Source organism: Hypomesus nipponensis, chromosome 23 (assembly GCF_054491055.1).
Source record: "Hypomesus nipponensis isolate SF chromosome 23, ASM5449105v1, whole genome shotgun sequence".
In the NCBI taxonomy this organism is placed as follows: Eukaryota; Metazoa; Chordata; class Actinopteri; order Osmeriformes; family Osmeridae; genus Hypomesus; species Hypomesus nipponensis.
This window is the reverse complement of record NC_140383.1, coordinates 18062798-18180385: the sequence shown is the minus strand read 5'-3', so window position 1 is coordinate 18180385 and position 117588 is coordinate 18062798. Positions and strand designations below refer to the sequence as shown.

Genomic DNA, 117588 nt, shown 5'->3' with positions numbered 1-117588 from the left:
TTATAGATAGGGCACAGTGCCCGGGATGATGTCGGTGACACACAGATTTTTGGAATTATAGATATAGTGCAGTGCCCGTGATTCAGCTAGTAATGACAGAATTTCTTTGTGGCTTTGGTACCTATTTTCAGTACAATTCGTTTAACTTCAGACGTGTCTTCGGGTAAAAGATTTGTTCATCTGCCGACTGTGTCTTCGGGTAAAAGATTTGTTCATCTCCCGTCCATGTCTACGGGTAAAATATTTGTTTTCCGACTGTATCTTTGAGTACGAGTCTTTGGATCATTTTTCACGTGACTTGCATAGGCTCAGAAGAGGAAACTGAAAGGATTTGTTTACCTCATTCGCATGACTGCAAGGTTTAGTATAGTAAGACTGATGGAAAAATTGAAGATGTAACTGTTATCCTGTATAAGAATGATTCTGTGTTAAGCATTCCTTGTGTGTAGAGAGAGGCCTACCCTCAAATATGAACTTTGGATAACACGAGGCATACGTAAACAAGGTGACCTGGGCTGACCACTCTCTCTTACTGGAGAGGCCATGAAAGATGTCTGTCCTTATCTGTGTTGGGTGAATCATATGGTCAAGCTTACAGGGGTCAAAGAGCGCACACACGCACACACCCGAACACGCACGCACACACGTGCGCCAGGTCTATGCAAGGGAGCCAATGAAGAAGAGCCATGGTACATTTGCATGCCTTTGTCTTGGCCAATCACTGTAAAGAGCAGTTCTGTTTAAATAGATAGCTAGCACAACATGCTAGCAGACAAACTTTGTAGCACAATGGCGTGTGATGTTTTGTCTCCTTGCTTCCGCAAGCAATAAAGCTTTCTTAAACTTGTTCACCGACTGACTGTGCAATGCTTGATAGATTACTATTTCTGACAAAGACACAGGGGCGTTGCTAGACCCTTTTTACTGGGGCGTGTGCCCCAGTATAAATCTGCTGAGCCCCAGTAAAATCTAAAATGTAAGTTTTAACTATTTACTTTGAGTCAGTGCATTAATTTATATTGATAGTAATGGAAAAAAATTTATGCAGTATCATTTACTCTTACAGACGCTTTTATCCAAAGCGACTTCCAAGAGAGAGCTTTACAAAGTGCATAGGTCACTGATAATAACAACAAGATAGCCCCAAAACATTGCGAGTAGCCCCAAAACATGAAGCACATATTGTGAACAAAGTGCCAAAGGGAAGAACCATAAGAGCATGTAGTTAAACAAGTTACAATTAAACAACATGAACCACTTTAAGTGCAAGTGTACCTGTAGAAAAAACAAGCAACAATAAAAACAATATATCACAGCAAGTACAAAAATGTGAATCAGTTACCACTAACCAGGGACGGACTAGGGGAAAAAAGCGGCCCGGGAGTTATACTGTCAGACCGGCCCACTCAGTAAACTGTGGGCGGTCCACTCAAAACATGGCACGTTGTCCACTCAATGCATTGCACGCATCTCAAACCATGATGAGGTAGGACTTACAAGCAAATACCCAATGACAGAAGTTTACATTTAGGAGTTTCGTTATGCATTTTACTTTATTGAATTTTAAACTGTGACTTGTAGGTGTGTATGGCATTGTTACTTATCTCTCACTTCTTAATCAGACAAATTTGACACAAGTAGCTCCTAAGCCATGTAATTAATATCTCCAGACATGCATTGACGTCTCTCCTTCACAATTAGGATTCTGAATGCACAGATGGAGTGGTCCCTCAGAACATTTATGATGAATTGCTCCAAGGGTACCATCAATTAAAGAAAAAAAAACGGCAACTGTCAGTGGATCTTAGAGATCTTCAAGAGAAGTAAGTACTTACAACACAAATAGAGTCAGTAAATGAAATGCCATGATAATATCACCCAATGAAATTGTAATTGAGATTTTTGTTGTTATTTCCAGTGATAATTGTACAAAATATTATATTTTCCTCATCTCTAGGATTCTGGACATGTAGTTATGGTAGTAGTCCTCTTCAGTATTATAGTAGAAACTAAAGATAAACACTAATTTACTATTTTTTCCATATTCATGTAACCCTAGATATGCAGAATTGGAAAAGGAAAAAACAGAAATACACAATGAGCGTGACCGGTACAAAAGCTACCTACGCTCCATCCAGGGCAATGTCGGAACACTGCTCCAAGGGAGGTGTTAGAAGGTGACTAAACATTTAAATTAAGTAATAAAACTGATATAAAGTACTGCATCATTGTTATTCTCACTACAACATATTATAAACATATTACACGTTTCACCACACAACATGCATTACCACATGGTGTGCGTTTGCCTATGTGTGTATCACATGTAACTTTTAAATTGTAATTTTAGCATATGTTCACACTGCCCATTTAAATGTTACAAATAAAGTAAACCTGTTATTGTATATTGTTACTGTAATAGTTCCGTTGCTGTATATTTTTATTGTTATAGTTCACTAGTTGGAGACAACGGGGGGCTGGTTGTTTTCATCCTTATTCGTATAAATATAACCTATTTTAGAGTTGTTTCCCCCGGAACAGATTTCATGTTCCAACCGAGGGGGGCTGTTGCTGTCTTGGTGTGTGGGGCTGCATCAAATACCCTCTTAGCTTTGTTAAATTGCTGCACTAGTCCACACTTGACCGGTGGGGATCTCATTCTATTACGACTGAAACTGTTGGCTGCTCCTGGCATTCTCTAATCCCTGTTCTCCTCTCTGTCCCCCCCACACATCCCCTGTGGTGTGGGGGGTCTGAGCTGTCAGGACCTGCCTGGTCGTCGGTCTACCAACGCTGGACCAGGTCGTCAACCGGAAACCAGCCTCCATGACGGCCAACAGCGAGTTTCCAGGTCCCATCCAACGTCTATAAAGCCGAACAATGGATTTTTGGTGTTTCAAAACCCATTGACACTGTATGACTATGTTTAGCTTGTGTTCTGCTCCTCTCTCTTGCCAACCGTCTCTGGAGGAGGGGATCCCTCTCTGAATTACTCCTCCCAAGGTTTCTTCCATTTTTTCTCCCCTTGGGAGTTTTTCTGGGAGTTTTTCCTTGTCTTCCTTGAGGGTTTAGGTTGGTTGAGGGGCAGTTCTATGGGCGTATGTGAAGCCCTCTGTGACATGCTTGCGTGTAAAAAGGGCTATACAAATAAATTTGATTTGATTTGACATGGGTAAATGTGAAATATTTCTATTGGTTCAATTGCCTTCACCACAAAAGACAATTCTGACAATTTGACTTTTGCTAATTACAACACAAACATTTGATTTTTTTTTCTTCCAGTATCCGGCAGTGCACCGTTTCAACCCAGCACCTCAAAAGCCAGTCAGGAAACAATCTTTCCCTGCCCAGATGGAAAGGTACATTGTATTATTCTGTAATAATCAACTTTGTTCCTCAGTATCATTGTAGGATGTTAATATTCTCTAAATAATTGTGATTGTATGAAGTTAGTTTGCAAATGGTATAAACACAAAGACACTGGTGTTCTTGTTTTATGTCCTAATTTAGCTTTACTCTTATCTTAGATCCATATTGGGGGTGGAGCATACATATCAGCAGGGATCTGGAGCTTGATCAGAGGAGCAAAAAATGACTTCCGGTTCTGCAAGGACCTTGCTGTAGCCATCTGGGGGTCAGAAGTCCTGTGGAACCGATCCATTGAGGGGAAGGTATGCAACAGGCTTAAAGGCCAAGGAGCTGTTGCCAAACCTCCCCTTACGCCTGAAAAATATCAAGCAGTTAAAGGTTGGTATTTTATTTTCCTGTGCCCAAACTTTTGCATTCAGTTCTATTTACCTGCTCAATTTATACATATTGAGTCCAACGCTCTGTGTCCAACAGTCTTATGTGACATTGTTTCTCTATGTTCTGTATATTTTTTTAAACAGACTCATTAAAGAGATGGCTGCAGGAAAAAAGTGTCCCGGATCCAGAGGTGGCTGTTCGCGGCCATAAAATTGGGCAGTATGTTCCAGAGAAGATCATGGACATTAACAAATCAATTAAAAAAATTGAATTTAATACATTTATTTGTTGCTTCTATTTCAATATTATGTTAAATTGCTATAATTAAGGTGTAGGTTGCAGTATACAAAGATGTGTGTGTGTCTTAGGTCAGTGTGGTATGTATGTATTCACTCTAATTCCAGGTTCCACTAGTTGAAATTTGTTTAATCAATTTAAATTCCTACTGGAGTGTTTCAGGCACCATTGTGAACAACAACAACAAAAAAATCCCAAGATAAAACCAATACAGACCATTTGAGACCAGATAAAACCAATACAGACCATTTGAGACCAATAACCTCAAATGGTCTATGATATCTTTTTTTTTTTACTGGAACAGACCAATACATTCCAGCAGAAACCAGTAAGACACCAGTAGAATGTGTTCCAATTCCCCTATAAAAAACAATAAAAAACTGTTGAAATTTCTATTGGTTTTAAATGAATTTCTGCTGGTGTTCAACTGGATATCTAATGGGACTTTCTACTGGATTTGAACTGGAAATTCCAATAGGGATGTTAAACAAAGTAATTATGAAAATAAGAAAATACAAAAACAAATAGGCCTAGCCTACTGTTATAAGCACTAAAACATCTAACGTGGTCACTACATTTAATTTGTCTGCTACTATTTGCCAGCCCTCTTTCCTGGATTTTTCAGACTTTGAGCTGTGCCGTTCTGATTAAATCTTCAAATTCGGAGTAACCTTCGAACAAGTTCTTGCTGTTGTTGTTGAAAACAAAAAAAAAAATATAAGTGTAAATAAAGTTTATCAATGTAAATCTTCTGTTGCTTATTTGTTAGAACAGAGTTGTGATTTAGATTCTCAGTGGGATCATGTCTATATTTGTTTTCAAAGTACCATTGAATTACAGCGTTTGTTGAAATGCACATATTTTTTATGAATGTGACTGACTTGTGGTCCTCTTGCTAATTTTTTATGTTGAACACTATAATCTAAAAGATTATGATGCGCTAATAGTGGTTTGGTGCCCATTGACATGTCGAAGCCACATTTAAAAAATGGTATCATTAGACTTGCTTTTTCCATCAGCTGATGCTTATTTTGCCAAGGCTTTCCATGCTAAATACAAGGCTATTTTTCTGAATCTCATAAATCTTCAGTTTCCTTTGGAACGATGCTAGGCCTTTTACTTTTCCATAACAATTAAGAGCGTAGAACACAATGCTTATTTATAAAACAATTGGGTATTTTCGACTTAAACAGCTGTTTCTGATTGGACGAGAGACGCTCCATGAGTTGAATTATCCCACAACAACCCACTCTGACTTGTCACTCCAATAATAAATCACTCCGCGATGAAACATTTGCGTTGATACAAATAAGTAACCATAACAACGGGGACGAGTCAAAGCCTCAATTTACAATTTTGAAAGACTTTAACAAGCTAACTTGTATTTACAACAATGAGTAACTTCAATATTTATTATAACGTATAGAAAATAAAAATCTGAATGTATTGTGTCATTGTAACCGCTCAGCTCACATCCCATTCTCTATTCACCTCGCTAGTCTAGTCAATCTACTTCAGACGGGCTGCGGCCAACACGACAGCAGTAGCAGCAACTCTACACATGGCCAATTATTTTCTTCTTAAAAATCTTGATTTTATTTGGGGACAATGACATGGCTCGAACTATATGGCCGGAACTATTTTTGTTGCCTACTCCACTCGACCTCCGGCATCGTGGCTACAGCCGAACAACACCCGTGGTATATCCCTCAACAACCCCACGAGCACGAGTACTATATTGCTTTTATAAAACAATTTTATAGTCAACCAATTAACATGTAAATACAGCTATTGATAACAAAAATGTTGATTTTGCCATTGTTCCTCCGCAACGAAAAAATAGTTCCGGTGTCAACGTCAGCTGAACTATTAGCCCGAAAGCTAACGTTATGCTAGCAAGATTCAAAGGCATTAACATTTTTTACGGTTGACAAACAGTAAATATAATTTTACAGTATGTTTGACAAGAAGATGTGCTAGCTAACCAGCCATGTCACTATCCCAAAATCAATATCAAGATTTTTACGAACAAAGTATCGGTCATACTAGTACATGGCTACAGTACGGCCGCAGCCTGTGGAGCGAGTTGAATAACAAATGGATGTGAGATGACCGCATCAAAGTTGACATTTTCTCCAAACTGTAATTATAATTTGACAGTATGTTTAACGACAAGACTAGCCAGCTATCGAGCCACGTCATTGTCCCCAAATAAAATCAAAATTTTTAAGAAGAAAATAATTGGCCATGTGTAGAGTTGCTGCGACTGCTGTAGTTTTGGCCGCAGCCCGTCTGAAGTAGACTGACTAGACTAGCGAGGTGAATAGAGAATGGGATGTGAGCTGAGCGGTTACGTGACACTGACACAGTACATTCTGAAAATATTTTATTTTAATACGTTATAATAAATATTGAAGTCACTCGTTGTAAATACAAGTTAGCTTGTTAAAGTCTTTCAAAATTGTAAATTGAGGCTTTGACTCGTCACCGTTGTTATGGTTACGTATTTGTATCAACGCAAATGTTTCATTGCGGAGTGATTTATTATTGGAGTGAAAAGTCAGAGTGGGTTGTTGTGGGATAATTCAACTCATGGAACGTCTCTCGTCCAATCAGAAACAGCTATTTAAGTCGAAAATCCCCAATTTAAGCAATAAGACCCAAGAGACCCATCATTGTAATATTTGATTTGGCATAATGGTTTTGCTTGCATCAGCTCCCTGCTGCACCCAACGAAGACACCGTCTCGACATCCGACACATGATTCAAATGCATGGTCATAAGCAGGCTTCTGCAGAGCTGGAAAACAACCCATTCATTTGAATCAGGTGTGTTGGAGCAGTGAAACATCTAAAATATGCAGGACAGGTGTTCCCTGAGGACCAGGGTTGGGAACCACTGATCTAGAGCCTTAATGACTAGATGTGTCTGTCTTCCCGTTCACCTGGCCCCTTTTTAATATTAATCCTTTGTGTTGAAATATGATCGACACTAGCTATACACTATGTTGATAGTATGATTAATGTTACTTATGAAGATAGGTATAAACGTTAGGTGCATTACCTGACCCTAGTTTTATAGTAAGTTAGGTTGCTAGTCAAATTATTGCTACAATTGAACATAAGAACTAACTTGAACATCCTGTCCTCCCCAATTTCTGTTTGCCACTTAGTGTTGCAAAACAGGTATTTGAGATGGCTCTGCTAGGTATCTGAGAAACCCCATTCATTTAAATACATCCAAAAGACAATAATATATTTAGGCGGAATATGTCATTGTTATAAACATTTCCCCACTTACAGATGTTAATCAATTCAATTTGCTCTGCCCACAATGTACCAGGTAACAGTTACAATAAGCACAGTAAAGAATGCAACAACATTTGACATTTTTTGAGAACCAGAACTCAGAAATAATCAAAAGAACAATGTTCATATCCAGTACCCCAATCACTCATTAACAGACAATCCTTGGCATAGGTACCTAAATATATGTTTCGACAATTCATCTTCTTGGATTTTTTAATATAGAGAATACACTATTTCGCTGCTATCAAGTTAACTTGTTCCAGAGAGCCCTCGAAAGCTGCTATATTGATCTGCTTGAAAAAACTATATAATTTAATCACATTTAGACAGGATTATATGGCCCATATTGGGAACACAACAGTAAATAGACAGTAAAAGAGGACTGCAACCATGTATGCAATAACTTTCTAAAGAAGCGTCTCATTTGAACATTAATCCTATTAAATGCACATGCAGTGTATTACTAGCCATGTAATAAATTATTGTTGATGCTAGGTTATAGTAAAGACAATCTTTCAAATCCCAAATACCTTTTCGGGGACTAAATCCGGATTCTGTCGATTAATAAATTATATTATTACTACATAATTTCAACAATCAATAACAGAGTACAGTTCTACTGAAAAGAGTGCAGCCAATTATTTGCCTCACATGTTAGCTTTGTACCAGTGCAAGAACGAATGACATTTTACTAATAATTCTGATATGCCTGAGCTACAAACATTGCTTATTTTGGCCGATTTTTCAGGTGAACTGAGAGAAACACATAGCTTTTGTTTCTCTTCAGAGTACTCTGTTCTGCTTTACCGAAGAGACCACCCACACAACTTGAATCATTCTCTTTTCCTGCTTCTTCCTGCTTCTGCAACAATGTTATTGCTCACCTATGATCTGTTCACAACTATGTCCTATTGAAGGGGACATTAGTTTGTTTTAATTTTAGTCATCACAAACACTGGACAAACCAACAAATCCTGTTTTTAGTAGACCAATGGCTTCTGGCAAGCCAGCTTCTATCTTATTTCAGGGAAAGTTGTTACTGTAGCACTGCACTGTTAGGGTATTGTGTAGTAAACTAACAAACATCTAGAAATGTTAATTAGCAAGAGTGTGACAGTGGGACTCATAGGTGGTGGAGGACTGAGGGTGAATGCTGTCTTGGGCCTCTGAGTCGAAGATCCTGGTCTCCCAAGGAGGAGAAACATTTATCCACATCCTGCACTGACACCTCTTCCAGTGTCGAGGGATTCCATTTTGGATTTTGATCCTTGTTTATGAGCACTGGCAACACAGTGGCAAAAAAGGCAAACACTTTTAAAATGAAATCATTCTAAAATAGGAAATGCCTTCTAAAGTGGTAACCCCCCCCCCCCACAAACACACACACACACAGTCATTATCATAAACAAAGGGACTGAGCCTGCAAGTTGCACAAGTAGAGCGAACAGGCAAGTTAAGTTTCCAATGAATTAAGTACTAATCTCATTTAATTAAAATAAAATAAAAATTATATAATGAGTTAGTATGAGTTTTGAAGTCAATAATCTTACCAGCTCTAACTCCCTCGTAGAAGTCTTGGCCCCTCTGTAAGAAAAAATACAAAAACCCATTACACCAAAAAATGGTTCACTACTTTAACTTCTCATCTCCACCACTCATTATGTGCAGGAGGAACTGTTTTTGTTCATTGTTGTATATGTAGACAATGCCTTTTGAGCCCTTATGTAGGACCACAATACAAAGTTGTATTACTCCGGGTTCCTCCGGTAGGGGAAAACCTATTGTTTTTGTTAGTATTCTTCTTATTAGGGTTCCTCCGGTCGGAGACAATGAAACAACAGGTCACTAACTACTCCCAGACCGGTAGTGGCCCATGTACGCCCATAGGGGGCGCTAGAGGCACCGCCTAAAGTCATTGGGAAGTCCAAAATGTCTGAGAATTGGTATACATGCCTCATTTCCCATGGGGACCAAAAAAGCTTAAGCACCTATAAGGTCAGCCAGTGAAAATTTAGGAAAACGTCCAAAAATCTTCTTCTCTTGAACCGTACGTCCAGAATGCATGTCTGTCTATATAGGATGATAAGGAATTAAATAAAACATGGCTGAAAGGGGTGTATTTGTGTAAATGTACACATTGATTCAATATCTATGTGTCAATTAATCAAATGTCATTTTGACTGATAGTTTTTCAAATCTAACAGGCTTCAAGATGACATCACTATTAAGTACAGTGCAACGTTTCACCTTGATATATCAGATAACTGAATTACAGCTGTTTGAACTTGGTCCAAATCTGACAATACTTGCCAAAGGAGAAACAACTATTTTGTTTATACAGTAACTGAACACAGATCTTTCTAGCTCTGTGAATAGCTCACTAGGATAAGACAATGTGCTGGTAAGTGCACATTCAGAAATTTGAAATCAGCCACATTCATCAAGCCAGTCGTGACGCTGATTATCTCTTTAGCAAGACTGCAAGCCACTGCAAAGCAAGCCAGGTACACCACAGTAGCTACATACCTGTGGTTTAGCTGAACATAGTCATAATGGGAATGTTCACTCTGAAGGGATTACTGCAGAAAAAAAACTAGAACTATTGTGCTTTGTAGATGATATCATGCTACATATCTAGCCAGCACATCGGATTTCTTTCATCATGTGTGTTAAAGCTATAATTTGACCGATATTGTGAGATTATTGGACACTGTATTCACATTACTAGTCCCATTCACATTACTAGTTGTTGAAATGAAATTGAAATTGAAGATGTAACTATTATCCTGTATCAGAATGATTCTGTGTTCAGTATTCCCTGGTGCAAAGATAGGCCTACCCCCAACTCTGAATTCTGAGTAAACATACAACAACACCTTATCTTGGGACTGAGGACTAAGAAGAGGGGGGTTTTGGTTGTTTTAAGGATATACTGTGTGACAAGGACTATAGGTGGAGGTCTGCTGACCATTTGTTGACACTTATGTGAAGGAGATCCTAGGACAAGAGATCCTGTTGTTGTGTTTCAATCAGGGTTGATGTTGTAAACACGCATACACGCACGCCAGGTCTATGCAAGGAGCCAATTAAGAAGTGCTATGGAACCTTCGCATGCTTTGTCTTAACCAATGACAGTCAAGAGCGCTTGTGTTTAAATAGCTAGCTAGCACAACATGCTAGCAGACAAATTTTGTAGCACAATGGCGTGTGATGTTTTTGTCTCCTTGTGGGCCAGCCGCAAGCAATAAAGCTTTCTTAAACTTGTTCACCGACTGACTGTGCAATAGAGGGTTTTCACGATGCGTCATCAGACTGGAAGTCGCCATATTGGAGGCACTCCACATCACAACAAAGCACAGGCATCGAAGTATACACCGAGCGTCGTCAAGGAAAATGGTTAATTATTGCCGTGTTTCAAGTTGTACCAATAGGACAGATCGAGAAAAACATTTGGAATATTATTGACTTCCAAAAGTTATTAAAAACCAGGGAGAGGAATGCCAGAGATTATCAAAGGAAAGGAGGCGCTTGTGGTTGGCAATGCTCAACCAGGATCTACAAGGGAAAAAACACGATTGAGAGTCACTTGGCTACACCTTGACTATTGCAATGATATCATACAGTTAAGGTTAGGTTGGTTAAAGACGTTATTGCATAACTTACTTTGGCCTTCACAACACAACGGTTGTTGATAACTTGGTACTGCGTCTCCCTCACCCATCCACACACCGTCTAGTTATAGGCCTCCAAAGCTTTGTAGGATTTAAGGTCTTCCGCTGTGTATGGGCTCGGCGAGAAAACCAGGTAGTTGACTATATCGGGATATACAACTGAAGGAAGAATCACCGGGTCGTCACGGATCCAAGAAGAGGGAGCTAACTCGTAGGGAACTGCACCGCCAATTAATCGTAATTTCTCAAAAAATCGCGCCTTTTCTTGGGGTCCAAGTCCTTCCCTATATGAGTTTGCATCTTGGACGCGTTTTGATGAGCTTTTCGGTTGTTTAGATATGGCTACATTAACTTAAAGTATCTAGAGCGCACAATACTTCTTTCTACTCCGTTCAGTTTTTTACACAGAGTGCCTCCACAATGGCCGCGCATTCGGGTTACCGCCCAGAACGTGACGACGGTGAAAACCCTCTATGCTTGATAGATTAATATTTCTGAGACTAGTCACTCAGTGCACTCACGCAAACATACGCTTGAAACATGACAATGCCTGTGGCTCAGTGTGCTAGAGTGTAGTATTCATAACTCTAGGGCTAGTGGTTAAAATCCCAGTGCATGCAGACATTTAGAGTTTAGCAATGTTCTTTCATGGTTCCTTTGCAGTTAAGATTATCCGTCAATTTTACAATAATCTGCAATTTTGAGGAGGAATCCACCATTGCTGCTTGCAGCAACATATATTTTTAGAAATGATTTAATGGCATCCCAATGTAACAGGCCAAATTAACACCCGCCCAGATTAAACCTGGGTAAATTTTGGCCCAGGCCAGAGTATAACCTGGGGATAAACTGTCCAAGGCCAGAAAGGAAGAAGAACAGAAACGTGCCAAGGAGAAAAGTATTATAGTATCGCAATTTTGATTGTATTGACGACAATTTTGATTGTATTGTATTTGCATATTCAATTTTGATTATTTATACGTGTAACATATTTTACAATATATCATTTTAATTGAAAGCAAACTTGCGTATATTATTTTATTATTTGTTATTATTAATATTGTTTGCTAGCCAAGCTGTAATTTGTTTTGATTCGTTAGTGTGCACTTTGCATTTCTTCTTAGCTCTTGTTCTTGTGATAAATAAAGGTGCAGTACTTTACTGTAGAACTGTTCAGAAGTTTTTAATCTTAAAGCTTGCCTATATAAGCCCCGCTTAATGCAAGTAGAGGAGTACAGTTTTCTAAAGTGGGATAGCTGCTTTTATTATTTATTGTCAGATGGCTGAGCGGTTAGGGAATCGGGCTATTAATCAGAAGGTTGCCGGTTCGATTCATTTTACATTTATTCATTTAGCAGACGCTTTTATCCAAAGCGACTTCCAAGAGAGACCTTTACAAAGTGCATAGGTCACTGATAATAACAACAAGATAACCCCAAAGCATTGCGGGTAGCCAAAACAAGAAGTACACATTGTGAACAACCAAAAAATAAGTGCTAAAGGGAGGAAACCATAAGAGCATGTAGTTAAACAAGTTACAATTAAACAACATGAAACTGTAAGTGCAAGTGTACCTGTAGGAAAGCAATAAAAATAGGATTAACTAAAATAGAAAACAGTTTAAATCAGCTACCACTAACAAACAAGAGCAACAGTCTAGGCAAGAGGCATTGTGATCCTTGATTCCCGTGCAAAATGACGTTGTGTCCATGGGCAAGGCACTTCACCCTACTTGCCTCGGGGGGAATGTCCCTGTACTTACTGTAAGTCGCTCTGGATAAGAGTGTCTGCTAAATGACTAAATGTAAATGTATTTTTGTATGTTACAATTGCATTATGTTTTGGGTATGTGCTTTTATTTTTATGTGCAACACTAGTAATCTTTGATTTTTTGATGTTTAGATTTTGTTATCAGCGTTTAACTTCGAACATTCATATTGTAGCAAGGACTTGCTAGTCTTAGAAGTTTAAGTTTCAGGAAGTAGTAGTCTTTGATCTTTGTGGAAGTCAAATTTGGGGTGTGCTTGCCTTCGGCGAGCACAAACCATTGTTATCTCACACATATATTTATTATTTTTATTATTGTTTATTTTTGCACCCCTAAGGCTCAGTCAATATTTGGACTACATAGACAAAGTCAAAGTCAAAAGGTTCGTCTTGGTCACGATTGCGTTGGTTCTATTGAGATTTATGTTCCATTGCACGGTTTAGGTTTTAATTAAGTTTTTGTGGCAAAAGTAAAGCTAACGGTGGCTAACTTGCTAGCCACAGTCACTGACGCTACTGACGTCACTAACGTCACAAAATATCACAGCTCGTTAACTCTGGGAGATAGCTAGGCTAACTGCTTTACTGCAAGGGAGCTGCAGAAACGCCACAAGCAAATAGGCCAGGGTGATAACTATTTACTCATTTTACTTTGTGATATGAAACACAATTGGGAAGTGTAATGTACAATATAAGCTGATATAAGGAAGTAGTTACATCTACTTTCGGAAACAGTAGTCTACTATTTCACTGAAGCATTAGCATAAGCATGATTCATCCGTTTTCAATTGTTAAAATAAACATTCCTCACCAATACATTTTCGTTGTAGGATTTATTATGACATTAGATTACAAGTAAACAATTTGTTGGTGAAATAATCATTACCTGTGGTTTCAAACCAGTGTAGCTCACTGCAACGCTGTATTGTAGCATAGTCTAGTAGCTAAAAAAAACATCTCCACAGCTGTTTACAGTACAGTAGCCGTAGGAAGTCAAACGGCAGCACATGTTTGGCACTACCCTTACTTAAATCAAAAGTATTTCAATAGGTGAAACTATCTGACTTGTGACTACCAACCTGAACTCCATTGCCACAGCCTAAACTTCAATCGGTTCATGAACATAATTCATTTCAGCCTAGACCGTACAACGGAAGTAATGTTAAATCGAATTCAACCAACGCAATCACTACCAAGACAAGTCTAGTTGTAGCCTACAATTTACCGGGGGAGCTTCTCCACACAGCAGGGCTATATCGCATTTTGCATTGTTACTGACAATGATCGCTACCACTGACATTTTTATGAATGAGTGATTTCCCCCTAAATAAATGTCAAGCTTATTTACGTTTTTGGGGGCATATTTTCAGGTAGCAGATGGTACTATTTGAATCGCGATTCCATCTGAGATAGCTACTTCTGGTAACGTCGTTGTTAAAATGAGCTTCAAAGGGGGTTCTTTATTAATGAATGAATGCAATATGAGTAGGCTAAATGCCTGAAAATATCACGAGAAGGGAAAAACTTACAATGATGTTTAAATCATAGAGATTAGGTAAATTTTTACACCGGTCTGCCAAATGTATTCGTTTTGATTCAACTATGAGGTTGCTGATCACCATTCCCTCTTGCAGGGGAAATGAAAAGTCTACTTTTTTTATTCTACTCTTCACTCTTAGTATTTTGAGTTATAAATGAGCAGAAAAAAATGTGCTTTTAAATCTATGTAATCTTTATAAATAATAAGTACGCTATGCATTTTAATATAAAATATACAGAAATATCAGTTGTAAAATGTAATTTAAATACGGACCCCTGCAACCAACGCAAGCAAGCACACCCTTTTTAAGTTATAAAAGTCTATGTTTTAGAGTTTTAATATTTAAGTCAGTTAGCTTTCTCACTTAACTTACCTGACAAAGCAGAACCCCCAATAAAATGTTGAAAAATTATTATTATGAAAAAGCAATTATTGTGTATATCACTCAACACTACTGATATCATGGGGGTATAATCTGGCCATAATATACCCGTGGTATAATCTAGCCTAGGCCCCTTTAACCCCCGGACTGGGGGTATACTATGGCCTGTTACACCGTGACAAAAGCATTTTTTGGTTGTTGAACAGCAATGTGGTGCTGTCAGCAGATTGTGATCAATAAGTATTGTCTGGCACCTGAGCCTCAGGCTTCTGAGGAGAACGTGTCGTACTCGGATGTCTCATCCGGCAACACCTCAGACTCTGATGGACCCGAGCTCTCAGATAATGTTAACGGTACCGATGATGATACCGAGCGAGATGGAGGAGAGTCGCTTTTTTTTAATCGACCTAGTCCTGACATTTGACCAAGCGTAAGTATCATCCAGCTATAGTTCAATGGCTACTGCCTATTCCTACTACTTACTTACTTGTTTTGTCTTTGTGTTGCCGTGCTGCCACACTACTCATACTCTGTGCTAGACTGAGGCCCTTCCACAGACATATTGTTCCACTGGAAAAATGGATGACAATGCATAGTTTCAAATTGAAAATTGATATTCTGGGATGTCATGGAAGGGTAGCTGAGTTATTTTAATTTAAATTAGACAGGGTACAATTTCTGGTGTAATTGTGGTGTGTGCTTGCGTCGGTTGCAGATGGGTCCGATCTTAGTTGGCAATATTTTCCAGGTGTTCCATTCTTAAGGGCAACCAGTAGGCCTAGGCCACGTGTCAAATTCAAGGCAAATATGGCTCACCACGTCATTTTATGTGGCCCGTGGAAGCTTAAATGGTGTATTGAAATAAGTCTACGCTGCTTTACAGCGTGCATTGCCCATAAACTACATCTCTCACAATGCATTTCGATTATGTTACGGCAAAGTGACGACATCCCGCCGCTAGAAAGCAGTGTATGCACATCAGTGTTAAACGCAAAGTTTAACTGGGTGAAGGCGAGCATGGTTTGAATGCACTCCAATGCCGGTTCTGCAAACGTACCCCATGCACATTTTCAGCCAAGGCCCCCGGGCATTCAACCCAAGTTGGTATTGCTCTCAAACTTGGTTAGAGTACTCAGCCAAGCTAGCATGTTTCTGCTTCCCCTGTCACCAATTTGGAGCCAAAAATGATGAAGACATCGCCTTCACTAGACAAGGTTTTACCATTTGGCAAACGGCAATGTTTATTTTACATAAACCACAAAAAGCTATTCTGCAAAGGGCAAAACATCTTGCTCTCATGCTATGCGCGCTTGCATTAAGTGTGTAAGTCCCTATCTAGCATCACAACAAACCCAGAATACGTCTTAGGTTTGGGCATTTCCAAAGGCTTTTTAGAACAGAAAGGCGACTTAAAAAAAAATCTAACACCCAGTGGTGTCTATTTTTTTTGCCTCCCCTTTTGATTTCAGAATTCCAATTACTAGACAAAAAAATGTATCCTGAGAAAAGTGGATTTTGAGGGGTATAGCTCCATAGACCTCCATTCATTCTGCACTCGACCGTTAGCGCCCTCATATGGAACTTGAGTGGAACAGCAACCAGTTCAGAACCTGGAAGTTTCCAAGAGTGGGAGTTCTCCCTTTATTAGACATTCTCTGGCTATGTGCACAGACTTTTAAGTTGAAGGTTCCAAAATTCCCCCTAAACCTATATCAATGAAAGCTCCTATTGGGTCAAATGAGGTGTCAATCAAAAGGTCAGAGAGCATTGGCCATTTTGAGACTGAGATTTTAGGAATGTTTACATCTGAACTGAAGTTATAAACAAGTTTACATGAATGACTGGATGCTTCAGTCACACATTTAAAATGATGCAACAAGAGTCCATGGCTATTTATGGATGTAATACATTGTTTGGACAAAATATTTTACTTGGTCTAAATGTGTGCGTTGTATAGTTAAGTACCAAACAATCGTACGGCCCGCCAAACCTAATCCTAACCATTTGGTTGAACATTTCTACTCACCTATTTGTAGGTTTCATTGATTTAATTGAAGATTACATCACAACAGAAAATTATAAACTGCTCTGTCCTCCATTGTTGTGTAATACGAAGTTTTCCAAACTGATTTTGTATTGAATAATCCACTAAATGTTACAGCCATATTGGCTAAAGTAAAGTTTTGCTACTCTCTCATATCCAATGGCAGACTTGCTTCAATGTAATATTTAATGCTAATTAAATAACTTTAGGAACGTGAGATTAATTCTTATTGGTTATTTATGCGGAAAGATGTACAATTCAATTTGCCTCCCCTCTGCCTTTATTGGAAGCATAATAAATGTAAACAAATGACGTTGCAATATTTGAACATCCATTCTGATTCGTCAATTCAGTAACGAGAAGAGCAGTTATCTTTTCAAAAATCTATATATTATGGTCATCATCAACAAGGACTGAACAATTTAGTAAGAAAGTCACTTTTATTGCTTTACCTCCAATCATTTCTGAGTAATTTTTAAGAAGGCTTAGATTCCTTTGCCTCCACTGACGAGCCGCTACTGGTTACATACCATGCATGCCTGACTGAGCCTATACTCCATCACCAGCACTTCCTGCAGACTCATGGTGGCTCCCAGCTGCAGTTGTTTGAAGGTTATCTTTAGTGACGTAGGAGACATCTGGGATAAAATCTGTGAAATAACACAAATAGAAAAATGTATAGTTCTATGCTTAAATCATACATGAAAAGGGCACAAAACTTCACAAAAAGGTATTTACCCAACATCTGAATTCCATATATTTCTTTAGAGAGTGTACGTTTTTCCATAATTACTAGAATTGCCATAAGCGGTCATTCAGATTCCAAACTCTAATCTCTCAGTATCATGATAAACACTCAATGAAACATTTTCAATTCCATTCATGATATGAGAAAATCCAATGATCCAATGGTATGATTAGCCAATTTAATCGAATAGTTTATATTTGTAAGCATATTATTAATAGCACCCCAGACCGCTAGCAACGTTTCTTGGACATATACAATGAGAGTGGCAAAGCAACAATCAGCCACGGGAAAGATCTAAAGTAAAGAATGTGTGCGGTTAAAATGACTGTGTATGACCAAAATAGGTAACGTTTTTTGGGTAAACCTTTTTCTTTTGACTGTGATTTTTATTTAAAAAATTAAAATAAAAAATAAAATTAAAATACCAACACTTTTAGGAAAAGTCAGGATCAGATTTTATATTTTAGTCAAAGTTATGGAGCATATTTAAAATGAATTAAATTATCGTAGTGTTAAGTTACACTTATTGTATTATTAATACAACAGTGACCGAGAGCATCATATAATGGGCATTTGTGCATTTCTATAGAGACTTCAAAACATCTAATTTTGAATATACAAGGAGTGTAATGCTGGTCAGAGATTCTGAACAGGAAAGCAATAATCCATTCCAAGTCATCGATTCAATGGTTGGTAACCATGAACAATAGGTGTGACCAAACTCTGTTGAACGGTAACACTTTATATTAAGGTACACATATTAACCCTTTACTAGTTGCTTATTAGCATGCATGTTAGTAGCAACTTCACATTTTATTAGTCATTAGTTATCACTTATTAATGACATATTATGCATGACCATATTCTACAACTACTAGGCCATTAACTACAGGTTTTTCCTCACTAACCTCATAATTACTGGTTATTGATAGTAAAAAAGGACATTGTTTAACATGAATTAAGATCTGAATATGCTTTGCTCATTCTGGGCTTTATGAGACGGTAGTACCACAAGAATAGTAATTATACCGTAATAAGGCCTAATTGTAAATTGTATATTTAAATATAATAAACACAAAACTACAAGTGTTAAGTGTCGTAATAGCTCTAAATTAAGTATTTCTAAATAAGAACGTGTTCCCTATTCTAAAAAGAGGTCTTACTCATTACTCTTAAACTAGTAGTTAGAAACACATTAACCCACATAGTTTCCTTATTCTAAAGTTACCTCCTCTTCACACCTATTACATCTATTATAGCACACAACTAACCCTTAACAGTGCGTGTCCACTACAGTGTTTTTTAATGCGCTGCATTGCTTGTCTTCCCAAAGTACACCATGCTCGGGGGTGTGTTAGACAAGTTAATACAGAGTTGTAGTTCTCTAAGGTCACTGTTGTAGTCATGGCCAAGCATGTAGACTTGGGTTCATGTACTCACAATATCGACACAAGGTACAACATTTTACCAGTGCAAGATTACAGTAGAATACATGTTACGCCACCGGTCACTCAACCAGTCGTCTGTAGGCTGGGCTAGCAAGCTAGCAGTGGCACAGAACAGTCACGTAATGTGACAAGACTGAATTTACAAGTATAAAAACACACTAGGGACACTGACAACATCGGCAACCCTGCCCCATGGATTATTATTTTAATGTAATCTTTAAAGTCAGGCGTTTGTCGCATTACGTAACTTTGTTTTTAACAGCGTGCGGATCGGCGGTTTCCAATTAATTTTCAATTAAATCGGGAGTTGACACTCGCGTAGGGCATTGTGGGAAGGCGAGCGGAGCGGAGCGTTGCAAGTTGGATTTTCTCAACTTTATGTAAATGAGGAGCGTGAAAACGCTAGCGTTGGCCAATCTGATTACTTTATTGTGCGTCTGCACACCCAGTTCTGTTCAGAACAAAACTTTCGGAAGATGTTGTAGCAGAATCACATGAACAATTCCAGGATATGCTTTTTTCCATTGGTTGTTGCGTTAAATCTTACCCAGATTTAATAGTGCTATTTTCTGATTAGCTATTGAGTAGACCTTTTTATTTTTTTGATTGGGTGATAAGTGGCAGGCTCAACTAAGAACTCTAGGGGTGACGCACTTGATTCCTGCCGGTTCCATAGTGAGAGAGGCGCGGACAGAGAAATTTCAGTTGGGCGCGCAGCGAAGCAAGCAGCGAAGCTGCGGAGCCACTTAAGTATTTCTCCCTTGTCTTTTTATTGGTGGTCAAGCCGCAAAGCGGCGAAGCCACTTAAATGTTTCTTCCTTTTCTTAGTATTATTATTGATGGCCAAGCTACGAGGCGGCAAAGCTATTTAAGTGTTTCTACCTTTTCTTAGTATTATTATGGGTGGCCAAGCCGCAAAGCGGCGAAGCTACTTAAGTGTTTCTACCTTTTATTATTATTATTATTATTGGTGGCCAAGGCGCGAAGAGGCAAAGTCACTTAAAGGTGACATGACATGCTGTTTTTGGATGCTTTTATATAGGCCTTAGTGGTCCCCTAATACTGTATCTGATGTCTCTTTCCCGAAATTCAGCCATGGTGCAGAATTATAGCCACTACAAGTAGTCCCACAATCAGCTTTCCTCAGAACACTTTTTTTTCTGTGTCTGTAGCTTTAAATGCTAATGAGGAGGAGAGGGGCGGCAACATGCGCTAATGTTTACAACGGATGTAGCGCAATGGCTCGTAGCCCCGTTGCTGTAAAATGCTTTGAATTTACCCATTCTCATCTGATCACCCTGGTTTGCAGAGGTGCACACTCATAATAATTTCAATGAGGTGAAAGGCGGATATCGCACACGCCATAACACCAACAGCAGAACGGTTATCCAAATAACAAAGAAGTGTACAACACTGGCGTTACAGCGTTTGTACGTTAGCAACAGTAACTCAGCTGTTAGCTGCAGAGCTAATGTTACAGCCACATTCTAAGGGCAGGTAACAATATACAGTAAAGCAACACAATTATATACCGTTAGTTAACTTACTCGTCCAAGGTTTGTATCTTGACCAAGGAGATTTAGTAATGATCCTGAATTTAATTTCAGCACGCCAGCTTTGTGTTGGCTCAAGTTGTGGAAACAGTAGTGGCTGAAATGTTTGGCGCAGACATTCAAAACTTTGGGAAGTAGTGTCGGCGCATTTCCAGCGAAAATAAAATTGAGATATTGGTTGTGCAGAGGCTCAGATGAAGGAATTAAATAAAGATTTGAGCTTGCATTTGTACATCCAAGCACTGAGCAACTGTTGTGCTTCGTTTGTTTGCTCGCCATGATGTCTCTCCAGGAAAAACCGATATTGCACTTGCCCTTGAACGGTGGTACTGTAGCTCAGTTTCTCATGGGCGGGCCAGATGATCTGGGCGAGCAAAGCAGAGAGAGGGGAGGTAACCTTTCTCGTATCTACGTCACTTGGAGGAGATTTTCAAACAGAGCATTTGAGCCTTCATTTTGTCAAAGGCGGAGAAGAACACCCAGGGCTTTGTTTAGACCTATTGAACATTCTAGCCACTGGGGGACCAAAGGCAGGCTAGGGGAACTCATATTAATGTTAAATAACCTCATAAAATGAAGTTTTCATGTCATGTCACCTTTAAGTGTTTCTACCTTTTATTCTTCTTATTATTATTATTGGTGGCCAAGCCGCAAAGTGGCGAAGCCACTTAAGAGTTTCTACCTAAATAATTGAGCATTGGCGAACAGTAGGAGTCATAAAAAGAAAATATTAAATATCAAATATTGAAGATTACTGCACATTTAATTGGCAAATGTCTTCTCAACTCTGTCCTCAAAGCAGAGACCCCTTTTTGTCAATACACCGCTAACAAACGCAGTGAAGAGACCAGCTCTTCTGGCTCACATTCTACTGAGTGTTCAGACACAGCCAGTGGAATTGGTGCGCAAATCACCAAATCGTGTTCTACAAAGAGCCGTCGTGCTCCTGATCTGCCGCGCATTGCAGGACCGCTAGCCGACTTTGTGGAGGAGCTGGACATGCCCCTCCCCTTGTAACTTTCCGGCGCAACCTCCGCTCCCTCCGATTTCTCCTCTATTGTAACATCCTCCCTCCCTCCCATTGACGAATTCTCGTCCCACCCCACTAACACTGCCACAGACTCCTTGTTAACCACTTTAACTTCATCACTTGACTCTCTCTGTCCTCTGTCAACCAGGCCTGCACGATCTTCTCCCTCCTGCCCGTGGCTGCCACCGACAGCAGATGACTTCTCCTCCTTCTTTGAGAAAAAAGTTGCCAACATTAGCAGTCGGTCTCCTAAACCCACCTTTCCATCCCCTTTCACCCTCCATGACTGACCCAACTAAATATCTAAACTCTTTTTCTCCCCCATCTGAGGCAGAGATCTCTGACCTCATTCTCTCTCATCGCCCCACCTCCTGTCCCCTTGATCCTATCCCCTCCCCTCTCTTTCAAACCATCTCCCCCTCCATCATAACTTTTCTTCTCCATGTCCTAAACTCTCTTACCTCCGGCACCTTTCCCTCTTCCTTAAAACAGGCCAGAGTTACCCCTCTACTCAAAAACCCCTCCCTTAACCCTGCCGTCCTCCAGAACTACAGACCAGTTTCATTGTTACCCTTCTCAAAAACAATTGAACGTGCTGTATCTAACCAACTGTCAAACTCTCTCTCTCAGAACAACCTGCTTGACCGCAACCAATCGGGCTTCAAGACTGGCCACACCACAGAGACTGCCCTCCTTTCAGTCACCACTGCCCTCCAGTCTGCCAGAGCGGCTTCCAGGTCATCCGTCATCATTCTGCTGGACCTTTCTGCAGCATTTGATACGGTTAACCACCAGATCCTGCTCCCCAGACTTTATGAGATGGGCATCACTGGCACTGCACTCCAGTGGATCTCATCCTACCTGGTCTCCTGGGGAGGCAAACTGTGAGGCCCTCGCCAGCTCTCCACTGGTGTCCCACAGGGCTTCGTTCTTGGACCCCTCCTCTTCTCTCTGTACACCACCTCACTTGGACCAATCATCACCTCCCATGGCTTCTCCTACCACTGCTTCATCCCGGCTAAACCCTCCATCTCCCACAATCTGTCAATCACCTTGGGATCTGCGACAGTGACCCCTTCATCCTCTGCCAGGAACCTTGGGGTTACCATGGATGACAAGCTCTCCCTCACGGCCCACATTGCTGCAGTCTCCCGGTTGTGTAGATTCACCCTCTACAACATCCAGAAGATTAGGAGATACCTGTCTGAGCACTCCACCCAGCTGCTAGTCCAAGCACTGGTCCTCTCTAAGTTGGACTACTGCAACTCGCTGCTCGCTGGTCTCCTAGCATGTGCAACCCGCCCTCTTCAGAGGATTCAGAACGCAGCGGCCCGCCTGGTCTACAATCTACCTAGATGCTCCCACGTTACCCCGCTCCTCATCTCTCTCCACTGGCTACCCATCAACGCCCGTATCAGATTCAAGACCCTGGTACTGACCTTCCGAGCAGTGAACGGGACTGCACCCGACTACATCAAGTCTCTCCTGCAGCCTTACACCCCCACCCGTCACCTATGGTCTTCTTCAGACAACCGCCTGGTGGCTCCAGGATCACAATGAGTCTTATTGAGAGACTTGTTGCTCTTGTAAGTTAGTTATAACGAAGTTAACTCTTGTACTCGCTGTGAAATATTTTACTGTTGATTTTTCTTCTACAGGTACAGTCTTGCACTTTTTGGGGTTCATGTTGTTTTAATTTGTGACTTGTATAACTTGCATGGTCTTATGGGTCTTCCCTTTGGCACTTGTTTAGTTTTTCACAATGTATGCTTCATGTTTTGACCGCTTGCAGTGTTTGGGACTACCTCGTTGTTATGATCAGTGACCTATGCTCTTTTGTAAAGCTCTCTCTTGGAAGTCGCTTTGGATAAAAGCGTCTGCTAAATGCATAAATGTAAATGTATAGTCTTTGTTGTAGTTCAAAGATTTGTTGTGGACAGTTTACTTGTTGCTGCTCCAGTTGCTGTAGCATATTCAGTGCATATGGTTTGTCCATCCATGGGTCCTATGTTGGTTTGTGTGGATGAGTATGTACCTTTGTGTGTTTTAGAGTTGATGGTAAATGTTCTAGGCTTTAGCTAAACTCAGAAATAAATGCAGATGGTATGACTTGTATTTTATTTTTGCTGTTTAATTTATGTTTTGTTTATTTTGGACCCAAGAACACTGTTTTGCTTTAATTGCCATTTTCATCTATGCTAGATGATATGTTTGTGCACCTCTCGTTTATCAAAAGGCAGGACTGTTGTTCACCTATTTCTTCCATTTGAGTTATCTGACGTTCTCACTAATTTCCATTTGTATCCAATCTGACTCTCTCAGACCACAGACCACTCCAAACATCACTCCAAACTTGACCATTTTCATTGTTAACCAAGTGCTGTGCTCCAATTGTGTTCTGCTGTAGCAGAACTGCTTAAGTAGCAGGAATATGCTAACCAAGGGTACGTCGGCATGCTAATTAAAAGGTTCTTTCAACTGATCATCTGAGCAATAGTCATTATCCAAAAGTGATCCTCTGAGCAACAGCCATGACCATTAGAATCTGAATGCTGACCTGTCTGCAATCAAGTTCCTTCCTCCTACGGGGGCAGGTTATTGCACGATGAACACTGCAGCTTTTGCCTGTGCTTTTGTGTCCAAGAGGGAGGATTGTAAGGCTGGGTGTCAAACTTGCCCCCACCTCTCATATGCTAAAGTCTGAAGTTTCTGGACGGTCTCAACTTGATGGCTCTCACAGCCCATTCAAGATGTGGTCTGGTTGTTTTTGTGTATAAAGGGAATTGTAATGCGTTGTTCTTAGGATTCTTCATCTCCTGGGACCTTCTCAGTTCTCCCTTGTCCTACTCCCTGCTCACCTCTTGCTTTCTCTCTGATTTACAATGATCATGGTGGTGTAGGTAAGATTTAAAGATTTCATATGGTAACATGTTTGCCTTGTAATTGATTTCATTCATTTGAAAAGTTACTAAATGCGTATTTCATTTAACCGTACTTTGACCATTCTTGCTTTGATTTAACCCATAGAGTCAAATACCTGGAATTCTATTGGTATTGGCATTATTTGGTTCATGCTAATACACTGTTCAGTTTCCCATATTCCTTTAAACCATAGGGGAATTTGTTTTGGTTGTTTGGACAATATTTGTATCCCTACAATATATATTGACCAGGTTAGAGCTAACGCTAACAGTTGCCAGAGCCTGGAATCGAACCTGTGTTTTGAGTGACTTTGCATGGGTCTCCATCATCAACACATTTGGATTCAAGTTTGAACTAGTGCTACTGCATTTCAGTCAAAACTGTAGTTTATATCAAGTGTAGAAGAAAAAAGCTTAATTTTTCACTACTGACATGGAGCCTTTCTTCACTTTTACAGGTCTGGAGGGTCATGCAGAGGCCTGCTCAACAGAGTTCAACAGAGGATGCTGAGAGCAACAACAGATGATGCTGAGCGTAACAGAGAATGCAACAGAGGATGCTGAGAGCAACACAGACCCCTTACTGGACTACACCTCTCTAGCTGGACAGTTCCTTTTCACCCCTGATCCCAAGACAGCTTCATCCAGCTGGCCTGCCCCACCTACCTGCCTGCAGGCCCTGCTTGCCACTGCCTGCCAGCCCTCCAGAGACACACAGTCACCCCACAGACACAGTAGCTCTGCAGACTGCTTTTTTGAGGACATTGATGAATCATTGATGAATCATTTCCATGTCCCAGCATGCCAAGCTGCTGATTTTGAGTGTCTTATGTGATGTAACCAGTTCAAGTGATAGACTTTTGACCTGAATCAAATTGAGTTATTCAAATTATTCAAATAACATTTGAATAAAAAACACTCAAGAGAATTACTGCTTCTTGAATGATTTGTGCTCCACATCAGTACATCTCACAAATTTGCCTTTGTTTCCATGGGATTCATGGAATTGCTAGTTTCTGCTCCACCATTTACACCATAGTGTAATAACAAATATAATTTAGGTCAGCAATTACATTTTGTGTTGTCCTTTCGTATTACACACATGTAGTCAATGTTCTTAGACTCAACTGATTATTGTCATTTTGCCATACTGTTCATATTGAACAGACATCAGTGTTTACTTGGGAAGATTACTGTATATTTCCACTTTTGATTTGTATTTCCATCGTAAGTTTGGTCGTTAATTTCCTTTGGAAGTTGTATTAAAAGGTTTAAAAAGTCTTAAAATCAACTCCAGAGACAGTTGGTGACAGAGAGGTGCAGACATTAAGTTTAACATAGTCATGCCTTAAGAGTAAAGTAAAAAAAGAGACTAAACCTGTAAATGGTTGTTGAAACTTAGTTCTCTGAGTTGGTGCATGTCAGTTTAAGCAAAGGTAGCATTTTAAACCTCTAGGTTTAAAAATAATTCAGATTTGATTGGAACTCTCTCTTTTATACATTTATAGTTGGATTTGACATTTAACATATATTTAATTTATTTAGAAAGTTGTTAACTCAAACAACCATAACACAGTACATATGGTATACAAAGCTGCAGTCAGATTTGGAGAAATTGTTATCTTGGATGTAATCTTATGTTGATTTCTGTTGCTATGAAAACCAGTTTAGCCAAGCTAACTAACATTGTTTTCAGCTAGCTTGCATTACCATTAAATTACTAACAAAACATTAGTAAAAAATGGCTCGCTAATCGGGCAGAACTGGTTCATGAAGGAGACTGCATCACTACCATATCGTCATATCATGCAGTCGGGGCACACCTTCTTTGCAGCGTGGGTTATTACCCAATTTTTCTCAAACGGAGTTGTGCTTTAACATGCATTAAACCTTATGTTCACCAATGATTCAATTACTGCTAGCATCAGAGTTTGTTGTCCAAAGAGGCACAGCTAGATAATCAACGTCAGCGCCCTTGGGTACCCAGCATACAGTGCAGCATGTCACAAAAACACGTAGACTTATGGAAAATAGTTTGGTTACAACAGCTATGCAATGGATTTCAGTTGTTGCGTTTGTTCAGTTAGATGTTTGTAATATTGTTTGTTGGTTAAAATAATCTTGCTGGTCATCCTGACTGTGCATGTTGTGTAGTTTAATGGGACCAGAGTGTCGGCTGCTCTATTATCAGAAGCTATTTTCGCCAACAGTTGAACGTGAGCTCTGCCTAGCCCAGTAGCCCACATGACTGTTGCTAATTGTGCATTGACTAAGATTCTGGAAAGAGATCAACTCAAGAAGAGTTTCAATATCTGTGGTTTTCAAGCCATCTTTGTTCAAATATTTGCAATACAAAATGGCTGAAAGGGGTGTACTTATGTAAATGTCCAATGTCTCAATTTCTTTGACTCAATAAATCAAATACAATTTTGACTGATGGTTTTTCAAACCTTATTGGCTTCAAGATGACATCATTCTGAAGTACCATGGTACTGATTAACTATTTAGTTAAACAGGGAATCAGGTACAGCACAGTAGCTGTCTAGCTGCACAATCATAATGGTAACGCTGTTTCAATTTGAGGGGATTACTACACCAAAAGACCCAGATTTAGAGACAGAACTAGGTCTGGCTCTTTTTTTAATTGAGCTCTGTAGATAATCCCGCTTCATAGACAGCGCATCTGATTTCTGGCATCATGTGTGTAGAAAACCTACATTTGTTGTAGATACATGTGTAGGATACATGTTATTCTAAGCAATGTTTAACAAAAATTAATACAAGATAATATATTCCCAAATTCAAGGTCCACATTGTCAATATGTCAAATGTCCTTTTGGTTGAAGATTTTTCAAATTTTACAGGCTTTCAGATTACATCATTCTAAAGTACCATGCAGAATTTCAACTTGATATGTCAAAAGATTAAGAATAACAGATGCTTAAACTTTGGCCAAATCTAACAATGCTTGCCACAGGAGAAACGGTTTACTTACTTTTTTTATACAGTAAGTGACCACAGTATTCTACAACATTGAGAATAGCTCAATGGGCTGAGATGGTACACTGTTAAGTGCAATGTTTTAGGTTCAAATCCAGCCACAGCCATTGGGCCTGTCACAAGTTAGATTATTTTTCAAACCTTACAGTCTTCCAGATTACATAATTCTGTATGACCATGCGCGATTTCACCTTAATATGACAAAAGATGAATGAAGAACAGCTGCTTAAACTTTGTCCCAAAGCTGACCAAAGCTAATACTCGGCCCTTTATATTCATTACATCTCAACAGTTGATGTGTAGCAGAGAGGATAGAGAGGCTGACTTGCAACTGCATACGCTTGAGTTCGAATCTAAATTCAGCCTATTGTTGTTTGCCAACCATGAATTAATTTTGCTCTCTTGTTGTCCAACTCTTAACCTTCTACAAAGTACATTTTCATAATATTTTGCGATTTTGAGAAGGAACCCGCATTGCTGCTTGCAGCTATATTTGTTTTATGTCCATCCAGGACAACACTGCTTAGTTACCCATCCTATTTACAGCCTAGTTCTCAATGCCAACTCCATATGTAAGCCCCTCATCCATTTCCTGCTTGTGTGTTTTCAGTTTGTTTCTGTGCTCAGACTTGCCTGCCAGTACCAGCTTCAGCTATGGCAATTCTGAACCCATCAGTTTCCCTCATTGCATCCACAGTAACAACAGTGCTCTGAAGCCACAACCTCTCCATCACAGTTAGCATGGCAGAGGCACCTTCATTAAAAGTGAAGATGGCCATACTTGCTGCTGCCTCAACCCTGCTTTTCCCTACAAAACCTGTTTTTGGACAAGGCGCCCATATAACTGAGTTAAGACACTAGTTTTCATTCTGAGTGCCTCCATGCCGCATTCACTGCAGCAGGCTGTCACTTGACATACAGTGATATACTGCAATAAGCTTCTTCCCCACCTCTCGGGTTAAAAAGTTTGGCGTTTATGGCTACTAGGTGTTTCCCATTCTCCTCTGCTTTCCTGTACCAACACCGGGAGGGATTACACCTGGTGTGCAAGGGGTTGTCATCAGTGGACATACAGTGGAGGAGACTTGCCCATATTGCTGCCTTCATTGCATCTATTGAACCCTGGTTGTTCAGAATTGCCCACCTGAAATAATTTTGTAAAGTTTTACATTGACTTGCAGGCAGCTTTCCCACACCCTTTCCTCCTAACTTACCCTGTGCACTAAATGTTCTCAGTGCTGTTCCTATTCGCTTGTGAACCTGATTGATACACTCAGTGCAACAACCTCTCTAAATGCTGCACTATCCCCATCTGAGAGGATCTCAGTGTACCACACCTGGTGGCGATTCACAGACCTGGCCCACTTTGCTCACTCCTGCTCCATTGCCTTACTAGATCCTGCAAAGTTTATAGAGCATTGTGTCATTGTGTGTCTCTCTCCAGCTGTGAACTCCAGCTGTGAATAACAGAGCAGAACTAGTCTGCTCTTATTTTTTTTATCTCGCTTGGCATTTTCCTTCAGGGCACAAGCATGACAATATGAGGATAGGACCTCACAGTAGGGATGCACAGAATCCAGGATTTCGGCCAAACTTTAAAATTATTTTTCACCGAACCCGAACCCTACGCTTGCGCTACGCTGGTCGACATAATGACGCCGCCGTTGATTACGGGAAGTTGTTTACGTAGGTGGACCGTTCAATGAAGTAGGCTGAGAGAAAGTGAAAATCGAACTGGTGAGCAGAAAAAGTGTTGTTTGGCAGTTAAAAGAACGTGATTCAAGTCGAGCTACATGTTTAATTTGCAAAGCCGATTTGTCTCGTGCTGGCAAGGACCCTAAACAATACACAATATATCCGCTGTTAAAACATTTGCGTATGAAACATCCGAAAGAAATTCAAGAAATGTAAAAGGCTAATATTTTGGATATTGATTGGATCTTGAGATAGGGTAAACCTAGGCATTTGGTAATTGTCAAAATATTTTTTCCCACTTGTCTTCATGGCATAATGTTGCCTATTCTTTTTTTTTCCTGAAAAATAAATACTAAATACACTGCTGTAGACGTTGTTTACTTCATTAATGTGTTTACTGTGTTAATGGACTGAGGATGGGACTAGGATTAGGTATTCGGTTTCGGCAGAATATTAACCAGTGGATTCGGTATTCGGTCGAACCCCAAAAATCTGGATTTGGTGCATCCCTACCTCATAGTCTATCACTAGTCCTGAAAGGAGGTCAATGCACACACCAATTCCATAGTGAGAGGGTGAAGCCTCTTTTCTGCCAGGTGCCGTTAAAAGACACACCGGTGTTTATGACTGCATCTGCATCCTTCCTCAGCAACTCTGTCACCTCTGGGTCAACATCTGCATAAGTCTGCCTAATCTGCTCCCTGTTCCTGTGCAGTGACTCCAACCCTCTCTCAATTTCTGACACTAAAATGAAATGTATAGTGTATCACAAACTGTTCACCTGGTTACGTTTTGTTGATACAGGACACATTTCTTTTAACTTTAGTGGCAGAAGCATGACACACAATAAGAATAAACTCTCTCTTATCTAAAGCAAAGCCTTCGAAGCTTCCTTGTTGAAATAAAAAGACCACTGCATGCAGCGTGTACAAGAGAAAAGGGCGATATTTGGGAGGATGAGCAGCACTGCTCTCGCCCACCGCTTTTCCTCCCGAAACACCAAAAATCTGTGGCCCCTAATCAGTGGTAGACTCTGTGGAATCTACGCAAACGCACCTGAGCATGAAAAACATCAGCACAGACCGTTAGCCATTAGACGGCTGCATGACCCATGTACAGCAGCATGGTTGTACCCCTCACCTGTAAAACGTCTAGCCTCCCCTTCCAAGAGCCACAGCATGTGGAAAATGTTTCAATTGACCTGAGGCAAGTAAAAATCTGTGTCTTGCACAGCCATTTGTGTTCTGCATTTCATGCATTAAAAAGGCTAACTGATAGATGAGTTTGGCTAACCGCTAGCTGGAAGTTTGTTGGCTTCAAATTCTAGTGCAGTGTGCATTCTTGCAAGACACCAAACCGCTCATCCAATTTCAGTTGAAACTCCTTGGATCCTGAGCTACACACCTGCCAGATTTCAAATCCAAACAGTGCCCAGTTCTCTAGATAGACGAGCCACACACACACAGACAAACCTCAGCCTGTTTAAGTGCGAATGGTGATCCCTCTGTCTTCAGGTTCAGCAGAATCCCTTCCACACTGCTAGAATTGAAAAGTCTGCGCCCAGAAAGAGGAGAGAAGACATTGGTAAGCTAAAGATTTGTACAGTGTACCCTAAGTTTTTGGATAGTACTCTCTAAATTGTCATGTTTGCCGGACACTCAAGGCATTTGAAAATATAATTAAAAGGTGAATATGATGTCAAAGTAGCCTTTGTGTCACATTTTATTGATGTCTGTGCAACAAATTGCACCAACTAAGAATAACAGCACTAACAAAGATATGGTGCTGTAAAGGCAAAATCTTTCACTTAACATTTCATACATTTACCTATTTGCTCAACACAGAGAATGTTAAGTAGACCTAAGGTCAATCTATTTAGTATGTCCATCCTAGGCAACACAGTCCATCTGATCTGGAAAACAACACTGTAATCTCACTACTCTGGATTGTAGATATCTTATTGAATTGAAGCTTGTGACTGATAAATTACTTTTAAGTGGTGATTCTAAGGGAGGTGTTGAGGGTTGAAGACTAGGGAACTCTTGAAGGACTTACCTATCAATCACATCTGTGTGCTGTTGAAGGACAAATCCATGTTCTGCATCCAGAATGCTCTGGGAATGCCAAATATCGAATTCATGCCTTGATAGTACACATATCCATGATCAAACCTTTTAGAAATAAAATATTCATTTTCCAATTTTGTTTTACCTGTTTGTGGTAGGAATCTAGTATTCTAGAAACATCTGCATTGGAAGGAGACCTCAACTCAACCAGTTCCTTCTCAAGGGCTGCAACCTAGAGCAAAAAAGATAATAGGAAGTCAGCTTGGATATTGCTTAACACTGAGACTGACAAAGACTAGATAACTGTGGTAAAATAGGTGTGTAACTGCTTCTACTGGCTTGACATTTTTAAATGTTTGTGAATCCTTAACTTGTTTTAGAACCCTCAAAAAGAATACTCTCCCAAAATGGAACCCTTGCTGACAAGTGGTCTTCTACTAGGCATGTAGTGTTACACCCAATATTAAAGTTAGAAGAGCAGTAAAAAAAATTAGATGATGATTTGTGGTTGCAAGGGCTTCCTCATTTGTGCTGACGTTAAACATCTTAATTGCCATATGTTTAAATGAGTACTCTAGCTTCAGAGCTTTGGTGCTGTATTTATTCTTAATCAATTTAAATACTAATAAATCTCTACAATTGAGGGGGGAAGTGAGTGGTTTGAATTTACCTTCTGAGACTTCACAAAGTGAGTGGCCACCCCTGCTCTCTGCACATCAAGTCCTTTTAGACGAAAACCCGTCAAGGCAAGGAACAGACCTAGCTTGCCTTGCAACCTCGGCAGGAAGTAGCCACCTCCAACATCAGGAAACAGCCCTGACAAGTCAAGACACACCAAGAGTTCAGTAAACTACTGTTGGACTAAAAGTAGTAATTTATAGAATTCAATTGATTGATTAGAGTCCACAAGAAGAAAGATGACCACATATATCCATGTTTTCGAGGTAAAAAGTTTTTGAATTAATGTTTTTTGTATAAATTATAGACATACCCATCATACCCTCCCTCTTGACCTTGACTTCTACAGTATTTGCGTGACCCTTAATAACTATGTACAGTCATCTCAAATTATTGGCACACCTGCAAAGATTACAAATTACACCTATTTGTAATTTAGCCTAATGTGACATTGTAATAACAATCCAACCTTAATTGAAGCAAATACATTTTGAGGATTGTTTTGAGAAAATATGTGTGCCAATAATTGTGGCACACATGGTTTCATAAAAAATGATTTCTTGTTAACAGATTTTTTCAGTAACTTCAAACTTCAATGTAAAGTTGAATTGTAAAACAATCTATAAATGAGACATTAAGCTAAATTGCAAATGGTGACATCTTGTATACACTTTTTACTCATCTTTGGCAGGAGTGGCAATAATTCCAGAGTTGACTGTAAATGCTCTACATATATTTGCTGTATACTATACACATACTGTATACAGTATTACATTGTATATTATATTACATATTATTGTATATTATATTACATTGTATAATACTGTATACAGTATTACATAGTATATGTACAGAATTTTTGCAAGAAATACAGCTTTCCCCAAAAATATTGTGATGTACGGCAGAATCAAATGGGAGAGAACAGTAGCAATTTATGTACACAAATATTGCTGTGGTGGTATGACGGGAAGGCTCATGGATGAATGGAGTCTGGTGATTAAGTAGGATCAGGGATTTAGATTGTTTGACCTAATTCCAGGCTGAAAATGTAATATCATAATGCAGATTATGATAGCTCTTCAAGATAGGGGCAGGGAGGGGTTAGAGAAAGTCTACATATCTTAACCCTTGTGCTGCCTTCGGGTCACATGACCAAAAGGTTCATAACGAACCATTGTTGTGTTTACCCAATTTTACCCAATACAAAAGCAAATAAAAATAATTTTCTTTTAACCTTCGCTATGTGGGGGGTCTGAGACAGCCCAACGGTCAAAATAAAATGCTTCATTTTGTTTTTGTATGGGGTAAAGTTGTTGCAAACGACGGTGGGTCACAATGACTGATGGGTCAGAATGACCCGAAGAGAACACAAGGGTTAATCTCACAGTCAAGGGGGTTTGTAAATGTGCATGTGGGGGGAGGATTGTATAATCTCAGAATGCCGGCACATTTTGTTGTAAACAGAGGGCTTCTTTCTGTGCTCTAAAACGTGCTTTAAATGTTTCAGTCTTTTGGGGTCACTTGCAGTAAGTTTGACTGCATAATGGCTTCTGACATGTTCCACGATTATGTATTTTGGGTCAGAATATCTGGATAAAGCAGTTCATGCACAAAAAGTACCATTTCCCTGGAGCTTCATGTTTAGATCATTCAGATGGCCCAGTATGACCACACCAAAAGCAAAGTTGGCCAGCCAGTCTGTGTCTTGTAACTCGGGGAAGTTGTCAGCTTTACCAACTATATCCAGGAACATACCAATCTCCACTCTCAGCTCCCACACACGTAAAAATACTTTCCCCAAACTTAGCCTGCACACATTTGAATGATACAAGTCCTGGTGCTCTGCCTCTGTGTCATTGAGCAGCTGAACAAAGTGACAATGGTTAAGCCCCCTTGCCCGTATGAAGTTTCACGACCACTTTGACAACATGTTGGAGCTTCAACACACCGTTACACAGGGCTTCCGGATGAAGACAATTAAGAAATATATAAATTCCTCACTTTGGGCTTTCTTCTTTTATTTTGTCCTGTAATCTTTTTAATAGGCCAATGTTCTTTCCAGTTAGATTTGGGGATCCCTCTGATGTGACGTTTGTCAGATTACACCACGGTAGGTTCATTTTTTTCCAAGCAGGCAGACACAATGTCATATAAGTCAGAGCACCTGGTTGTCCCCATTATCAATTCCATTGCAAGTTTCTTTTGTTTCAACTTCATCATTAAATCCTCTGACAAAAAAGTAAAGATGAGCGGTGTCTTTCATGACAGTACTCACATCCAGTGCGATGGAAAAAAGATTAAAACCAACTTTCTTTTTCAGCTCGGAGGTTCTCTCATCTCCTATGACTTCCACACGCCTGGTGGTGGTTTGGCATGACAAGCAAATGTTCTCAAATTGGCTTATACTATTAGGACAAAGTTTGCTAGCAGTCTCCACCATACACTCTTTCACAAACTCCCCTTCACCAAAAGGCTTGCTATGCTTTGCAATTTTATGTGCCACTATTTATCTTGCCTTATTTACTGATTGGAGTAGAGGTCTGTTTAGTAAAAAACACATTTTGGCAGGTTTTTAGGTTTGTGGCAAGTTTAGAGGCCTTGCGTGACTTTTCCTGAAAGGACAGATTGATAGTATAGTTGGCATTCTTGCTTGAAAAATTTCGACAGATTGCATTCCTTAAAGGTCCCATGACATGAAATGTTCACTTTAGGAGGTTATTTAACATTAATATGAGTTCCCCGAGCCTGCCTTTGGTCCCCCAGTGGCTAGAGATTTCGATAGGTGTAAACCAAGCCCTGGGTATTCTTCTCCGCCTTTGAGAAAATGAAAGCTCAAACGCTCGGCTTTGAAAATGCTCCTATGATGTGATAATAAGGAGAGGTTACCTCCCCTTTCTTTGCCCGCACAGAGAATTTGGCCCACCAATGAGAAAATGAGCTACAAGCGCAGAAGTTTTTCCCTCAAGAGACATCATGGCTTGCAAACGTCCAAAACGTACAGACACAGAAACGGCACATCCTGAGGAAAGCTCATTGTGGGACTGCTCGTAGTGGCTGTAATTCTGCACCAAGGCTGAATTTCGGGAAAGAGACTTCAGATACAGTATTAGGGTACCACTAAGGCCTATATAAAATCACCAAAAACAGTATATCATAGGATCTTGGGAAAACTGCAATACTTTCTTGAGATATTAGACATTCTGCCTTCTGTCCTTCATTAGTAAGTGTACTTTTCTTTTTCCACGCACAAATCTTTCCCATCAACATCGTCAAGCATGGAGGTAACCGTGAGCGCATTCAGATTAAGTGAACCAAGTCCATCTATTTGAGTTTTTTGTATAGCGTGTAAGAAGTGATTTTTTGTTCCAAAATCTAATAACATTTCTTTAGTGTGTTTGCTGGAAGCAAAAACACTATTGTTATTCTGCATACTTCTATTTTTATTGTTGGAATGCAGCTTCAGCATTCCAAGTATTGTTCTTTGAATCTTTAACTTCTTCTATTTCTTCCTTGACACCTTTCAGCTCCTTCAAATATTCAGCTATTAAAACCATTCAGCTATCAAAGAAATTAGCAGTTTCAGGCTATGGGTGCTGAGACTTTTCAGCTTTCTACCTCTTACGTTTGAATTAATATAAATCAATATTCATAATATATTTCAAATCCTCTCAATCCTCTTAAACTTCTTCAACTTTAAAATCCTTCTTCCTTAATCTTTCAGCTACAGCCACCATTTAAACTTTAAAATGTTGACAAAACCCTAGACTATTTTTTTTAAATTCAACTTTGTTATCTATTCAACTTTTTTCAATATCACTGATTATGTTTCATGAGTTTTTCAAACCGCTTCTGAGATTTACATGGGTGTGTATGTGAGAGCCTAGAGTGCTGACTGAAACGCTTAAAGTGGAGGGGAGCTTCGAAATCTTCTTAAAAAAATATTTATAGTTTGCCAGCATGCCACAATTTTCACTCTTCATGCTTCGTTTTTGGATCAATAGATAGCTAATTTTGTGCTGGTCGTAGACATTTGTCGGAATCCAACAGACTTACACATTTGTTCAGAGCTCCACAAAAGGGAGACAAGGTCCAACTCTGGCCCCATCGAGACCAATGCAAATCTGGTGACAAATTTCTCAGCGAAAGCAGAAGGTACACGTTTTTGAAACTGCCGGTAAAATCGTATTTCGGACTGCACAGACAAAGAAAGGATATCTGTTTTAGCAGAGTCTTGGGTCTTGGAAAACATCCTTATTTTTTGGATTGGAAGTATAGTTTTGTGTCAAGGTTAACTTGTTTGAGGTGTGGATTCGAGGCACATTTCTGTTATTCTCTCTGCCCAGCTCTAACGGTCACAGCTGCGCAATGGCAACCACACAGACATGCGCCACTCAGTCTCTTACACAGGTGATTGGTATTAGCTTATTAGTGGAGTCACAAGATGGAGCTATTCAATCAACTTGTCTCATTAAAAGACTGATGCTGGGGACACACATTTTTTGAAAATCTTTTTAAAGATTTTTAAACTGTGAGAGACCACAAACATGAGGACAAAAAAATCATAGGTATAACCGTTTTGCTCCTATAGTGTGTGGTGTGCCATGATGTGACAAAGACAGCACACCACAAACAAACAGATTTTCAACCAGTGTCCCGACTGTGAACACAAGAAACGTGCAAAATCTCTAGAGACTTAAGAATAAGCATGATGGAGGACATGTATGAAGAAATTGCGATAATAGGGTTCGGAATGATTTTCACAGAAAATGTACGAAAAAAAAAGAAAAGGGTTTGCTGTTGCCCAAATTGATTCAATTTAACTTTGTGCTGCGCCGTGACTGCGTTTGTTATGCTTCCGTGTTCTGTTAGCTTGCTTTCTGATTGGATATTGTTTCGTTTCATGTGATAATTTACAGAGAGTGCACGGGTGTGTCATCTGGGTTCCCCCCACACATCAGGATTTCTGATTGTAAATATTCAACATTAATCTTAAATGTTCAATGATTCGCGATCGGGACAAGAAGTAGGGCTTTCTAATTATATAAATATTTGTATTATTATCTAAGGCAAAGCATGCTTTATCAAGACAATTTCACAGAGCCATTTTGAATAATCTTCTCCGTCTGCAATACTTTTTTAGAAAACCAATTTTTTTACAATTTTCAATACAAGATAGAGGAAGAGTTTGACTTTATGAAACGTACGTAATTTTGCAATGAATTCAGAACAGCAGACAGATTTAAGATATACAATTCTGTTTAAAAGTTATGACCACTGAAGTGATGAGTGGAAACGCAATTCCTCTCATAATCGAGCTAGCTCGATTAACTAAAAACGGTTTGACTTAAGTCTTCACTTTTAATTAACGATATTGAACACAGATGTTAAGAAACTTGTCTTTACTCTAAATATCTTCTCCGTTTTCAATTTGAAGCAGTAAATCTAACAGCAGGAAATCTCCCACGACACCCACTGACTCCGCTTTGACTAATAAATATGTTTTCTCAGTCCACAATACTTCATTAGACAAGCTAATTTTTGAGCACAGCAGACAGATTTGTAATATGATCTTTTGTTTTAAAGTTATGCCCATTCTACTGACGAGTGCTTACAACGCTACGACTGTCATCATAGCTGCCATAGAACGGCAAAACCGGGTCACATAGCTAGCTACGTTTTTCTTGAAATAATTATTGTTCGTTACCTAGCTATTTACCTAGCCAAGGTAAGTATTTACTTTTCTTGAAATAATTATTGTTCGTTACCTAGCTATTTACCTAGCCAAGGTAAGTATTTACTTTTTTTGGCGATATTGACAACATAGGTTAAGGAACTTTAAAAGATAGTCTACGTTTTCAATTTGAAGCAGTAGGTCTAGCTTAATGTAGGAAATCACACATTGAATCCTCTCTCTAGCTTCGCTTCGGCTAAAGATGGACGACGATGACGATGCATGCATTATTCACGCCTACGGTGTTAATACTGTCTGTAACAATACCAGATTGACACACTTGCAAGAAATGATCCGTTGGTTAGATGTAGCATGACCTTATTTACTACTCAACATAAATCAGCTTTTTTTGCAGCAGCATTTTTAGAAGCATAGTTAGAATAGCTTTTTCAGTTGCACAACAAAGTCACGTAATGTGACAAGATTGAATTTAAAAGTATAAAAAACTCACCAGGGGCAACGACAACATCGGCAACCCTGCACCATGGATTATTATTTTAATGTAATCTTTAAATTCAGTGTCTGAACAAGACTGGGTGTGCAGGCACACATGATTAGTTTCTCCTCCATCTTGAAACTGAAATCTAGATTCTAGGTTAGAAATGTTGACAGTGACCAACGGTCGGTACGTTACAAGAAACAAGGCGATTGGCCAATGCTGTTCATCACTATATCTAACTAGAGAGCTAGAAACACTGTTCCACTGTTCAAAGTTTTTTCTGTTTCTACATCTTTTAATTATTAATACTTTTCAGAATCAGAATGGGTTTTATTTGCCAAGAAACTTCACACAAGGAATTCATTGTGGCAGGAAGGTGACACATTAAATCAACGGTGGAATCAACTCCCCACCTCCATCAGACACTGACCGTCTTCCCACCTTCGAGAAAAGGCTCAAGACACACTTGTTCCGGGAGTACAACGGTACTTAGGAATGATTGGTTGGACCTGCTGTTTCCTCCAGGATCACAATGACTCTTATTTAGAGACTTGGTTGCTCTTGTTGGTTAGTTGTAACTTAAAACTACTGTACTTGCTGTGTAATATATTTTTGTTGCTTTTTTTCCACGAGTACACCCTTGCACTTTTTTGAGGTTCATGTTGTTAAATTGTTTAATTGTAACTTGTTTAACTACATGCTCTTATGGTTCTTCCCTTTGGGACTTATTTAGTTTTCACAATGTATGCTTCCTGTTTTGGCTACCCGCAATGTTTGGGGCTATCTCATTGTTATGATCAGTGACCTACGCACTTATGTAAAGCTCTCTTTTGGAAGTTACTTTGGATAAAAGCGTCTGCTAAATGCATAAATGTAAATTAAACATATAAGAATCTTAAATCTTATATAAGAAGTGTACAAGTCTAACTTATACTAAGGGGCTAAAAATGTAAAAGATTTAGAATTAAATAAAATATAAAATGGCTATAGTACAAATAGGGCAACATTAAATCGGGTAACAATATGGCAAAGTGCAGATAAAGGGATAAGTGGTCAAGTCAGTGTGAGTCCTTGGCCTTGTTGAAGAGACCAGCAGCAGATGGGAAGAAACTGTTTGTGTGACGTGAGGTTTTGGTCCTGATGGACCGAAACAGAGTGTGTCCAGGCTGGGAGGAATTGGCCACAATCTTCCTTGCTCGCCTCAGGGTGCTCGAGGTGTGCAGGCCCGAGGGTAGGCAGATTGCAGACCATCACCTTCTCAGCAGAGCGGATGATACGCTGCAGCCTGCTCTTGTCCTTGGAAGTGGCAAAAATGTACCAGATTGTGATGGAGGTGAGGATTGACTCAATAATGGCTGTGTAGAAGTGCACCATCATTGTCTTTGGCAGGTTGAATTTCTTCAGCTGCTGTAGGAAGTACATCCTCTGTTGTGCTTTCTTGGTGAGGGAGATAATGTTCAGTTCCCACTTGAAGTCCTGGGAGAGGATTGTGCCCAGGAAGTGGAAGGACTCCATAGTGTTGACTGGGGAGTCGCACAGGGTGATGGGGTGACTGTCTTAAGAGCATTGAGCTCTAACATAACGCTTTAACATTCATGAAATTAAATAAGATACCCTTTTCATCACTCCTTTTTCTCCTTTTTCAACCGTCAGAAAATATTGCATTTCAGTTAGCTCTGGCTATCTTGCTGAAAAAAAGATCAAGACAAATGCATCTTGAATTGTAGATTTACATGACAACATGGGTTATTTATTTCAATGAAACACAGTCAGGGGCTTCCGGTTTCGACGACTGTCATGGCAGCTGTTTGTTAGGGAAGCAGCGACCAACCTAAACCCCTTTCCAATTCCTCCCTTAATGTAATTATTCAAAAGTAGTGTGATAGTGCATGGAATGTCAGGATGAGTCACCAGAGCAGAGCTGGAAGAGAGAAAGCAAAGCCTACCGACGCGAAGAATAGTACAAAATCAAACTTCTTGCTCCCTAAAGAAGCTAACGCTAACACAGCTAGCCCACACCCTGCTGAGAGTGAGGATGATAACGTGAGTGTAGCAATATTAGCTGAGCTAAAATCATTTAGAAGGGAAAACAATGAAAAGATGACGACAATGACATCCGTAATAACCTCCCTCGAACATTCAGTCGAGATAATGGGAGAACGTTTAACCCATGCGGAGGACCGAATTAATCAGGTTGAGGAGGGATCCGCGCGCCATGCACGCCTGCTAGGCTACTTGCTGCGACGAGAGAGACAACTCGAGGAAAGATGTGAAGAGTTTGAAAATTTCTCAAGGAGGAACAATCTCCGAATTTATGGGATCCTAGAAGGTTCGGAAATGGGGGATGTGGCTAAATGGACAATCTTTCTTGAGGGTGCTACTGGATCTGCCATCAGACTTTGCCCCCCAGATAGAAAGAGCTCATAGATCTCTCCAACAGAAACCTACGGAAGAGGAAGCCCCTCCGCGATCGCTAATAGTGAGATTCCTCAACCACCAACATAAGCAACAGGTGCTAGCAAAGGCATGGAACACAAAAAATCTTCGATATAACGGAAAAATATCTACATGGACGATGACTATTCACCAGCTGTACAGAAGAGAAGATGCGAGTATGCTGACATCAAAAAACAACTGAAAGAAAAAAACATCAGGTTCCAGACCCCATATCCAGCGAAGCTTAAGGTCCATCTGAAAAAGGGTGTCAAAACATATAATTCCGCTTGGCAGGCAGCAGAGGATTTGGTGTTGCTGGGAATTCAGACCTCCATTTCGGAAGGCGAAAGACTGGACAAGGAACTGAATCAAACTCGCTGGCAGATAGCACACGGCCCGCGCAGAGGGAAGATGCTGACTCGTAGTCTCATTCAAGACATAGAGGCCTTTCAGAAAGATGACTGAAAGGAGGTGAGACTGGTAGCACCATATTGAGCATTTAAAAATACCAGATAGAACCATGGTGGCTTTGTTTTGAGAAAACTATGTTGACTAAGTTGGCTATTTTGCTCTTGGTGGATATATTACTGACAATTTTGGACTCAGAGGAAAATAGATTTTTTGTTGTTGTTGAGGAAAATAGGGAGGAATGGAGGGGGTGAGGGGGGTTATCAGGCAGAAGACGTTTTTCTTTTATTGCCAACGATTTAGGCGAGGGCCCTGTGTTTTAGACATAGGTTTTCCCTCAGCTTTCGGGCTATACCAAGGTCATGGGTTAGACCTTTCTTTTGGAAGCCTCAAGTTTTGATGCTGAGATGTTTTATGTTCATTGTTTTTTTTCTTGTTCATTACTTTTTCTTGTTAAAGTGGAGGAATGGCTAAACGTTTTGAGATCTATAAATAAGACAGCAAACTTGAATGGGAGAATACTTAGAATATGGAAGGTAGAAATATCACTTCATTTAATGTGAATGGTGTCCTCAATCCAATCAAAAGGGGCAAGATACTATCTAAATTAAAAAGGGAAAAAACACATATAGCTTTCCTACAGGAAACCCATTTGAGTGACACAGAACACTGTGATGCAAGAGGGAGGAATCATTGATGTGTGGAGGGACTTACATCCAACAGCTCGAGACTACACCCACTTTTCCCATCTTCACTCTGTGTATACAAGAATTGACTACTTCCTTATGTACAATACAGATAGACATAGAATTACTCACTGTGAAATGGGTAATATTGATATCTCAGACCATAGCCCCCTGTATCTTACTATTGAGTTAAACAGAAATGCTAAGCGTACATTCTGGAAATTGAATTCTAGCATACTGAATAGTCCCGTTGTTAAGGAAGAGCTAGGATAGGAAATTCAAACGTACTTTGATTTTAATGATACAGAGGATGTGGCCCCCCTATGTTATGGGACGCATTCAAGGCAGTAATGAGAGGCAATATTATAGCACGTGCTCTCAAAAGGTCAAGACAGGACAGGCTGGATTCACTGCAGTTGAAACTAAAGGTGCTACAAAGGAAACATAACAATAGGGCAGACCCAAACACTGAACAAGAAATGAAAATAGTTACAAATGAAATTGATGAAATATGCACACAGGAAATACAGAAGAAACGTATCTATCTCGAGCAGAAACATTGGGAAGTTGGGGGCAAAGCATCCAAGCTGCTTGCCTATAGGCTAAGGAAAAAACAGACCGACAGTACACTCTATAAAATAAAGAACCCTGAGACGAAGGGGATTGAATGTCAGCAGGAAAAAATTAAAGAATGCCTGCTGTCATTCTACCAAAAACTATATTCTCAAGAACAGTTAGACACTAATACAAAAACAGACACTTTTTTACAATCAATACAATTGCCAACAATCACTGATGCTCAGAATGATATTCTTAGAGCTCAGGTGACTGCAGATGAAGTTAACTTAGCTATTACAAGACTTAAGACGGGTAGCTCTACTGGCTCAGATGGTTTTACCTGTGAATGGTATAAGGCTCTGAGGCATACATTAGTGCCCTTACTGTTGAAGACCTATCTGGATACTTAAAAAACATGAAATGCCCCCTTCATGGAGGGAAGCGGTGATTTCCCTTATTCCTAAGGAAGGCAAAAACAGACAGTAATGTGATAATTTAAGACCTATAAGTGTATTGAACGTGGATTATCGAATATTTACATCTATACTCTCAAAGAGGCTGGAAAAATGTTTGCCAGATATTATCCATCTGGACCAGACTGGCTTTATAAAGCAGAGACAAACACAGGACAACATTAGAAGAACACTACATATAATACGACACATCACAGAAAATAACACAGAATCAGCCCTGATAAGCCTAGATGCCCAAAAAGCTTTTGATACAGTCAGCTGGAAATTCCTATATAGAGTCCTATTTGCATTTGGGTTTCACGAAAAGTTTATAAAAATCATTCAAACATTATATAACAACCCAACAGCTAGAATAAAAGTGAGTGGAGACCTCACTGACTCGTTGTCCCTTCAGCGAGGATGCAGGCAGGGATGTGCCGTTTCCCCCCTTTTGTTTGCCATCTTTATTGAGCCTCTAAGTCAATAGATCCAAAATACTAATTTTAAAGGGATTTCAGGTTTTGGAGAGGAACAAAAGCTGGCATTGTTTGCCGATGACATTTTGGTCTACTTAGAACAACCCACACAGTCCCTACCTAATTTGATGTGCTGTATGGAGGAATATGGCCAGATGTCTGGCTATAGGCTCAACATATCTAAAACACAGATCAACACCTTCTACTATGAACCCACTAGGGATATTGCTCAACGAGACCAACTAAAATGGGATGCAGACTCAATAAAATACCAAGGTGTGTACATACCAAAAGACCCAACAACCTTGTCTACTATCAACTTTGGGCCCCTGACCTCTGAATAAAGACAGATGTAAGAAGATGGCAAGTCATTCCATTCCTCAATTTAAGTTCGAGAGTTGAATCAGTTAAAATGAATATCTTGCCAAGGTTGCTTTACCTCTACAAACATTACCTGTGGAAGTGACAACTCAGCAATTTGCAGAATGGGACAAGGTCATATCCAGGTACATATGGAATGGCAAAAAGCCTAGGATTAAATATAAAACTTTGCAGCTTAAAAGGAATATGGAGGAATGGGGCTTCCATGATTGTTAAAATATTACTATGCAGCTCAACTAAGGCCTCTCATATGTTGGTGTAATCCTGGATACTCCGCCAGGTGGAAGGACCTTGAATTGGCAATGTCAAGGATCCCTCTTCAGGCAATTATTTAAGATGGTGCGCTACTCAAACATCTCTTAGACAAGGCAAATCCATTCATTGGTCTATCTCTTAAAATTTGGAAGCAAACCCAGAAATTGTGCAACATACAAAAAACTGCTAAACTGTTAAAATGGTGCTCCTTTGATAGCGAATTCCCCCCTAATTTAAGTGATTAAAGATTCAAGACATGGGCAAAAAATTGAGTCTCTGCTTATTGTACTCTGATACGAAAAGGGTCACTGAAGAACTTCCAGACTTTGAGGGAAGAATATGGTCTTGAACAGCAAGATTTGTACAGATTCCTACAAATGCGGCATCGCTTTGACACACTGAAGAAAGACATAGATTTATCAAATTTAGAGGGTGGAATGATGAAAATCTTCATATCTGCATACAACTCTGAATGCAACTATAAAACCATTTCCAAGATATACAACTGTTTCTCACATAGAAAATCACAAGAGTCATTGTATATTAAGGCAAAATGGGATAGTGAGACAAATGAGGTTCTCTCTCAGGACGATTGGTATGGTATTTGCCAAACACAATGGAAAACCACTAGTTCTCTGAGCTGGAGGGAATTCTGCTGGAAGAATCTGGTTCATTTCTTCATAACCCCTCAACAAAAGTGCCATTACACTAATGACTCAGACTGCTGGAGACAATGTCAAACAGATAGTGTGAATCACTATCACATATTCTGGTCCTGCCCAGTGTTAATCCCATACTGGAAAAGTGTACACCAGATTTTGCAGGAGGTTTTCCAAAATAATATTCCCTTCAGATTCGACACTCTATATCTGGGTAACTTTCCACAAGAGATAAATACTAAAGACAAGAAGCTCATGTCCATCCTATTAGCTGCATGTAAAAAGGCCATAACCCACAAATGGCTGAAGCAACAGGCTCCCTCGATCGATGATTGGATTGATATAGTTTACGAAATATACAAAATGGAGAAAATGACATACTGTCTCAAACTTCGCCAAGACGACTTTACTAGGATATGGTTTGAGTGGAATATATATATATAGCTCCCAGAAGAGCAGACTTTGTATTATGTATATTGTATGTATTTAATTTGAGTACACACTTTCCTCCCGGTTCTATGTATATATTTTCTTTTTTGGTACCAGACAGACCCTTCGAAGAAGGTCAATGCACAAGTTATCAAAAGACAGTAAAGTGTTTTTATTTTATTTGGGTGTATGCTTGTTTTCCTTTTGACTTTGAAACCCTCTATAAATGTGACATGCAATAACCTTGAGATTAACCAGATATTTACTTGATTGTATTAATGTAATGTGATTTTTAAATTTATTTTATATACATGTCCCTGACTTGTGTATGGTATGCTTACTATGCTTTTGAGAATGTACAATTGTCAAAAAGATGTAAGATATCCTTCAATGTGAGCACCCTCCTGTATTGTTCTGGAACCAATAAAAAAAAAAGTTGATTATTGATTAACCTATATTGCCAATAAATCAAGAAAAACACCAATAAAAAAAGAAACAGTCAGGAACATGAAATAACGTTAGCCCTATTGCCACTAAACTAGGCTAAATCATCATACATTCTATCTATGCTCTTGCGTCAGCAAGCTAAACTAGCGTAGCATCCGAGGTGTAAGGCCTGAATATCTCGTGGTATTGGACAAAAACTCGTAGAATTGGTAACTCTTGGAGCTCATAACCATCTCCATTTTCCCATTTTCTCCCATTTTCTTTCTCCACACTTATCCACCCATCGCGCTCTCTCCACATCATCAACCTGCCACCCCGGCCTTAGCAACAACATTATAACTGACAACCGAACACTTTGTTTCAACTCTACATACGTCCCCCTAATTGAAAGAAATGTCCACATTTAAATCCCAAAAGAACAGACCCAAAACATATCATGTATACATACAAAAATGCATATACACAAAAAACAAAACAAAAACACCTTGATATATATACCCTGAGAAAATGGAAACATAAGCACAGACAAAAATGCAAACACAGTCCTGCGCAGTCCCCAACCTAGAGCACAGGTGAGCAAACAACAGACATGTGACTCTTACACACGTCAACACACCAATAATTTTTTTTAAATACATCCGAGGGCACAACGTACGTTGTACCCTTACAATAACAAATCAATTCAACGACCAAAACCCTAGGCCAACCTGTAATCCATAAAACGCATAGGGGCCGCGTTGAACCCCTTCAAGGCAGGAACCTGTTCTAGCGAATCCATACAGGCCCTGGTTCCAGCACGAAGTCCATGCCTTCCCCTGGTGAGCCTGTGGAGCTCCTGGGGTCGGCCACATCTCCCTGCAGCACAGCAGGTGTGGAACAAGTAAAGGGGGTTTTTGGCGCGCCCTCCCCGACAGAAACCTCTGGCAAGTTGTAAGGGCGTAGCCTGTCATAATGGATAGTCTGGAGAGGAGGCTCGTCCCCGAATGGGCTACTAATCTGGTAAGTGACCCCCACTTCATCCCCCAGATCCAGTCGTTTCTGCACCAAGTATGGCCCTTTCCAGTGCAGAGCCAGTTTACGGCAGCTCTCTGTAGGGTCATTAAGCCACACAAGATCCCCAACCTCGTATGGCTTGTGTCCCATCTTCACATCATAGTATGTCTTCTGTCTATTGCTCGCTGCCAGATTGTTGTCCATCGTCTGCCCAAATGCTGTGTCCAAACTGGCGAGGAGGGAAGAAGCAAAGTCTCCCGGAGCGCCTCGCACAGGGTTGCACTGTGTCAACGGACCCAACACTACATCCACAGACGTCCGAGCTTCCCGGCCATGGGTGAGGAAGTACGGCGTAAACCCTGTGCTGGCATGGACACTGGTGTTGTACGCGAATGCCACCTGCAGAAGAAAAGAGTCCCACTCCCCTCTGCAAGATAGTAGTCTTCGCCAATTGGTCAATATTATAAAGTGTCCTATTAAATCTCTCCACCATGCCATCAGATTTAGGATTGTACGGTGTTGTGTGTTTTTCGAACCCCCAGCCTCCTGCACAAAAATCTAACCACATCGGACTCGAACTACCTGCCCATGTCTGTATGCAATGTTTCCATGACACCATGTTCCAAAATGTAGTTGTTAAAAAGACACTCAGAGACAGTGGTGGCTTTCTGGTTAGGGATGGCATATAGGTTGACAAACTTTGTGAAGTAGTACTCGACAACCAAAAAATACCAGCTGCCTTTAGATGTAATCGGCAATTCCAGTATGTCAGCCGCAACCCGTTGCAACAGTCTCTCCACTTGTGATGTTTTCATCGGGCATGATGTCGGGGTACTGGCGACTTTCATCTCTGACAGGCTTAACCTTGGTCACACAATGTTCGGATATCACTGTACATAGAGGGCCAATAGCACACACTTCTTGGCGTGCCAAGACACGTTCATAGGCCAGATGAGCTGTCAAAGGGGCCCCATTGAGGTGTTTCAGGACCTCGGGTACCAGGACAGCAGGAACAACGACCTGGTTGGACTGACCGGCCTCAGCCTGCCAAACCGCTCGACATAACAAGCCATCTACAAATGTCAACCCCGGGAATGTATGCCACAACCTCTGCAGACCCTGACTGGCACCCTTTAACCTCCACCTGGGTGGTCTCTGACCCATTTCCAGCCAGGACAGAACTTGCTCAATGTCTGCATCCTTCCTCTGCAGCTCCTTGATATTTGAGCCATCGTGAGACAGCGTATACATCAAGGCCTGGGGTCTCATTTATAAAGCTTGCGTACGCACAAAACGAGGCTGAAAATGTGCGAACGCCACTTTCCACGCAAAGGTTGTGATTTATAAAAAACAAACTTGACGGGAGAATGTGCGGTCCTCCACGCAAACTCTGACCCTCCCGTAGGCCTACGCACATTTTGAAAACAGTTGGAATTGGCGACGCAGATGACCGTACTGTAGTCAGACTGCAGAAATTGAATGTGGGAAGAACATTCCTTGTAATATTTATATATTTTGTTTTCCTCACACACATTTTTTTCATTCAATTTCATGATTATCATGAAGATTACATCCAGCAGTGTTATTTGCGCTTGTACTGAGTGATTCTCTTTCCATAAACACCTTGTACAATCCAACTCAAATTTTAAATAAAAATTCAGCGCTTCCTCACCATCAGATTGTCCACTACGGGAGTTCAGGAGGGGGAGATTCCCCGACTGCATGGAATACAGGATAACATCACATATCCTACCTTTAGATAACTGCAGAACACAGTGTATAACTAAATATATTTATTTAATACTGTGCAAATATCCTCATATGTCAAAAACTGGAAATACAGTCGTCAAGCTCCCGTGCAATCGCTACACTCTATGTCCTCGTTATCAGTCCAGACTTTAATAGATTACTGTTCATAACAAAACGCTTTTGTTTTCAAATTGTATCTCGACTCGCAGTATCACTGCCACAGTTGACGCCACTTGCACAGTTTTTTTTAAATTGGTGATCTACCGGCCACCACATTTTCGGAGTTTTCGGGCTCCACCAATAGGCTAACAGTGTCTGAGAAGTTGTCATGCGCTATGATTCACCGTAAATAACAATCGTATGCCAGGGTCATGATGAGATTTCATGAGGTGCTTTGCATTGACTATTTATGGTTAAAAATGGGCGTGTTCAGGGCGGGGTACAATGCTGATTCACGTACGCACACTTGTGGGTAATCTGTGATTTAAAAAGGGAACATTGCGTACAGGTGTGCGTACGCACGGTTTTATAAATCTGAATTTTTGTGTGCGTACGCCATTTTAGGCTTTTGGGCGTACGTACACTTTTAGTAAGAATCCTACGCACAGTTTTATAAATGAGACCCCTGGTCTGTGAAGCGTGTCAGGGTCAGGGGCTGCCTGGGAGCAGGGGCCATTATCAACGGCCTGTGTATCAACACAACATAATTTGTCTAGTTTTGTCTGGGTCCTGGTGTCCACTAGAGTGCAGTTGGCGCTGGGAGAATTCCCGTCCTCTTGCACTCGACCACGGTCCGGCCTGCATGAAAGGGCATCAGCGTTTGGATGCTGAGCCCCACTTTTATGTACAATGACCCAGTCGTATGGGTCCAGCTCCAAGGCCCGGCTGCAACGTCCTGTCCGGTCGTTGTCGATGGGAAGCTGCCGTAGGTCCAACAATGGCCGGTGGTCTGTGACAATAGTGAATGGCAGGTAATGTTTAAAACTTCTCACAGCCCACACTATGGCCCACAATTCCCTATCATATGTGGACCAACGTTGTTCAGTAGCAGTGAGGGAGTGACACGCATAGGCCACTACTCTTTCCAGGCCCTCCGTCTCCTGTGCCAACACAGCCCCCACCGCCATTTGTGACACATCAGTGTAGAGCGTGAAAGGTGGGGAAAAGTTTGGATGGCCAACAATCGGTTCTGAGCACAGGGCGTCTTTCAAGAACACAAATGCCTCCTGGCAATCCGCTGTCCAACGGAATGGGACATCTTTTCCCGTGAGCACATGAAGGGGAGTGGCATGCTGGGCAAAACCTTTAACAAACCTCCGATAATATGAGCCGAGCCCCAGAAACGCCCGTACCTCAGTAGCAGACTGTGGGACTGGCCATGCATTCACCTTATTGGTGTTCCGGGGGTCAGGGCGGAGCCCTTCAGCCGAGACAACGTGACCAAGAAAAAACACATGGTTGCGGGACAGGTGACATTTTCTGGTGTTTAACCTCAGTCCAGCGGCTACAATCCGGGTAAAAACCTCTTCCAAATTCCAGAGGTGGGCTTCGAACGACTGCTGAAGGCTAGTATGTCGTATAAGTAGACCAGGCATATGCGCCATGGCAAACCCCTCAACACCAGCTCCATGACCCTCTGAAAGGTTGCAGGTGCGTTGGTGAGGCCCATGGGCATTAATCTGAACTGATACAGACCGTGGCCGGTAGAGAACGCCATTTTCTCTCGATCCTCTGACGCCACTTCGACCTGCCCGGTCACGTAAAAAAAAGTTGTTTGGACCCCCCCACTTTTGTGATCAAAATATTAGTGCATGACTGGTCTACTAGTCCAGCAATCTCTCCATTGCTTCACAATCAAATCCGTTCCACTTCATCAGTAGAGAGAATACCCATAGCAATGGAATTCCACTCCACGTTTTCTAGACAAACGGCATCACGCATGCAGATTCAACTCCCACACTCTTTGATCGACGCATCGCGCTTGCAGCTAGCACTTCAGACATGACTGTTCCACAGATGAGATGGACATAAGGAGGGTTTTTTCAAGGAAGAGGAAAGTAAGTCAGTGTTGCCCAAGTTTTCCCTTCAGTGGCCAAAGCACCCTTATGAGACATTCTCTGACTATAATAATAACAATTTAAATTAAAAAAACAACGATTTATTATTAGGGGCTATGAAAAAACGTGTTATGATTAAATTACAGGATAAATTAGTTATTTTTGTTTAACGCATTTAACGTAATATAACCACAATTTCACCCAATCTGCAACTTCTGGATGAGAAGTTTGTGTTCCAAAAAAACTAAGATGGAACATCCAATAAAACCAAAGTGATATGCACACTCTAAGGCAGGGCTCCTGCAGCAGAGTCCGACATGGTTCCGAAACCCGAGTCCCCAAATACCCGAGGCTTCAAAAGTATGGGAATACTTCGACTTAACGCTATCACCAAACAATAAGGTGGTTTGTACACTGTGCAAAGTTGCAATGGTATACCACAGCAGCACTTGCGCTATGCACGAGCACCTGAAAAGAAAACATGCAGGTGCTATACTGGATGATTGACTGCCAGAAAAGGCAGAACCACCGTTGTCTGGTGTTGTCTATTCATGTTTATTAGGGAGAGCCTTTTTAATATATGTTGTCATTGTAGCTGCTAAATACACGCATTATTAAAGCTATAAAGTCGTCTGCCTGCTACCTTAGAGTTTCCATTGAATACATCTTTAGGTAGGTCAGAATCTGGGTTTCTTATATACTAGTGTAATAAATGGACCAATACGCTGTTCTTATTAGTCCAGAGACGTTTTCAAAAGTCAATAAATCCGTTTACGTTGGTTGATAGGATGGCTCTCTAGGTTAGCTCTTGCTATTTAGCTACTTGTTAACCGTAACTATGACGCGTTGTTAGGACAATGGAGGCGTATGAAGTGAATTAAAGACGTTACCCCTACTCTGGCTCGTGTGTGTGGTAAATGTACACTACCTGGTTATTAGATAATTGGTGAGTATCGCTATCCAATCATTACCGAACTGGCATAAGCACCAGCCCAGAACCAGAACCTTGATAGTTTAAACCTACAGTTTTGCATTTTAATTTGTAAGCCTTTGTTTGTTTGTCAATGATATATACAGTTTGTGGTTTTCAAAATAAAATAAACTGAAATGGTGCAACAAAAAAAAAGGAAAATCAATCGTTTAGATTAATCGATAGGAAAATAGTTGTTAGTGGAAGCCCTAATTTGACCATTTCTGAACTGTCCAGTCATGCTTTAGGGAGATGCAAATTTTTGATGTAGCCTACATAATTATTAGGCTTCTAAACCTATACCAATTGTGAATTTGATATGCTGATAACATGATTTACATCTCAGAAATCTTCATATGAACAATCTACATTAAGCTTATGTCAATTATCAATATGAAAGAATGTTCCAAGCATCTCCATGTCTCCTGATATAGCCTAGGTGGTTGAGATTGAGAGTGAGTCAGAGGCAGGGGCAGCATGCAGGGCCAGTGGAGACAGCTCTGTTGCTGAGGTGAGTGCTGAAAGGTGACAGGTAGTTGAAGATGTCCCATTGCTTACAGCCCCTCAGTATATGTATAACAACTATGGTAGTAATAGTTGTGGTAAATGCACCAGAATGCGGGAAATTGCATCTACATCTTTAAAAGAATTTGGGGGGAGAACCCCCAGACCCCCTGGCAAAATGTGTGTCCCCCACTTTCAAAATGCTGCCCATGAATGACGCCCATGGCTGTAGGCTTAGACTCCCCCACTGAACATAATTCCACTCTAGGACTAGGGTTTACCTCTCTTTGAATCTCCCTGTGGACCCTGAGGCAACAAAACTGGCATCCGGTGCATCTGTCTGGATGAGGCCGGAGGCGGTGAACGCTGAGAGGGGGACAGGAATCTCACTCCCCGTCTTGACTGTTGCTCGTCCATGCCGCAGGACCTCCGTTGGCCCCCACTGTCTGGTCAGCTGTCAGCTGCAGTGTTGCTTTTGTCAACGTAAATTATGACAAATTATCGTCGTCAACGAACCTTTATCAAGTGACGAAAACGAGACGCAACGTAAATGCTGGTGTTGTGACGATGACTATAATTAAATGTATAATGCAATATCGTTGACGAATAAAAACAAGACTAAATGTAGTTTACAAAATAACGAGACGAAATGTTATAACGCTATTTCGTCTTGTTCAATCGCGTTATTATTATTAGCTAACTCATGAGGCTGTGCTTAATGTGTCTCATTTTAACGTTAGCTTTAGACGTTCGCTTTAAACGTTAGCCACTGGAGCTGAAACTGAGAGACTGAGAGTCTGAGACAAACGTGTCTGAGTGCATGTGTGTGAGATTGTGAGAGAGTGTAAAGTGGGTTACCATGTGTGACTAATATGTGTAGCTACTGTGTGTGTGCGCATGTATTTGTTTGTATGAGAGAGACTAAAGTGGGTTCTTCCTACCTGACTGACTGCATGTGTACTAAGCATCCCTCGTTGGCCAAATACTGTAGCTAGTTTTGTCATTCACACAGCAATCACAGTGAACTGAATTTAGCATCAACAACATGACTTTGAATACCTTATTCTAGACTAATAGTCCTACAGTAAACATGGTTTTGGCATTGACATGCTTCTTGAGACTACAGCTTAGACTACTTCTGTTTTGATTAAAAAGAGACTAAAATAACATTTTCATTGACTTAAACTAGACTAAATGTCATCAGTTTTCGTCGACTAAAACTAGACGAAAATAGTCATGGATAAGTCTAACTAAAATAAGACTAAAATGCTCAGACTTTTAGTCGACTGAAACTTGACTAGACTAAAAAGAGTATGAACGTGACTAAAACTAATACAAACTAAAATGAAAGCTTGACATAAAGACTAGACTAAAACTAAAATTAAAACAGGCCACCAAAAACAACACTAGTCAGCTGTGTCACAGGACCCACTCCTGCGAGTAAACCAGCCGCTGCTGTTGTATCCCCCCTGCGGTCCGCGCAGTGGAGAGCGACCCCTTCTACCGTCCTCCGTCTGGGGGTCCCTGGTAGCAGATCTACAGTCCCGCTCGCCACTGTCACAACGACATGCACGCTGGTGCACCCTGAGTGGTCCTGTGTCATCTTTCTGAACGGGGGAACTCTATCTGCTGCTGTCAGCCCTTACAGTGCGTTCACACTGCAGCAACGCAAATCGCTTGCCGTTGCTCGCCTTCCCACAGTTCACCACGCTCGGGGGCGTTTCAAACAGATTCATTTAGAATGTAGTTCTCTAAAGTCACTGTTGTAGTTGTAATGGTCAAGTGTGCAGACTTGCGTTTACGTACTCGCAACATCGATCAACATACAACTTGTATACAAAATACAAAACTGTTTAATGGACATACACGTTGACGTGTATAAAACGTTTTATTATATTACTCAAAGTCTCTGCTAATCTGTCAATACGATAGGGAATTCCAGCCGGGCTAGCTAGCTAGCTACAGTACTTACCACAGAACTAAGTTACGTAATGTCACTGGACTGAATTAGAAAGTACAATCACCAACAACTTCGGCAACCTTGCGCCATGCATTGTTTTTTTTAAATTACCATCTCTGTAAAAATACAGCCATGTGTCGTACAGGACTGGGTAAGCAGCCACACAAACAATTAGTTTCTCCTCCACCTTGAAACCTAGAAAGCTAGAAATGTTTGCCATGGTTGCTACGTTATGAAAAACAAGAAAACACTCCAATTGGCCATCGCTAGCGAAAATTGCTCCTAATTTGCATAAAGTTGAGAACATCTAAACTGTGTCGCGTCGCCTCGCTACCCACAATGCACCACGCAAGTGATTTGCCTGGCTCCATAGAAAATGAATGGAAAACATGTTGTCGCTCGCATCGTGTCGTTGCAGTGTGAACGCACTGTAAGCGTGTTTGTCTTCAGTTCCCTCATTTCCGTCTGAAGATCGTCTCACTTTGAAAGTGGACATTCAACAACATCAACAAGCATATTTGTGGCATTGGCACTGCCATCCACTGCAGCGGCAGGTGGACAACTCAGAGAGGCCACCACAACATCCCTCTGGGAGTTTTTCCTTGTCTTCCTTGATGGTTTAGGTAGGTTGAGGGGCAGTTCTATGGGGGTATGTGAAGCCCTCTGTGACATGCTTGCGTGTAAAAAGGGCTATACAAATACATTTGATTTGATTTTGATTTGATATTCTATCAAGGTGAATTCAGGCAGCCATTTTTTACAAAAGCTTCTCCATCCACCATACCTCATCAGACGACTTAATTTTTAACCACTTTAATTACAAGATGGAGAAATACTTTGAGTAGGTGGAATATCCAACAATCTGTGGGCAATGTAGAACAGAAGACAGATTAGAAATATCCTATTGTGATTAAAAATTATGACCATTCTAGTCACTAGTGGAGACATACGGGAAACCGGAATTATCCTCCACCAAAAGAAGCTAGTGCTATGGCTGGATACTCCTCTCGATAACTAAAGGACGTTCCAGTTTCTTCCACAATCGACCAAATTGGCCAAACAAGGCAAGTACATTTAGCTTACAGTGTACATAATCTAGCTAGTTAATGTTGTTTTTCAGAAATCTGCTCAAATCGAGGCTAAACAGTGCTACTACCGTCATAGCTGCCTGTCACGAACGGCCAAGCCAGACATGTAATTCTTTCCTGAAAAAACTTGTCACTCCCACTAACAAATTCTTGTAAAAAATTTAGACTTTTAATTGACAATATTGACAACACATTGAAAAACATGTCTTTACTCATGATATCGTCTCCGATTTCAATTTGAAGCTGTAAATCTAACACTGTAGGCCCATGGTCTCTGCTCTGGCTCTGCCTCGGAAAACAATGGCTGCCGTTGCTGACGATATATTTATTTTCCCCTCAACTAATGATATGTACTTTGAGCTTAAGTTGTCATGAGTACCTGGCAGTTTTCAGAAATAAAATCGGTGATTGGACGGCAAAGATATTAAGGCGGGCACCATGGGCATTTTAATGCCAATATTTGAATGGTCCGGCAGGAGAAGGTTAACTGCTAGTCTTGCACGCTCGCAACAGCCCGCTATCATCATCGCCCCCTCCATGTTGGACGCCCCTTGCTCGTGGCAGTGGCACTTAACTTGGAGAGCGGGGTTTAGACCAGCAAGAAAACGCAGACATTTCTCCACATTCACCATAGCACGGTCATAATCAGGAAAAGCTTTGGCTACCAGTCTTGCAATGTCCGCAGCATAGACCTCAAAACTCTCATTAGCATTGTGGGGCCGTGAATTACAGTTTTTCTCCATTGGTTTGGCTCATTTCACGAAACAGAAATGACATTCTCATAACAATACGTGCAAACCTCCAAACTGCTGGGCACTTGTTCACAACAGATTGGAATTTTGCATTCCTTTAATCAAATTGCAATTGTAATGGCACATCCTTCTAAATGGCAAGTGCAATTGCCTACAGTTTGCACACATTTCAAATAATTTAGCACATTTTTTAAATAGTTAGGTATAATTGCCTTCAATTGGGCCAATTACCAATTGAAAATATCTTGGTGGTCTAAACTGACTGTTGCTTCTCAGTCAAGTGGTTGTTCTCTGCAAAACATATTGGCATAATTTCCTTGTGTACATCATCACCTGCACAATAGTTCACTCCACTGTCAAAATCTTTCAGGCACATAATACCATGAAAAACATCATGGTACATGCTGTGAAATGGATCTCTTGGATCATATGCTTACAGTCATTGTCAGGTGCAACTAGAACTTTACTAAACAAGGGGACACATCCGATCACCAATCACACAGTAAGTTTAGTTAGCTGACAGGAGCAATGCAGCAGTATAAATGCTTCCATCAAATATATAGAGCTTGTCCCAAGCCAGCTCGGGGGAAACATCACTGTTTGTGCTGCCATTTGAGAGAATGGTGTAGTCACCCACATTCCCAGTCTTGGCCCATACAATACCCAGACACTCCTGGTGTCCTTGGACTGCCTGCACTCCGATCTTATCCATCTACATGAGAGGGGTTTGGTAGGGCCTCACTTCCTTACATTTGTCAAGGATGAGCAGGAGAGTGAGGACGACAACGAGAGAAACTCAAGCTTTGCTTTACTTTCTTACTGTACGCGTTTCCTTCTTGCCATGAAATGCACCCTCTGCAACTGACTAGGAAGGGGTCACATGCCTGAAAAATACCATGGTTATTCATACTAGTCCCTTCAGTGTACAATAGGAATCATTTGATGCTGGGATATACAGAACAGACAATAGAGGAGGTGCATTTCATGCCAGGTTTACTGTAATGCACCCCCTGCTAACTCTGACTAGGAAAGTGTCACTTGCCTGAAACTTACTGTGGTTACTCATACTACTAGTGTAGATTATACATAATATTAGTTTTGATGTGCTTATTGTATGACAGTATATTGTGCTGTACACATTTCCTGTTACAGTAACCATGATGTATGGCAATTACAGTAACAATTTCCATGGCAGTGTACGTGCAATATGTGATGTGAAACCTTGTAGGCTACTTTTGAATTACTGTAATCTTTTTTCTGTTTGATACACATTTATATTTTACATGTATTTATTTAGCTTTTATCCAAAGCGACTTCCAAGAGAGAGCTTTACAAAAGTGCATAGGTCAATGATCCTAAACAACGAGATAACATTGTGGTTAGCCAAAACATGAAGCATACATTACAGTATTGTTGCTTGCTTTTCTACAGGTACACTCTTGCACTTTTGAGGTTCATGTTGTTTAGTTGTGTCTTGTTTGGCTACATGCTGTTATGGTTCTTCTCTTTGGCACTTACTGTATTTGGGTTTTTCACAATGTATAATTCATGTTTTGGTTACCCGAAATGTTTCGGGCTTTCGCGTTGTTATGTTCAGTGACCTATGCACTCTTGTAAAGCTCTCTTTGGAAGTTGCTTTGGATAAAATAATCTGCTAAATGAATACATGTAAATGTAGATTGAGACACATTGCATTCTGGAAAGAAAACATCTACTACAGTAACTGTAGCACAGTGCACATAAGGGATATTTCTAAGGTTCACTGCCATACTGACAAAACATCTAAACATTTTGTACTGCTTTCAGCAAAAACAAATTTTTCTTCAGGAAATGTACCTTTTCTAGTTTATTTAAAAATCGGCTTGTGGGCCAGATTAAAGTGCATCTCAGGTCAGACCCTGTGATTTGCATATCTCGAGAACCGTTGATACAATTGGATGATATTGAGATTACATTTCAGGCATAAGGCTGTTTTTGGCGAAGCACCATGAGCGCTGACAGCCTTGGTAAATCCACATTACCTCACCTCTTCGAAAACATTGGAGGAAATATTCTATTACATTTACATTTTGTCATTTAGCAGACGCTCTTATCCAGAGCGACTTACAGTAAGTACAGGGACATTCCCCCCCCGAGGCAAGTAGGGTGAAGTGTCTTGCCCAAGGACACAACGTCATTTGACATGGCGGGGAATCGATCCGTCAAACTTCTGATTACTAGCCCGACTTAATTAGACCACATATTAAACATTTAAACAACCAATTTGTCGGCCAAAACAATCTTAAAACTACATTTCATGACACAACAGCATTATATCAAATTTAACTGCTATACTTTTAATGGTGTGATTTTGAACATTTTAAATTACTGTGTGATAAAACACACAGGGCCTCATGTAGTAACGCTTTTGCGCCCACTTCAGGGGTATTTGTTTTCGCAATTTGCACGTATAAGCATGGCGAAGTATGTACAACCATGCCGCACTCAGGGAAAAGCGCAGACTGCCTGTCACGGGAACTGAAAATGGCAAATTGCACTTTTGGGTCATGCATATTCATTCATGGGAGGGTCAAGTGGGAGTTTCCCATAAAGAGATGGGAGGGGATGCGTTAAGTGCACCTAATTATGTATTCCGCGGTATGTACAAAAACCGCCTGTGAAAGCGCACCTCTATTTTGCGGTGAAAATTCTACGCTTTTTAAAAGCAGGCGTAAACCAGGATGTGCATCCTGCAGGTGGATCACAGACTTCCTGTCTGACAGGAAGCAGTGCATTAAGCTGGGAACACAAGTCTCTAATTCCCGGTCCATCAGCACTGGATCTCCCCAGGGCTGCGTCCTTTCTCTTCTGCTCTTCTCCCTGTTCACCAACAGCTGCACCTCCAGTCATCCGTCCGTCAAACTCCTCAAGTTTGCGGACGACACCCCCCTGATTGGGCTCATCTCTGGTGGAGACGAGTCTGATTATAGGTGGGAAGCAGACAACCTGGTGACCTGGTGCAGCCAGAACAACCTAGAGCTCAATGCTCTCAAGACAGTGGAGATGGTTGTGGACTTCAGGAAGAACACCGCCCTACTCACCCCCATCACCCTGTGTGACTCCCCAGTCAACACTGTGGAGTCCTTCCGCTTCCTGGGCACTATCCACTCCCAGGACCTCAAGTGGGAACTGAACATTAGCTACCTCACCAAGAAAGCACAACAGAGGATGTACTTCCTGCGGCAGCTGAAGAAATTCAACCTGCCAAAGACAATGATGGTGCACTTCTACACAGCCATCATTGAGTCATCCTCACCTCCTCCATCACCACCTGGTACGCTGCTACCACTGCCAAGGACAAGAGTAGACTGCAGTGTACCATCCGCACAGCAGAGAAGGTGATTGGCTGCAATCTGCAAACTACCCTCGAGGACCTGCACACCTCAAGGACCCTGAGACGAGCGAAGAAGATTGTGGCAGACTCCTCCCACCCTTGACACTCACTGTTTCAGTCACTCCCCTCCGGCAGAAGGGTGCGGTCCATCAGGACCAAAACCTCACGCCACACAAACAGTTTCTTTCCTTCTGCTGTTGGCCTCCTCAACAAGGCCAAGAGCTCACACTGACTACATTCAATTTCTGTAATATTTGTATTTTAGATTGTATTTTTGAGACTGAGATTTTAGGGAGGTTTACATCTGAACTGAAGTTAGAACAAAGTTTACTTGAATGACTACAGTGCAACAGGCAACTACTTTAGAATGATGCGAGAGTCCATGGGTATTTATGGATGTAATAGTGTGTTTTGGACTCAATATTTTACTTGATTGGATCGCACCTTTGACAATGTAGCCAGACCATTTTTGTTGTAATGTTTTGTTTAAGTGGACAACTGTGAGGCTCAATAGATGAGTTGTTTCGGTTTTCTTTTGGTTTGTTGACATGTTGGTGGTCGGACAAATACGTTGATTGTACCTGCTATTGCAAATTGTCTTGAAATGGTTTATGTCAATAGAATCACAAGAATTATAGCTTTCTAACAATATATGACATGTTTAGCAGTCTAAAACTATTTTGGGGGGATATGGGGGTGATTTGGGGGGGGGGGGGGGGGTGCAGCGTTTCTCGGTCCGCCGGCAGAAGTTTTAAGCCTACCATCCCATATGAGAAAAAGAGACAAAGTTTGGATGCAGAGGGAATAAAATAGTATTGTAAAGAAAGTAAAATAAAATAGTTCAAAAGTTAATTACTGTGGACCTTGGTTCCTCTAAATTCCACAATGGTACCTTGTAGGGGTGTAAAAAAAAAACTATACGTATTGATATCTGTTTTTAGCGTGTAAGATACGACTACATCAATGCGTGAAGTACCGTATCGGTTTAAAATGACATGAATCGGTTGTTGCCCCGATTTAAAAGTTATGAACCGGTTCACAAGTGTTCGTCTCTACGTTAAGTTGCTATCCAAAACCCTCACTCACTCTGACTTGGTGCATTTGAGCTCAGTCAGAACAATGACAGCCTGTCATTGGCCAAAGCCCGCATAGCATAAGCCTATCACGCGTGCTGCTATCCCTTTGAATAACGCAACATAAGTTGACAAGCTCAGAACATGCAAGTCTGTAGTGAAATGATGTCTGACCACATCGAACATATTTTCAAAGCCATCAAAACTCAAATTGAAAGTTTGGAAGACATTTGGCTTCTACAAAAAAGGTAAGCTTGTTAAAAATGAAGCCATTTGTAAGTTCTGTAGGGCAGTGATTAAGTACACTGGCAGTACCACAAATCTCAGCACTCACATCTCGAGACACCATGCCAGTGTTGCCGAACCTGATGCTAGCACTGCGTCGACCAGCACAAACATAACCCCATCCGAGAACAGAAATATATCACAGTTTCTCAATCAGCCACAACTGAGTTACAGCTCGGCGAGGGCTAAGACAATTACGACGCTTGTGGCTCGTTTCATCGCCATGGACCTCAGACCATACAGTGTAGTGGAAAATGATGGATTTTGTGAATTGCTTAAAGAGTTAGAGCCGAGGTACAAGATACAGAGTAGACAGCATTTTAGCGAAAAATGCACACCCGAGCTGTACCAAAAAACTAAAACTGACCTCAAGGCTAAGCTTTCAAGTGCTGAACGAGTGGCAATTACAACCGATGCCTGGACATCATGTGCAACGGATTCTTATGTGACGATCACCGTGCACTATGTCATTATGGATTGGGAGTTAGCGAGCCATGTTTTACAGACGAGTCTTCAATGAATCACACACAGGAAAAAACATAGGCGCTTTATTGAAAGAGGCATGTCTTGAATGGAACATAGATGATAAAGATCCAGCACTGGTGACTGACAACGCCAGAAACATGGTTGTGGCGGGAGTGGAGGCCGAGATGTCCCCTCACCTTTTGTGCTTCGCGCACACATCAAATCTGGCTGCCCAGAAGGCCTTGCATATGAGCAGTGATGCGAAGGTGCTTGGGAAAGTGAGGAGGGTGGTTGGATTTTTCCATCGGAACATAGCGGGTGCTGAACTACTTCGACAAAAACAACAGCAAATGGCATTACCCTCCCACAAGCTTGAACGTTTTTTGGAGCAACAGTCAGCAGTTTTTGCCACACTCATGTCAAGGGAGCTCAGAAAAGGAGAAGATGTAAGCGCTCTTACTGAAGGAGACCTCTGCAGTGGCGGGCCGTCAGGGCCTGCAAGGCCTTCTCTGCTGGCCTAAACATACTCAAAAAATATGTAAATTAAATTACTACAAAATGTTGTGGTTATATATTTTTTCTTCATAATTCCCCCAACCATCTTAATGTCGTTCCATAAATACACTGACATAAATAACAACAAATATTCTCCGTAGTCTGTTCTGTTCGTGTCGTGTTATATCCGCTTGGTTGACCTGCTGACAGTGTTGTTTATCGTGGTATAGTTTTTATCCAATCATAATTCAGCTAGCTTGTGTTGTCAGGTTCTATGAAATCTGCCTGAGGCCTTCAGAATTAAGAGAGCAGGCTCTCGTGCGCTGTAAGTGAACGGAGACGGTCAATTGCGATAGCCAATCAGATCTCGAGTCTTCGACACCAAGGCCAGCTAGAAGACCTTACGCTAAACTTTATGTACGTGTCCTGTGATTGGATAAGCACTCGTGAAAGCCTGAAAGAGGACAATCCGTTAGCGAGAGAGATCGATCCTTTCAACTGCTGTCACACATTGCTGTTTATTGCTGTGAGTTTAAAACAAATTTAAACTCACGATGGCTGAAGTAGAAGAACTAGATTTGGTTGCCGATATACTTGCCACGCCATTTTCAAGGCGGACCTTTCAGGAAAAGCTGGACCTTGTGAGAAGAGGTCGTCCAATCACTATGCTAAGTAGCCTGTCCCAGCAGGGAAAGGGGTTTGTGGATCTGCAACTCAGCGAACAGGTGCGCAAGGAAACGGAGCTCCACAACAAAAGGGTGAAAAAAAACAGGAAGATACTGAAAAGGCTGATGGATTGTGTCATGTTTCTGGGAAAACAGGAACCATCATTTAGGGGACACGATGAAACCCCCCAGTCCTCAAATAGAGGTAACTAGGTGGAGCTTCTTTCTTTTCTTGCTGAACATGACCCAGACTTGCATTACCACCTGTCCACTAACAGGGTGTTTACTGGGACATCAGGCAAAATACAAAACAACCTCATTTATGCTATTGCTGAAGTGATGGGAGAGGAGATCAAAATAGAGATCAAAATGGAGATCAAAGAGGCCCCTTTTGTAGCTGTGATGGTTGACGAAACCACAGACGTGGGTAACATGGCACAGCTCGCACTCGTCCTGCGCTTTGTGACGGCAACTGGTGTCAAGGAGCGTTTGATGCGTGCTGATGATCTTGCCGCTCTTATTTTCAATTTCTTCGAAGAATATGAATGTTGTCTGGACAAAGTTGTGGCACAGTGTTACTATGGCGCAGCAGTAATGGCATCTGGACTAAATGGAGTGCAGGCCAAAGTTAAGGAGAGGGCACCTATGGCCTTATTCATTCACTGTTATTCACATCGTCTGAATTTAGTTTTGACTCAAGGGGCCTCAAAGCTCAAACAGTGCAAGGTCTTTTTTGCCAACCTGAATGGCCTAGCTGCGTTCTTCTCCAGATCCCCGAAACGCACACGATTACTGGATGACTTGTGCAAACGGCTTCTTCCTCACGTTGCGCCAACGCGGTGGCAATATACATCAAGATTGGTGAATGCAGTCTTTGAGAAGAGAGTTGCGTTGAAGGAGTTGTTTGATCACATCTTGGAACACCATGATGAGTATGACAAGGACACTGTGCTTTGTGCAGATGGATTTAATGCACGTCTGGATGATTGAGTTTTTCATTGGATGTTCAATTCTGCATGGCAAGGGTAAACGAGTTTTGTGACACAGTTGAGCGAGCTAGGGGCAAATTCAGTGAGATATATGAAGAAACAGTGAGCATCTCGGGTGGTCCAAGCTGGCGCAGAGGTCAAGGCGCGGCGCAAGGCGACCTGCGTGCACACTACCAACAACTTCACATCAGCATTCTGGACAACATTCTTTCCCAGATACGGAATCGATTTCACGACCACGAAATGTTGATGTTTCTCTCCCTTCTCGACCCCCAACACTTTCAGACATACAGGAAAAAATTCCCGCAAACAGCTTTCTCCAGCCTAACACAGAGCCACGGAACACTGTTTGACCTTCCCCGACTTAAAACAGAACTGACTGTGATGTATGCCATGACTGAAGGGAAAAGTCCCGTTGATCTCCATCATTTTCTTTGGAGCAAAAATCTGAGTGAGAGTATGGGACAGCTTTATGCACTGGCCTGTTTGGCTGTAACTATCCCTGTGTCCACTGCTTCTGTTGAGCGGTCATTCTCAGCATTAAAGCGAATTAAAACTTATGCCAGAAACACGACCGGACAGACACGACTCTCAGCATTAGCCTCCATTTCCATAGAAAAGGACCTTTTGATGGAACTGAAACGCACAGATAAACTGTACAGCAGAGCCATTGAAGTTTTTTTGAAAAAAGAATGGATTTTATTTTCAAATAGGTGCTGTGGAGAAGATCCGTGTTGGTAAGTGCAAGCATTTAATTTTGTATTTTGAATGACTTCACTCACAGGTCACAGCTGCGCCAACATGTTCAATTGTTCAAATATTCTCAAAAACAGATGCTAATACTTTGATTTTCAATGAATAGTTTGTTTCATTTATCGTCTTGTTGGTGACTTATGTGAAACGGCGATAATGCGCAGTTTATTGGACAAACTTGTTTAAGCTCGCGTACTTTTGGTGGACTTTAGGGGACAAAATTTGTTGACTCATCTCTTATAATCGCCTTTTATTTTTGAGTTTTGACAGTATCCGTGATCTTAGTTTCCTACTCTTAATTGTGAATGCAGGGAGTCAGATGGCTGAGCAGTTAGGGAATCGGGCTAGTAATCTGAAGGTTGCTAGATTGATTCCCGGCCGTGCCAAATGACGTTGTGTCCTTGGGCAAGGCACTTCACCCTACTTGCCTCGGGGGGATTGTCCCTGTACTTGCTGTAAGTCGCTCTGGATAAGAGCGTCTGCTAAATGACTAAATGTAAATGTAATGAATGCAAGCTTTTTGATTTTCAATGCTCCGGAAATTAAGCGTTGCTCGACTAGCCTATATTAAAGTGATGTAATGTGTAAGTGTGATTCTGTATGGATTCTCCAGCTGTGGTGTCAAATTGATGCTATTGTGAGGTGTATTAGTTTAGGTAGGACTAAGTATGATGTCACTGAAGGCCTAGGCGTGAAATGCACGGCCCGCCACTGGACCTCTGCAATGCTGAGGACATGGTTAAAGTGATGGCACCTGTCAAAGTTATGACCACAGTCATGTGCGAGGATGAGCAGCTTACAATTTCCATGATTGCAAAACTGAAGAATCACTTTGAGGCAAATACTGAGGACACAGGGCTCATTAAGGAAATGAAGGTGTTCCTGGATGATTTTGAGAAGCGGTACACAAAAATTGAAAACCTGTTGTACATCGCATCAGCTTTGGATCCACGCTTCAGAACCCTGCCTTTCCTGAGTGACCGTGAGACGGAGAGGATTTTCTTGTCCATTACAGATGAAGCTACAGACCTGCATGATAAGGTAAGCTTCCGCTCCCTTTTACAAATGAACTGTCTAAATACAAAATATTTTCTTGCATTATTGTTATAGTATTGTCTTTTCTTTCCTATCGTCATTATATTGCAGTCATATTATTGAGTGTCAGTCAATGATGGGCTACTGCATTGAACTAGCCAACTAGTTAATCCAAAATGTTCATTTTCTGTGATGATAAACATCCACCAGGTTAGTGGTTACTCATCAATAATCATCCCTGTTATTTTGTCCTATTACTACTAGAAAGTAGAGGAGAGCCATCCCAGTCCGAGTGATCCTATGCAAGACTCAGATCAGAGAGACCCCACTTCTGTCCAGTCCAGCCCAGTCCAGGTCCAGGATCAACCAAGAGGTGCGTTTTTGCATTCTGCATTTACATTTAACACAGCCGCTGTTACATTTAAAGTAATGTTTAATGGTAAATGTTATCAAGTGTCATCATGGCAAAACCAAATGAGTGGCGTAATATACTGTAATTGTGTTGCATGTCAGGTGACTGTCCCCCTTGTAAAAAGAAGAAAAGTACAGCACTGGACCAGCTGTTTGGAGAAACCTATGAAGTAGTAAGACCATCAAGAAGCTCCAGGGAGAAGGTCAGCGAGGAAATACTGAGCTACAGAGAGAGAATCCTTCTACCCCTAAATGGCAATCCACTGGAGTGGTGGAGAGCACAGGTGGACTTACCATTGTTATCAGATCTTGCAAAAAGATACCTCTGCATACCAGCTACAAGTGTAGCAGCAGAAAGAGTGTTCAGTACCGCAGGAGATATTGTTTCCTCTCAACGCAGTGTACTTAGGGGTGACCATGCCGATCAATTGATTTTTCTTAAGAAGAATCTTGAAAAACTTGAGCACAAATAAATTATTAGGAGGTAGCTAATGAATATCAGCATACACTAAATGTCTGACAAGAACATACATCTAACTAAAGAAGAAAACTGAATCTGAAGAAAGGGATTGTATTTGTACTAATATTATTAATTTTTTTTTTCTTATGCTGTGTTTGGCAGCCATTTGTGCCATTATATCCAAGTAATAATATAGGCCAGGATGGCAGTTTTGTGTTTAAACAAAATACGTTTTTACAGATATTTCCTATTTCTGCTTACAGTTCGCAGCTTTACTTTGTGTTTGCAGTGAAAGGTTGCACATAATGTTATCACTTTCTTGAGTCTGTATGATTTGCAGAGGCACTTAATTTGCAGAAGCATTTATTTGTAAATATGAGAAAAGGCCAAGGTCTAGCTCTGTTTTATTTTATCTTTGTATTGTCATCCCTCAACAAGGGACTTCTTTGGGTATAGAAAATATATTTTATTTTACTATTTTATTTAATATTACATTTTTTCTAATATATTTTATACCGAAATGTTCTTTTTAATTTCCTTATGGTGTATTCATTTGGCTGCAATGTGTGCCGTTACTGAAATTTATTTTTTATTTGTATATGTGAGACAAACTACAAACAGACTAATTTCAAAATAAAATGTTTGTTCATATTCATTGAAGAAATTAAAAGAACTTTCAGAATATTTTCAATTAGTGAACTGTATCAAATCGCACTGAATCGTTTTTTATCAACATGCATCTTTTCGGTAACACTTTAGATGAGTTCCTAATTTATTAACCAATTTGTTACTTATTAGTTAACGGTTTGTTCACCATTAGTTATTTGTTGTTCATACAAAATGTATCATTAGTAAAGCATTAGTAAAGCTAACCCTTAACCTAAACTCTAGCCCTAAACCCGAACCCTAACCCTAACTGTGTGAACAAATGCTTTACTAATGATACATTTTGTATAAACAATAAATAACTAATGGTGAACAAACCGTTAACTAATAGGTAACAAATTGGTTAATAAATTATGAATTTGGTGAGCTCATCTAAAGTGTTACCATCTTTTCTTGTATTGTATCGTGCCTATGTATCGAGATACGAATCGGATCGTCTTTTTCATGAGAGATTTACACCCCTAGTACCTTGTGATTAATATACAATTGATCACGTCTTAATCATGCACAGTCTGAACTTGGAATTTCTTCCATTGCCACGATTGTCTTACCAATTGCTGTCTCTGGCATGGCAAAAAGCGTTTTCTCCGTCGCCACCCTAAAACGCCCATGGACGGAGAGGCCAACACCCTAAGAGAAGGAAAATAACAAAAATGTCATGGGTGTAATGGGCTCAAGGGGTTGAAGCATCAGCAGACTGATACAAATTGTAAAATATATGAGAAAGACTCAGAGGAGGAGATACGAGAGGGTACGAAGGGAGGACATATGCATAACCCATTAATACGGCATACATTTGATCTTGACATGGACAGAAAGGTGAACTTTGGCTATCAGATGGGCAATGCCAAGTTTGGGGTTAAACCTTTTGACCTTCTCGCTGTGTAATGTCATTTATAAGCCAAGGACAAATGCCAGAAATTCCCAACTCTGCTACAGAAGCACTACACTGCGTGACTGTGTATACACATCAGGACTGCAGCATGCTGTTGTGGTTTGTTACATGAACCCATGGTGAACTGGTCCTCTGCATATGTATTTTGGCCTCACGTTCATATAGTTGTACCTGGCTGAAGCTAGCAGTGCACTGAGGAGAACCTCGAGTGAGACAAAGACAGGGTTTCACAGACAGTCAATGCAGAGACAAAGCCATCAGCTTATGGGTGGGATGCTGAGCAAGCTACTCTATCACTGCAACAGACAATTAGGATGCGGTATTCAGTATTCAGTTCTCCAGTAGACAAGGTCCGAGTCTGAGGAAAACTGACCTTTCATAGATTTACAAACATTCCTCAAGGACTACACGACTCATGGACACTTCGATGACAGTAATTGATGTCTTATAATGTGTGCTTTACTCTATTTTAGAATGTGATTTTAATTGATATTTGATTGTAACTTCCCTTCAGGTAAAGATAAATCGGTCTCCGAATCCAAATAATTATATTCTACTAACAAAACCATTTATCAATGTTCTATAGTTATCATGGTATTATAGATATCAATTTTATATATTTAAAACCATTGAAATTGAACCCTTTTTTAACCTTTAGATGCGTGACTTCTAAATATTTCCAACGCTTCCACCAGAGTGAATTATTTTTCCGAAACGGAAGCTAGCTAGCTTTAGCTAGCTTCCGTTACCTAGCAACCTAGCATAATACTCGTAGCAATGCTACTACCTGCTAGTGTTACTTGTTAGCCTCCTAATTGTACATTTTGAAGCCATACTATAGCGTTTGTCATATAGTTTTTGTCTATCAGAAAATAGTTCACACGTGCGACGCTAAGCTATGTGGCCCGCTTTCGAACGACCATATATGTGCGGCGCTACTCCTTAACGGGTTAAAACAGGCTTTTTAAATGTACTTATTACAACCAAGTATTTTAGTAGCTTTACTTTCCACTGGGTTACACCCTCTCCCTTCTAAATGTCAGACTTAAACTGAACTATTAACTCAACATAAAGGGAGTAGTGTGAGTAAGTATAGCTCTCTAGTCTAGCTCTTCCTAATTTTAATAACAACACCTCTGTAAACAAAGGTAATCAGGTTGATCTCTTGCTTTACCAGACTCATCATATGTAAGTCTCATTGGTTTAACTGATCTTTTTGGTCGAGTCTGTTTAGGAGCCACTTCTGTTTTAAAGGGGCGATGGATTGCAAAACCGATTTTACCTTGTCATAGTTGAATAAAGACAGTTTGGTGGGTAAAATGAACATACAGTGAACCTCAAAGTCCATTGACACCTCTTTCCTATGCCAATCTCAAAATGAAAAAATGTGGCTGTAAAACGCTAGCTTTTCAACAAAGCCTGACGTCAGTCCGGGGACCGCTTTTTTTGGCTCTGGTTGGCTCTTTGTCACGCCCCAAAATTTACATCCAGACCAGCCCACTTGCCCAGTCCGAGGTAGCGTAGATCTCCGATGCTAGTTTAGCTGCGTGCTGCTCTGTGTAGGCTACTTCTAAGCAATTACAAAGAATAATGTTTTGAAGTATATCAAGGATATTGAAAATGGACCAAGGTCGTAAATGCTGTGTTCCAGGCTGTACAGGGAAGGTTAACACTCATAGTCTTCCTAAGGAGCCAAACATTCGACAGGCATGGCTGCTGTTTGTCTATGAGAAGATCCCGGCGAAGTTCGACACTCAATTATTCATTTGCTCTGAACATTTCACCCAAGACAGTTTTGACAACCTTGGACAATTTCAAGGAGGATTTGCTAAGAAGCTGAACCCGTAAAGAGGTGCTGTTCCAACCGTATGCTCATCGCAACCGCAAGCTGTAAGTACAGTATGATTTTGTTGGTAACAGTTATTAGCAATGCTAACGTCTCCTGTATGTAGCATAGGTAGAATGCTAAATAAGTTTCTAAACACATCAACATACTTTACTTAGCAAATGACTCTAGCTAGACTAGCTGTAGTCGGCATTAGAAGGGAAGTTTCCGAAAAAATAGCCAGAAAACGGATTGCAGTCAGGCCTATTGCTAACGCCTGTCTAGATTATCTATTTGAAAGAACTGGAGAAAGGCAGGTGCTAGAAACAGGATACGTTAGCAGTGCTAATAACTGTTACCGACAAAATCATACAACAGCTTATGGTTGTGATGAACGTAAGGTCGGAACACACCTCTTTTCAGCAACAGCTTCATAGCAAATCCTGCTTTACATTGTCCCAGGTTTTCAAAACCGTCCTTGGTGAAATGGTTCGCACAAATGCGTCGAGTGTCGAACTGCACATGGATCTTCTACGCTACGGTATAGACAAACATCAGCCATGCCCGTCTGGTCAATGTTAGCTAGACTCAAGCTCATCTGCTTTTTATTAACGTTGATTTGCAAGGAATGCAAGAACACCAGACTGTAGGCATGTAAACTAGTTTAGCTTGCTAACGCAAGAGCATAGGTAGAATGTGTGATAATTTAGCCTCGTTTATTGGCAATGGGGCTAACGTTGTTTCATGTTCCTGACTGTGTTTCATTCAAATAAATAACCTGTTCTTATGTGAATCTACAATTCACAATGTCTACAATTCACAATGCATGTTTGTCCAGATCTTTGTCAGGTTATTTTTCAGCAAGATATCTAGAGCTAGCTAACTGAATCTGAGTTGAATCACAATATAGTTTGGTTGCTAAGCTGTAACGTTCTACCCACCCAAGTCAATCCAGTTTACTTCGACAACAGAAGTGGAAACAACTAACGTTCTAGTTATCTCGTCAATCTGTTGAAAAAAGTGTTGTGTAGACACTAGATTTATTTGCACGTTTGTATTTCAAGTCTTGTTGTTGGCCGTGTTGCATTTTTGCTCCCCAGCTTCACTCGTAAACCAACCAATCAGCGCACAGCTCATCGAAATATAAATGAGCAAACCATAAAAGGAGAAAAGCTAGTGTTTTTTCCCTGAGAACATTTCAGAGGATCTATCAGGGGGCCGAGAACAGCACCCGGGCCACTTTCAACCCAACCAATGTTACATACCCTATTCGGAGACCTTAACGAGCAGTGTGAAATACTCCAAAAACCCAGTCAATCACCCCTTTAAGACTACTAGCCTCACCTCATCATCGCTGGAAACTGGCTCAGGCTCTGAATCAGTCTCTTGTGCAGTTTCGGGGTTCTTCCTGCACAGAGTGTTCTGTCTCCGAAAAGGCTGTCACTTTCTTGAATCTGAGGATTCACTTTCTTCTGGTACCTGATAATTAGTAACCACTGTCTTTCCCTTATTACCAGTGCCTGCTTGAGTCCTAGGTCTTGACGGAACATTGTCATCGTTGTCCAACACAGAAATTCTCACACACTCTCATATGGGCAAAAGTTTATCTCTGTTTAGGGTTTTCAACTTCCCTTTCCTGCTCTCAGGCTTCAGCTTGTAAACAGGTAGGTTTGGCATCTTCTCTTCGACAACATAGGGAATGTCACACCAACTATTATGAAGCTTGTGTTTCCCTTTGAAAGCTAGGTTTTTAAGCAACACTGTCGCCAGGCTCTAGGTTTTGAAATGTCACTTTTGTAATATGCTTTTGTTACGCAGATGTGTTTTGTCTGAGGCTTCTGTAGCCATCTGATAAGCCTTCTACAGATTTTGTTTCAGCTTTGCCACATAGGACCAGTGCTGAGGTTGTCATCGGACTGCGTCCTGAAGCACACATCCACTGGGAGTCGGGCTTCTCTCCCAAACATAAGAAAGTATGGAGAGTATCCCATACAGTCGCATTTCGTGCTGTTGTAAGCATGCACCAAATGTACAATATGTTGGCTGCACTGTCGTTTCTTCCCTTGATTCAGTGTTCCCAGTATGGACAATAGTGTTCAGTTAAACCTTTCCGGCTGGGGGGTCACCCTGCGGATGGTAAGGGGTTGTTTGTGATTTTGCTTATGCCCATCCCCTTCAGCAGTTTTTTGATCAATTTGGAATCCCGTCACTGATCGGAAAGGATTCGTGTTGGAAGTCCATAATGTATAAAATACTTCTCAACCAGAATCTTAGCAACAGTGAGAGCTTTTTGATTTTTTGCAGGGAAAGCTCATTATCCCGGCCAAACCCTCCATCTCCCACGACCTCTCAATCACCCTGGGATCTGCGACGGTGACCCCCTCATCCTCCGCCAGGAACCTTGGGGTTACCATGGATGACGAGCTCTCCCTCACGGCCCACATTGCTGCAGTCTCCCGGTCGTGTAGATTCACCCTCTACAACATCCGGAAGATCAGGAGATACCTGTCTGAGCACTCCACCCAGCTGCTTGTCCAATCACTTGTTGGACTACTGCAACTCCCTGCTCGCCGGTCTCCCAGCATGCGCAACCCGCCCTCTTCAGAGGATTCAGAACGCAGCGCCCGCCTGGTCTACAATCTACCCAGACGCTCCCACGTTACCCCGCTCCTCATCTCCCTCCACTGGCTACCCATAACGGCCCGCATCAGATTCAAGACCCTGGTACTGACCTTCCGAGCAGTGAACGGGACTGCACCCAACTACATCAAGTCTCTCCTGCAGCCTTACACCCCCACCCGCCACCTCCGGTCTTCTTCAGACATCTGCCTGGTGGTCCCACCGCTCAAGACCGCCCGGTCCCAACACAAGTACTTTTCCTGCCTGGCACCCCAGTGGTGAAATCAACTCCCCACCTCCATCAGAGCCACAGACTGTCTCACCACCTTCAAGAGAAGGCTCAAGACCCACTTGTTCCGGGAGTACAATGGTACTTAGGAATGGTTTGCTGAACCCAATGCTAGTTTCCTCAAGGATCACAATGACTCTTGCTTAGACTGTTGCTCTTGTTGGTTAGTGGTAGCTGATTTAAACTGTTGTATTCTATTTTAGTTAATCCTATTTTTATTGCTTTCCTACAGGTACACTTGCACTTAGAGATACATGTTGTTTAATTGTAACTTGCTTAACTACATGCTATTATGGTTTCTTACCTTTAGCACTTATTTTTTGGTTGTTCACAATGTGTGCTTCTTGTTTTTGGCTACCCACAATGCTTTGGGGCTATCTTGTTGTTATTATCAGTGACCTATGCACTTGTAAAGCTCTCTCTTGGAAGTCGCTTTGCATAAAAGCGTCTGCTAAATGAATAAATGTAAATGTAAAGCCTGGGCATATCGATAACATTTCACTAATGACCAACACATTACTTATTCTTTTCAAATCCGGTTCCATAGAAAGGAAATCAATACACACAAGGTTCATTGGCCCAGAACTCATTATCTGGTGCAAAGAAGAAGCTTTTTGGCCAGGGCTTTTCCTTAGAATGCACTCTTATATATTGCTCCACATCAGCAGTCATCTTGGGCCAGTAGAAATGGCTTCTTATCATGTCAGTGGTCCTTTCTGCAAATGACCTAGGTCATTGTGTATGGACTTCAGTACCACTGGTCTAAACTCAGCCACTAGCACAAGCTGACAAATCTTCTTTCTTGAATGGTTTTGGCTGTAGCGGTGAAGAAGTTAATCATTCTCCATGACCAAGTTCTTAATTTCTCTCTTCATTGACAAGATTTCCTGATTTGGGACAAGATCATTGGCCCATTTACCGTGCTTCACAGCCTGACTCGTTGGTCCGATCACAGGGTCTTGTGTTTGAGCCAGGATTAGCTCTTGTCTGGACAACTGTCCCAGTGTGTTCAACTGCACACTGGCAGGGTAAGCATATAATGTCAGGCACACACTCAGGGGAAGCTCCAAGTTGCTCCACATACTTTGGAGAGGCTTGTGAGGATCCCAGAACGCCAATCTGCTGACAGATGGACTTGACACTAGGCCAAGAGACACTTTGCCAGTCTGGATCCTCTTCTGTCGGCTCCATACTTGATAGTAGATCTGCGTCAATGTTGTTCCTGCCAGGTCTGTCGATGATGTCAAAGTTATATAGACTGACATATCATACAGCCAACATGTCCAGTAGCGTTGAGTTTTCCGGATGTAAGAACATATGTGAGAGGATTGTTATCCGTACAAACTGTAAAACGGGCTCCATATAGATAATTGTGGAACTTTTCAACAATTGCCCACTTGAGAGACAAGAACTCCGGTGGATGGGGTAGTTCTTTTCCGAAGAACTCAGCTTTCGGCTGGCAAACGCCACCGGTCTCAAGCCTTCTGGGAACTCTTGATTAAGAACTGTGCCGAGTCCAGAAAGACTGGCCTACACATGTAAGGTATACGGTTTGCTAGGATCACCAAAAGCCAGAACTGGGGCATTGGTGAGGCAGTGCTTGCTTTCTCAAATGCATCTGTGCATGACTGATCCCACCTCTATCCAAATGGTGCACGTTCATCCCAGTAAACCTCACTTTTCCCCTTTTATTTCTTTCCATGCTGTGTTGGCGAATACCCCTTCGTTAGCTCAGTTAGAGGGCGAACGTTGGATGAGTAGTTGTGAACAAATCTGCAATAGTATCCACAGAAGCCTAAAAACGACTGCAAGGTCGTCAGGGTTGTAGGCCTGGGCCAGGTGGTAACAGCCTCAATCTTTCCAAGATCTGCGGCAACACCATCAGCAGACACAATGTGGCCCACATATTTGACCTTTTTCTAACAGAAGTGGCATTTGTCAAGCAAAATCTTGAGTCCAACTTTTCGCAGTCGGTCTAGGACTTTCAGGAACCTCTCCTCTTCCAGTGACTTTCCAAAGATGATCAGGTCATCGAGATAGACCAGTACAATGTGCAACATGTCCATTCTCTCCGCAACGGTAACAGATGTATTTCTTTGAGTCGGTTGATTGTCTTGTCGCAGATGTATTTGACTTCTTTGAGTTCATTTTCTGGGTTAATTGTCTCACTTGTTTCTTAAGAGCTTCTACTTCAGGGTCCCTAGTAGTCTTAGTGATTGGGGATGAGAAATGGCTTTTCATCCCTTTCCTCTGTGACTTGGTGAGGTTTTGTCCCCAGAGTAGCAAACGTTGACTTAATTTCCTTAATCTCAGCTCTTAGACTTTGTATCTCTGACTGTTTGTTTTCAGGCTGTGGTTTGACATGGGGGGGACATAGTTTAGCTCTAGAGGACTTCTATTCTTCTTCCGGATTTCCCATAGTAGTTCAAGGAAAGTTGGATGGTTAACCTTCCTTTCCCTCAGTCCCAGTTGGATTAACATCAGGTTAGCATCTACAGCCCCTTTAAGTAGTTGTTCTACACAAGCTTGATCCTTGCTACTGGCTGGGAGGCCGCCACGTTGTACTACTTTGGACAGGCAGCGCTCCAATCTCCTTGAAAGAAATCTGATAGTTTCTCTCCAGACGGTTGTCGTTGCAGTCTAAAAGTGAAATACAAGTCATCTCCTGATTCAGCCAGTCCAAATACGCTTTCTATAGCTTCTAAGCATTTCTCACCAGGGTCAGATGAACGCACTGCCTTCACTACTTCCAATGCCTGGCCTTTTAAGCTTTCCATTATCCTTCTGTGTTTCTCTTTTGGTGGGCAATCACTCTCTTCCACCATCAGGTAAGCCTGTTCCATCCAATGGTCGAATTGCTCTTCTACTGCTGGAGTGGGTACAGTACCTGAGAAAATGCGCAGGCGACGATAGCTTCCACACTCTCCAGAGGGGGCTTCATGTTTTGTCTAGCAGGTCACCAACTGCACAAAGAATGGATTCAACGGACAAGCGGGCTGGCTCTGAGCTGGTGAATAAAGCCTGCAGATCTTCTACAAATTTTCCCTCGGCTAGAAGCAGAGCATTCAGTTTACTGTTAAAATCTTCCGAAGTTCCTTGGTTCCCCAACACAGTGTAGATTGGCCATGCTTTTAACCCTTCTGCTGGGAACACTTCAGGGGGCACATCTAAATCAGAATTTTTTTCTCTGCATTCACAGAGTACCATGAGTTCACTTAGTGTCTCACTTAACGTCCTTCCTCTCACACGCACTTGACCTAGACAATTTATAGTCTGTAAAGCGTTGTCAATTTCTGCTATTTCTGTGTCCTCAGGAACCACTGTCATTAGGTAATGACTCTCGTCCAGTGCTTCTCCTCGACACTAGTTCCTTATTTTGTTTGTGAAAATAAATTAATGCTGACTACACTAATTTATCTACTTGAAACTGAGGTATTTCAAATGTTTTTTTATATCCTAAGTTTATCATCAAGCAGTGTTTCCCACACAGACTTATTTGTGGCTGTGCGCCACAGAATCAACACCGGCCGCCACATATTGCGTTTTGTCATTATAATTTTTTTTAACGCTATTTAAAACACACAGCGTATTCATTCAGCTGCATTTCCTTTCCCTGCTCTCCCTTTGTCTCTGTTACTCACGCGTCTCTCTCTCATACACACACACAGTCACAACGTCAGCACAGGTTAGCAACGACGCATAGATACGCCGTTTAGTAAGACAGCAATATCAGCGAGCCTTCAGCATTAGTATCATAGCTACCTGCACATATGCAGAAATTGTTTACAATATTTTCAGGCTTCAACCAGTGCTGCTCAAGCAGAAAGACAGGGTCAGGGAGAGAAAGAGATAGATTTGTTAGGCATTGAAGAAAGAGTAGGAGAGGAGGACAGCATCCAACATGCTGCTGCGAGAGAGCCAGCTAAAGCAACAGACGAGGGGGACAAACAGATGTAGAAACAGGCAGGTAAGAAAGCAGGTCTCAGGACAAGGGAACTCATTTCTAGTCTTTGGTTTCTGGCAGATAGGACTTTAATGGGGTGTGAATTTTGTATAGGGTGTTAAAAGTGTGGATTTTGGGTTGGGCGTGTGGATTTTGGGTTGAGCATGTGGATTTTGTGAAGGTGTGAATCATTTAATCATGTATTAATATTTCACATAATAAAGTACTGTGTAACAAATTATTAACAAAGGAATTATTGTCAGACCCCCCGGTCTGACATGGAAAATACCCCCCCCCCCCCCCCCTTCCCCAGTCAGACATGGGGCGACCCCCCACAAATTGCTTTCTAATCTGTGGGAAACACTGATTAAGACTAAGACTCATTAGTGGCTAGAAATTCAAAACAATCTCAGCGATGCCTCCATTTATGTAGCCCACTTATCCCCTATGAATTGTAGAAGGGCCCTGAGTTCTTATTATTCCATTTAATTAACTAAATATTATTTCGAATTCCCTTTTAGTAAATCTTGTATTTATCAACTATGAAAATAACCAATGTTCTAAACCTATTTTCTTATAGTATATATTTATCTAATTATAACACTTTACACCACTAACTTCGGGTTAGGTATTCACCTCTAAATACAACCATAAACCTTAATAATTTACACTCACAACTCAGGTAAATTTAAACATAAACCACATAGTATAATTCAACATAAAGAGCAATACCTTTGAATCAATGTACCTTTAGACAATATGCTTCAGCATGACCCCACACACACACGCTAGCAGGCCTAATGTTATAGCAAACAGTAAACCCCCATTGCAGGCCTGTTTTGATAAGTTGCGGTGAGACCCAAAACGATGGTCACTTTACTCTGTGAGCAAAATAAAATAAGGTACATTATAACCTTGTTGATCTGTGTCTGTTATGCACCGATCTTGGCAGAAGTGCATGACAGAACAGAATGGCTATGTCCACGTGCATAGGCGTCGATGCTGCGTAGGCTATTCTACCCAAAGGAGTCGGCACAATGTCCGAGTAGCTCCTATCGTCCGCTATATTAAACACTCCAATTTGTTGCGTCAACATCAGCAAACAATTAACTTTACAACCCTCGTTTTAGCTTTGTTAGCTAAACAGTGGCCAAAAGTCCAAGTTCAGTGTTAGCATTCCAGTTAAGCACTAGCTAAAAGTCCATTCACTGTACTACAGTAATGAAAATAATCACGGTTAAACAAGCGAGCGTTCATACAGACTTTCAACTTTGAGTAGAAGATTTCTCGGCTTCTTTCACAAGCAACATATATGTCCTTTCTTTGACTTTTGCTTGGACAATCACGAGAAAAAAAAGTTACACTTCTGTACAGTATTCTCGAACTTGCTCCTACCGCTTTCAACCATGAGCGGGGGATCCAACTATTATCTTTTTGCTCTTCACATCTCGACGTCTACACTCTTCAAAACAAACATTCATAAATCATTCTTCCTAGTTACTAACATTTAATTCTCGCAATGGTATCTTTCTAAACAATTTGTCCACAGCATATTTCACATCATTAATTGTAAACATTAACTTTATAATGTATAACCATTGAAATGTAACCCTTTAAAAAAAAATAGGCCATCTTTTTAAATGTATTTATTACAACCAAGTATTTTAGTAGCTATACTTTCCACTGGGTTACACCAATAAACACAGAACACAGGGACACACATAGGGCAGGCAAACTTAGACTGGGGCATGGGCGTGGGTAAGATATTTATACTGACTACATTGCACTGTAGGGCACCTGTCCCGATCATAGTTCAAGTTGTGTTAAGTTAGCATGGTTAAGTTGTTGGTGCAAATTGCATTTTCCAAAAACAGCCTGAAAGATGTATTCATGGTTTTTCCAGGTCAAACAAAGAACAAGTTATCCTCTGAACAATGCAATGCCCGAGATTACACTATTCATTCTATTTAGTCCATGGATGTATGAACGTATGACAAAAATGTACGCCAAACACGCAGAAGGCATGCTTGAAAGTTGACACAACTACTTGTGAAAAATTATATTTAAGGATTAAAATTCATTTTGGCGGGTGTTAATAAAAACTTATGAGCCAGTTTGGCCAGTGATGCATGAGGCATTACATGCATGATACATAAGGCTCTGTTCTCCCTTTATCCCCCTGGCAGTACTTCCTACATTTCCCATGAACACTGGGCCGTAATGCTACGTGATGACGTTTCATACGCCCAGTAGGTGCGTTCGACATGGACTGACTTCATGCAGGCGGCTGACTTGAGACAGTGAATTCTGGTTAGACTTTTTGTCCGACTTGAGACAGCGCCGAGGCTAAGTCACTGTGACGTAGCCATCAAAGTACTATGAGATCGATTTGAGAACTGCCAGCTGTGTAGCCTAGCGCATTTTCTCAAGAGCAACTGCACGGGTTCTAATGACGACACAGCTATTTCATGATTGGCCAGACTCACACACGACAACTTTGACTTGTGTTTTGTAATTATTCTGACACCTTCAGTTTCGCCAACGCTCGAATCCGTACCAAACAGTTTAATTGAATAAAAAGTGTTGAAGAAGGGGTTTTAGTCCGCCTCTTTACTAACGGAAAGACTAAGTTTGATTATAAATAATGTAAAGTAAGCAAACAGTGCTTGATCAGGCGATGACTGACGTCAACGCAGAAAACCACGAGAAGCTGGAATGTCCGACTTCACAGAGCCGTTTTCCCGACTGCAAGCAGCTACTCTCGCCAGTCGTTTCATGCAGCCGCAGTCCATGTCGAATGCACCTATTGGCTGCGCGCAGTTTGCAGTGAAACCAGTGCGAGAAACCCTGAAAACGAACAGAGTGTCCACCGGAAAACAGAAGAAAAACGAAGCATAGAGGAGCATAGACTGAACGATGGAATTAGAGCTAGCTAGAGTAGTTTACTTTAAAAGTTTACTTTTTCGAAATGCCCTCACCATCGGAAAAAAGGCCTTTCACCGACTTCGCAAGGATGTGTTAGTAAATTAACTACAATATTTACATGTTTCAGAAACAGTGCATTTAATAGACACAGATGAAACTTTACATTTGGGGGTTTAAAATGTAAAAAATCTCAGTGAAATGTTCTGTGTTGTAAGCGCTAACAGTGGCTTCATTTACACTAAAAATAATTTCAGAGTGGACAAGAAGAAAGGCTTGAAGATAGGAGAGACATACACAAATGACTACTAGGCAAAATAGTTCATACAGTACATGGCAAAGGATGAGAAGAAAGATGAGGGCAAGATTATCAGATGGCAAGTTCATCTCGGTCATGTCAGATTGATCCCTGGACATTGCAGTGATGGGAGAAGATTTTGGAAGAAAGTTGTTTTTGTCGGGGTAAAAGATGTCTCAAAGCCAGATTCTACAAATATAGCTGAAGCAGTGTGCAGTATAATGGAAAGGAGTCAGCACTGATTGGAAGAACAAGCTAGTGCAGCGGTTCTCAAAGTGTGAGGCTCCAAAGGGAGGCGCAAAGGCACTGTAGGGGAGGCGCGGTGAGATGGAATGAAACGGAGAAATCGCAATTGCCAATGGTATTTTGTCTTAATATTTTTAAGTCAAAGATGCATGTAGGATCACGAGTGATATTAAAATAATATTAATTACATTTGTTTTAATTCTCTGACAAATGTGCTGAAAACCTTAATCCGACATTTGTTTTACTGTAGCCGGCAATGGCCCTTGCTTAACTCCAGTTCGCCCTTCTTGGTTGCTGTTCCTATGCCAACCTTTGCATCGACCTGGCGTTGTCAATGGTAGCCTAACAGGATCGAAAAGAATATCAGATGCTGTGACCCACCCATTGGGTGTTCATAAAAACAAACAAAAGCAAAGACCTGTGTGTGTGTTCTGTCTGAAAACGCTTGCTGCTGACAGCATGAGACCTGGCAAACTTAAACATTACCTTGAGACTTCACACCCGACAGATGCAAATAGGCCAGTGGATTTAATTTTTTTTTTAGAAAATTTAATGATTACAGAGGACAGCAGTCCAGACAGCAACAAAGACTGCCTTTTTGCATATGTGCGCTACATAGAATCATGTGATATCACTGAGGATCTACTATTCTGCAAATATGTCCCGATGCGCACAACAGCTGATTAACTTTTTAAACTGACAGTTACGTGAGGGGAGAATCTTTGAAATGGGAGGACTGTGTGGGCTTCTGCTCTGATGGCGCACAGGCCATGTCTGGAGGACGGGGAGGGCTGTGTACATTGATCAAACATGTCGCACCCAGAGCTGAATGGATGCACTGCATCATACACTGTGAGGCGCTGGCATCCAAACAGCTGAGCCCTCCGCTTAACAGTGAGTTGACCGATGTGATCACAGTTGTGAATTATATCAAAACCAGGCCCATGAAAGCTCGCATTTTCTCTGCTTTGTGTAAGGACATGGGTGAAGAGTACACGGCCATGCTGTTTTACAGAGAGTCCTGATGGCTTTCTCGCGGGAAGGTGCTGTCCAGGGTTTTCAAGGAAAAAGAAGAAATATTTATATTTCTGGAGGAAGATGGGCATGCACTTGCAGACAGATTCAAGGATGAAGACTTCATTGTGAAGCTGGCCTACTTGAGTGATATCTTCAAAAAGCTGAATGAGTTCAATCTGATCCGAACCAACACATACCGGCTGCAGCCGACAGACAGAATCCACTGTTTCACAAGCAAAATTGATACATGGGGAAGAAGACTTGAGCAGGGGAAGATGGATGCATTTGAGAACCATTGAGCTTCATTCATTGAAGCCAATCAACTTTCAAACACAGTGTTTGTGTTTATGATAGAACACCTCTCAACCTTGAAAACACATTTTCACAAGTACTTCTCCCTTAAAGAGGCCACTAAGTATGACTGGATCAGAAACCCCTTAATTGCACCTTCAGTCGCATTAACCACTGAAGAGGAGGAGCAGTACATAGAGCTAGCATCCAACTCTACTCTGAGACTGCAGTTCACAACTAGCACTTTGGCTGGGTTCTGGATTGGCATTGAGTTCCCCCTAGTTGGCCAGAGAGCAGTGGCAGTACTTCTGCCTTTTTCCACATCTTACATCTGTGAGGTAGGATTTTCTGCTGTGGCCTGCATTAAAAGCAAATGTTGAAATCAACTGAACATTGATAATGAGCTGAGAGTTACAATCTCAAAACAAATGCCAAGATTTCAGAAGATTTACCAGGAGCACCAGGCACATCAAAGTAGGGCTGGGCGATTAATTGAATTTCAATTTCGGTTACAATTTTGGCTTCCAACGGTCATAAAAACAAAATAACCGTAATAAAACGATTATTCTGCCACACGCCGTGTTTTATGTTGTAAATGCAGCGAGCCCTTCCATCTCCACCTGTGCACTCCGCTCCTCTCCTCTCCACCCCGCCCCGCCCCCGCCTGAAAACTTTCGCTTTCAGGCACGCCGGTGCGTATTGCCTGTGTGTGTTTGGAAAAAAAACGTGTAGAAGAAGGAGAGTGAAGATGGCAGAAAGGCAGCCTTTGGTCGGGAGGAAAGGTAAAACTAATTCTGTGGTGTGGAAACACTTCGGTTTCGAGGAGTCTGACTCGGAACAAACAAAAGTATTGTGCAAGATATGTCACGCGACCGTGTCTGCATCGTATGGAAACACGACCAATTTATTTAATCATTTAAAATCTAAACACAGAGTAATACATGACCAAGCATTAAAGGAACAAAAAGACTCGAAAATGAAAAGCTCCTCGACTCCTGCCACCGCCACACAGTCCTCAATTAAGGACACACTTCACAATGCCACCGCATATCCAACCAGCTCCCGCAGGCATAAAGAAATAACGGATGCCGTCACATTCATGATTGGGAAAGACATGTGCCCTATAAACACCGTTAGCGCCCCGGGGTTCAATAAACTAATACACACATTGGACAAGCGGTATGTGTTACCATCAAGTCACCATTTTAGCAGGATTGCACTGCCTGCCCTGTATGAAGAATGTCGCGGAAAAGTTGCAAGAGAAGTGTCAACAGCATTATATTTTGCCACCACAACGGACCTATGGTCAAGCCGCACCATGGAGCCGTATATAAGCCTCACGCTTCATTACATCGACGCAGATTTCTCCATAAAGACGAATTGTCTCCAAACGGCTTTTTTCCCCGAAGACCACACGGGGCTCAATATAGCCGAGGGCCTTAGGCAAGCGATGGCTGCTTGGGACTTAAAAGAAGAGAACCTCGTCTGTATCACCACAGACAATGCATCAAACATGAAGCTGGCAGCTGAACTCAATGGCTGGATGAGGCTGCAGTGCTTTGGGCACAGACTGCACTTGGCCATAGGTGAGTAGTAGGTTTCCTTCTCCTGATTGTGTAATGCAATTTATTAATAACAAATAATGTAGAATATATCATGTGAGCAATGTATTTAATTCCTAATAATAATAATTCCTATTTCCATTAATACACTGATGAAGATTATAATTATGATAAATGTTTATATTTATTGTAATTTTAGAGAATGCAATGAAGGACCAAAGGATTGGCCGTGCGATGGGGGTCTGCAAGAAAGTGGTCAGTGCCTTCTCCTACAGTTGGAAAAAAAGAGGGAGCTGAAAGATGTTCAGAAGAGGATGAATCTGCCTGAGCATTCTCTTAAGACAGAGTGTCCAACCAGGTGGGGGTCTCGGCAGGCTATGATTAGCAGGGTCCTAGAGCAGCAGAAGGCCATTGCAGATGTCCTCTACAATGATACCAAAAACAGACACCTCACCCCCTCATGGCAGGACATCGATGTACTTGAGGCCATCAACAAATCACTAAGCCCTCTCGTTGAATTCACCGATGCACTTTCTGGGGAGCAATATGTGAGTGTGTCTTTTGTCAAACCAACTCTCCACCTGTTCAACACATCCATATTGGCCGTGCAGGAGGACGACACAGACCTTGCAAAGTCCATCAAGCAGAAGATAGTGGGCTATCTCAATGAGAAATACAATGATGCACCAACACAAGAGCTGCTGGACATGGCCTCAGCCCTGGACCCAAGGTTCAAGCTTACATATGTGAGCGAAGACATGCGCGGGTCAATTGAAAAAAGACTTTCATCTGAGATGAAGACTGTCATGGTAATTATAATAATGATAATATTAATAACAATACTATTGTACTAATAATAACAGTAATACACTGTAATTAAATGTAAACAAAAGTTGTATAAGTTATATTTTATTATTTCTAGTTGAATACCAATAACCATTTAGTCAGCTTAAACAAGTCAATCATTTCTCTTCACAATATTCTCCCTCTCCTATTCCCAGGAGAAGGCCTCTGAGAGAGCAGTGACGCCTGCTGATGACACTGATGCCGCTGCTGCTACTGCACCAAAGAAGAAGAAAGCCCTGGGCAGCTTCTTCAAGCCGGTCACTGAAGGCACAGCTTCAACATCCACTGCTCTGCAACCGGACCAGGACAAAGCCATAGCTTTGGAGCTACAGTCCTACCTCCAGGCAGGGACACTGGACACTGAGGCGGACCCACTGGAGTGGTGGAAGGTATCACAGCAGTTTTACCCACGGCTCTCAAACCTGGCAAGGAGATATCTTTGTATCCCGGCCACAAGCTCCTCGTCAGAGAGGGTTTTCAGTACAGGCGGTAATGTTGTCACCTGCCTGCGCTCATCCCTGAAACCAGACCAAGTGAACAGACTGGTGTTCTTGGCTAAAAACCTTTAAGAGGGTTAGGTGGCAGATTGCAGGGAGCCTGGATGAGGGAGTATGGGACTGGGTGGCAACTACTTTTTTTTTCTAAGATTTAAAAAGAAGTCTTGGCAGCTGATTGTTCTTGTCAGTGTGTCAGTCAGTTTATTCTTGTTCATTCTAATTTTGCCCAAAAGGGTGTGCCTCTACCTCAACTTGTTAACTGTTATGTCATTGATATACTGATGATTACAACTGTGTTTTTTGCAGGACTAGGTAAGGAGGTGATTACACCATAGTTTGAGTTGGGTTTGTTTTATGGTAAAGAGAAGTAATACTGTTTCAGTGTTCTGTTAAGTCTGGGAGAGTGTTTATTTTGTATTTTTGCATATTATTTAATTCATTTTATTAATATATTTCTCTTATTTATTTGCATTTTTCTTGTTTTTCAGTTCAAACTTATCGTGTTAAAAGAAATACCAGTGTTAAAAGTTCAATAAATGCTTGTTCTCAAATCAATGAATAATCGTCTTTAATAACCGTGATTACAATATCAATCAAAATAATCGTGGTTATTATTTTTGCCATAATCGAGCAGCCCTACATCAAAGCCATTGACATCTGTAACAGTAAGAGATCCTGTCTCTTCCATCTACATGCCTGGTGGCTGTTCATTTAATACCCTGATGTCATGAATCTTTTAAAAATTAAACTTATTTGTACCATATCTGCATCTATTTCTTATTATTTGTAAGGAGAAATGACCAAGTCTACCCCAATAATCCAATAAACTTGACCAAATATGTGGAAATGGGTGTAGGGGCGACCCAGAATTTAAAAAAATACCAAACGGAGGCCTGATAAAAGTTTGAGAACCGCTGAGCTACTGGCAATCACCACAGATGGGGCATCTGCAATGACAGGAGTAAACAATACTGTAGTTATAAAACTGTGTGCAGATAGACCAAATGTGCTGGGGATCCCGTGCATGGCCCACAAGTTACATTTACATGTAGTCATTTAGCAGACGCTCTTATCCAGAGCGACAAACAGTAAGTACAGGGACATTTCCCCCAAGGCAAGCAGGGTGAAGTGCCTTGCCCAAGGACACAATGTCATTTGGCACGGCTGGGAATGGAACATGATTAATATCCCGATTCCCTAACAGCTCAGCCATCTGACCACAGCTACAGCTTGCCTTTTCAGACGGAATAAGGAAAAATGTGATGGTCAGTTGAGGACCTGTTGAGTAGACTCTACAACTTATATCATAAGAGTGGAGTGAACAGGGCCAGCCTAAAGCAACAATTAAGTGAGCTCCACATGAAGGCTTTAATGCCAACCAGAATAGATGGAACCCAGTGGCTACCGCATCTCTTCTAAACACTTCATAATTTTCTCAGGGGATTTGCTGGCATTGTACGCCATTTAGAGGAGAAGGTATGTTAATTTATAGCCTACTAAAACCAGCAGTGTAGATGGATCATTTAAAGTTTGCTTTCTTTTTCTCTTCATCAGTTTAAAATCCGTCTGATATAATGCAGTTGTTTTGTTTGTAGTCCCAGGAGGCCACGAACATCAATGCTGTTCTGAGGGAAAAAGCCAAGGGGTTTCTCAACATAAACGGATGGTGGAGTGCTCAGGTTTTGCTGCCTTCTCCATGACACCATCTATCAACTGAGTAACCTCTCCAAGTCACTGCAGAGGTCAGTGTCAACCCTGGCTGAAGCTCAGAGCTGCCCTTCCTACACTCAGGCTGTCATAGAAAAGTAAAAGTCATGGTATGTATCATAAATACTACAATTTATTTGATTTTAGGTTGTGTTGGTGTTTTTTCACCTCAGTATAAACAAAAATAAATAAAAAGACACTCATCCATCTATCTCTGCACCACTGTAGACCTGCGCCTAAGCTGAGAGCAGTGCTGGACACAGACACCTATGAGGGAGTCCTCCTGAAGCCTACTGATGCCGACCAGCATGACAAGGCAAAGAATGAACTAATCGATTCTCTGTGTCAGTGCATCAGTGCTAGATTTAGTGACGTGAAAAGTGGTGTCCTGCAGGCTATGCGGCTGACCAGTTTCCAGTGCTGGCCATAGACAGACACACGTTCAGGTTAGCAATTCAAATGTAACTCGAGAGGGTACAATTTCTGGGGAAATTGTAGGGTGTGCTTGCTTGCTTCAGTTGCAGGTGGGTCCGTTTTCCCTTCTTGAGATATTTTCAAGCATTTAGCCTACTCATATTGCATAATTCATTAAGAACACCCTTTGAAACAAGGAACCCCTTTGAAACAAGCTACTGTAACAACGTTGTCACTGGCAGTATTTCAGATGGAATTGCGATTCAAATAGTACCGTCTGCTAACTGAAAATAAGCCCCCCAAAACGTAAATAAGTTCGATATTAATTTAGGGGGACATGGCTAATTCAAAAGCAGTTTGCTAGAGGCAAGCTAGCTGCCGTTGCTATCCACACTCCACTGATTGTTTGAAAGCGCAGGGAAATTAGAACGTTTCTTTTGTAAGGGATAATGTATAGGGCGAACAGCAAGTTTCGCCCTGAAGGGGCTTACTTCCCCGATAATGACCGGTGTTCTATACATTATCCCGCTTATTACACGGCTACTTGCCAACAAAAATAACTTAACACAGTGTGTCTTTTTACTATGTATTTGTTACCATACGTATTGTTCATAAGCAGAGAAATAGTTCGCCAAAGACGTTGAACTTCATAGACTTTATTACATTGGTCTCTTCAATGTATAACATTATTTAGGCTTCACATCAGCTGACGTCGCTAACCAACAGAGTACCCTGGGGTTGAAAAGTTACCGGACTACTTGCGGAGTGCTACGAAAGACGTGAATCCGAGGCAAAAAGGCCACTTCCCTTGACAGCGGTCAAATATGCATAGCAACGGTCAAATATGAGAATTGTTCACCGCAGAACGTTGGGAAGCCCCATTCAAGTGAATGGAGCATTCTACAGCATCAAGAACATCCGTGTAATAAGACATAATAAAGTTAAGCCATAGCTGTGGCGTTGAAGACAGTACTGTAGCCTACTACTACTACACACTGCCAGTGGGCGAGCAGAAACTGTGACTCTGAGGCTAACGTCAAAACAAGACGTGGTCTCACTCAAATTCCAAGTTTTACACAAATAACAAAATTATGCTGAACCACTGGTTGTCTTCGCAATCGCCATATCTTTAAAACACTGCTGTCCATTTGGATGTAGAATTGACCCTGGTACGAAATTAAGAAAATACTCACCAGACGCAGATCGACAACACTGTTGTTGACGAGTGTCAACACACGTTGACAACACTGTTGCTGCCGCAATCGTTAATGGAGACTGACGGGGCTCTCACGTAGCAAACAAATCAAAGTTTTTACAGCAACCTACATTAAAATCTCACCACCTGGCAGTTTTCACAAGTCAAATCGTCATAACATTTCCCTCTTTCAGTTTTTTTTGTGTAAAATTGAACTATAAAATTAGCTACGAAAATACTAGCTACTATGTCGCTTTCTAGCATGACTGCCGCCTAAAAGCGGTCTCACGGGCGACCCTTACTCGCTTCAATTTCAAAGACTTTCATGACCTAAATCCAAAAATCTGAGATCGCAGTTCCACTCGAAATTGCTTTCTCAACACAGTCCAATGGTTGGGAATTTTTGGGGGTGGTATTTTTCATTCATAATCCAAGCTCCAACTTGCGTGCTACAACGTCTCTATCACCTTGTATCCATACGTCGTTGCTAACGTGTGCTGACGTAGTGACGTAGGTTACGGAGTACCCTTCGTTGACAGAATGCACTTTTTCCAAAGGCAAGCACACCCCAATGAACAAATCTTTACACATTATGTTTTAAGACAACTGCTTAACTTTATATTCATGTTTTCCTTTTTGTTCTCAGATTTTGGTGATGAAGAGTTAAACAAACTCCTCAGTCACTTCCGACCTCTTTTACTGTCTGCTGGAGTGGATGTTGAGTTGTGACGCCCACCTGTGCCCCTTCAGGCTTCACCCTGCCCATGCATGGGCAGAACCTGAGCCTAAGTGCTTTATTGTCTGCACCTGTGTTCTGGTGCGGCTATAAAAGGTTTCTCTCAAACGGGAGGGAGGTCTCTCAGGTCTTGGAGGCACTATTTTTGGTGTTCTTTCCCACATGGGTGCTTTTGACTTTTTCTTTGGTATGTTGTTCCCCTTTCTTTTCTTCTTCCCTTTAGCTCTCACCCTCAACAGAAACTGATGCATCCATTCACCCATTCATTCCCCCACTTCAAACATTACCTTATTCATACCCCTATTTGATTGTTTATTGATATTGGTGCAAATAAATTTGTGTTATTGAAGCTGAGTAATCTTGTGTCTTGTCCCTCATTATGTGATGGCACCCTGAACGAGTCGGCCGTTACATAATGTGGGGGCTTGTCCGGGATCCCGTGGACCATAGGCTTTCGTGAGTTCAGGTGAGAACGTCTGTTGGTTGCATTGGCTATCAGTGGATTAGTGCAGTCTCTGGCTAAGGTAGAGTGCTCCAGCTGGGCCTGGCCTTGCCAAGTTGAGAAACTGATGGTTGAGAGGGATGTTGGGGTTCTTAGAGAGAGAGATGGACTCAGAGGGCTTTAGAGCTTCGCAGACTCAAGCATGAGCTCGAGCTGAAGCGTATGGAGATGGAGGAGCTAGAGCATGCTTTGACATTGAGGAAGCTTGATCTTGAATTGAAACAACTGCCATCACAGCCCACCTCTCCTGCCCATCAACAGCATGACTCACTTTGAGAGGGTAGCGACCACCCTTGAATGGCCCGAGAATGAGTGGCCTCTGTTGCTTCAATGCGTTTTTACAGGGAAGGCGCAGGAAGTGTTTTACAGGCTATGAGGTATGAGGTTTTCGAAACAGCCATCCTTCAAGCTTATAAGCTTGTCCCTGAGGCTTATCGCCAGAAGTTTAGGAAGACCAGGAAGTCAGAACAGCAGACTTTTGTGGAGTTTGCACGTGAGAAAGAGCGTCTGTATGATAGGTGGTGTGGTTCACAGAAAGTAGACTCCAGGGAAGACCTACAGCAACTCAATCCTCATAGAGGATTTCATGAATTGTCTCCCTGAGGCTGTGGCTGTTCATCTGTCTGAACCGGAAGTGCAAAGGTTGAATGAGGCTGCTGTTCTTGCTGATAAGTTCGTGCTTATGCACAAGCGTGTACCTGGTAGTGGTTGGGAAAGCCATCAGAATGGAACACGACCCGCTCATAGGAGACAGCAACAGTCTGGAGGTGGGAATGATGCTCCGCGCTCATCTCCCCCCGCTGATGCTTGGCGTCCTTCTTCTACCAACGCAGAAATCACTTGCAATTATTGCAAGAAGGTAGGCTATATGAAATATGACTGTGCAGAACTTCGTAGAAGGAAGGGTATAGAGAAGGCCAAGAGTTTTGGCCTAGTGGCTTCCTGTGGAAGTGCCCTGTCCTTGGATGATACCTTGAATGATGAACCTGTGGTTGACCCATCCAAGCAGGTTAGATGTGAAGTTGAGGCAGAGTACACTCCCTTTGTCACCAAAGGCTCTGTGTCTTTGCCTGATGGGCATTGTAGTGTGCCGGTGCGCATTCTAAGAGATACTGGGACAGCTCAGTTTTTTCTGTCTGGTGTTTTGCCTTTGTCTGACAGCACTTCCACCGGAACACATGTTCTGGTCAGGGGTTTCGAAATGACTCCTGTTCAGGTGCGGTTGCATTGAGTTTGTCTCCTCTCAAAACTGGTCAAGGGTGATGTGGTGGTGGGAGTTCGTCAGTGTCTCCCTATACCAGCTATTTCCATTATCTTGGGCAATGATTTAGCTGGGGGGAAGGTTTAGGGTAGCACTGAGGTCGTCTCGCCCCCTGTTGTCTCTGATTCGGTGCCGGAGGCACCTCCAAAGCCTGATCAGTGCGCGCAGCGGCATCCTGATGTGTTTCCTAGCTGTGCTGTCACTCGTGCCATGGTAAAATGTGGCCTTGAGTCTGATTTGGTGTCTCTGATCAACACTTTCCTTACTAACCCTGACGTTTCATGTTCCTTTGGGAGTAATTACCGAGGACTCAGAAGCCTTGATACTGAGGTCAAAGGGGTTGAGCTCTGTTCTTTGCCTGACTTGTTTAAGGTTTCACGCGACGAGTTGGTTAACCCTTGTGCTGCCTTTGGGTCACATGACCAAAAGGTTCATAACTAACCATTGTTGTGTTTACCCAATACAAAAGCAAATAAAAATAATTGTATTTTAACCTTCGCAATGTGGGGGGTCTGAGACAGCCCAACGGATAAAAGAAAATGCTTCATTTTGTTTTTGTATGCGGTAAAGTTGTTGCAAACGACGGTGGGTCACAATGACTGATGGGTCAGAATGACCCGAAGAGAACACAAGGGAGAAGAACAAATGGGTGACTCCTCTCTTAGACCTTTGTTTGTTTTAGCATCTCAAGAGCAACCTGAGGACAAGTCCTCCTACTTTGTACAAGATGGCTTGTTGTGTAGAAGGTATGTGTTCCGGAAAGAGACCTTTACCAACTCTTATGTACAAGTAGTGGTTTCTTGCAAGTTCGGGAAAGCGGTGCTAGACCTAGCTCGTGTGATGTGTCAGTTAACCGGCAAACCTAACCAACAGATCCCTGTCGCGCTATTGCAACCCATTCTTGCAGTGTCCAATCCCTTTGAACACCTCATAGTGGATTGTGTGGGTCCATTACCTCGTTCTAAGGCTGGACATCTGTACCTGTTGATGGCGATGTGTCAATCCACACGCTATCCTATGGTTATCCACTTAGGTCCATTACGACTAAGTCTGTGTTGAAGGCTCTAACCAACATCATGTCAACATTTGGTATTCCAAGAGTTCTTAAAAGTGACCAAGGGTCTAATTTAATGTCAATGCAGTTTGCTAGGGCATTACAACAGCTTAAAGCCAAACATAACATCTCATGTGCTTACCATCCCCAGAGTCGGGGTGCCCTTGAACGTTTCCATCAGACGCTCAAGTCTCTGTTACGGTCCTACTGTGTGGAACTTGGGTCTGATTGGGAGGAGGGTCTTCCTTGGCTTCTGCTAGCGATTAGGGAGGTTGTTCAGGAGAGCACAGGCTTTAGCCCTAACAAACTGGTATTCGGGCATTCTGTGAGTGGGCCAACTGCTGTCTTAGCTGATGAGTGGTGTACTGCTGAGACAACTGTTAATGTGTCGGATTATGTTAGCATATTTTGCTACGGTTTGTACGAAGCTGGAGCTGCTGCTAGACGTAAGCTGGGTAAAGCCCAGTCTAAGATGCATTACAACCGCAGGTCGAAACAACGTAGCTTCCAGCTTGGGGACAAAGTTTTAGCATTGTTGCCCATCCTGAGTAGTCCCTTTCAGGCTAAATTCAGTGGCCCGTACAAAATTGTGAGATGTTCCAGTGAAAACAATTATGTCGTTCAGTGTTTCCCCCTAGGATTTTTTTTATCAGTGGGGGCAGGGCAGGTCAGGTGTACCCCACCCCCACCCCCACCCGACCAAAACAAAGTGCTAACCCCTATTTCGGAGCAGCTTAATGTAATAGTCTAATAGCTAATGTAATATTGCACATATGTTCGTCCTATTTCCCCTAAAGAAATACAATTAGCATACTTAAAGACACCTTACAGTATGTTCTAAATGGCATAAATGCTGCCAATTAATAATTGACGTAACAACTTATTGTAAATGCAGTGGCCTAGCCTACAGATTAAGGTAGGCCACTCGGAAGCATGTACACTGTCTGCTTCATTTGATCTTGATAGGCTAAGCATTCTGTAGCAAATAATAACAATATACCCACTATTTATTCAGTAAAACTAGGCTACTTAAGCATAATAATGCACCTAAAATACAAACGTGAGCAAGGGCAGCAATCGCTATCGAATCAACAGACGTGCAATTTCGCTAGCAAGGGAAGAATACAACAACGAAAATCACCAGTTAACTTAATTTAAATTTGCAAGAACTATAGACTAATACAATAACAGGCTTAAATGAACTGAAAACATAAGTTATACAACTTTCAGTCCTCAAGGACTCACACGCGCAATCTCAACTGCGCTGTGAAGCACGTTTGTGCTATTCTCCGACATGCGCTCTAACTATCACCGCTGATAGACAGCCTAACATTTTGTACAGCTCTAATTCTGATACCGTGGCGGCAGAAAATTAAACCGTGGCGGGCCGCCACGGATAAATTCCTCACGCCTCACATGTCTTTGTCAGTGAGGAGTTCAGTGAGGGCGTGAGAGGTCCGTCACAGGCGATCGTGAAAGGTCGTCTGCGGAATTTGAGTTCCGAGCAGAGTTACCTTTACATTTTTCCCATTTGTATGATGTGGAGAAAGCAGATATGATCGGTTTCCTTGAGTTCTTTCTTGCTCTATTTCCTTATGTTCCTATGCGTACATCTGTGATTGAGCATGACATCAACGTTGGTGGAGCTTTACCGATTAACCCTTTACTGCCTGAGCCAAAAGTCTGAACATTTCAAAGCCTATGCTGTTGAAATAGGATATTCATATTTTATGAATTTTCATATTAAATCATACACCTTAACTGTTTATACCATATTGAAGAGGAGAACTATAGGATTTTTATGATGTGAATAAATATATGATTACTTAAGGCAAATCATATTTTATCAAGGTGGTTTCAGGCAGCCATTTTTTACAAAAACTTCTCCATCCACCATACCTCATCAGACAACTTAATTTGTAACCACTTTAATTACAAGATGGAGAAAAACTTTGAGCAGGTGGAATATCCACAAATCTGTGGGCAATGTAGAACAGAAGACAGATTAGAAATATCATATTTTGATTAAAAGTTATGACCATTCTAGTCACTAGTGGAGACATAGGGGAAACCGGAATTATCCTCCCCCAAAAGTAGCTAGCGCTATGGCTGGATACTCCTCTCGATAACTAGAAAAACTTTCGAGATTCTTCCACAATCGACCGAATTGGCCAAACAAGGCATGTATATTTAGCTTACAGTGGACATAATCTAACTAGTTACGTTTTTTTTTTTTTTTATCTGCTCAAATCGAAGCTAAACACTACCGTCATAGCTGCCTGTCACAAACGGACAAGCCGGACACATCATTCTTTCCTGAAAAAAACTTGCGTCACTCCCACAAACAAATTCTTCGTAAGTAAAAAGTTTAGAGACTTTAGTTGACAATATTGACAACACATATTAAGATAAGTGAAAATGTTGGATTCTTTAGCTAAAACACACTAGAACGTTTCCCATTCATTCTCAATTGTAGTGCTAAGCCACTATGGATATAATAATCTAAAGGGATCCATACGTTTTTGTCTCTCGCGATTTTACAGTAACATACACTCCTATAGAAAAAGGCAACTGAAGCAACACTTGGTCAGTTAGACTAACTTCATGTCAGCAAACAAATTCGACAGCCAATAATTTCTTCAACAATCACAATTCAAGAATTTGTCATAATCGAGCCATAAAACCAGGTAAATTATATTGTTCTACAGCCAACGCTATGCCAATGTTTGGAGATGTCACAGTGTATGTTTAGGGATTTAGTTGAGGGGAAAACATTTCAACACTGTTTCTAGCTAGAGAACTAACTTTGCGAAGTTCACTAGCGCTCACATTCCTGTAGTAACTGGCTAACAATGATAACAACAAATGCATGGTACACTGTATTGGTAGTAGTGGGATAAAAGAATGGAGCATGAGGGAGAAGTTCAGTAAATGCAATGACAATCAAGCATACTATTGTAGTATGTATGGTTAACACTAGCTGCGCTGGGTTATTTGATCCCAGTGAGATTTTTCTTATTTTGATCTTTGCACTCGATCAAATTGCAGGACGCTGATTTCTTTACTTTTCCAAGATATGTGTGTTTTATCACCCAAACATTTTACATTTTCTAAATTCACACCGGGAAAAGCTTGGTTAACGCTATTTTGCTCATGTTTTAGTTTAAAGGCTGCGATTCGCTTTTCTATCAGCAGATGTTGCAAGGGTTTCCTTGCACAAGTCTGTCATTCAGACTGTTACGTCCTCCAGGGCAGTCTCAGTTTTGTGTGTGTATATATCTGTTCTGCCGGAGTTTTCCCAACAGGACGAACCATTCAGGTCGGCGAGGATGCCTTATTTCCAGCTCATATCTCCAGTCTGGTGTTAATCTGACCCTGCCTCCTCATCAGCACGCTGTCAGCTGTGGCTTGTTTGGACGCTAGATAAAAAGCCCTCCAGTATTTGGTTCACTCTCTCTGGTTTTGGTGGGTTTAACATGTGTGTAGATTGATTATTGACCGTGTTTGTGTTTTCGCATTGAGATTGCGTAGAGAGAGACGCTTGTTTGCATAACTTCCCTGTTAATCTAGGCAAGACCTGGGCGGACCACCCCCTGGATTTTGGGTAGGGCGCCTTGTTCGTGTGCCAGGTGTGGTTAAGCAGTTAGGGTGGAACATCTTCTTTTGATTTATTTGCTTTGGGTCCGTCCAGCCTCTTCCCAACATTTACCATGGGTAAATCAAAGCCTTTGTTTGCACGATACATTTTGCCTGTGTCCTTGCTCGCACCCACGACTCCATGCCCTTTTCACTGTCCACTGAGCGTCATTGAGCAGCTGGCTGTCGGTCCCCACCAGAGTGCAATTATACAATGACAATCGGGGGGTCAACTTCTTCTCCAGAGTGTGTATCGACTAGGGGTAAAACGGTACATGTATTCGTACTGATCCGAAACAGTACGGGTGTCACGGTTCGGTGCATGAATTTACATGGAGAATACACGGTATAAAACTTGCGTGCAAATTAATTTATGTAATGCAAAACTTCTGTTAGAAGCTGTTAGACTTGTGTTCTTTAGGGACACCGAATCTGTAGCCCCGCCTTGGCTCTGAAGCTCTGATTGGCGGCACCGCCTACTATCACCGTGTAGCCGAGCTAGCTAGCAGCACTAAGGACAAGTACGGTGAGGGGTGCCGACCCACAAGAGATAGAGGACCCGCCGGCCTCTTTAAGATCGCAAGTTTTGGAAAACTTTGGTTTCCCAATCAGGGAACAAGGACTGTGTGTCGGCGTTGTTCAGCAGTTGTGGGGTATGTGAGTGGAAATACATCTAACATGCTAATGCATATCCAACGCCAACACCCAGGTGCGCCAATCACTGGAACAAGCCAAAAAAACCTGTCCAACTTCTCCTCCCTACAGTGCTTAACCAGCCTTTAGATACTGTGGAAGAAATTTAGATTTCCTGTGTGCTTACATTATTCACTAATCAAGAGAACTAATCATTGGATACTAGTTAGTATGTTCTCATGTAAGCTTGCTATTAATAAGAGTAGATTGTGTCTATGTGTCAGGGTTAATAGATGTTTGAGATCAGGAGAAAGTACTGGCTAAATGGTCCTTGTCATGACTACAAGGAGAGCTCCAACTATGTGTTGTGAGCTGTGAATCTCTTTCTCTGAGACTGTTGTAACGTCATTTCTGCCTGACTGTCACCATCTATGTTTACATTCTTGTGCCCTATAGAAGATGGTCCTCTGTCCTTCAGAGCGGAGAGAGACTTGATTGAGACCTAAGCCTGGTGTTGTGTTGTCATTTATTGTCAGAGGTCTGGTTTTCTCTCCCAATCTGCAGATTGATAAATACTTATTAAAATCAGAACTCAACTGAACTTAGTCACTCCGTTTATGAAGAGACGGACAAAACACTTTCTTCATCAATAGATACACAAACAAATAGGGCCCAAAAAATCACTGAAGCAATCGGAGTTGACATGTCATCTTCAATACCCCCATATTCACTCGTAGAGGAACCTGATTTCTTACTGTTTACATCAAACTACTTTACGCAATTTAGGCTGTTGCAGCTAGTACAGGGGAGAGACTGTATTATACTAGGTGGTACAGCCTGAGACATGCTCAATAAAAAAAAATGCCTTCTGCATTTTGTTTTGCTTTTCCCTCCATTGTACCGAATTTGGACCGAACCGAGATGTCTGAACCGAGGTATGAACCGAACCATGACATCTGTGTACCATTCCACCCTTGGTATTGACCCCCCCCAACCTGTTGTTTTGACCTCTTTTGAGGGGGTCCAAGTCTTAATTAGAGGGGTCAGACCCCCCCCCCCCCCCCGTTATTTCATGACATAGCAAGTACAATAATTGTAATCATAAACTGCAAATATGTTTTGTAAAGCAGAGAAACATAATAAATTCATTTTTTATATATTCACACAAGGGCAAAATGAATCATAGTATATGACTGACAGTTTGCAATAGGTTTGCTAATAGTAGGCTAAATTATGTAGGCCATTTATGAATATGTAGCAGAGTCAACCTCAACACAATGCCAAACTCATCAACCCACTTCTTCCATGGTAGGCTGCTGAGTTAGAGAACTGACTTTGCATTTTATGAAACATTATACTGTATGATGCCCTTATCTTTCGAGAGGAGTCTCAAAGGCTTTTAACACACCCTTCGTCTTGGTCTTCCCCTTGGGGGGGGGGGGGGGTGGTCAAACCTCTCTAGCCCCGAGGAGCAATGCCAGACTTGATGTCTCTCAATGTCTCTCGGTCAAAGGAATTGACCAATAACGGACAGTTATGATGGTACATGGGGGAGTCAGATGGTTGAGTGGTTAGGGAATCGGGCTATTACTCGGAAGGTTGAAATTGTGTCCTTGGGCAAGGCACTTCACCCTACTTGCCTCTGGGGGAATTGCCCTGTACTTACTGTAAGTCGCTCTGGATAAGAGCGTCTGCTAAATGACTAAAGTTTTGTATATTTCTTGTACAGTTCTTGTACATGAACTTTATTGAGTTAACAAAATGTTGTAAAGACTTAGGTATGGACCAACGACGAGTCAGTTGCTTTCAACTGACCTCTGTGAGAATGTAATTGTAATTACTGTGTAGTCTACTTGTTCTGAAATTCACAGACAGAAGAGAGATGCTGTCTCAATCCAGTGAGAGGTCTGACCTAAGGAGACTGGATTGTGGTGACCGATTTGACACGTTAAGTCCTGTAAAATGACCCGAGGTGAACGGGGTCATTCCTGGCTAGTTTCAGAGGTGATAAACAAGGAGATAGCATGGTACACGTGAGTCAAGCGTGCACTTTGTTTGATGATGTCAAAATAAGGAAAACTCCGCGCTGTCCCTATAGTACAGTGCGTTGAGGTTGCCGTTTTGATCAACAAGGCAACATTTTCTATGAGAAGATTAGCAATTTGGACTTTGATAATGATGGGAATTGTCTTGGGGATGACATTCCGTTTTGTATGTTGAAAAACGTACAAACAATTCTGAATGGTGCTAAGACTATGGATGCAGGCCTGAAGATATCCAGTGCTAATTGACCGGGAGTCTGCACTGCTTCCTGTCAGACAGGAAAGTCAGTGATCCATCTGTAGGTGGAGTCTAGCATGTTCATCTGGGAGAGCTTGTCCTGAAGCAGAGCCGAGATAATGGTGTTGAAAGCAGAGCTGAAGTCCACAAACAGGATCCTGGCATAGGGTGCGGGGGAGTCCAGGTGCTGGAGGGTGAAGTGGAGGGCCATGTGTACCGAGTCCTCTACACACCTGTTGGCTCTGTAGGCAAACTGCAGGGGGTCCAGAAGAGGGACCATGATGGATTTGAGGTGTGCCAGCATCAGGCACTGAAAAGACTTGATTACCACAGAGGTCAGGGCAATTCTGCCGTGCAAAGGCAGAGGCAAACTTCAATTTTGTCAAATGATTTTTTTTCATTTTCGGAACAGTTAAGGTCTGCTTTATCATGTGGCCAAATATCTTAAATGAACTCGTCTGTTTTTCAGAGAAAATAAGGTTGTTGTCTTCACCATACCTTCCAAAAGCCTGCTTTGGCTTTGGAAATCCAATGCAGAATGCCATAACATCAGTTACGGTTCTTTGCCTTTGTTTTGCGGCACTCCAAAACGTTCAAATGGAGTTATGGTTTCAATTGAACTAATACGTAACCTAGCAACAATAAACACATCTAGCATTAGCTTAGCCTACTCGCTGGCATTCAACACCAAACATCCCAAACATGAGTCGTTTGTAAGTATCTTACCCTGGCAGTTAAATCAAAAACACTCGTCTTGTGAGTCTTGTGACAGGTATCCACGTGTATGTTACATTGGCTTATAAAATACAGAGTTTATATCGTGATAAGCAACTAAATGAGCAAAGAAACGGAAGTTACTGTATTTTGCCTTGGCATGACCACTTATGATAGACTATGGTATACTACTGTAACTTCAAAATATGGGTCAAAAGTGCAGTTTAAGATCAACAATTTCAAAAATGTCTAGTTTAGATAATGTGTAATCACTAAAACATCAAACTGCTAGATTTCCAGTGTCCTACCTAAAATGCATTTGGCAGGACAACTACTTTGAAAGTGCAAAAACGTTGAAGTCGTTTTTCTCAGTTCTACACTTCGGCGAGTTACGGTCTTTTGGCTTTGTAGGGCAGAATTGCTCTGTAGGGTGGATGGAGTGACAGTGTCCAGCGCAGCTGGTTTGCGGGGGTTCTGCCTCATAAAAGGTCTGTTAACTTCTCCCTTCTGAATGGAGAGTCGTCTCTGTGGTGGTGGTGGGGGGCTCTGGGGTGGATAGGTGTGGGTCAAGACAGTCCAACTGTCTTTCAATTCAACAGTAGAACTCGTTCAGGCTGTCGGCCAGACGAGAGTCATTGATGGAGTGGGGGGCTCTGGGCTTGTAGTTGGTGATCTGCCTGAGCCCTCTCCAGACAGAAGCAGAGTCATTAGATGGGAACTGATGTTTTAGTCTCTCAGAGTACAGTCGTTTAGCCTCTCTCACCGCCTTGCTAAACCTGTTCTTCAACTCCTTAAATCTGGATCTGTCACTGAACGCTTCCTCCATGTCCAACCTAAGCTGTCGGAGATCCTCCAAAGCTACGACCGATCCGTTTGCTATTCATAAATTCTTCCAGATCAGGAGAACAGTGCTGCAGAATCACTGTCAAATCTTGTCAGCCACTGTTGGTGTAAAAACAATTACCACCGCCTTTTGTTTTGCCACAAGTTACTGCCTTCACAATCCGCTCTCAGCAGCTTAAAACCTGTCAGTTGTAACAGAGTCTGTGATCAGTTCATATAACCATAAAGCACAAAATGTATGAGTGAAAGTCTGTTTTTCCTACTAGCAGCTGAAGTTCATCCAGCTCAGCGAAAACACGTTAAAGAGAAATATCCCAGGTAGCAGTGTACGAACTCCACGGCAACAAAGTCGCACCAGAGCACAGGCACGTTTGCCTTTCCTACAACGCTTCACTGCAAGGGCAAAGCCGAGAATGGCTTTGACGATAATGTCAGCTAATTCTACTATAGGAAGCAGAAAAGTGGGATGAAAATCAGCTGGAGTTGTTTCGCTGATGTTGAGGAGTTCTCGTCCCTGGGACCAGTTGCATGAACTTAGTTTAAGACTAGTCTTAGCCTTAGACTGTCTTAAATTGTCAGGTAAGACTAGTTTAATTAAGCCTATCTGTTGCATAAATAGTAAGACTGACTTAATTTGAGGTAGAAAAGTTAGCCACCTCTCCCCCCTGGCTAAACCTAGAAGTAAGGGCTGAGTTGCTATGGCAACAATCTGTTAGAAGGCATAATTTTTTCAACTGAAAAGGACAAGAAAGGAGCAACTTTTACCTTGGTGAGAGTGTAGCTAGCTGTCTTAGTACTAGAAGATGGAAAATATATGTTTTTTGGAAAGAGCCCTAAGAAGAGAGAGTCTTCAAGGATAGAAGCAACCCATTAGAAATATACTCTGATCCTGAACTAATCGAGTGGTTTCGGTTTCCTAAAGAAATTATCCTTCTGCTAGCTGGAAAACTTGAGGATCGCATAATCCCTGGAACTGCAAGAAACCATAGCGTTCCTACAGCTTTGCAAGTGTGTAGGGGGTCAGATGGCTGAGCAGGGGAGTCGGGCTATTAATCAGAAGGTTGTTGGTTCGATTTCCGGCCGTGCCAAATGACGTTGTGTCCTAGGGCAAGGCACTTCACCCTACTTGCCTCAGGGAGAGTCCCTGTACTTAATGTAAGTCGTTCTGGATAATAAGTATCGCTCTGTATTAATAAGTTTGTTTTTTTTTACTTTTTTTTGTGTTGAATTAGAATGTTAACATTTAGTCATTTAGTCATTTAGCAGATACAGGCTACACTTTTTTCATTCAGTGTGATAGTCTATGGATTTCCAAGTTCAGTTTTTGTTTTTCCAATTCCAGTTTTTCAATTTCAAGTTTTAATTTGATATGCTCCACTTCAAGATTCCTGTACTGCTGCTCCAGGACCATGTACAAGGTCACTTTTGGGACAGCTGTTGCATCCTTGGCCATTGGGGCGTGAGTGCTGCCAGTGGCAATGTCCTCATTGTCAGGAGCTAAACATAAATAAAACGCACAAGTAAACACTTAACAAGAAGTTTATGTCCGTATTTAACATCTACCTCGCTATATGACAGTCGTTGTGTTGAAACGTTAGCTCTCCTTTCCAGCTAGCTAGCACGTCTACACCCCCGCAAGTGTCGCAGCCTCACAGTTGCTTACATCGTAACATAAGTTGCCCTCTTAACAAACATTAACAACAAAACTATTGTGAAATACTGTAGAGCTAGCTATGTGTATCAGGCCTTGTATCAGGCCTTGTATCAGGCCTTGTATCAGGCCTTGTATCAGGCCTTGTATCAGGCCTTGTATCAGGCCTTGTATCAGGCCTTGTATCAGGCCTTGTATCAGGCCTTGTATCAGGCCTTGTATCAGGCCTTGTATCAGATGGCTAAGCGGTGAGGGAGTCGGGCTCGTAATCAGAAGGTTGCCAGATCGATTCCCCACTGTGCCAAATGACGTTGTGTCCTTGGGCAAGGCACCCTACTTGCCTTGGGGGGAATGTCCCTGTACTAACTGTAAGTCGCTCTGGATAAGAGCGTCTGCTAAATGACTAAATGTAAATGTATCAGGCGTGGTATCAGGCGTGGTATCAGGCGTGGTATCAGGCGTGGTATCAGGCGTGGTATCAGGCGTGGTATCAGGCGTGGTATCAGGCGTGGTATCAGGCGTGGTATCAGGCGTGGTATCAGGCGTGGTATCAGGCGTGGTATCAGGCGTGGTATCAGGCGTGGTATCAGGCGTGGTATCAGGCGTTGTCCCCCAAAACATGGGTGACTCATTGCCTTAAATCTCAATGATGAGTTCAGTAGTCTTTTTGAGCTTTTGGGGAGGTCCTCCTCCAGTTGCTGTATTTTTTTCGTTTCTAAATGTCCTTTTCTGACTCTTGAACCATGTTCTTAAACCGTTTCTAAACATCTTTAACGGTTCTAATCACCGTTGGATTAATGCTATTTACTTTTCAGGTTATTTTCTCCCATACTTGGTGTCGCTTCTGATTCCCATTAAGTTAATTAATACTACTCATCACACAACCTTTTCAATGTTAATTCTTCTAACAGACACACATTTTCAGAAAGTCACATAACGTGACAGTGTAAGTCAGTCTTACGTTAGTCACTCATGGTAAAGCTTTATGCAACGGGTAAATTGAAGTGTATATGGCAAGTCGGACTTATACTGACATTTAAGTTCATTAAGTTCATAAGGTCAATTTTTATGCAACTGGCCCCTGGTTAGAGAACTTAGGATATTCTGTCATAACACTGAATATAACACTGAACATACTAACAAAGCAAACACAGCACACCGACCAACCGAGGCTTTTAAAGCTAACGTCGAAAGCTAACGTCAAAATGAGACATTAAGCACAGCCTCCTGAGTTAGCTAATAATAATTTAAAAAGAGACAAAATAACGTTAACATTTCGTCTCGTTTTTATTTTGTAAAAGACATTTGTCAACAATATTGCATTCTACATTTAATTATAGTCATTGTCACATGACCAGCATTTACGCTGCGTCTCGTCTCATTTTCGTCACTTGATAAAGGTTCGTTGACGACCATATTTAGTCATAATTTTCGTTGACGAAAGCAACGCTAATTGGGACCCATTACGGCTGCCATTGGGATTTCAGATTTCGGTCCAAAACGACAAAATATTTTCTTTTTATGAACAGTAGGTCCGATCAATTTATAATCTGGATTCCCATGTTTGGGATACATGTCTGACCAATGTGTCTTTGTGAATAAAAAATGTTATCTAATATGGCATTATTACACTAGTGCACAGTGCCTGTGATGTGTCTGTGATGCAGTGATTAAGATGTCAGTGAAAAACACATACGGATTCCTTTAACTATAGATAGTGCATAGTGCCCGTGATAAAATTGGGTGGCGCACTAACACAGATTCCTGGAATTATAGATAGAGCACAATGCTCACGATGATGTCTGTGGCACACAGATTCCTGGAATTATAAATAGGGCACAGTGCCTGCGATGATGTCAGTGACACACAGATTTCTAGAATTATAGATAGATAATACAGTGCCTGTGATGCAGCTGATGATGATAGTTCTTCTCAGTGGTTTTAGTACCTATATTTCTCAGATCACAATAGAAATTCTCTCATCTCTGAAGTACTCCACAGTCAACCCTAACCAACCTCCACACCCTCCACATCTATTCTCATAAAATTTAAAGATGTTGTAACCTACATACATGTATATGGTTATGAAGCCTTCATCCGTTTCCTACGTTATAAATTGCTTATGTTATGTTTATCAAAATGTACTATATTGGTTCTCTGTTAAATTGTCTTACCACCACAAACATCTAGACCTTTAGTTCATAACCAAAGTCATTACATACACAATGGTTTAGCCAGTTGTTGTAATTGTAGGCCTAATTCACCATTCACCACAGCGCTTGTGTACATTTGCAGTGTGCAGGCAATTTTTACATCAGTAAACACATTAATTTATGCAAAAACATTCACTGAAAGTATATCCACTATATATTGTCATTCTGTTAGCTAGCCAACCAACCCATGTGAAAGCAGCTGATTATCAATTGTAAAAGTGAATTTGCTTCTAAATAACATTTCCCTATTTTCCTCACTACGAACTCCAGTGCATTAATTGCTTAGATTCATTTCAATGTGAATGCCTTTTGTTAATCACATTACTTAAATCATGGTAGTGCACTCAGTTGGATTATAAAAAGGACACCTGCAAAATATCAACTTTGGCAAGTGCCCGGTTCTCAAGATATTTGTAGGAAACTCACTGCACACACAAACACAGATTCCTGGCATATGAGCAATTTATTTGTTCTGCCAAATGCCTTGGAGGACACTGGCCTGTTGTTGATAGTAGGGCTGTCCCCACTTGGTCAATTAGTCGATTTTCTGGTCGATATGCTCTTGGTCAACTAAGATTTTTTTTAGCCGAGCTGCCGTATGGCAGTGTGAGTTCTGATTCCCGCTTGTGTCATCATTGCTGAATTAACGAAATGTTCTACAGAAATTGTAGATTATATTATTTAAGACAAATAAAGCAACCCTAAAAATATATAATTTAAAACAAAAGGTGTTACTGTTTTCCCTTCTGTTAATCTGCGCTTTGTTTTGTTTTGGTATTTTACACACGGCACGAGCACAATTGGCTGCAGAATCACAAACTCTGCCATAGCCTACTTTGTCGGTATTATTAGTCAAAATCGCAAAGAAATCAGTGGTATGGCAGCATTTCATTAAAGTACATTTACAAAGTACCGGGTGACTCTAAAAACGTTGAATGCAAACTCTGCCAACAACGGTTTATTTTTCATAGTTCGACGTTGAATATGATGTAGCCTACCACCTGAAAAATGTAAGTTGGCCTAGCCCTACTTCGCTCATGCTAACGCGCTGGGTTGAAAAATGAATATGCCTATTATAAGAATCACATCCAAATCGTATGACATTATCTTCTCCGGCCAAGACAACAAAATATTTCTCTGTTGCACCGTTCCTCACTCGGCTTCTACGTAAGTTTTCAGGCAGTGATAAGGGCGCACTGATGATTTGCATGTTAAACAAACAATATTTTGTATTTGTAGTACATTGTAAGATATACTAAATACCATCCGCATTCAGTTACAACAGGGCTGGTGATACTTATTATTAGTAGGCTATTAAAGGCTGAATCTGCAATGTCCAATAGCCATTGAGTCAGATCGCAAAAATGTTTGCAATTTTTTTGGGGGGTGAAAAAAGTGATTAGTCAATTTTCAGACGTTTTAGTCGAGTCTTGGTCGACCAAAGAAAATCTTAGTCGGGGACAGCCCTAGTTGATAGTGTTGAAAAATGGGGTGGTGAGAAATCCTCTGTGTGGGTCCTGGGGCCTCATGTATAAAGGATTGCGCAGCTTTCATACCAGAAGATGGCGTACGGCCAAAACTCAAAAAGTACCTACGCACAGAAATATTCACATGTATAAAACCGGTCGTACACCAGATTCTGCGCACCTTTCCTTTATAAATCACAATCAACGTGAAATTGACCGCACGTGAACGAACCACTGACCCCGCCTTGCCTCCTCCCATAAATTAATATGCAGCTGTACTATAAATGCGCTCCTGAGGTCATTTATTTATCTGAATTACCGTATTTCTTCAAATAAACGCCTTCCTCGAAGAAACGCCGGACCAAAAATGAATGTTAAACGCCGCAGAGTTTATTTGAAGAAATACGGGGACTGTGAGATCGAGGTTCTGACAACAGAGATGGAGGCGAGAAAATGTGTCCTGTTTGGCGGCCTGTCATCAGGTATTAGTGACAAAAGAAAGTCGGCAGAGTTGAAAACTGTCACTATTTGCGCCCTTACTTGTTTTTAACCTGCAGCACTTTGAGATTTAGCTAAATGTAAAGTGCATTACAAATAAAATTATTATTATTATAGGGCCATCAATGCTGTGGGTTCAGAGAACCGGACCATGACAGAAATTAAGAAATGGTCCGATATAAAACTTAAAATGAAGAAACGAGTGGTGGCGCATCGTAACAGCATGGCAGCTATAGGGTTAGCGTGACATGCATTTCCTGAGTGATTTTGTCATTCGTTTGACAGCCTCAAGTTTAACAGAATTTGTGGTGGTATAAACAGAAGGCTATATAGCATTTCCCGTTTTGGGTTTGGCATTTTGATGTGGTTATCCACATTAATGATCAAACTTTTAGTTTAATGTTTTTGAATAGTCAACGTCATAAACGTACTAGTGGAAACTTTATTTGTAATGTTTGGTGAGTCTCAGCATGTTAGCCTACAGAGCCAGACAAGACTGCGTATGGTCTGCACATTCTCACGTCTGCTCAAAAGTTTCCGTGACGGCCCGCACATTCTCACGTCAAGTAAATCTTTGTACATCACAAAGTGTGAGTGAAAACCAGCGTACGCAAGCTTTTTGTGCGTACGCAACGTTTATACATGAGGCCCCTGGAGTGTGTCACAGTGAGGGGGAAAGGGATGACAAGAAAACCAATCATAGTGAAGGGGCTGGGACCAATCAGATTGACGGGGCTGGGAGGAGTTCCCATGATGCCGTAGAAGCACATGAAAGATGGGGATTGTTTTTGGAAATGTTGAAATGCTGGTGCGAACACTGCACTCTTTTTTATATTAGAAAAATTATAAAAAGGAAACCGCAAAATATGAACTTTGCAAAATAGCCAGGAACTTGGTAAACCTACCGCCTAGTGGTAAAAAATGAGAACTTCTCAAATACTTTTCAGTACAACTACGATGTACTGTGTTTAACAGTGATAGTAATGGTAGTACTTGGTAATTGTCAGTAGAAATTACAATAATTAACCTAGATCATTTGAGATAGCTACGTTATTTCAAATGCAAATACATGTTGAGCAACACCTTAACCCTGTTAAATTGTTATCTAGACAAAACTGCATGAAAACAACCTAAATGTGCAATGAAAAAAAAATCACATTGCAAACAGATTGGACAATAACAAAAATACTTACCCCTCCCATAGTGATTCCATCAATAAGGGCCACATATGGTTTCTGTAAAGTTCCTGAAAATGTGGCGTTAAATGTAGATAATTTGTCCATCTATACAGCACATATATAGATGACACATAAATAGATGAATCACACATAAATAGATGAATCATTCACTTTTCACAGTTGCAATATGAGTACCCTTTTTTTAAGAAAATAAATGGAAATGTTTGACAAGGTAGTGTTTCTGAAAAAATATGCTTTTCTCTGGGTTGTTTGACAAATCTTGAGATATAGGTAAATGTTACCTACCAATTGCATGGTTCAGAATGTATTCCTCGCGGAAGAAATCCTGTGCGAGAGGATCTCCAACCTTTCCTGCTTCTGTGACAGCTAGAATACAAATAACATCCTAATTCAGCAGAACACCCAGAGACTCATTAACATTTAGTGCTAGTACAGTGTTCATGATACCCGTGCCCACGATGCAGCCAGTGATTATAAGATGTTGGTTAGTTGATCAAACCTTTTCACAGTTGCATTAGAGACATTACCGCGCATCCACATAGTAAATAAACACATTTACTAAATCTAGCATTAAATTCACTTATCTACATTCTTGCTGTTAGTTACCTAGCCAGCATTTGATCCAGAAAGAAAACCCTTTGAAAATAGCTTTAAAACTATCATGCTGTAGCACAGCGTCAACCAACCAACACAATGCCAACCTGATCACCTCAGTAAAACACACATGTTTTCACCTCAGTAAAACACACATATCACCAAAAGATCCCCAACTTTGCATTATATTACCTTTATCTCTCAGGAGGAGCTTTAAAGGGTTGATACTAGACTCCCTCAAGTATAGTAGTCTCCTTCTCCCAGGGGGGGAGGAAAGGTAGCCAAATGGCCAATCTCCCTCAACCTTTGCTCCTCTACACCAGAGTAAACCAGGAAAGAGAAATGTGTCCAAAGCTGACCATTATGGATGTACAAAACATTTTCACAAGGACCACAATGTTCATGGACACTACAAGGATGATTGGAATTGATGTGTGATAGTGTATGCCTTTCCCTTTTATACTCTTGATTTAATTGTATGTTGTAATGTAACTTCCTTTCACATTACGATACGTCAGCCAACCTTGGTATCCAAATTATTGTAATGTACTAACAAAACCATTTATCACTGTTGTGAAGATACATTATTAAGTAGCGTATTTCTTTGATTAAATGCTGGGGCATTTATTCCACAATGATCATTTTTAGTGCAGTATTTATTAGAGGGCAGCGTTTAATTAGCAAGAGAGATTTTGTGTATTGCAGCTGCAGTGTGGCCATAGACAAACAAATAATAGACATGGAGGTCAAACACAAAGCCTAGTGCAGGGGTCCCCAAACTACGGCCCGCGGATTTGGACCGGGCCTCTGAACAATTGATTAATATGCATAAGTAAGTAAATGTTTTGATTTCAATAGCAATTAATATGAAAAAAGGTAATTACGATAGTAATAATGCTCTTTTAATAGGCTATATATCCCTTGACATGTACGGATGTATGGTGCATAACAAAATAATAAACTAATCTAGCATGATGAATACATTTAAAATCATAATAAAATCTCCACAATAATACTGGTAGTCACTCCGGCCCAAGGCCATAATCATAATATATATCGGGGGGGACACATCCCCCCCCAATATTCAAATCTGGTCAAAATGTCTCCCCAAATATTTAGAGATAAAAATATTAATACAATATAAATGTGCTATACTACGACAGGCAACCAAATATAAAATGTTGACTCCATGGATCCATGGAGTCAACATTTTACAGACCGACCCGGCCCCACATTAAAGAAGATTATCTGGCCCTTGCAGAAAAGTTTGGGGACCCCTGGTCTAGTGTAAAAATCTGAAGTAGCATGCCGAAACGTTCTTTCACTAGCTTTCAAACTGAAAGCTGTGCAGAAAGCATTCGCCAGCAGAACAAATCTGTTGTACGCGAATTTGGGGCTGATGAAGTAAGTGAGACTTTATTTATATAGCACATTAGATAAAATAGCTAAAATGTAACACATAAGCAATAGTGCAAGTCCAACAAGCCGCAATCTTTGCGGGAATACAAAGCAAATCTATAAGAACAATAATAAAACTACTAAAATGTGTAAAACCCTTCTGAGATAAAAGTTAGTTAAATGCTTTGGTAAAAAGGTAGGTTTTAAGCTGTCTTTTAAAAATGTATAGCGTTTTTGCTTTCCTAATATAATAATATAGTAATTTGTTCCATTGTTTTGGGGCGTAATTGGCAAAGGCTGCATCACCAACCTTCTTATGACTGCTTCCGGTGACCTCTAATAGGCCTGCATTTGAAGATCGCAGTGTTCTAGCTGGTTTGTAGTTTATAAGAGAGTAAGCAATGTAGCTAGGTTCTTGTCCGTGTAGAGCTTTGTATGTGAGGAATAGGACCTTAAAGTCAATTCTGAAGGTAACAGGGAGCCAGTGTAAAGTAGCTAGGACAGGACTAATGTGTTCTCTCCTTTTAGTTTTGGTTAATAATCTAGCTGCAGAATTTTGAATGAGCTGTAGTCTTTCAGTGGTTTTCTTGGGAAGACCAGCAAAAAATGCGTTACAGTAGTCCAGCCGGCTGGATATAAAAGCATGCATTAACTTCTCTGCATCATTTCGGTTTATGAATGGTCATACCTTTGCTATATTCCTCAGGTGAAAGAAAGCAGTTTTGGTCACTTTATTAATGTGAGACTTGAAATTTAAATCTGAGTCCAGGATTACACCGAGACTTGTCACCTCTGGTTTAAGCCAGGGGGTTAAGCCTCCTAGATTCTTAGTAAGCATCTCTCTTTTGGATTTGGGGCCACATAATAGGACTTCGGTTTTGTCTTCATTTAATTTAAGAAAGTTATCATTCATCCATTTGTTTATTGCCAACTTGCAGCTGGTAATGGAATTGATGGCCGTTGCATCGTTGGGTTCAGTGGATATAGTTGTGTGTCATCCGCATAGCTATGGAAATTCATGTTGTGTTCTCTGATTATGTCACCGAGTGGTAACATATAAAGAGAAAAAAGTAATGGACCAACGCAGCTTCCTTGAGCAACCCCGTAGCAGTTCTCATGTTTCTTAGACCTATGTTCTCCTAAACTAACATAAAACTTCCTTCCTGTGATGTTTGATTTCATCCAGTTCAGTACACTATCTGTGAACCCAATAAGCTTTTCCAGTCAATTGATTAGGATGTCGTAATCAATGGTATCAAATGCTGCACTGAGATCTAACAGGATAAGAATAAAGACTTTATTTGCATCAGAGTTTAGTCTGAGGTCGCTAATTATTTTGGTGAGAGCAGTTTGAGTACTGTGATATTTTCTGAAACCTGACTGTGAGACTTCCAGATTGTTATTTTCTTCAAGAAAATAATTTAATTGGACTAAAACTATCTTTTCCAGTACTTTGCAAGTAGACTGTTATCCAATGTGGGTTTCTTTAATAGGGGCTTTACAACAGCTGTTTTGAAGGCATCTGGGAAGACGCCAGTTTTTAAGGCGGTGATGAAAGGCGAATTTGCGAGTGGTGAAGTCAGCTACCTCTCTAATTGTACATGTAATTGTCGCAATTACATCGTAATAATGTATAATATGTTTTCAACCAATGTCGATTTAGAATTATATAATTGCATTCAGTATTATTAAAGGGGCAATTGACTGCAAAACTGATTTTACCTTGTCATAGTTGAATAACGACAGTTCGGTGGGTAAAATGAACATACCGTGAATATCAAGGTCCATTGACACCTCTTTCCTGTTCAAATCTCAAAAAGAAAAAATTTGGCTGTAAAAAGCTAGCTTTTCAACAAAGCTACCGGTCCTACGTCGGACCGGTGATCGCCCTCTTATTGGCTCTGGTCTGTATCTTTGTCACGCCCCCGAATTTACATCCAGACCAGCCCGAGGTAGGGTCTATCTCCGATACTAGTTTAGCTGCGGGCTGCTCATTGTGAGAATGCTTAACAGCATTCTCACAATGAGCTATTGAGCCTATATCTAACACAAGTTTAAATACTGCTTAACTTGACTTAGTGTGACAATAAACTCAATGCAATTGACTGCCGTCTGACAAAGCGCGCTAGTGCGAGCACATAATTACACGCAGCGCAATGACGTACATCCTGTCTTAATAGGCTGTTCGAAAACAACGGTTTTTAAGATACCTTAACCTGAAGAGAGCTGTCTCGTTAGATACCTGTCTAGTAAGACATCAAGGATTAAGACAGCTGTCTAAGTTTTCCAACAGAGCCTTGGTGACTTCTGTCCTTTGGATTGGAGCTTGGGAAATGAAAAATGCGACAAACAAGTTTGCAAGAACGGAAAAAAACGTGGATTGATAAACAGCCAACCTGTTACAGCTCACAGCAGGCATATACTACTGTGCAATTAGCAAGCATTTTGTAGAGAAATGAAAACGTTGTGCCACAACAGTCATTTGCACTCGCACAAATGCTCGTATAAGGAGTTGGAAAGACAGGAGGTCGGCAAACTTCTCCCTTTTGGCACACAGCTTTGTGCGTCTTACTCAAGTAGGCCTACAAATACAATCCTTTTTGAACAGAAAACATAGCTAGCTACCCACATAGTAGCCCAGACCTTAAAAGGTGCAGTGTCCACTTGAACCTGTCCACTTGGGGGTCAGATGGCTGAGCGGTTAGGGAGTCGGGCTATTAATCAGAAGGTTGTAGGTTCGATTTCCGGCCGTGCAAAACGACGTTGTGTCCTTGGGCAAGGCACTTCACCCTACTTGCCTCGGGGAGGATGTGCCTGTACTTACTGTAAGTCGCTCTGGATAAGAGCGTCTGCTAAATGACTAAATGTAAACGTAACCTGTCCAGTGAATTATGTACAAGCAGTCTGCTACACTCCCAAATATGTTTTGAGGTCATACAGATTAAAAAGAGGAAATGCAATATCTAAATAGAGCCTTAATAAAAATGAGAAATCAAATACGAGTAAGTACGTTTTATTAGAAATTGGCAACTCCATGTGGTCATTTTATTGAAGGTGTACGCCCCAAAATGTTCTGCTGTGATTAAAATTATATATGATACTGTGTACTTTGAATAGTCAAGATGTCGGGTTAATACAATTTATTTAGTTTGTACGGTACATTAGCAAACAGAGCGCTCTGCAACTTGTCATAACGGACATCTATAATAGTCGTTTGACAAGAGTGGTGCTGAACATCATATACACAGCCTTATCTATCAATGTAGCTGTCCCATGTCTCTTCTGTGATTGGCTTACTCCCTTAAAGAATACAATGTAGTGACAGCCGAAACCAGGTCCTGATATCCAAAGATCCTCTCTAGGTCAGGGAGTCATAAGCCTCAGTTAGTTAACCAATCCAAAAACCATTAACCCGTAAGTCACCCCAGATTTCATGTCTCCAGATATACTCCCCTGGTTGAATTAATCTCCATCGTATAGATGGAAGGCCATTTAAGATGCTCCACCCATCCAGGGGTGCAACTACCCAGTGTCAGAGGGGTGTGCAGCAACAATTTTGGCAAAAAAATTTTTTTAAAGTGTTCCGGACATCATCATGTATATGCTTTAAATAATGAAGGTTTATTTTAAAGTATATCAGTCACTGTAGGCCTACCATAATTATAAATAATTATATATGTATATATAGCATAGGTATATTCAGGGCTCGACAAATTGTGGCAACCATATTGTGACAAGTGGTAACCTGATCATCACCCCTGGCAACCACATTATTGTAGCCTATTTTTTTTTCATGTACTTTATTTTCATTACAAATAAATCATCATTGATGGCATTCGAGCATATGCTTTGCGGATGTTTAAATTTGCGTTCTGATTTGTTTACTACGTCCCCACTGTCAGATATAGGCTAATTGTTATATTTCCCACATGCAGGGTTTTGATACAGAAATCTTTCATTTGCAATGGCAAGATTAGCTTAGCCTATAACAAAAAATGTTAAATTATTTCGATTTGGCATTAGAACTAATCAGACTTCATCTGTAAGCAACCCCACTTTAGCTCACGTTAGCAAACATTTACATTTACATTTAGTCATTTAGCAGACGCTCTTATCAAGAGCGACTTACAGTAAGTACAGGGACATTCCCCCGAGGCAAGTAGGGTGAAGTGCCTTGCCCAAGGACACAACGTCATTTGGTGTGGCCCGGGAATCGAACTGGCGACCTTCAGATTACTAGCCCGATTCCCTAACCGCTCAGCCACCTGACTCCCATAGCAAACACTGACTGACTCCCATAGCAAACACTAGCTAGTCTGAACAGTTTGTTAACATGAATATTTGCAAGTCTCCAAGTTTGGTAGAAAAGCTATGCATGATTGCACACTGTGCATGATTGATGTAAACCAGAGTTATTGCATTATGTTTTCCAGATTCTTGTCATTTATTGTACATGCTACCTTATATTTTTTCAGCTGAGCAACCTCGGTTTTGCATATTCTAAACTAGCCTTAAACCCAAATTTGGCTGCTACATTCCCAGTGTTAGCAAACGCTAGCTAGTCTGTTAACATGAATATTTGCAAGCCTCCAAGCACCAACATCACACTTTAAATCCTACCTGTTGCCTTTAACCATCCACTTATTTACTACTACTATTGCATCCCTTGACATGCATCTACTTTTCCGTCTCTTTTTCTATTTTTAGCCCCCGACAACTGTTTTGATCTGTCCATCATTTTCCATAGACAACAACTCAATACTCGTAACTGCTCGCTCAGCGCTCACGGCGCCCCTCTAGATGTCAAAATTCTATCTTATGAGATGGGGCGCCTACCCTAGCGGTTCTAAAATGTTTTATAACATTGAGGAAATGCAGAAACGCACAACAGCAGCTATAAATAGAAAATACCCAAAAAAGATTTAATATTTAAATTTATTAATTTTTACCATGGCTTTGGGGCCCCCATGGTGCGGCGCCCCTATGCGCCGCATATAGCGCATACCCACTTTTTGCGCCCCTGCACCCATCATCCAAGGGCAACCTATCCCACAGGGCAGTCAGCACCTTAGGTCAACAGATAGAAGGCCATCTAAAGCCTTCTGCTAACCCTTTACAACCTCTCAACCTTCCCCCTTTTGACCTGACTTAAACTAGTCTCAGGACTTTCGTGAACAAAGGAGCTTATAGATAAAACCACATACATTGTACATATGCCTTAACATTCTTTCACACTGCCCTTACATTTTCAGTTGGGGCTACAGTGCACCTAGTAAAAACAAGTTAGTCTGGAGCCCTGCTAGCTTAAATTGAAGATTGCCGACATGGTCAACCTTTTACCGAGTGTCACAAATGTTGTTGCTTACCCCTGATGTCTCCACCCGCACAAAATGCCTTTCCACCCGCTCCTTTAATAATGACAATGGCTGCCTCTTCATCTACCTGCCATTTCTGCATGAGACACATTAAAAACAAATGTAAGTATGTGCAATAAGATTTTACATTTACATAGAAGATGGAACGTGTATGGTTGTTGATGAGTCGGGTTTGCTTCGTTAGTTAATACTCGTGCTCCTTAATGCTCAATCAAGTATTAAGCTGCCAATAGAGGATCGGGATGCTGCCTCGATCCTCTAGTTGCATTTCTAGAAGCTGAATCTGCTAATGCTATGACAGGTCCCCACCATTTGTTGGGTAACATTACTTTTTAAAGTAACTAATTACAGTTGCTAGTTACATTCCTTGTAAAGTAACTAGTTACGTTTTTTAGTTACTTGCTGTAGAGTGTAAGGCATTAAGTTACTTTTGCGTTACATTAGGAAAAGTATTTTATTTCTAAGACAATTCACCTTGGTCACTCTTATGCCCAGAAGGCACATTTAATGGGTTGACCTAAGCAATAGCACATATTGTACTGAATATTCAGTGTCACTGGCATACAACATGATCAATCCTCATTATACAGCAAGAACGGATGAAGGTAATAATCCACCATAATGAAAAGCAATAATTGCATTGCAATTTTAATCAATAAATAATGTTGTAAAATGCCAGGCAGAAGTCTAGTAGTTAGCTAGCTCTACAATTTACCAGGGCTAGGTTTGAATCTAGGAGCAAAACGAAGCTAAGCTATAGTTATATGGTAGCAAAATGGTGTTCACTTATGTTCTGTACCAGACTATTTTACTTACTGTTATATAATCTTAAACCTAAACTACTGAACGATACAGCAACACATCACATAAGCTTGAGTTCAATACATTATTTAACGTGACATTACGTAGGCCTGTACATGCAAGTCTTAAATAACTATTTAGCTGGTCGGCTCAATGACGGCGGGTAAATTGGGCTTGTGAGACTGCTCACCAAAAGAACGAATGGGAACCCACCTGTCTAGAGATTAAGACTTTTTCGTGTACCTAGCGAAAAGTATCCTCAACCTTCCTAGACTTGGTGAGGGCTCGCGACTAAAAGATTAAATTATGCGTTACTTGTTTGAACAAGGAATAGTAACGGATTCATTCAATTAAATAAGTATACTTATTTCCTACTTATACTTACGCGTTATAACGCGTTAAGTTACTTGCAACCCAACACTCGTCCCCCGTGATAGATCTTTCCTAGGGCGCCAAATGTAGGCTACTCAGTTAAATTTGCATGTACAATTCATTTTTCAAATGAAATTCTAAACATGTGAAGGGGCATATGGACCTGTAAAATAGTTTGAAACAATATCCAATTTTCCATTTTCTGTTTCTTATGCCTTTCAAAGCATGACAACATACTGTCAGTTTTAAGTAATGGAGGAGGTCGTTTTAACATTTGGCCCATGGCTTTGTGGTAGAGTAGTTGGTGTAACCTTCTCACCTTAAGTTGTGGGTAAATCATTCGGATCATAGACAGGTTCAGTGCATTCAGAGCTTTTGGTCGGTTTAGTGTGATTATCCCTGCAGTGCCCACCCTCTCAATCAGAACCTCTGGCCCAGCTTGACTGTGCATCTGTTCCAAAGAAAACAAATACAATTACAAGTTTAATTACGTCTTCAACAGTGATTAGGCCAGGGATATTGCACTTTGTTCAAACACCTGCAACACAGGCAAATGCAACAGCGCAATTGTCCCACACCCTTCCATTTAAATTGCACTAATACTTTAGCTTGTATACGTTCTGGAAGAATGCTTACCATGCGACCACGAATTCTCTGTAATATGCAGATGTAGGTCAGTCTAAAGAGGAGATTTGAAAAATGACAACTTATACATTATCATAGGTAGTTAAATTGTACCTAAACGTATTGGACTAGGTTGTTCAAGCTAAAGACACACTGTTTTTACGTAGTTTAACTTTACTTGACTAGCAAGCCAGCTTACAACATCCGGTACTCGGGCTCACTGCTTAGCTAATCGTACAATATGTTTAAGTCTACCGGCTAAAACATACCTGCGGTTGGCATTCAAAATTGTTACTGACATAATGAATTAGGCAATCAATTTGCTATTCATCAAGGTTGATATGTGCTTGAACGGAAGGCTGAATTGGTTCTTTTTCTTTGGTGTTGACGTTGGCATCCAAAATGAGGGGCGTGTTACTGCCACCTACCGAATTGGGGTGTCTCTCAAAGAAACGCCAAGGACCAAATGAAACTGGAGGATTCACGTTTAAAGGTGTCGCAGGACAAAACAGTTACATATGGAAGGCCAGTAGTGCATTTAACGTCTTAAAAGAGCATGTTTATGGAACACTAAAAGTGCCCAAATTTATTAAATAAATACACCATAAAATAATGATTTAAATGTGTAATTAATTAATTAACATTGGAATTAAATACATACATTTGTTATTAAATGTGTAATGAATTCATTAAAATACCAATTCATTTAATGTGAAATACATATGTAATCACTTCACTATTTAATTAATTATTTCATGGTCCTGTGTTCCCTGCTAGAAATTGTACGTTCCCAGAACGTTCCCGTTGGTGTAAAGGACGTCACCTTGTAACGTTCCCAGAACGTCCCATGTTGGTCTCTGTGGAGTTCTTTAAAGGGTAAGAGGACGTTAGTTCGGTGCCTCTCAGGACGTTCTGGGAACGTTTAGGGAACCATTATAGGACATTTCCTTTGTATCAATGCTACGCTCCACAACGTTTGCAGAATCTTTTAGTGACCAGTGTTGGGTCTAACGCGTTACTAAGTAACGAATTAGCTACTGTAATTAAATTGCTTATCCACTGAAAAAGTAAAGTAAGGGATTACTGTTCATTTTTAAGTAATTTAATTACAGTTACTTGTAATGTACTTGCGTTACATGCCTACTGTAAATTAGTCAAACAGTTCTGTATAAATTAATATTGAATTAAAATCTAAATGTATCATTTTCGGGTAAAAGTGAACGCTGCCTCTTTAAAATCGTTAGCTGTAGTGCATTTGCACGGGAGACGCGAGTTTTTGCTGCATAAGTGCGGGCTCTAGTGGTTTGAAGTTAAAGATTTCGGACTCGGCGGAAGCAAGTAGCTCTAGCTGTTTTACCAAGTGGAAATATTCCAAGTACTTTACCTTTTTGACACAGGTTAACAAGAACATTAATGTCCTGGGGAGAAAAAACAATACGCGGCTGCGGCTAGCACACGTAGGCTAACCTACTGAAGCACCTCACAAGGCAGCATCGACAAACAGTTTTGAGTGATCCATGTTTGTTGAAATAACTGTGGGAGTCTTTACTTTAAATCCAAGCCGGTTTTATTTGTTTTACAAAACCTCCAGAAAACCTCCTTGAACTTGGCGGGAGTGGTATACGCTGAGCCTGAAAACCAAAACACGAATGTGCACCTTTTTCTTAGTATGGTGTCTCATAGCGTGCATACAGAGTGCAAACATAATCATTCACCAGAATGATCTACAAAGTTCCTCAGAATCAGAAAGGGTTTTAATCGCCATGAAAGTTTGCACAGACTAGGAAAATACTTTGGCATCGACAGATAACACCTCAGCAACACCTGTTAAGCAGGCAAAACTTGAATTTACATCGCCAGTGCAGAAAGTGTTTGAAGGTGAGCTTACAAAAATTATTGCAAACTAGATTGCAGGAAGAGATGCTAGTGCTGCGTAGTGTAGAATCCTGTGATGTCATGTTTAACTTAAAGTTAAGCTTTTGTGTTATGCACATATTGTTTGGTAACTAAAGATGAAAGAAGGTTACACGTTTTACTAAAATGTTAAGTATTAGTAGGCTATGTTTTAGAAAGGTAAAAGGCTAAACTGTTCCAAGTTTGACTTGTATTTATTTATTGAAAGACTTTCATTTCTGTTGTCTATCCAGTCAAGGTTTATAGGGATTGTAAGAAGTAATACATTACATTACCTATTGAGTAATTAAATTACTTTTCAGACAGAGTAATTCCAAAAGTAATTTAAATACAATATTGATGAAGTAATTAGTAATAAATTACTTTTTTAAAGTAATTTACCCAACACTGTTAGTGACATATCAAACCTTCAGGGGACCAACCTATAATGTGTTTTCGGTCCTTGCATCCCGTTACCTGAACCACTATTGGAACAATATTGATAAATTTTCATAGAAAATTTGCAGAATCTTTAACATATAAACTAACTGCAAGACTTCTCTTCTTAAAGGTTCTCCTTTAAGGGATCCAAAAATTGCTATCTTGAAACATTATCAAAATATGTTGCAACCGTTGTCGTCGTCATCTGCCGCTTATCCGGGGGTCGGGTCGTGGGGGCAGCGACCTAAGCAGGGAGGCCCAGAATTCCCTCTACCTAACCACTTCCACCAGCTCTTCCTGGGGGACCCCGAGGTGTTCCCAGGGCAGCCAAGAGACACTAAGAGTCCCTCCAGCGTGTTCTCGGTCTTCCCCGGGGCCTCTTCCCAGTGGGACGTGCCCAGAATACCTCACCAGGGAGGCGTCCAGGAGGCATCCTGATCAGATACCCGAGCCACCTCAGCTGGCTCCTCTCGACGCGGAGGAGCAGCGGTTCTACTCTGAGCCCCTCCCGGATGACCGAGCTTCTCACCCTATCTCTCAGGGAGAGCCCGGACACCCTGTGGAGAAAGCTCATTAACACTGAACTGTGTTTTTGCATGTTTAATGTTTTGTCTCTTTGTTCTTTTTCTGCTTATAGGCTATTTGGGAGAGCATTGTAATAAGCATTACAACTAGTGCTGTCAGTTTAACGCGTTATTAACGGCGTTAACGCAAACCCAAATTAACGGCGTCAATTTTCTTATCGCGCGATTAACGCTATTTTTGGCCTTGCAGACTTTGTAGTTTTTTCACATGCTGTTGCAACAATTACCGACTTTAGAAAAACTACAACACCACACCGGA

The 117588-nt window shown here is 41.2% G+C and overlaps 2 protein-coding genes, 1 long non-coding RNA gene and 1 pseudogene across 4 annotated transcripts; 3 read left to right on the top strand and 1 right to left on the bottom strand.

Annotated features, from left to right (window-relative positions):
• The first annotated feature begins 1752 nt into the window (after positions 1-1752).
• Positions 1753-4437, top strand: LOC146234457 (uncharacterized). Of its 2 annotated transcripts, XR_014741532.1 has the most exons (6): positions 1756-1823; positions 2060-2177; positions 2542-2851; positions 3283-3359; positions 3528-3747; positions 3891-4437. It is a non-coding gene; the product is annotated as an uncharacterized LOC146234457 (long non-coding RNA). The 2 variants fall into 2 exon arrangements; XR_014741531.1 differs by having other exon boundaries at positions 1753-1823; positions 2060-2851.
• A 2835-nt stretch (positions 4438-7272) lies between these two features.
• hibch (3-hydroxyisobutyryl-CoA hydrolase) lies at positions 7273-114818 on the bottom strand. Its single transcript, XM_084689869.1, has 14 exons — positions 114681-114818; positions 114424-114466; positions 114107-114238; positions 112606-112690; positions 105533-105613; positions 105242-105294; positions 66547-66625; positions 31888-32033; positions 31363-31449; positions 31207-31265; positions 30624-30705; positions 17287-17406; positions 8903-8936; positions 7273-8633 (listed from the first exon to the last, which is right to left on the bottom strand). The coding sequence occupies exons 1-14, from the start codon at positions 114710-114712 to the stop codon at positions 8476-8478; spliced, it is 1191 nt and encodes a 396-aa protein (XP_084545995.1). The 5' UTR covers positions 114713-114818; the 3' UTR covers positions 7273-8475.
• LOC146234455 (zinc finger protein 862-like) lies at positions 78844-87290 on the top strand (annotated as a pseudogene).
• Positions 80835-83491, top strand: LOC146234456 (E3 SUMO-protein ligase ZBED1-like). The gene is made up of 2 exons (XM_084688063.1): positions 80835-82711; positions 82904-83491. Exons 1-2 carry the CDS (start codon positions 82055-82057, stop codon positions 83315-83317), a joined length of 1071 nt encoding a protein of 356 aa, XP_084544189.1. The 5' UTR covers positions 80835-82054; the 3' UTR covers positions 83318-83491.
• Positions 114819-117588: the final 2770 nt, after the last annotated feature.

Coding starts and splice junctions, on each gene's coding strand:
- hibch (XM_084689869.1), bottom strand. CDS start 114,712: ATGTCAGTAACAATTTTGAATGCCAACCGCAG. Junction 112,691..114,106: donor TGATTTACCCACAACTTAAG/GTGAGAAGGTTA, acceptor TGTCTCATGCAG/AAATGGCAGGTAGATGAAGA. Junction 31,266..31,362: donor TAGATTCCTACCACAAACAG/GTAAAACAAAAT, acceptor TGGCATTCCCAG/AGCATTCTGGATGCAGAACA.
- LOC146234456 (XM_084688063.1), top strand. CDS start 82,055: ATGAAGATTATAATTATGATAAATGTTTATATTTATTGTAATTTTAGA. Junction 82,712..82,903: donor CTGAGATGAAGACTGTCATG/GTAATTATAATA, acceptor TCCTATTCCCAG/GAGAAGGCCTCTGAGAGAGC.